The sequence below is a fragment of the Equus quagga genome, chromosome 7 (assembly GCF_021613505.1).
Source record: "Equus quagga isolate Etosha38 chromosome 7, UCLA_HA_Equagga_1.0, whole genome shotgun sequence".
NCBI classification, from domain to species: Eukaryota; Metazoa; Chordata; class Mammalia; order Perissodactyla; family Equidae; genus Equus; species Equus quagga.
The window spans coordinates 53,709,874-53,854,052 of NC_060273.1; positions in this window are offsets into that span (position 1 = coordinate 53,709,874).

Sequence of the window (144,179 nt, forward strand, 5' to 3'; positions counted from 1 at the left end):
CTTGGAGGTTTAGAGAAAACAGTGGGTAAATTTGCCTTTGGAGCTTAAGCACCTTTGGAAGGGAAGCATTTGAAACTCTTCTTCCCAGACACCCAAAAGAATTGATCTCCATCTGGAAGGATTAAAGTTGGTCTTTGCCAAGTCCCTGGGTCAGGAACGCATCATTCCACCTGAAATAAAGTCATTCTGGTGGTAGAACGAGATGGTGCCAGTGGGCTGGTGGTCAGAAGGGTTTGTGAGGTGACAGACACACTAAAACTTGTCCTAATTCATGAATCTTGGTGTCCAACTATAGTCCTAGAACATAGATGGTGGGCATGAATCTAAACAGGCCAGAATTAGACCACCACTATCACCTTGCATCAGTGATTTGCAACAGCTGCCATGTGAGCAAAGTGACCAGGAGACTTAGCCCCAGCCACATTTCTTTGCACTGCTGAGATTCCCTTGAATGTTGATCTGGGCTCTGGCTTTGGTGTGCACAGCAGCAACGAGTAGGGTGGGAGACATCCCAAGCTTATGACCCTGTTAGGGTGCACATTTCCAGAATGACCAGGACTCCAGTGGGTAGTACTCTAGCTCCAACTGAGGCATCTGTGGCAGACAGGTATTTCTTTGGCAGTGGCTGGGAGACCCCAACCTCAATATGAGTTCTCAGGTGAGAGCAAACAGGTCTGGATCTTGGAGCACGAGGAGCGAGCACCACTAGGTTGCTGTACTTTGCGCTATGACTGGGTTGGGAGCCATCATTATTCAGAATCCAACTTTTAAAGCCAGACATTCCAATCAAAATATTTTCAGGGGCCAGGCCCGTGGCCGAGTGGTTGAGTTCCCATGCTCCACTTTGGTGGCCCAGGGTTTTGCTCGTTCAGATCCTGGGCGTGGACATGGCACCATTCATCAAGCCAAGCTGAGGCGTCCCATATATCACAACCAGAGGCACTCACAACTGGAATACACAACTATGTTCTGGGGGCTTTGGGGGGAAGAGGAAGGGAAAAAAAAAAAAGGAAGATTGGCAACAGTTGTTAGCTCAGATGCCAATCTTTAAAAAAAAAAAATTCTCATTGGTTACAATAAGATGACACATCTGTGAGGAATGTGCAGTATGCAGGCTGCCATCAGTTGAAAATGGGTGCTGCTCTGTGCTCCACCAGCAGGGAACAGATTTGTGTGTTCATCTTGCTTAGGTCTCGTGGGATGGAAGAGAAAGTCTCCATGGATGCACACGAAACGACCCAGGACCTAAGGTGACAGGTGGAAGTCTTCTACATTGCATTTAGAGGTTTTTCATTCAAGTTATGTTTGTATAATTTTTAATCAGGTAGTAATTTAACAAACACCCTTTTCCATATAATATTACTTACTGCCAACATTTACTGTACTTAATTTTTTGAAAAGGAAAAAACTTTATAAATAGATCCAGTTTAACTTCTTTTTGTTTACTCATACCATCCCACTTTTCTCCTGTTCTTCCTACCCCTTAGGAGCAACTAATATTACAATTTGACATCCTCCACTTCTGTGTTTTTATACCTTTACCGTACTTGATATATCCATAAACAGTATATAGGCTGTGTTCTTTGTTTTTTAAATCAACATAAATTGCATCGTCTACGCATATTTTTCAGAAACTTCCTTTTCACACGTTTTGTTTTCAAGAGCTATCCATGTTGAGGCATGTAGAGCTAGATAATTCATTACTATTGTGGCATAATATGAATTCTGTAATACAAATATTCCATAATACAAGTATACAATGTTTTGTTTTCTATTCTTCTATGAGTGGATATTTAGATTTTTTTTAATATTCACAATTATAAACAAGGCTGTAATGAACATCCTCTTTAAGGATGTTCTACCAGCTGGATCTTCCCACTTTACAGGAATACACGGGTTATTATAGCATCAACATTAACATCAAGGGCAACCAGACGCTTCTGTGATTACATTGTGGTGTGCTGGGGCCAGCTCATTTTGTTCTGCAAGAGGCAATTGTTAACATTTCATGAATTTTGTGAGGTAGTTGTTAAAAACAGCCATCATTAAAAGTAAAATTCTACAAATTTACAATGGTATAAAGTGTATTTTAAAGGTAATAAATACTCAAAACTCATCACTTCCTAATTATTTCACAAATTATGATTATCTGTGCTCTTGAGATTATGTCTATTATTTCCATGTGGTGGGAATACGATATGATGGTGCATGACCGTACATCTCCTGTCGACTCTGCATTATATTATTAGCTTGAAAGCAGCAATGGAGGGAGTATTTATACTACAAAAATCAGCAATGCTACAAAACCAAGGCTTGATTTATTGTTTTGTTGATTATATAGACCAAGAGCTGGCAAACTTTTCCTATAAAGATCCACATAGTAAATATTTTAGGCTTTGCTGAGCATATAACATTTCTGTTACTGAGGCTTCTCCTCTTCCCCCTCCCTGTCCTCTTCCTCCTCGTTCTTCTTTATAATCCTCTTAAACATAAAAAAAACTAGTAGGCTAATGAGCTTTACAAAAATAGGAGCCCATGGGCTATAGTTCCTAAACCCTGGTCTGTATGTAAGAAAGTGAGAGAGAAATGTTAATAGTGCAGATTTAACTTAAGAGTGTGTTGTATATGTAGTCTTTTTACATTGTGAGTAGCAGAAAAAAACTGAGAAAATATTCTTCCAACGTTTGAAAACTATTACCTGATTCAACAAAAAAGTTACTCGCTTCCTTCACAAACAAATGAAGTTTTGACATATGTTCTCTATTTATTTCACTTTCATCTTACTCATTAATGTAAATGAAAATATCAACCAACATTTGTCAGGAACCACACCTGGAAATCTAGTTAAACATTCATCAACACCACTGGATCACACCCATTAAATTTATGAAGAAAAGAAGCACTCAGTTATCTGATGCGGCTGCCTTATTACACTTAAATTGCATCTTCTCTCTCTTACGTGCATGCACACACGTGCGCACACACACATACACACCATTCATACAGTTAGCACATCTTATGTGTGGTCTTCCAATTTTTCACTGTATTTAAATTACTATTATTATTAATACTATGACTATCATCGTCATCATCATCATCATTTTACATTCTGACTGCCCACCAGACAGTGGGCAGGGCAGGGACCGTGTTACAGTTATTCCTTCTGTGCCTCACTGTTCTCGTTTGAAAAAATGGGCTTCATAATAATACTCAACTCGTAGGGTTGCTATGAGGATTAAATGAGATAATAGACATAAAGTGCTTAGGGTGGTGCCTACCATATTATAAGCCCTCAGAAGCTGTTGGCTATTATAACCATTATTAATATTAGTGGCATCAGTATTATCCTCATCATCCTCAATATCATGGTAGCTTCAAATCCCAGAATAGTTTCTGGCCCAGAGCAGGCACACTGCTAGTGTTAAATTCATGAATGTGACCTCTTTTTAGCAAGTGGAATGTACCAATTAAGAAAAATTAAACTATTTAATCTGCTTGTAATGTCTCTAGGGCAAGAGGTTAGATGATGCGGTGGTACTAGCTGTATAAGACATAGACATAACTCCTTTCTATAAAGAGTTGACAGGGATTGGATAGACTCACCACCCTAAATAGTAGATAGAGAATGCCAATGGAATGGAATGGGATTTAAGTGCCAAGGGGGTGAGAGGTCAGGGAAGCTACTATTTTCCACGACCATCAGGGAAGGCTTATGGGTAAGGCAGATCTTGGGCTAAGCTGTTTCAGAGGGGCAGAGAATTTCATTTGTCGGGGAGCACCTAATACCACAAATTAATGGGGAGCCTTTAGAAAGAATATCTCCATGCCTTTTTTTTTTTTTGCAAATCATTTTCTTCTTTCTATGAAATGTCCTCAGTCTTTCTCACTTATGTATTTAGAAAAGCATCTCACATCTGGAATGATAAAAGCAAACTGCTGTATGAACAGCTCTGTGCGTCCTCGCAGACACTGGTGGCCTTCATACCTAAAAGCATTCCCAAATTCCTGACAACCATAAACAATATTCTCACGTCCCATAAAGTGCTACAGCAGGTCACTTTGAAAATATTCTACTTTTGAGTTAATGTTCGCAATATCTGATGGGGACGTCTGTCGCATGAGGGCCTGACACCCATCTTAACGGTGCTAGTTCACAAAGCTATCTTATAGCAAACCAGGCCCTTCTGAAGTGACCTCATCTGGCTCCACAGCCTTTCCTCTCCATGTCTACCGTGATGTTTTTGATCCATGAGGTGTCACAGAGCTCTCATCACAAGCTCAGGAAGAATCTGAAGAGGAAGCATGATGCCAAAAGAGTGGTCTTGGAACACCTGTTGGACTGCCAAAGGGGCCTACGTGTTCTCCCAGCTAGGCTTCTAGTTCTGTGAAGTAGATCTAGTATCATGCAGTATCTTTCTTTCTCTTTACCTAGTGGAGTTTCTGAGGGAGTAATTAAACTCACCCTTCTCCCCTCTGAGTTCTAAGTTTTTTGAGAAATAGACATCCAAGTTAGACAGGATCAAAATATCCATATTGTAATTGGCAAAGCTAGTAGAAGGCTGTGATTTGACAGGGCCTAGTGAGCATTCTGCTCCTTACCCCCAAGTCTAGACCTTGGGATGAACATGGATAAAGTAGAGCTGCACAGCAGACACTCCTCCAGCCAGCCACACAGATGACGTGACATCTTCACATCCTCCTGACGTCAGAGGCCTGAAAGACAGGCACAGACGTTGGGTCCCAGGCACATGGTGACTTCAGATCATTACCGTGCCCAGTAGAGACCAGTAGTAGTCTACCACTACTCAGTAGTCAGTAGAGACTAGTAGTAATGGGAAAGATACCTACAGTCTACCCAGATATGAGATACCAGAGTCTGATCACCTCAGTGAGCAGATCGATCACTCCTCCTCCCAGGGGAGGACCAGAAAGAGGTAGAGAGAGAAGGGCAGAAGTCTCCCACTGCTCCCCCCACCAATAGTTCTGAGAAGGGAAATTCCTATTTGGGGGGCGAGACCTTGGGCAGAGGAAAAGCTGGCTCCACTATTGGACACACAGAAAGGAATACCTCACTCACCAAAAAAACTGCCAACCAGTCACCGTGCATCTCTGTATTGTGGCCAATTCTCAGCAGCCAGGGGAAAATCTCTCCTCTTCTCCCCCTTCCCCTTTTTCCTTTTCTTTTCTCTTTATTTCTTTCATTTTCTTCCTATTTCCTTTCAATAAATATTTACTGAGTTTGTAGTGTATGCTGGAGATACAACTGTGAACAAGACCAATGTAATCTTTACTTTCAAGGAGCTTACATTCCAGTGGGCAAGACTGGTAAAAAAAAAAATAAGTCCCCAAGCAAATAATAATTACAAGTCATGGTAAACGATATGAAGGAATCAAACAAAAACCTGAGATGGAGAATAATGGGAGACATTTAGGCCTTCATTTGGATAGCTAAGTTCTCCATGGGAAGGTCTCTTTGGAGAGGTGCATTTAAGCTGAGTCCTGGAGTAAGAGGTGAGAAGTCAGCATGAGAAAGCAGTGGAGAGGATGCGAGAACAGGCCAGTGAAGAGATTTTCCTAGGTTGCTTCTAGGCTTGGCCCTGTGTGGAGGCCAGCCTGTACACCACCAGATAGGAGCTGGCCTGTTGGTCTCATCTCTGTATGCAATGCTGATAAGTTAGTAGTGGCTTCTTGGAGTGTTATGTTGAAAAGGAGTTTAAGGTCCCTAAGGATTTAGGAGTAAAGAGGTCCATGGAAAATTTGTTGTATCTACTGTGGGAGTAAGAAGGGCTCCAGGGGCACGTTTATTCTTCTTGCTCTAGAGGATTTGTAACAAACTCTATCTACAGTTTGTCATGGGTTCAACTGTATCCCCCCAAAATTCGTATACTGAAGTCCTAACCCTAGTGCCGCAGAATGTGACCTTATTTAGAGATAGAGTCTTTGACTTTGGGTAGGCCCTAGTCCAATATGACCGGTGTCCTTATAAAATGGGGCAATTGGACACAGAGACAGACATGCATAGAGGGGAGACAATGTGAAGAGACAGAGAGAGAAGATAGCCATCTACAAACCAGTGAGAGAGGCCTGGAAAAGATCCTCACTCACAGCCCTCAAAAGGAACCAAACCTACCCTGCCAACGCCTTGATTTTGAACTTCTAGCCTCTAGAACTATGAGACAAGAAATTCCTATTGTTTAAGCCTCCCAGTTTATGGTACTTTGTTAAGGTAGCCCTAACAAACGAATACAGAGTTTATTTTCATATGCTTGTGAACAATTATCTCCTGGACAATTGTTGACATCTCAGAAATGTGCTTCTAAAGGGTAGGAGCCCCTAAGTGCATAATGCCCACTGGCAGGTGCAGAATATGGCTTAATAAATACTGTTTTCACAGACAATCAATATTCTGTTAAATGTAGAAAAAAGGTAAGATATTTCTCAATATCCAAATTATCTAGTGGAAACACGACTTGCCTTGGAGTCCCAAGACCTAAGCTCAAGTTCTTATTCTGCCACAGACTGTGGGACTCTGAATGAGTTCCTTCACTTGTGAACCCTCCCTGATGGGGTCCTATGGTCCCCATTCAGCTCTCTCATTCTCTCCCTTCAAGACTCCATGTTTAGAAAGTATACGTCTCTAAGGTTTCCAAAATGTCAGTCAATTCCACAGCTGGAGCGAGAGGAGGTCAGGGCAGGGCTCATGGGAGATGTGAAGTGGCTTGACTAGCTGTCTAGACAGACAACCTCAATGTTTAAACTTGACTGAACATCTGTTAATCATCTAAGATGCTCCTGATGCTGCCCAGCCTGCAGATGGTCACCTAGGGGCTGGCCACCAAAGACGTTGTGTGATTGGGGAAACTCAGGGTCTACAAGATGGTGAATTAGTGAGTGGGAAGGACACCTACAATCTACCCAGAATTCAAATCCCATATGATACTAGGAACTTGGTTAGGTGACTAGCTTTGGTCTACCATGAATGAAACTCAACTTTTCTTCTAATTGGCAGGATTCCAGGACCAAAACCCCACATCACCAACTGTTTAGTCTGGCTATAAAAAAGTGAATAAATTTTATTCTCAAAAAGTAAGTTATATAAATTGGAAAAAGCATCCCTTCCCTTAGTCTTTACTCCAACAGAGCCGCCTTCCTCTCCAGCCACTACCAACCAAGTCAAGGCAGTTATTCTGACCCTGGAGATCATCTCCTAGTGCCTGGTTGTTTTCTCTTGCTGGCCCGTCTGGGGGAACAGGAATCAGACTGAGAGTCCAGCTGGGTTGGTTGAGGTTAGTTTCCATCTCTCCACACAGCGATGATTCCTGAAACAGCAGGGAAAAAAACAAATTTTTAGATGGGAAAGACGTGGGCTTACCCTCAGCAATGTATTTAGTTGGCTTCAAATGAGAGAGAAGGTGCTCTGGGGAGGGTGAAGAGGGTACAAATGTTGTTTCTTCAAGTCCCTTCTTCAATGCCACAGTGTCAATAACAACAATAAATGTCTACAGAGACACTGTGTTAGGCATTGGGGATCCATCGATTAGCAAATGCAGCAGGCCCCTGCCCTCTTGGAACCTAGTGTGTCAGAAGGGAGCTGAATGTCTTTAGAATGTTAGCTGTGGCAGTGCTTTAGATGAATTATGTTATGAAACACTCCCAACAACCCTGTTCGGGGGCCATTATGATCCCTATTCTGCAGTTAGGAAAACTGAGAGTATGAATGTCCAGCTTTTCTAATGTTCCTGTGTCTTAGAAGTGGTGACAGTGGCATTCAATTTCAGGCATTCTGAGGTGGAGACAGTCTACCTATCCCAAAGCAGTCCTGTAAACAGAGTTGTAGCTCTTACCTCTGCTCTGTTTATGCATGTTGGTGCCCTAGGAACCAGGACACATCCCTGGCTGGGCTTACTCACCCACCTCTCTCTCCCCTTGGATCCTGGAGTTCAGAGTTCAGCATTCTTATTTTAACTCCAGATCTGTCCCTCGCAAAGCTCAACTGCAGAAATGTTATTTCAGTTCTGCCATCTGTTTTTCTTCTGTCTTTCTTCTGACCCCTTTGTTCTCTCATTCTTGCAGTAACAGTTTGATGAGAAGATTATACCTGATCCTGGGCTGGTATTTCTTCCGTACTTTGGTTATTATCCATTCATTTTCTCTTCTGGGTTCTTTACCAGTGGCAAATACAGATACAAGGAGCTTGGGGAAGATGAAATTCCAGAATCAGCTTTATAAACCTCCGAATTTGAGGTGTTCAGCATTCTATGCTGGAATATACAGATCGACCTTCAAGTTATAATGGGGCTTCCCACTACTTCTTCTTCCCTATACCCCAAGTTTAAACGTTGATGCCCTCTCTGGGGTCTGCACAGCTGACATTGAGCCAGTCAGTTACCTGGAGAGCTGTAGCTGGTAACTGGCATGATAGAGAGCTGGGAAAGGGCTCAGTCTCCCAGTCTTCCATAGGAGGCGGATCCACAGCCTGACCTGGCATGCATTCTGCCTAAGAGCGGGAGCACAAAGTGCAACTCGGCCCACTTGCTGGCAGGTGGGATGAAGTGACAGTGGACAGAGCCTGGTTTCTACCTTTGTGGCAGAATGTATCTCCATGCACTAGATCCAGGATACGGCCTTTCTGAGAATTCACTGGGCAGGGAGATAGTGATCACATTAGTGCATGGAGAGAAGAGCAGAAGTGTTGGTGGAAGTTTCCCCTTTTCTGAGAGAGTGAAGGTAAGAGGAATAAGCACTTCCTTAACACTCAGACACCTGACACATGATTTCTCCAGGTCATAGACTGAAGAACTCTTCTTTCTCAGTAGGAAAAAAAGCCAAAGAAACACTTAGTGCTGGAAAAGGCAAACTCTTTTAAGTTTCAGATGAGAAAACCGAGAACCTCTGTAACTTGCAGAAGGACATATGTCTGCTGTATTAAGGAACACAGAAGTCCTGACTCCCAGCCCAGCATTCCTCTGTTCATTGATTCAGGCTGGAAATCAGAGTCTTCTCCCTGAGAACATGCACATACCCACAAATGGTTTGAGCTCGCTCTGGATAGCAGATAGCGTCACATAACAGCTGAGGTCCCTTTGTTCAAGAGCTTTGATCAAGTGGCCTTAGGCAGTACATGGCTTATCCCATTTTTGATTCAATCGGCTCTATCTGTTGACTATCATCCTCTTCCCAGCAGCCTTCTGTTCTACACCAGGAACCCTAAGGGCAAGCTTGGAACATCACAGAGCCATTCTAGTGGGTGCCCTGTCACTCTGGACCAGTGGGAATGGGGAGAGATATTTCACAATCTGTCTTCCTTACCCTTGCTCCAGTGGGAATTTTTTATTTGAATTTCTATTTATTATACAAATAATAATATGAGAACTATAAGAAAAAGATGGTTCTTTCATCCTCCCAGAGAGGACCTGGGTGGAACACAGGGTTTAGAATGAAAGAGGCCTGAATGCAAATTCTAATTCTGCCACTCTATCAATTTATGACACTGAACAACTTACTTAATCACTCTGAACCACAATTCCCTCATCTGTAAGTGGAAATAATGAAAGCTTCCTGTGTGTGTGTGTGTGTGTATGTGTGTGTGGGTGGGTGTGGGTGTGTGTATTAAAAGAATAAGGTACATAAAGTCTTGCATATGTAAGTTTACCAAGTTTTAGTTCTCTCTCACTCTCCTTCCACAACATAACCATTTTTAATTTTGTTGTGCTTCCTTCAAGTTCTTGTCCAAATGCAAGTATACTTTTATATACTGTAGATGTAATTTTCTTTCTGCATTTTTCGTCTAACATCATACTATCATCTGTTTTCCTCTGTTGCTCTTAAGTTGGATTACATGAAAGTGCTGATATTCAACTATTTTGAGCTAGACAGAGCAATATCATATACCTCCACTTAATACAGAGGTTTTAGAATCATCATTGTAAAAGAATGAATAATATTCTATTGAGTTGGTGTGCCATGATTTATACAAGGACCCCCATTGTTGGCCATTTTGGTTATTTCTCATTTTTCCCCATTAAAAAAGTAGTTCTATAATAAGAATATTCATGTTTATAGATTTTTTCCTTCTTTGAATTATTTTCTTGGGATAAATTCTCAAAACTAGTTACAATTTTATTTTGAGTCCCAATGAATTGTGTTCACTTTGCCCATATTCATCTTTCCATAATCTGTTTCTTAGGTCTGGCTAGGAATGAAGTCTGTTGGCAGGGCCAACTCGGAAAACAATGGAAATTCTAGAAACTAGCACCTGGTATTTGTCAGGGCTGAGACAGAGGGGCAAAGAACAAAGATACAGTGGGAATTCTTCTCTGGAGGCCTGGTCAATCTCAACTAGAAATTTAAGAAAAAAAAAAGACATTTCATTCATTTTGAACTGTCAAGGAAGCCAGGAAAAAAATGCACAAAAAGGAAAATCTTGGACACCACTTGAATGTCCATCAATAGGAGAATGAGTAAATAAAATGTAGTGTAGTTCTTTGATGAACTATCATAAGCAGTTAAAAATGAACTAAATCTATGTATAGCAATGTGAAAAATTCTCAAAAAGAGTTCATGAAGAAAAGCAAATTATAGTATGGTACGTTACACCATTTATGCCAACTTAAAAACCACATACAACAATATTTTGTATTCTCATGGATACTAACATATGCATTTAAAATTAATAGAAATAAACTGGAAAGATGCACATCACCATCCCCTTTGCCTATGGAGAGGAGGAACCGAGGCAATTTGGATTATACCTATATTTTTTTTTAATAAAAAGAACACAGAGACAAATATGGCAAAAAGTTAACAATAGTGAATTCTGGGAAGAAGGCCCCTAAATCTTTGTTTTATTATTCTTGGTTCTTTTCTGTATTTGTTAAATATCTCAAATCATCATCATCATCATCATCAATAACAAACTATCTAAAGATGAGGAATGGCAGGGTTGATGGTTCGCGGGGGAGGGCCACCCACATGGAAGCAACAGCTCTTCAAGGTGGTCATGAATCAGCAGATTAATTCAGCCCGCCTCCTTGTTACTCTTTGCTAAATCAGTTTTACTTTCTTCTTGTTAAGACAGCTCTATCCTGCTGTTGGCTTCTTGACATTGCTAAGTGTTTGGTCAGCTGGTGTTTCTGGAAAGTGCTGAAATCCCAAAGCTATCTTTCCAGTCTTGCCTCAGATGGATCCCATGAAGACTGAATTTCTACTTGAGAGTCCAGAACCATCTGATGGGACAGTTACTTATCTGATTCCAGAGCTAGTGCTAATGACTAGACGCTGGCTGGTTGCTGGTCCAGTTAACAAGCAGTTTTTGATTTTTTTTTCCTGATAAGTGGAACAAGAAACTGCAAGAAAGGGAGGACTTATGAAGTACTAGGCTTTTGATCTACAAATGAACATGTTTAATTCAGGTCAGGCATGTAGGACATAATAGCCAGAGAACAGAATGATCGCAGGTGGAGCAGAGGTTATGAAGAGACGGCCGAAAGCTCATGCTGTCATGTTACCCAACTGTAGTGGATACTGTGGTATACCACTGGACTCTGACTTTAGGACCAATGCACTTATTCTGCCAGCTGCAGGAGTTTTGACTCTTGACAACTCACAGCTGCATCCCTCCCCAGGAATTGCCAAAGGCAGCTGTCTTGCCCAAGTTATTTTCCTTCCCCAGGTATAGCCCACATCCAAAAAGTAGCTAAGTGGACGTACAAAGGCCTGGCCCCTGTGCTTCAAATGAGACAATTTCAGGGCCATGCCAGCTCTGGATCTCCCCATCAGATTGACTGAAGACTCTGGTACGACTACATCGCAGTTCAACCACTGCTTCCTCTGCCCAATCTTCATCTCTCGCTCCTTGACTCTCATGCCCCAGAGATGTTGATCTAAAAGCAGGAACTTCCTGAATGCAAACCTCAGAGTCTCAAACAAAAGCAAAAGTGAAAACAAAACAACAACAAAAATCCCTCAGAGTCTCGTAGTCTGTTTTCCAGGAAGCCTGATTTACAACCTACCGACCTTGAAATCCAACATTTTCTTATGCATTACTTGTCCCTATTTGAGTAGTTTAAAGGAGTTTCATAAATTGATGTTGCTGGTTCCTGTCATCTCTAGTAATTAATTAATCAACCACTGTGCTTGCAAGAAGAAGAATCAGGTAAAAGTCTTGATCTTGAGGAACTTACAGTCCACACTGAAAACCAAAATCTCAATTAAAAAATTAGCTAACTCCCTCCAAGTTGAAATCACAATATAAAAATCTACCCAAAGAATACTATAAATTTGTTTGGTTGGTGACTGGAATGGACATGTTCTGTGAGCTCAAAAGAGCGAAAATGTGGTGGGTTAAAGAAGTTAGCAAAGAGATTGGAAAGTTAGCAAAAAATTTAAAAGAATTAGAAAGTTGGACAAGAACCAGAAAATCCACAAATAAACTGTTCACAAAGTTTGCAAATAAGTTGTTCCTGATGATGAATTAGATGGCTAAGGGGAGAATGGAGGTAATTCTATATTGGAGTTTGGATTGATAGAAGCAGGAAAGAAAGCCTTCACTGGAAGAATCGCGAGCAAAAGGAGGGGAAAGGTATACTGGGAGACACAACTGAAGGCAGTTCAGTGTCAGATTGTGAAGAGCCTTGAGTATTGGGCTAAGGAACTTGCTTTTACCCTGAAAGCAGTGGGAACGGGGCTGAAGGTGGGGTGGACCCTGAAGACTTAGGAGCAGGGCAGAGATGAGAGGGCAGCAGTGTTAAAAAAAAGGCTGAGCTGGTGGAGGGTGTGCAAGATCCACTGGAGGAGACGAACCTGGAGACAGCCTAAGGCTCGCACAGAAGTCTACCTTTAAGCTATAAGGCAGAGAATAAGGATGGCAAGCTTGCTTCCTGGACTGACCACTGAAATTGGTCCAGATGTTCAGCGTGGCCTATGTTACAACAGTTCCTACCTCTCTGCTTTTGACGCCTTTGACGCACTAGCCTCCTTCTCTCTCTGCTCATCTATATCTTACTTGTCTAGTACAGCCCAGGACAGTCATACGTCCTTCCTGAAATCTTGTCTGGCCCTTTCAGTCCATAGTGATCTCTCTGCTTTGAACCCTCACAGTCCTTCAAACTGGACTGTTTATTTGTTCTAAGTTTAACCTGAGTTAGCACCGTCTTACGAGTTATTGTTGAAGCTCATTATAATTTTATCTTGACAAGTGCTAGGAACCAAACATGTACTACTGTGTTGTGTGACTTCTTAATTCTTTTTGAAAATTTTTTAAATTAAAAAAATTTTAATTGAGGTGTAATTCACATACAACATTACAGTAGTCCCCCCACGTTTTAAGACCCCCCAGTGGAGGTCTGAAACCACAGATAGTACCAAACTCTGTATATCCTACGTTTTTTCCTATACCTATGATAAAGTTTCGTTTATAAGTCAGGCACAGTAAGAGATGAACAACAATAACTGATAATAAAATAGGATAATTATAACAATATACTGTAATGAAAGTTACTGTTGATCTTAGCAATCTCAGCATATAATTTTTTTCTTTCCTTATTATGTCGATAACTTCACCTTTTCACTTAAAGGAAACAATTGATGGCTTCTCTTTGGCATATCCGAACTGCCAGCCTCACTACTCTCGCACTTTAGGGTCATTATTAAGTAAAATAAGGGTGACTGGAACACAAGCACTGCAATACCGCTACAGTGGATATGATAACTGAGACAGCTACTAAGTGACTAAAGGGTGGGTAGCATGCACAGTGAGGATACACTGGACGAACGGATGATTCACCTCCCAGGCAGGATGGAGCGGGTGGTTCGACGTTTCATCTGGCTACTCAGAATGGCACACAATTTAAAACTTATGAATTGTTTATTTCTGGAATTTTCCATTTAATATTTTTGGACCATGGTTGACTGCAGGTAACTGGAACCTCAAAAAGCAAAATCGTGAATAAGAGGGGACTACTGTAGATTAGTTTCAGGTGTACAATATGATTCAATATTTGTATATATTGTGAAATGATCACCACAGTAACTCTAGTTAGCATCTGTGACCTTACATAGTTACAAAAAAGTATTTTTTCTTGTGGTGAAAACTTTTAAGATCTACCTTCTTAGCAACTTTCAAATATCCAATACAGTATCACTAACTATAGTCATCATGCTGTCCATTACGTCCCCATGACTTATTTATTTTATAACTGGAAGTTTGTACCTTCTGACCCTCTTGACCCGTTTCTCCCACCCCTCACCTCTTGCCTCTTGCAGCCACGGATCTTTTCTCTGAATCTATGAGCTTGTTTTATTTTATTTCGTTTTGTGAGGAAGATTGGTTCTGAGCTAACATCTGTTGCCAATCTTCCTCTACTGTGTGTGGGATGCTGCCACAGTGTGGCTTGACGAGCAGTTCCAGGTCCGTGCCTCGGATCCGAACCTGTGAACCCCGGGCTGCTGAAGTGGAGTGCGCGAACTCTATGCCACCAGGCCGGCCCCGTGTTTTTGTTTTTTTATAGTCCACGTATAAGTGAGATCATATGGTATTTGTTTTTCTCTTTGTGATTTCTTAATAAGTGGTTGGTGGATTTCTCTTTTTTACCATTATCCCTAAAAAGTTCTTTTCACCTGTCTTTTCCTCCTCTGATTAGTGTTTAGCTCTTGATAGAGATAATTAAAACGCATTAAATACTTACTGTATGTCAAACACTGTCTTAAGTGTTTTGCATCTATAGCTCTCTAACCGTCACAGCAATCCTGAGAGCTGTGTTGTCATTATCCCCTTTTACAGACAGAGAACATGAGGCACAAGAGATTAAGCAGCTGACTCAGATTTACACAGCTAGTGTGTGGTGGAGTCAGGGTTCTAACCTAGGCAACCTGACTCTACTGCCTACCCATTTAATCCTTATCCTATTCAATATGGGACTCAAAGAAGGGTTGATGGATGTATGAATTAATGAGGAATGGATCAGGCAAATGACATGTCCAATTCTGTTGCACACTGAGAGATTAGGTTCTCAGGGAAAGTGTTCTCTGAATGTTTGTAAAGGAAGAAACTTTGCTGCTGATCCCAGGTATTCCCTTAGTGAGTTTAGTGTGTGTAGAGGATGCTGCTGACCTCTGAGGCCCCATCCAGTTCTTAAAGATTAAGACACTGTAAAACCCTCTTTCAGAAAGGGTATTGAGACTTTAGGGATTTCTCCAAAGCATGCTTTATTGACTTAGAGATGTATTTAAAATTAAGGTGCTAAACAAGTCACAAACCCTTTCAAGTATTGTTCTTCTTAATCTGTAGCTTCAAATGCTCATAAACCTCTCCAGATATTAGATAGGCCTATGGGGTTTGGGATTCCTCTGGGGCTCAATTCACTTAAAAGGACCAAGGCAAATGCACAGCCAGAGGTGTTATCATCAATGCGCATCATTGTTTCCCACTTTCCTCTTCCTTATCAGAAGTCAAAGGCAACATGTAAGATATGTGGCTATCAGAGGGTTATCGTTTGTTGCCAAGTGAAAAAGCACAGCTGAGGTGGGTTTAGCTTGATGGCCCCTCTGTTGAAATTAGGGATCTCTTATCTTTGCTTCCACTTCTCCTGTCTAGACACTTGACAATGATTTGCAGGAAATTGAGGCATTTACCCCTGCTGAGAAGTCAGGGCTAAAACATTTCTAAATATAATTTTACTCTGTGTGTGTGCGCGTTTAATGCAAGTAAATGTGAATTCAAAAGAAAACAACAATGTTTCTTTCCGTCTCTAGGTTGGGATTAGCTGACCTTCACTCAGGCAGAGCTGTGGGACTTTCCATATTCTAGTTTTTCTAGGCTGGTGAGCTTGTCCAGTTATTTAGGGCACAAAACACTGGCTCTCTCCTCTGACAGAAGAAAACTGGAGGATTTAAGATCCTTGAATTCAGCCACTTTTTCTTCCTGTTATTTGCTTTCTTTTTATTTGCTTTTTCTTCTAAAGTTGGGAAAATAGTTTTATTTTGGTATAAGAACTTCTTATAATGAAATATTGGCTTTTGTTGAGAAAACGCACGGATAAATTCACTTCAGGATCTCAGGGCCTTGATATTATCATCTGGCATCCAGGTTTTTAGAGGAGGAGAGAAAGGTTTTGCTGCTAAAGAGAGGAGTGGGAATTTGGGATTTGGCTTTCCTGGGGGCATTTAGAGGGGGTGAGACTTTAGAGTAAATGCTGTCAGGGAAGAAGAGAGATGACTTCCAAAGTCAACAATTCTAAGGAAGAAATTTGAGAGAGAACAAAAAAAAGGCTAAAGGCAAGTTTTAAGATTTTCTCTGTAGGGTAATTGGCATAAACTACTTCCTGCCTTCCTCCTCATTTCTCCTGTGAAATCTTCTAATTTCTTTGGGGAAAGAAAAGGTAAGTCATATGTCCATGCCGACAACCAAAATGTTTTCATGGATTCAAGAGCCAGAGCTTGCGGAAAGCAGTTGTCTGGTTGCATTTTAGGGCTACCCAAATGGTTAAGTTTTGCACTTGGCTACAGAGTTGACCTGATTCAGTTAAGATAGCAAAACTGGTCAACAGGCTATTGCTTGACCACATTATCTTTCATTCTGCAATACACTTAGGAAGGAGGAGTTGAGGAAGAGCCAGCCGTTTATAAAAAGTCAACTTTCCATACATATGAAGCATTTCATGTATGCTTTTATCTCGTACAGATTGGTAAATGTGTTAGCTTGCTAGGGCTGCCATAGCAAATACCACAGACTAAGTGGCTTAAACAATAGAAATTTATTTTTTCACAGTTCTAGAGGTTAGTCCAAGATCAAGGTATTGGCAAGATTGATTTCATTCTAAGATTTCCCTCCTTGGCTTGAAGATGGACATCTTCCTTTTCTTCACATGGTCTTTCCTCAGTCTGTGTTTCTGTGTCCCAATTTCCTCTTCTTTTAAGGACATTTGTCTTATTGGATTAGGGCCCACTCATACGACCTCATTTTACCTTAATTACCTCTTTAAAGGCCTATCTCCAGGTGTAGTCACATTCTGAGATACTAGGGGTTAGGGCTTCAACATATGAATTTTGAGGGGATACAATTCACCTGATAACAGCAAGTTTGGGAAACTTTCTACACACATACACATACGCATGCCCTACATCTAAAGACACACACGTTTTTAGCTGCCACATAAAAACACACATGCATCTCAGTGAAGCTTGGAGGAGTTCCGCCATTGCTGGAGGCGTGATGGTGGGGATCGGCAGTAAATTCTCCCTAATACAGCATGATGTAGCCCACCAGGAATGTTTCCTGCTTTGCAGCAATCTTTACAATCACACTGGGGCTTCTTTCCCCACGTCTGGAAACTCCACATGGTATTCCTTTAAGTCCTGCTGAACTTGTGAAACTCAGACTTTGACTTTGTCTCCTGCAAGAGCCAATGCTTTTTTGTTTGTTTGGTTCAACTCAGTTTTTGGCTTTCTTTAAGAGCTTCTACAACTGCTGAAGCAGGCCACTTGCACTAGTATCCACCAAGGAAATTAGCAAGTCCTTTAACTATCTCCAGCCTGCCCACCTTGCTTTTCCAAGAAACCCATCAACTTTGAATGTGTCTAAGGATGTTTCCTTAACAGCTGGGGATCAAGCAGTTATCTACAACATCAGAGCCCAGCTTTTGTTTGGGTGTTATGTCCCTTTGTGGCCACGTGCTTGAAGAAATGGGGGGCGGGCTCCATTCTGGAGGAGCTTGTGTGAATTATGATTTGCTTAAGATAATTGTGATGATTCCTGTTCCTCTTGCTGGTGATTAGTTTAAGCACGGAAACTTGGACAAAATCTGTTCAGTGGCTTCTGGGAAGAAGAGGTGCAAGGGAGACAACACCCTTCTCTTAACCACTGCTTGTCCTTTCGTCCACTTTGATATTTGGTGCTATTGCAGCTATCATGTGTCCATGAAGTGTTTCTATCTACCTCAGTATAACGGTATCCATCTCACAGGAGTGTTGAGAGGATCAACTAAATTAAAATGCTCGTAAAACATTTAGAACTGTCTAGAACATAATAGGCATTCGATAAGCATTATTAGGACATATTATCAGCCATGCTGAAGATGGTAGGGCCCCTACCATGATGATATTGCTGAGATGATGAATTAACTTTAACCCTAACTCTGTAGTTACCTACCAGTGGGCATCATGTTTTGTGAGATAATGTAGACCCTCTTTATTATTGAGGATACCTTTAATTGGGACTTAAGTTACTTGCAACAAAAATCATCCTTTCTGATACATATCAGTAGACTCTTCTGAGTGGAGGCATGGCACATTGTTTCCAGTGCTACTAAATATGCTTGAGAAATTAGTCATTTCTTAAAGGGTCAAGGGCAGTGTTTTTCGTCTTCCAAGTTATTCATGCCAGGTGCTCTGGGATTGCAGAAGCAACAGACCTTGTACTCTTTGGAAGCAGTGAAATTGTAATGAAAAGGGCCTGAAATTTGTAGTCTCGAATAGTTGGGCGTAAGTACCTAATGTGCCACTTACTGGTTCTGCGACTCTGGGCAATTTGCTTAATCTGTATGTGTCTATTTCTTTATCTGTAGCATGGAAGTAAATAAAACTTCATGTCCGGTGGTTACTGAGAGAATTAAATAAAATTATGCATGTACTAATAATATTGAGAGTCTCCTATGTGCCTCCAGTCACTGTGCTAAAACATGGACCTGTTTTTCTCCCATTCGTGAATCTACGTAAAATCATATTAAACAATTCATCAGATCAGAGTTCCATTTTACTCACAGATGTTTAAACTACCCTGAATGAAGATCTTGATATTAGGGCTCTTGGCATTGGAGTGATATCAGCTATAGATGAGTCTTTTCATAGCAATTGCCATTTGTGAAACATTTGGAAATGGACATTTGGTTTTCAATGATGTGCTGAGAGAAATGATGAAAATTTCCCCTGACTTGACAGAAAAGCCTTAAAATGGTCTCTCTCATTTCACTGCATCAGAAAAGCACTTATTTGATTTCGGTGTCCTTGAGAATATTCCCAACTAGAAAGCTGTGGATCAGAATGATTTGCATTGAACAGAGTCCTACACAGGCTAAAGGAATGCTTGCCAAACACAACTTACCTGGGAAAAATGTGTGTCAAGGCGAGCTTTCTTTTGGATACCCAAGTAACTGGTGTGTTCTGAGTTCAGGTGAAGTGAGTGAGGATGTTTGCATTATGTTGGTCATTATTCCTCAATATACTTATAAAAAAAGAGTTCTGATTTCCTGTTCTCTTTAGGCAGAGAACAGTATGCTTCTGATATATGCTTATAATGATGCTTTAGGCCTTAACTGCCAGAAATCCCAGAGTTAAAATGTTATGTTTAATAGTAGTAAGTAGCTTTAGGCAAGGGTTCTGGTAGCAGTATACTCTCCTTCCCCACCATTATGTGGTCCTTTATTCAACGTCCTTCTTAACATGGTCAGTGTATATTTTATGGTGAGTCTCCTCAAGTCTTCTTGAAGTAGATGTGATCTGTTCATTGATTTATTCACAAAACTACCCAACAGATACTTATGGGTATTCACTACATACTAGGGACTGTGCTGTCTGCAGAGAAATCATAGGTAAATAAGACCCTCTAACTCCATTTCCATGATTCTCATAACTTACTGAGAATGATAGATTAAATAATTTTACAAGTAGTTTTTTTAAGTTACCAAAAATGAGAAGAAGAGCAGCCTATGAGAATGTGAAATAGAAAGTGGGCCTTGCACGCACATTCTGTCAAAAGGCTTCCTGGAACGCCATGGATCTGAGTTGCAGGTTATCAACCAGCTCTTTGGCTGAGATGTATAGACAGAGACTGAAGGAGGTGCTTTACACATAAAGAATTGGATCCTCATTATTATTTTTTATTTCTTCAAATTCATCCATATTTAGCTCATAATTATCATCAGCAAACATAATCTTCAAAATCCCAAAACTATGGTATATACTTTAAAAAAATTACTTGGCATACATTTTCTCAACATCTGGGTGTTGTCATTACACTTTTCCCTCTATCTCTGCTGGCAACACAGAATGGATTGTAAGTTCCCAGAGGAGGGTTCTACATCTTTCTACATCGTTTTGCAACATGTAATGTACCCAGTACGCAAGCCTGCTTTAAATAGGCATTTATGTTATTTTATTTTGAGATAATTTTTCTTGACCACTAAGTCTTTGGAAACTTTCTGGGCAGAATTCACAGCCAAGCATGTATATTGACAGACGCATATGGGAAATTGTCCAAGAATTTAGAAATGTAAAATCTCAGAGTTGGAGGAGCTGAAGACATGATCAAGGTCTACTCTCTCATTTGTAGATGGGAAAACTGTGACCAGATAGGAGAAGTGATACACCTAAGTGATAGATCTCAGGATACAGCTTACGTACCTAGTCTTGGTAAACTTCAAGACTCATCACTTGTGATAACTTTCGCTCTAATTGCTAACTGACAAAGGGACAGCTGGGAGTAGGGAAATGGAGTGAGGGGCAAAGGCATTCAAATAATATTAGGCCATCTAAGAAATCTGAAAGCTGCATTTTTCTGCAATATTCAACTTCTTTTCAGAACAGTTTCTTGCTGTTTACCCATATATGAACCAGCAGGCAATAGATTGTGTACAAATGTAAAAACTGGATGTTTGTACCAGGAAATACATATCTAGGAAAAGCCCAAGAAATCACTTTATTCATATTTTGGTTTCATCTGGATACACATGGTTAGAGCACAATTTATGTGGAGGAAATAAAACATGACATTGTTCGTTTTGAGGAAGGGTATTCTCTCCAAATCCAAGAGAGTGAACTGATTATTTCTTTTTCAGACAAAACCCATTTAGTCTGACTGAGGAACCTGCTGTTTCTCTCCACCCTTTGCAAAATTGCTGTTTAAATGTAACCTAATGGAAAATTTTATTGTTTTGCATCAAGAATTTCTGTGACCTTTGTCTAAAAGGAAGTCAAGGTCATGAAGTGTTTACATCTTCCAGAACTTACTCTGAAATAACTTAAGCTTCTGAGGTGCAATGGCTTTCTAAGATGTCCTTCCAAGTAGCTTTGCCATTTTTAGTTGAAAGGAAAAATATAGGATTCTATGATATGAAATTTGCTCCAAGTGGTTTGTTTTGATGGATGCTTTAGCATTGTGGTTCTCAATGCTGGGTAAATGTTCGAATAATCCAGGGAGCCTTTAAAATAATACAAGTTTATAGACATTCTGACTTAATTAGGAATGAGGTGGGGTCAGAATTACAGGACACACAAGCTTTGTGTCCTGTACCTTGAAGGCTTCCCTTGATCTCCTCTATCTTTCAGAAGGCTCTCCTTGACTCTCTGTGTTCCACTGCTTCTGTCTGATCCTTGCTGAACACCCCGCCACCACCACCTCTTCAACTCCCACCTCCCCTGAGGTGGCTGGAGCTTGAGGTGAAACCCCAAGAAGCAAGAATCCCGTGACCCACATGTTGAGCTTTAATTACTCCAAGTTGCGTCTCTTCTTATGTAGATTTGGATATAATGTCACACTTCAAGGCATAGGATCTGATTTTCTGAGAGTAGCCGCGGGCTGGATGATGTCTGGGAAGCAGCTCACCATTAGGCAAACCCTGACTAATGAGAAATGGGAGACAGGAGGGATCTGGGCAGGTAGATTGCCCTCCTTTCTCTTTTCTACAGACTGCTCCTACGTGTGGCCAAAGTGGGTTGTTACCAAAACCAAAGTGGGTTGTTACCAAAACCAAAGTGGGTTCCCTCCTGGCGAGTTAAATCAGACTCTCCACCAGAAGTAGTTGTCTCACAAAGTAAGGTATATTTGCAGCAAATAGGAGACCATGAGGAATCATTTCAAGTCATGGCATCCCCAAACAAAGGGAAGCAGGGACATTTATTTTGGATAGGGAATGAATATTCAAAAGGGAGAAGTGGGCATTCACTTGCACAGGCTCTGTTGGAAAACATGCTTCCACATCCACTGCAGGATGCAGTAATAAGGCCTAAACTCCTCCGGGAGAGATCTGAGCATTAAAAACAAGGCAAAGGTCACAGGCGTTGCTCTTGTGGTGGGGCTTAGTCTGGTTCAGGGTGGTTGGTGATTGCATCTCCTTAACATAACAAAAGGGAAAAAAAATTTGGAAAAACAGTTAAATACTTCCAAACCCACCCTTGAGTTCCTCGGGGCAACTAGTCAGTGACAGCTTCTCCTTACAAATCTGGAGAAGTCCTGATAAGTAACTACTCTGTCTCCTCCATACTTTTTGTGAAGTGTTGGCCATCAAAGTAAGACTAGATAACATTATTTTGCATCTGTCTTTGCCCACTTCTGTTATCTCTTCACCTTCATTGTCCTGGTCCTACATCACCCAAATAAAGTATCAAGCATTTTAATCCTTGCCTCAGGCTCTGCTTCCTATAGAATTTGAATTTAGACAAATTTTTCTCAATTCCCCAAGTGATTCTACTCCATAGCCAGAATTTTAAAACACTGCTTCTGAGAAAGACCTGAATTCCCATCTCTTCAAGAACATTATGTAGGAATGGGATTTTTCTTAATTCTGTTTCCTTTTATTAATTTTTCAAAAAAAGTGTAGAATTAAATTTAAAGCTCTCTTTACCATTCCTTCTTTTTTACCATTCCCTATCCACTCACTTTCTCAGAGTCCCACTATTATTTACTGTTTGATGTGCTGCCTTGTAGAAGTGTATTTCATACATAGACATAGTGTTTCAAGATTTATTTATTTTTGCTGAGGAAGATTCACCCTGAGCTAACATCTGTGCCAATCTTCCCCTATTTTATATGTGGGTGGCTGCCACAGTATGGCTGCAATTTTGTAGATCCATGCCCGGGAACTGAGCCCAGAACGCTGAAGTGGAGTGCGCCAAACTTAACCACTAGACTACGAGGCTGGCCCCAAGGTTCTTTTATTTTTTGTGTGAACTTGACCATCTGTCCATATTGTCTTGTAATGACTTTTGTCAGTTAAATGACATAGCTCTCAGAGATTGTCATAAAACAAAAGGCTCCTTTATTCTTTTGAGTTGTGGTATAGTATTTCATAATGTGAATATACAGAATAATTTTCCCTTACCCTTACTAACACGGATTTGGATTGCTCATACCTTTCTGACATTAAAAGCAATGCTGAACTGAGCATCCTTGAGTGTATATCTTTGGGCATATGTGAATGTAATTCTGAAGGACAGATAGCTAGAAGTGGAATTGTCGAGTTGAAAGGCATAGTCACAGTAAATTTTGATATATACGCCTAAAATGCACTTTTAAAATGGTGTCCCAATTTACACTTCCACCAAGAGTACACAGAAATTACTGTTTCTTTACACCTTTTGCCAACATTGAATATTATCAATTTAAAAATATTGTCAATTTGGGTAAATAATTATATCCCATGGTTGTTTTAATTTATTAAACATGATTTTTTAATCTTTATTTTAAGCTTCTTTTAGCCTTGCATCTCTAGTTTGGAAATTCATATTAAACTTTATTAGAACAGGACGTGAGTACAGTGTGTTGCTGAGAAGTTGGACTGTTCTTTATAACAATAGTCTTCTAAGGCAAGTCTGATTACTTCACATTCTCTATAACATTGAGTCTTGGAATTTAGAGAGTTGAGCCATCCCAGCCCCACCTTTGAGAGGAACCAGACCTGGGCACCAGACAAGATGATTGAAAAGACTTTCTGATATTTGGGTTGCCGGACGAGGCTTTCACACCTGCCTGGCCTGCTCTCCAAATTCCCTGTTGACCCCAGCTCCACCCAGCCAGCTTGAACAGAGGCAAAGCGTGCTGAGAACTTTCCCCAAAGACAGACCAACAGGCTCTGCCAGAGAGTCTGTATCTAGAGAAGTGGGGCCAAGATTTCCTTGGCAAACAAGCTTTAGGCAAAGCTTAAGCTGGCTTGCCAATGTGAAACAGCCCAGCTCCTCAGTATTATTGGAGCATGGTTGTAGTATGGGTAAAGAAAGTGTGGTGAAAATGATGCTAATGACCAAACATGGGCTGCAGACCCCAAGCCAGCTCTGTATCTCCACTCCTTGTATAGATAGATAAATAGATAGACAGATAGACAGATAGCCAATATTTTTATTCATTACCTGTTCCTAGGAAGAAAAAAGAATCATGGTCCATATCCAGGGGATGCACTTAGTCTGATAAAGAGGCATGGTCCTTGCACCTAAAGTCTCCTAAAGCTACTGAGACAATAAGTGTTGGTATGTCTAGGTGGAATTTGTAATATGATTGATGAGAAACATCTTCACGTAAAATGACTCAAGAACGCTTCAAAAGCAATGTATAATGAATTTGGTATAAGGATAGAAGGGAGCAATAGGAGTGGTTAATTTGGACATAGTTCTAAGAGGCAATTTTTAGCATTTAGGAGCCCAGAAATTTGGCTCCCTTCCATTCTTTTCACTTAATTTTCTTTTTTTTTTAAAGATTGGCACCTGAGCTAACAACTGTTGCCAATCTTCTTCTTTTTTTTTTTGCTTTTCCTCCCCAAGTCCCCCCAGTACATAGTTGTATATTTTAGTTGTGGATCCTTCCAGCTGTGGCATGTGGGACGCCACCTCAACACGGCCTGACGCGTGGTGCCATGTCCGTGCCCGGGATCCAAACTGGCGAAACCCTGGGCCGCCGAAGCGGAGTGCGCAAACTTAACCATTTGGCCACAGGGCCGGCCCCTCTTTTCACTTAATTTTCCATCCTTGCTTATCCCTGGGTATCTCCTTCATAGTGGCCAGAGATGGAAAGTGAGCCAGTGCCCCAGACTGGCTCTGCTTCCCAATCCATCCTTTCAGAGAGATGGACCAGATCCTGTTCAGTGTGATCATTTTTAGCTTAGACTATTTCTCTCCCCTGCCTCTGACAGATCCCCTTATATGTGGGATTCAATTTAGTTCAACATATTTATTAAGAAGCTCTTTAGTGTTGGGAGCTGTACTAGATGTTGGAAAAACAGCAATGACAAAAATATAATCTCCGCTAAGATATTTAAGGAGAGAAAAGGAAACATAGCGACTAGCTGTAAATAATGTGATGGTTGTTATGGGAGATTTAAATAAGAGTTGGTAAGAATCTGTAGGAGGGGGCTATTTATTTTGCACATGTTGAGTTTAAGCATCTTATGGGACATATAGCAAAAGATGACCAGTAAGTCATTGGCCAAACAGATCTAGAAATTAGGAGAATGGACTGAGATGATGATGAAAATTTGGGATTCATCAACATGTGGATTTACCTGAAATTGAGATGAGATCCCCCATGAAGAGAGAGATGAGAGTGAAAAACAATTGAATGGAAAAATATCAAGTTTTAAAGCGTGAATAGAAGCAAAGCCAGTGAAAAACTGAGGAAGCACAGCCTTATCAAAATATAGTCAGGGAATTCCATGTTCACTTAATATAGAGCAAAAGTGCCCAGATTCACCCTCCCTCCTGAAAAATAGTACCACCACTCCCACCAACAAAACAAGAAAATATTATAAAACAACAATTTTCAAAATACTGGACATCAAGCAACAAAGGACGGTGACCTGTGTGAGACAGGAAGAAAATGAGGTAAGCCCCAAAATTGCCCCAGCTTAGTGCCTTGAAAGAGTTTCTAGGTTGCAGCACAGAGGGAACCCTGGCAGTGCCTCATGGACTCTGTGAGTTGACGAGCTGCAGTGGAGAGTCTGCATAGACCAAGCAAGCTAAGGTTCACAGGACAGAATACTGGAGGAAAAGAACTACACAGAAAAAGAACTTCAGAGATCTGAAGATGTTACCCCTCAGATATTCAGATGGGTACTGATTAGTGCATGTATGTGAGGAAACTACCCAAAACCAAGGAAAGAATCACATAAAATTAATAAAGGATACTCCTTAGGGCTCATATATACATGGCTAGGATTAGTGTTTGTTCTTACTAGCTAGAGCGGAAAATCTTAATATCTTAATTGGGTATCAGGGCAAGTATTCAAAAGGGTTTTACTTTAGCAGTATGGTAAAATTAACCCTAGAATAAATTCACCTAACAAAACTTAAAAGACCAAAAGGATCAAGCTCTCTCCAAGTAACTTAACAGTGTCACAGAATAAAGCTCAGTAATACCAATACAAAAATATCCAACAGCCAACAATGTAAAATTCACAATGTCTTGTATTCAACCAAAATTACCAGCCAATCAACTGAAACTGCTTCAGAAATTAAACAGATAATAATGATAGTAGGCAAAGATATTAAAGCATTGTTATAATTGTATTCCATATATTCACAAATCTATAGGAAAGATTGGATATATTAATTAGAGTCATGGAAGACATAAAAAAGAGCCCAACACGAACTTTTAGAGATAAAAACTGCAGTGTCTGAGATGAAAATACACTGATGGGGTTAACGTCAGATTAGGCATTGTGGAAGAAAATACTGGTAAAGCTGAACACAGCAATAGAAATGATCCAAAATGAAACACATCAAAGAAGAATTTAAAAAATAAAAATATCAGTGAGCTATAGAAAAGTAGATGCAGCTGAGCATACATGTACTTGAAGTCCCCAAAGAGGGGGAGGAAATATTTTTTAAAGGAATTAATGGCAGAAAAATGTCCAATTTTGATGAAAACTATAAACCCACAGACCATGAACCTTAATGAACCCCTGAGCACGAAAAACATGCAGAAAACTACATTATGGCACACTATAATGAAATTGCTCAAAACTAACAATAATATGCTAAAAGCACACTACATACGAAGAAACAAAGATATGAATGACAGCAGATTTCTCATTAGAAAGAATTTAAGCCTGAAGACAGTGGCACAATATCTCTAAGTACTGAAAGAAAAAAACCCTATAAAGCCAGAATTATATACCCAGTGAAAATATTTTTCAAACTGAAGATGAAATAAAGACATTTTCAGACATGTGAAAACTGAAAGAACTCACCATCAGAATTGCCTGCACTGCAAGAAATGTTAAAGGAAATCCTTCAGACAGAATGAAAACGACACCAGCTGGAAATTTCTACACAAAGGCATAAAGAGCACCCAGTATGCTAACTATATAGGTACATAAGTACAATTTTCTTAAGTAAATGTCTCTAAAAGAAAGCTGATTGTTTAAACATTGATAATATCAATGTGTTTCTGGGCTTTATTACATAGGTATAGGTAAAATGTACGACAAAAATCCTGGAAGGACAGAAATGAGGTATAGTATTGTAAGGTCTTATGCATGAAGTGTATAATATCACTTGAAGCCAGACTATAATAAGTTACAGCTATATATTATAACCCTAAAGCAACCAATACAATAAAAAAATAGTTATAACTAAGAAGCCAATAAAGAAGACAAAATGAAATCCTAAAAATAGTTAATGCAAAGCAACTCAGAAAAAGAGGGAAAAGACAACAAAGAACAAAGGGGATAGATATGAAGCAACTAGCAAGATGATAGACTTAAACCCAACCATATCAGTGATCACATCATATATAAACGGCCTAAACACTCCACTTAAAAGTCAGAGATTTTTAGGTTCAATAGAAAACAACTAGATGCAGTCTGCAAGAAGCACACTTTATAAATACAAAAATAGATTAAAGGTTGAAGGATGGGAAAGATATACCAGGCTAACACTAGTCAAAAGGAAGCTTGAGTAACTATATTAATCTTAAAAACAAAGTAGCATTCAGAGCAAATAATTTTACCAGAGATAAAATGGTCATTTCATGATAATAAAGGGTCCAATTTATTGAGAGGACATAACAATCCTAAATGTATGTGCCCCTAAAAACAACTTTAAAATACATGAAGCAAAACTGATAGAGCTACAAAGAGAAAAGAAAAATACCCAGTTATACTGAGAGTAATAACACTTCTCAATAATTGGTAGAACAAACAGACAGAAAACCAGTAAGTATGTAGTAGACTGGAACAATCCTATCCACCAACTTGTCCTAATTGACATTTATGGAACACTCCACCTGACGATAGCAAGATGCACATTCTTTCCAAGTGTACACAGAACGTTTATCAAGATAAGACTATATTCTAGGCCATAAAACAAGTTTCAATAAATTTAAAAGAATTCAAGTCATACAAAATATGTTTTCTGACCACAGTGAAATTAAATTAGAAATCAATCATGGAAGAATATATAGAAAATCTCAACGATTTACAAAATTAAATAACACTCTTCTAAATAACCTATGAGAGAAAGAAGAAATAAAAAGCAAAATTAGAAAGTATTTTGAACTGAATGAAGATGAAAACACAGCATATTAGCATTTGTGGGATGCTGCTAAAGCAGTACTTAGGAGAAAATTTATAGCAACAAATGACAGTATTAGAGAAGAAAAAAGGCCTCAAATCCATGCACTTAGCTTCTTCCATAAGAAACTTGAAAAAGAAGAGCAAACTAAAACCAAACTAAGAGTAGAAAGGAAATAATACAGATTAAAGTAGAAATCAATGAAATATAAAGCAAAAAACAATAGAGAAAATCAGGGAAATAAAAGGTGATTCTTGGAGATCATTAACATTTATCACGTGTAGCTAAACTGTTGAGGAAAAAAGAGAGAACACACACATTGCAATATCAGGAACCACTGAGGTTCCACTACAGATTCTACAGATAATAAAAGAATAATAGGGGGATATTATGAACACAACTTTATGCCTACAAATTTAACATCTCAGATAAATTAGATGAATTTCCTTGAAAGACACCAACTACCAAGGCTCGTTCAAGAAGAATTAGATAACCTGAATAGTCTAAGTCTATTTAAGGAATTGAATTTGTAATTAAAAATCTTCCCATAAAGAAGCCATCCAGACCCAGATGGCTTCACTGGTGAATTCCACCTATCATTTCAGGAAGAAATAATACCAATTCTACAGAAAAATGAAGAAGAGGAAATACTTTTCAACTCATTCTGTGGTACCAGTATTACCTAAATCCCAAAGGAAGACAAAGACCTTATAAGAAAACAAAACCAAACTTGATCAAATTGGCTTGATCAACATTTAAAAAACTGCTTTTTGAGACCCTGAATTGCTAAGTCAATCCTGAGAAAAAGGAACAAAGCTGGAGGCATCACAATCCCTAACTTCAAAATGTACTACAAAGCCATAGTGAGCAAAATGGCATGGTACAGGTAGACACACAGATCAATGGAACAGAACTGCAAGCCCAGAAATAAAACCACACATCTATGGACAGCTAATCTTCAACAAAGGTGCCAAGAACATACAATAGAGAAAAGACAGTCTCTTCAATAAATGGTGTGGGGAAAACTGGACAACCACATGCAAAAGAATGAAGATAGACCACTATCTCACTCCATACACAAAAATAAACTCAAAATGAATCAAAGACCTGAAACTATAAAACTCCTGAAAGATAATATCGGTAGTACACTCTGACATAGAACTAAAAAAACTCTTTTCAAATACCACATCTTCTCAGACAAGGGAAACAAAAGAAAAAATAAACAAGTGGGAGTTCATCAGACTAAAGTGGCAAAAGAAACTAGAATCAAAACAAAGAGACAACCCACCAACTGGGAGAAAATGTTTTCAAATCATATATCTGACAAGGGGTTAACCTCCATAATATATAAGGAACTCACACAACTGAATAATAAAAAAACAACCAACCTGATCAAAAAATGGGCAGAGGATATGAACAGTTTTCCAAAGATGATATACAGATGGCCAATAAACATATGAAAAGAGGTTCAACATCACTAATCATCAGGGAAACGTAAATCAAAGCTACACTAAGATACCACCTTATGCCTGTTAAAATGGCTATAATCACTAAGACTAAAAATAACAAATGTTGGAGAGGGTATGGAGAGAAGGGAACCTCATACACTGCTGGCGGGAATGCAAACTGGTGCAGCCACTATGGAAAAAGAGTACGGAGATTCCTCAAAAAACTAAAAATAGAACTACCATACAACCCAGCTATCCCACTACTGGGTATCTACCCAAACAATTTGAAATCAACAATCCAAAGTAGCATATGCACCCCTATGTTCATAGCAGCACTATTCTCAATAGCCAAGACATGGAAACAATCCAAGTGCCCATCGACTGATGATTGGATAAAGAAGATATGGTATATATACACAATGGAATACTACTCAAACAGAAAAAAAGACAAATTCATCCCATTTGCAATAACATGGAAGGACCTAAGGGGAATTATGCTAAGTGAAATAAGCCAGACTCAGAAAGACAAACACCAGATGATTTCACTCATTTGTGGAATATAAAGAAATACATGGACAAAGAAAACAGTTCAGTGTTACCAGGGGAAGAGGGCTGGGGGGTGAGCACAGGAGGTGAAGGGGAGCACTATGTGGTGACAGTCAAGAAATAATGTACAACTAAAATCTCACATTGATGTAAACTATTATGAACTCAATAAAAAAAACCCTGCTTTTTGAGAGACACTGTTAAGAGAGTAAAAAACAAAGCACAACCAGATGGAAAATATTTGCAAAGCATATATTTGATAAACTACCTGTATTCAGAATATTTGAAGAGCTCTTATAACAGAGTAAAACAATCAACTCAATTAAAAGTGGGTAAAGATTTGAAATGACATTTCATCAAAGAAGATATCCAAATGGCAAGTAAGCACATGAAAAAATGCTCAATATTATTAGTCATTGAATAAATGCAAATCAAACCCATAGTTATATATCACTAAATACCTATTAGAATGACTGAAATAAGATTGATTCCTACCACCTGTTGGAGGAACTGGAACTCCTCTAACATACTGCTGTTGAGAATGTAAAATGGTATAGTCACTTCAGAAAAATTTTGCTATGTTCTTAAAAAATCAAATGTGCACATAGCATATTATCCAACCATTCTTTTTTTTTTTTTAAGATTGGCACCTGAGCTAACATCTGTTGCCAATCTTCTTCTTTTCTCCTTCTTCTCCCAAAGCCCCCCAGTACATAGGTGTATATTCTAGTTGTGAGTGCCTCTGGTTGTGCTATCCAACCATTCTATTCCCAGGTTTTTATCCAAGAGACAAGAAAGCATATGTTCATATAGTCTTGTACGTGAATGTTCCTAGTGGCTTTATTTGTAATAGCTCAAAACTGGAAGTAACCCAAAAGTCCTTCATCTTCAGGTGAATGGATAAACAAATTGTGGTATACATATACAATGTAGTAATACTTAGCAATAAATGGGAATAAATTATTGATGCCAGAAACAATATGGATAAATTTCAGAATAATTATGCTGAGTAAAAGAAGCCAGACCAAAACCAAAATATCTTGTATGTTTCCATTTATATAAAACTCCTGAAAATGCAAACTAATCTATAGCGATAGAAAGCAGATCAGTGGTTGCTGGTGGTGAGGGGTCAGGAGGGTGAGGAGGCAGGATTACAATGGGGCATGAGGAAATATTTGAGGAGGATGGTTATGCTTACTCTTTTGACTGTGGCGAGAGTTTTCATGGGTGAAATTCATGCATCAAAATTTATCAAATTGTAAATGTGTAGTTTATTAATTATGTGCAGCTTATTATATATCAATTAAAGCCTAATAAAGCAGTTTTAAAAAATCCTATAATCAATTTTCTGTATTGCCATAGATGAAACTCATGTCCCAGATGGAATTTCAAATGTAGAAATCTTTAAGGGGCATTACAATTCTGCATACCCAGCTGTCTCACCACCGTCACAAACCAAACAACTCAAGTCATCTCCACCATGGTATCTGAAATGCCTTCGAGAGGTAACAAGGCCAGTACATCATCTTAGATAAGGCTTAGTGTCCAGGGGTAATTTGTGTTTGCCCACAAATCTGCCACATGTGGTGTGCCTCCTTTCTGTCTGTGGTAGAGGTAACAAGATATTATAAAATAGCGAGCAAGGAGGAGAGACACTGCAAAGGGATTCTTATCTTTGCCATTAACTAGCTGTGTGACTTCAGGGAAGTCACTTGCCCTGTTTCTTTATTCAGCTTTAAAATAAAGTTGGACTAGATGATCTCTAAGGCTCTAAGGTTTTTAACACTGTTTCCAACATGTGGAGGACTAATTTCACCAGTTATCTTTTAATAACATGATTCCACATTTAGATGGATTTACTGCTTACTATAGCCACCTCTTGGAGTATTGCAGCGCATTGCAGTACACATTAGCATGTTAAGCGTTTTGGAATGTTCTGCAGAGAAAAAAATTAATTTAATTTTGTTTTTGCTGTGTCTTCCCAAGTTTTGACCATAGAATCATATGTTTCACTGAACACCTAATAAATATCTCGTAATTCAGGGAATGCTGATGTCACAGATTACCTTCTGGAGAGCAAGAATTCATCGGGTGAGGATGCTCTTGGGGGTCCGGTGAGCCGACCCTCTTGGACCAGGAAATGGAGAAATTGAAAGAAATGTGCATGAGAGTGACCAAGGATATGCAAAGGGACAGCTGGAGGGTGATAAAAATGAGTGTACATTTTGGAGTGGGCTTTGGGGGAAGGATGGGCATGTGGCTTCCTTTGGGATGTATATTCTAAGACCTTCGAAGTTGCCTTGATTCCCTCCCCACACTCCCCAGCTTTAGGCAGAACCACTGCAAAGCAGATTTCTGCACATCCATCAGTCTGCATGTTCTACTTGGCTTTGAATCTCTCTAATTGGATTATTAGCAGATGGGAGTCTTTCTATTGCTTTGGCTCAATGTCTCCCATTGTGTACAGAAGGAGGTCTGGTAGGGGAGTTCACTAGGTACAAAGTTCCTCTGAGGCTGAACCTCCCCATCCAGGGCCCAGTACTTCTGATATGCGAGGGAGTTCAGGTCACACCCCCACTAAAATTGATCATTTTCACCAACAAAACTAGCTTTGTTGCTTTTTTCTGTACATAGATTTAGAAATTCTCAAAAAAATAAGACACTACATAAAAATCTGAGGAAAAAAGTAAAAGAGAATGCACTGACTTTTACTGCCTGTGATAACCACTATCATTTTGATGACCACCTTTTAATTGTCATTTCTTCTATATGTGCATCCACAATTGCATGAATGGTATCATAATGTGGTAGGCAGGGCCCTCAGAAGTACCCATGTCCTAATCCCCAGAACCTGTGAATGTGTTACATTACATGGCAAAGGGGAACGAAGGTAGCAGATGGGATTAAGGTTGCTAATCAGCTGACCTCGAAACAGGGAGATTATCCTGGATTATTCATGTCGGACCAATGTAGTCACAGGGTCCTTCAATGTAGAAGTCAGGGGCAGAACAGTCAGTGTCCAAGTGATGTGATGTGAGAAACACTCAACTGGTCTTTGCTAGCTTTAAAGATGGAGAAAGGGGTCACCAGCCAAGGAATGTGGGTGACCTCTAGAAGCTGGAAAAGCATATAAAACTAATACATGCTGTAAATAATGTTATTATGAAGAACACTTTGCAGGTTTTTCACCCTCCTTTCCTTGTCTCTGCTTGCCTTCTCCGCCCCACGTAAACAATTTTGGTGACCTGATATCTACCCTCTCCTACATTTCCATGCTTGTACAGTCCTACACACACACATACAGACAGATGATTTTGAAATTATTTTATAAAAATGGAAGCACAATCTCCATTTGCATCATATTCAAACTTTTCAGATTGTTTTCACGAATAAATAAGGCTGCAGGTGACACAACTGGGGTGGGAATCAGCCTGTCTTACAAAGATTTTCTCAGTTGTCTGAATGGAGCCCAAGGATGAAGCTGACTTCACAGAAGACAGAAAGGAGAGATGCAGAGGGTCTGAGCTGTTGGGGACAGTGTTTGAGGGCTTGGATTGAGCTTTGCTGTCTGTATGTGAGAGCCGCTTCTTGACTTTTCAGCTGCGTGGATCAATAAATTCCCTTTATTTTGTAGCCATTTTGTGCTGGGAAAAAAATGGCTTTTTTGGTAACTTAGCAACACATTGTCCTAACTGAGATATAAACTCTCAAAGTCTGTTCGTCTTTGGCTACTATACTATAACAAGGTTTGGGGGGCTAGATGGCTTATCACCTCATTCCCCCACCCCACCACATTTCAAACCCTGGCCATTATTTTAGTCAAGAGACAGAAACCCAGTGAAACGGCCAGGCTTATAAAAAAAAATATATTAGCTCATCAAACCAGGAAGTGGAGAACCAGGAAACACCACAGAAGCTCTCCTCTCAGCTTAATTATTGTTCCATTTTCTTTGAGTAGCTCTCTTCACTGGACTGGAACTGTGGCTACTTGGGTCATGTCCACAAAGTATTGCAACCAAATAAGAAGGAGCACTTTTTGATCCCAGCTTTAGTTTTGAAAATCCAGGGAAAGGATACTGATTGGCTGCCTTGGGCCATGTGCTTACCTCTTGGACGAACCTCTGTGCACAGGTGATGAGAAACTATGACTGGCCCAGCCTGGTCACTGACCCACCTTTATGGCCATGGTTGGGATCAAGGTCTGTTCCCAGAAGAAAGAGTCATAGCACAGAAGTTTCCACAGATGATTATCACGAGCACATTACAGGTAAAATTGACAGGCAATAGGAGACTGAATCAAAAAAATGTAAATCAGAGAACTCTCAGGTTTTCAGTCTGTTCTTCAGTTTCTGGGGTTTCTTGTTAAAGTATGAGTAAAATTTAGGGCAAGGCAAGGTACTTATGATGCACCATTAAGTGAGGAAAAGCAACATGTATACAAGTAACATGAAATGCATGATTTGTCTTATACATTTAACTTTTAAGGTAGGTTGAGGCCAGAGACTAGTATTGAAGACACCTCTTGTCCCATGACTTACTCCCTGATAGGCTGGTAACTTTCAGAGGTTACAGGTCCACCTCTGCGCAGAAATGCCTTGCAGATGCTCATATTCCTAGAGTTCTCCTTGGACGATGATTCTGGCTGTCATCTTTTCTGTCCCTCCCTGCTGGACGAGTCCTAGCACTCCTCCTGGCATAGGACTGAATGGCATTTTGAGTCAAGCTGTCTCTTGGAAGCTGAAACCATTATGAGAGGCTGGGTTGGGATGGAGAGACAACTGGCATTCAGCTGAGTGGGAGGATGAGAAACAGCTTGCCAGCTGCTGAAGAGAGTGTTTGCAGAGTATGTGAAAGAGAGAGAGAAGAAAAGTTATGAAAATTGTGTTTGTGTGTGTATGTACATATGTAAGTGTGACTGGGTATGTTCATATAACATTCAATTTATTAAAAATACTTTGTTCTTTAATAACAGGCTCTTGTGTCTTCTGAGTGTTTCTAGAATGCATGCTGTTTTCCTTGAGATCATTCTCCCATCCAAGCCTAGAGGAGAGACTAATGGCATGGGAGCCCCAAACCTTCACAGATGATGTGGGACCCTGTATGGACTAGGAGGTGGAGTGAGTGGCCTCTCTCTCTCTGAAGTCTCCATCAGGCCATTTAAAGGCTGTCGATGCTTATATTGCCTCTGTGTCTTTGGAGGACTCATTGCCTCTCCCCTATTTAAGCATTTTAGGTGTGTGATTTAAGATGTTTGGTGGGTTGGTCCCAGTAAATTGCCCATCCCAGGTTCACTTTGGTCACCAGTCCTAATGTTGATGAAATAGACACTGTTTATTGAGCTCCTATTGTGTACGTGGAGTACGGAGTTAGACATCTTGACTTCAAATACTGGCTCTCCCAGCCACTAACTTGGATGTGTCTTTTAAATGCTATGGGTTTCAGATTTCTCACCGGGAGAATGTGGCTGAAAAGTAATACCCAGTCTCATAGAGATGTTCAGAGCAGTTAATAAGATAACACATGGAAAGGGCATAGAGTAGTGCCTAGCATGCATAAACGCTCAATAAATGTTAGTTATTGATATTAATCCTCATAACCGTCTTGGGAAGGGGGTGTATTATCTGTATTTTAGAAATGAGGAAGCTGAGTGTCAAGGAACAAAATAATAACTGGCTCTGGATCACACAGATTCTGAGGGATAGAGCCAGAATTCATACTTTTCACTCCAAATGGCAAAGCTGCATCATGTTAAAGGGGGCATCTCCTTACAAAGTTCCTGAACATTCAGGAAGGCAAATTCCTGCCTGTAAGACTGAGCAAATTATGTAATGCCTCAGACCCTGTTTCCTCATTTTTATGAGTGGATAATTGTACTTTTGCATAACAATTGTTATGGTGATTAAATGAGATAAGGTAGTAGAAATAAAAAGTATTCATTTCTTTTCAGCCTCCTTTCTTAATTTTATTGGAAGTAGAACAAAGCATAATGGGAGAGGTAGAATTCCTACCTAAGAATATATTCTCAGACAGTAAGTTCTTTTTGGCTTATTTCACATGTAGGTCATCTGATTCCCGCTCTGCTCAGGATGATGGAGAGGCAGTACCTGATGATTCAGCATTTTCTTACCCACACTGTCTCTTTTCCTCCTTGGAAGAACATGAGATGTGTGTGCAGCAGTAGATGATACAGGGCAGTGATAAGCATTGGACAAGGATTCAGAACATTGGCGCCCCAGCCAGGCTTTGCTGTCACCCACCATGTGCGTGACCTTGTCAATCACTGAGCGTCATTGGGATCCCATTTGCTCATTTTAAAATGTAGACAATGATGTGTCCTATGATGTCTTCACATGGTTATTGAGAAGGGCACATGAAAGAATGAGGGCAAAATAAAATTGAAATGAGTAACATTCTATAAAACTCCAGGGATTTTGACTGATATCAGACCCACCATATCACTCTTCTTGGGAACTTTTGACAGTTCCTGCTTGTTACTAACAAGGCACAGTGGAGGGCTTTCAACATGCCACGTGTTCAAATTTTAGCTCCAGGACCTTGGCAAGTCACATCTCCTCTCTGGACTTCAATTTCCTTCTCTATGAAACTGGAATCATCACCTCTGCTTTGTCATGAGGGTCAGGTGAGATTATGGATGTGAAAGAATTTTATAAACTGTGCAATGTCATGTAAACTGTACAACACCCAAAACAGGGAGTCATCCTATGATTTTCTGTTATGCAAACAAGAAGGCCTCTGGTTTTCCTTCTCACCCTGAGGACTTTACAGATCTTACCCCATTCTCTATTCTTTCAGCATCTCCATCCCTTCCATCCCCAGCTCAGAGATGGTAAACCATCCCTCTAGCTTTGTTTGTCTTGAGTGGATGGCCAAGGGCAAGTTGACTGATAACATCCAAAATGACCCATCTGCTGGTGTTCTCAGAGCATCAGATGCTCAGCCAGGGATAGTCAGGCGTGAAAAAAGCAAGGGAAGCTTGGGATAATGACAGCCTTGTTCATTGGCTGTAGAGTAGGGATTTCTGCCCATGGGTGATAGTCAAAATATTTAACAACCTATAGGACAGGAAGATTGGACAATGCCACCCTGGTAATGGAGCAGGTCACAGAAGACCCCTGCAGTATCAGGAGCCACCCCTTTGGTTGCTGGGTGGTGTGGAGGTCTTGGTCATAGGAGGTGGACTAAGCACTTGATGTGATGGTGGTGCACTCAGGAAGTTGGGAGCAATGGATATTTACCAACTGGTTTGTAAGTCTTTCAATATTTTCAGGGCATAATTATTTCAGTACTGCCTTAGCTGAGGCTATCAGGTGAATATCGGACTTGCTTCTTCCCCAAGCATGAGAAACATGAACCTTATCTTTAGCATCTCCAAAGGCTTGGCCAGTGTGCCTGGAGCTGCCTCCTCTTCCTTCGCTTTTCCCCCTTTCCTCTCACTCTGCATCTCCATCTCCTCTGCTACCTCTCTCCCTCCTCCTCCTCTTCCTTGCCTGTGTTAACACAGAATGAAAGAAAAACCCAAACATATGAAAAAAAAGATGGATGCATTCCTGCACATTGGAGCCCTGGTCAGACTTTGGCCCTCTCCCTTCTAAGAATTGAACCAATTGAATTCTCTCTTCAGCCTTAAAAATACAAAACAAAAAACCCCACTGTTTATAATTCAGCCACAGGGTTAAGTAAACAATTGATTCAAACAGGAACAAGACCCCTCCTTTTCTCCCCCAGCCTTCCTCTTAGGGCAAGACTTGAAGGTTTTCTTTCTAAAGAGGGATTTGTAGCTGCCACAAAGAATAATGGGGGACCAAAGAGATGATTAATTAGGTCTGGCATTGAGGCCAGGATGCAATAAAGAACATTCATTGAAAAAACTCAAATACATTTACATGAAAAAAGTTGAATTTAAAACTGTTTTGTAACACAAGCAGTGCTGTTTGTTGTTGTTGTTTTTTCCCAAGATGAGGGTATCTGATCTGAGATTTTAAAGGCCACCTAAAGAAATTCCGGGGAGTGTGGCACCTGGCCAGCCTGTCTGAATCCCTGCTCTACCACTTACTAGCTCTGTGAACTTGGGCAAATAACTTAATCTCTGTTCCTCAGTTTTTTCATCCATAAAATGTGAAAGAGGAAATAGTTCCTATCTCAGAGGTGGTGTCAAGATTAAATGACATTACTCACTAGCACACTTAGAGCATTGACTGACATGTAGCAATTGCTCAATAAATGTTTGTATTAGTCAAGATTCTCCAGGGAAACAGTACAAACAGGAGATATATATAATAAATGCATTATATAGAGAGAGAGATAGGAGGAATTGGCTTATAGAGGCTAAGACGTCTCACCATCTGCTATCTGCAGGCTAAAGACCCAGAAAAGCCAGTGGTGTCATTCCAGTGTGAGTCTGAAGCCCTAAGAACCCAGGGAGCCAATCGTGTAAATCCCAGTCCAAGGGCAGGAGAAGACTGATGTCCTAACTCAAGCAAATAGGCCGGAAGAAAAAAGGGACAGATTCCTCCGTCCTCCATCTTTTGTTCTATGCAGGTGCTCAGGGGGTTGGATGATGCCCACCCACAATGGAGAGGGCAGTCTACTTTACTGAGCCCACTGATTTGAATGCTAATCTTATCTGGAAACACCCTCACAGACACACCCAGACATAATGTATCTGTGCACCCCATGGCACAGTCAAGTTGACATAAAATTAAGTGTCACAACGTTCACTACATTTTTATGTTATAATTCCTTACTGTGCCAGAGGCAAGCCTATATGTTCATTAAAACCATGATTTCTTTTCTTCTTGGGCACATAGCTAGACTTTAACACTCAAGTTTCCTTGTAGTTTTGTCTGGACATATGACCGAGTTCTGCCAGTGAAATATGAGCAGAAATGACATGACACCTCCAGGCCAAGATGGTTAAGAGAGGGGTAGTTTGTCTATGCCCTTCTCAGTGCTCCAGAACTGAGGCAACTAAGTGGAAGGAGCTGGTCTCTGAATGACTTTGAGGAACAGAGCACCCCCCCCATCATCATTCTGTTTTGAATCATGACACAAGTAAGAAATAAAGCTTTATTGTGTTTCCCATTGAGATTTAGGGGGTTGTTTGTTATAGCAGTTAGTGTACCCTGACTAATACAAAGTGAGTCACATTACTTAAAAGTCATGCAAGGGGGCCAGCCCTGTAGCTGAGTGTTTCAGTTCGCGCGCTCTGCTTCAGTGGCCCAGAATCTGTCAGTTCGAACCCTGGGCACAGACCTACGCACTACTCATCAGGTCATGCTGTGGCATCCCACGTAGAAGAACTAGAAGGACTTACAACTAGGATATACAACCATGTGCTGGGGGTCTGGGGAGGAAGAGAAAAAAGAGGAAGATTGGCAACAGATGTTAGCTCAGGGTGAATCTCTAAAACAAAAAAGAAAAGAAAAAGGCATGTAAGACGTGAGTAGGGCTTTGTTTTTCCTTCTTGTTTCCTAAGGAGTGGGCAAGGGTTTAAGAAAATATAGAGTTCCAGGGCTGGCCCTGTGGCCAAGTGGTTAAGTTCGTGTGCTCTGCTGCAGGCGGCCCAGTGTTTTGTTGGTTCGAATCCTGGGCATGGACATGGCACTGCTCATCAAACCATGCTGAGGCAGCGTCCCACATGTCACAACTAGAAGGACCCACAACGAAGAATATACAACTATGTACCGGGGGGCTTGGGGAGAAAAAGGAAAAAATAAAATCTTAAAAAAAAAAAATAGAGAGTTCCATCTAATGGGCATTGACCATGATTCAGCTCTGGCTCTTCCTAGACAGTGTGACACCATGGAAAACACATGGGACTTGGAATCAGAAAACGTGGATTTGGATCTTTGCTCTGCCACTCTCCAGTTGTGTTACCTTGGACAAATTTCTTAACCTTGCTAATATGTTTCTTTATCTTAAAAATTAGGATAATACAAGATTTAAAATTCATGTGACCTTGACCGAGAAATCATACTCTTAGGAATCAATATGACAGAAGTACACCCATGTGTCCAACAATGTGTGTACAAAGATGCTTATTGCACTATTATGTGTAATAGCCTAAAGTTAGGCCCATCGATGAGGGAAAGCTAAAGAAATCATGGTGTATCTGTATTGCAAAATACCTAAAACTTTTTTAAAAGCAATGGGATAGCATTGTATCTGCTGATATGGGGGATCTTTCCACAATATATTATTAAATGAAAAAGCAAATGCATGATACACAACAGTATGATCCCGTTCATGTTCTTTAAATGGATACACACACACACACGAACACACAGAAGAGAAACAGCTCTTGAAAGATGAACACCAGTGGCACATCTTCAAAGACGTAGTAAACCAGTAGGTACTTTTGAGAAGGGGAGAATAGTTGAGTTAGGTAAGAAGATAAAGAAGGACCTTCACTTTTACTCTTAAGACTTCTAAATTTCAAGAAAATTTCACAATGAAACTATAAGTCTTTTATAATAAAAACTAATGTAAGAAAGGACTGATAAAAATGGTAAATATCTCATGGTTGTTGTAAAATTAAATTTAGTTAACATAAGTGAAAGTTTTGGGCACATGGTAGTTCTCGAGAAAAACAACTTAGTTTTGAGTTATTTTATTCTTCTTGGAGATCCAAACCTATAGTGGTTAGAATTGTAAACACTTTCTTAGATTACTGACAGACCCTTCTCAGGTGGGTGTCTGGTTTTCTTTACTCTCTTCTCCTGATCCACTGTAGTGTATCCCTTTCTTAGGAGGCTCTTCCTGTGCTGTGTGACCCTGATTCCCTGCTGCCATTGCAGTCTTGACTATCCCAGTTTATGTCTCCTTAAGTACTTTCTTCCTAAGAGACATCATCTTGCCCAAAGCATGGCCTTGAAATCCTTGAAAAATCAACAACAATTTTCTTCCAACCAGGACAAACACCTCTAGTCATTTCATTTACACATTGCTGAGGCCAATATATGACTATGATGGAAAACCAGCCGAGGGGTATCAGAGCACTGGGGATCTTGGCCTGTGAGATTCTTTAGATTGAGAAGCTGCATTTACATACTAACTCTCTGCCTTCTTGTAGATTCAGTGGGTTAGGAGTTTGGACAGGGCACAAAAGGGGTACTTTGCTCTGCTCCAGGATGTCTGGGGTCTCAGCTGGGAGACTTGTAGGCTGGAGGTTGGAATCATCTGAAGGCTTATTCACCCACACAGCCAGGGGTTGGTGCTGGTTGTTGGCTTGTGGCCTCAGTTCCTATCCACCTGCGCTTCACCAAATGGCCTCTCCACATAGGCTTGATTGGGCTTCCTCACAGCACAGTGACTGGGTTCCAAGCACAAGAATCTTGAGAGAGAGAGCGTTTTATAACCTAGCTTCGGAAGTCTCACAGTGTCACTTCCACAGCACTGTATTCATCAAATTACTCACAGAGTCTTGCCCAGGTTCAAGAGGAGGGAAAAAAGATTTCACTTCTTGATTGAGAGCTGACAGGGCTCTGGAAGGGCATGGGAGACCAAAAACATCACTATAGCCATTTTTGGAAATTATGACCTTTCACAGTTTATAGGCTCTGAAGTTCCTGGGATGGAAGAGATCATCACATACTTGCAACTTCTGGACTGACTGCTAATTTAAGTGGCTCTGGATTCTTGGGTTGACGGTTTGAGATTATGAGCTATGCCGAGGGCTGAGTGTGGCCCTGTCCTTTTAGGGTTTCTCCCAGTTGTTTTTCTCTAGAAAGAAAGTGAAGACCTACCGCAGAGAGTGTCTTCACATGTTCCTTGCCTTGCTTCAGGCTGCAAACCTCCATAATAAATTCTTCCCTTAAAAGTTAAAAGATTCAACTGAGAATGTGTTCTGACTTTTTGATGAAAGTGTATTTTATCCCCCCTACTCCCAATCTTTGGATCCCAAGGTCCTACAAAGTTGTTGACATGGACCAGCATGCTTCTTTCCAGACTTCTTACAGAGAAGGAGCCCAGACTGAGGACCTGAATTAATATCTCAAGTTAGAGAAGCAGTCATCCTCCTTACAGGAGAGCTGCTTATAAGGAACATTCATCTCTGCCCATTTACATGCTCAGGTCTCTACCCAGAAACATTTCACAAAAATATTTTAACCTAGTGCTGGTGATGGCACATTCTACTTTACTCTGACACAAGAGTAAACAATCCTGTCCTAGGAACTGGTTGATGTATTTTACTGTCTTTGATACTAAACCTAACAAAGACTAGGAACTAAAATTAATTTATAGTGGATTTGAATCAGATACGTCACTCTTTATTTCTTGTTCTTAAATCAGTTTTCTCTGTTTTCACTCCATCTGCAGAGAAGTCAGGAAATTTTAATCACTTCATGATTGTGGTGCTGGCAGATCAAGGGGATGTGTTGGGATGGGGAGGATGCTCTTACCTTCTTGGGGTTGTACATCTTGTCTAGAATATTGGGTTGTGGCTTCCTGTCTTCAACCCACTGTTATTGTCATTGATATGCTCACTGGCCTGGTTGAAAGATCAGCAGCCACCCAATTGAAGCTCTTCCCACGACAAGGGCAGGAGTACAAGAGGGTGAGTGAAAACCCAAGAGGTCTCCTAAGGTCTTTAGAGCTTTGCACTCTAACTTCCATTCCATTCTATTATTCAAGCAATTCTCATTGCCAAGCCCAGAGTCAAGGGCAGAGAGGTACACTACTCCCACAGTGGGGCCGTGGCATGGGTATGGATGTAGAAAGGAGCGAATGGCAGAGGTCAACAATTCAGTTGATCACAATTTCTTTTCCTTCTTTCTTTTTCTCCCTTTAATTTATTTTTTTTTTTTAAATTTAATTTTATTCATTTATTTTTTTGAGGAAGATTAGCCCTGAGCTAACAGCCACTACGAATCCTCCTCTATTTGCTGAGGAAGATTGTCCCTGAGCTAACATCTGTGCCCATCTTCCTCTATTTTATATGTGGGACGCTGCCACAGCATGGCTTGGTAAGTGGTGCCATAGCTGCAACTAGGGAACCGGTGAACCTCGGGCCACTGAAGCGGAATGCGTGAACTTAACTGCTGTGCCACTGGGCTGGCCTCTCCCTATTTGTGGAAGAAACCAAATAATTTGTCCTATGGAATCTTGCACATTCTGGATTTTTCTGATTGCATACCCATAGTATCATTTGATATGTATCCCTGTTCTTTGTACTTCCTGTAAATTGGTAGTTAGATCTACAAGCTTGATCTGCCATGAATTTTCTTTTTTTTTTTTTTGAGGTTCTGTGACTTTTTAAAAAAATCTTTATTGAGGTCATAATAGTTTATAACATTGTGAAATTTCAGTTGTACATTATTCTTTGTAAGTCACCATCTATATGTGTCCCTTTACCCCTTATGCTCACCCTCAACCCCCTTCCCTTTGGTAACCACTATTCTGTTCTCTGTGTCTGTGTGTTTATCTTCCACATATGAGTGAAATCATATGGTCTTTGTCTTTCTCTGTCTGGCTTATTTTGCTTAACGTAATATCCTTAAGGTCCATCCATGTTGTTGCAAATGGGACGGTTTTGTTTTTTTCTGGCTGAGTAGTATTCCATTGTATATATATGCCACATCTTCTTTATCCATTCATCAATCAATGGGCACTTGGGTTACTTCCACGTCTTGGCTATTGTGAATAATGCTGCAATGAACATAGGGGTGCATAAGTCTCTTTGTATTGTTGGTTTCAAGTGCTTTGCATAAACACCCAATAGTGGTATAGCAGGGTTGTATAGTATTTCTATTTTTAATTTTTTGAGGAATCTCCATACTGTTTTCCATAGTGGCCATGCTAGTTTGCATTCCCACCAGGAGTGTATGAGGATTCCCTTTTCTCCACATCCTCTCCAATATTAGTTATTTTTTGTCTTTGTTATTATAGCCATTTTAATGTGTATAAAGTGATATCTCAATGTAATTTTGATTTGCATTTCCCAGCTGATTAATGATGTTGAACATCTTTTCATTCCCCCATTGTATATCTTCTTCAGAAAAATTTTGTTCCTATCGTCTGCCCAGTTTTTGATCAAGTTGTTTGCTTTTTTGCTGTTGAGTTGTGTGAGTTCTTTATACATTATGGAGATTAAGCCCTTATCAGATATATGATTTGCAAATATTTTCTCCTAATTGGTGGGTTGTCTTTTCATTTTGTTCCTGGTTTCCTTTGCCTTGCAGAAGCTCTTTAGTCTGATAAAGTCCCATTTATTTTTTCTTTTGTTTCCCTTGTCCGAGTAGACATGGTATTCGAAAAGATCCTTCTAAGACTGATGTTGAAGAGTGTACTGCCTATATTTTCTTCTAGGAGTTTTATAGTTTCACGTCTTTAATCCATTTTGAGTTAATTTTTGTGTTTGTCAAAAGATAATGGTCTACTTTCATTCTTTTGCATGTGGCAATCTAGTTTTCCGAATATCATTTATTGAAGAGACTATCTTTTCTCCATTGTATGTTCTTGGTTCCTTTGTCGAAGATTAGCTATCCACAAATTTGTGGTTTTGTTTCTGGACTTTCAATTCTGTTCCATTGATCCATGTGTCTGTTTTTATGTCAATGATTTTTTGATTACTATAGCTTTGCAGTATATTTTGAAGTCTGGGATTGTAATGCTGTCAGCTTTGTTCTTTTTTCTCGGGACTGCTTTAGCTATTCAGGGTCTTTTCTTACCCCATGTGAATTTTAGGATTCTTTATTCTATTTCTGTGAAGAATGTCACTGGGATTCTGATTGGGATTGCATTGAATCTGTAGATTGCTTTAGGTAGTATGGATATTTTAATTATGTTTATTCTTCCAATCCATGTCCATGGAATATCTTTCCATTTCTTTGTCATCATCGATTTCTTTCAATAATGTCTTATAGTTTTCAGTGTATAGGTCTTTTACTTCCTTGGTTAAATTTCTTCCTAGATAGTTTAATCTGTTTGTTGTGATTATCAATGGGATTGTATTCTTGAGTTCTCTTTCTATTAGTTCATTATTAGAGTATAGAAATGAAACTGATTTTTGTATGCTGATTTTGTACCCTTCAAATTTGCTGTAGTTGTTGATTATTTCTAATAGTGTTCTGATGGATTTTTTAGGATTTTCTATATATAGAATCGTGTCATCTGCAAACAGCAAGAGTTTCACTTCTTTGTTGCCAATTTGGATACCTTTTATTTCTTTTTCTTGCCTAATTGCTCTGGCCAAACCCTCCAGTATTATGTTGAATAAGAGTAGTGATAGTCAGCACCGTTGTCTTGTTCCTCTTCTCAGAGGGATGGCTTTCAGGTTTTCCCCATTGAGTATGATGTTGGCTGTGGGTTTGTCATATATGGCCTTTATAATGTTGAGGTACTTTCTTTCTATATCCATTTTATTGGGGATTTCTATCATAAATGGATTTTGGATCTTTTCAAATGCTTTCTCTGCATCTATTGAGATGATCATGTAGTTTTTATTCCTCATTTTTTAACGTGGGGTATCACATTAATTGACTTGCAGATGTTGAACCATCCCTGCATCCCTGGTGTAAATCCCACTTGATCATGGTGTATGATCCTTTTAATGTATTGCTGTATTCAGTTTGCCAATATTTTGTTGAGGATTTTTACATCTATATTCATCAGTGATATTGGCCTGTAATTTTCCTTCTTTGTGTCGTGCTTGTCTGGCTTGGGGATCAGGGTGATGTTGGCCTTGTAAAATGTGTTAGGAAGTGGTCCGTCTTCCTTAATTTTTGGAATAGTTGGAGAAAGATAGGTACTAAATCTTCTTTGAATGTTTGGTAGAATGCTCCAGAGACCATCTGATCCTGGACTTTTTTTTTTTTTGGAGGATTTTGATTACTGTTTCAATCTCTTTGCTTGAGAGTGATCTATTCAGATTCTCTATTTCTTCTTGAGTCAGTTTTGGGAGGTTGTGTGATTCTAAGAATTTATCCATTTGTTTGAGGTTATCTAATTTGTTGGCATATGGTTTTTCATGGTATTCTCTTATAATCCTTTGTATTTCTGTGATATCCATTGTGATTTCTCCTCTTTCGTTTCTAATTTTATTTATTTGAGCCTTCTTTCTTTTTTCTTACTGAGTCTGGGTCAGGGTTTGTCCATTTTGTTTATCTTCTCAAAGAACCAGCTCTTAGTTTCTTTGACCTTTTCTACTGTTTTTTTGGTTTCAATTTCATTTATCTCTGCTATAATTTTTTTTATTTCCCTCATTCTGCTGACTTTGGGCTTGATTTGTTCTTCTTTTTCTAGTTCCGTTAGGTGTAGTTTAAGATTGCTTATTTGAGACTTTTCTTGTTTGTTAAGGTAGGCGTGTATTTCTATGAATTTTCCTCTTAGGACCACTTTTGCTGCATCCCATGTGAGTTCGTATTTTCATTTTCATTTGTCTTCAGATATTTTTTTATTTCTCCTTTAATTTCTTCAATGATCCATCAGTTCTTCAGTAGCATGTTGCTTAGTCTCTGCATATTTGTCACTTTTCCACCTTTTTTCTTGTAGTTGACTTCTAGTTTCATAGCATTATAGTTGGAAAAGATGCTTGATATGATTTCAATCTTATTAAATTTATTGAGGCTTGCCTTGTTTCCCAACATATGGTCTATCTTTGAAAATGCTCCATGTGCACTTGAGAAGAATGTATATTCTGCTGATTTTGGATAGAGTGTTCTATATATATTTATTTAGGCCATCTGGTCTAGTTTTACATTTAATTCCACTATTTCCTGGTTGACTTTCTGTCTGGATGATCTATCCATTGATGTAAGTGTGTTGTTAAGGTCCCCTACTATTATTGTGTTGCTGTTAATATCTCCTTTTAAGTCTGTTAATAGTTGCTTTCTGTAGTTTGGTGCTCCTGTGTTAGTTGCATATGTATTTATAAGTTTTATGTCCTCTTGGTGAAGTGTCCTTTTTATCATTATATACTGCCCCTCTTTGCCACTCATTGCCTTTTTTATCTTGAAGTCTTCTTTGTTTTATGTAAGTATGGCAACACCTACTTTCTTTTGTTTGTCATTACCCTGGAGTATCATCTTCCATCCCTTCACTCTGAGCCTGTGTTTGTCTTTAGAGCTGAGATGTGTTTCCTGCAGGTAGCTTATTGTTGGGTTTTGTTTTTTAATGCATCCAGCCATTCTGTGTCTTTTGATTGGAGAATTCAATGTGTTTACATTTAGAGTGTTTATTGATGTATGAGGGCTCAATGTTGCCATTTTATCACTTGTTTTCCAGTTGTTCTGTATTTCCCTTGTTTGTCATCCTGTGTAGTTTGGACTGCCAATTCAGTTTAGTCATTCTCTCTGATGGTTTTCTCTTTATTTGTTTCAGTTTATTTGTTTCAGTTTTCTGAAACTGTTTTCTCTTTAGTTTTCTCTTTCTATTCAGTTTTCTCTTTATTTGTTATCAGTTTTCTCTTTATTTGTGTCTCTGTTCTAGTTTTTTGTTTAGTGGTTACCATGAGGTTTGTATAAAAGATCTTGTAGATGAGATAGTCCATTTTCTGATAGCCTCTTGTTTCCTTAGTATAAGCAAGTCCAATCCCTGTCCTCTTCCCCAAATAAGCTATTGTTATCACACTGCATTCCATTTTGTGTTGTGACTTTGTGGTCAAAATGCAGTGATTATATTTATTTTTGATGTTTTCCTTCCTTTTATCTTTAATGTTATAATTAAGTGTTCACTAACTTCTATCAGTGTTCTGATAGAGAACTGCAGTTTTTAAATTTTATCTGCCCATTTATCTCCTTGCTGAAGGCTTCGTAAACTCTTTTTATTTTTTTTCAGGTATGAGGGTCTTCTCGATCATTTCTTGTAGGTGCAGTCTTGTGGCAATGTTCATTTTTTCTTTTTTTGAGGAAGATTAGCCCAGAGCTAACATCTGCTGCCAATTCTCCTCTTTTTGCTGAGGAAGACTGTCTCTGAGCTAACATCCGTGCCCATCTTCCTCTACTTTATGTGTGGGATACCTACCAAAACATGGCTTGCAAAGCAGTGCCATGTCTGCACCCAGGTTCTGAACCAGTGAACCCCTGGCAGCCAAAGCAGAACATGGGAACTTAACCACTGCGCCACCAGGCCGGCCCTGCAATGTTCATTTTTTAACATTGTCTCATTTTGAACATTGTCTCAGCCTTTCTCTATCTGAGAAAGACTTTATTTCTCCATCATATCTGAAGGATATTTTTGCTGGATAGAGTGTTCTTGGCTGAAAGTTTTTGTCTTTAAAAATTTTGAATATATCATTCCACTCTCTCCTAGCCTGTAAAGTTTCTGCTGAGAAATCCACTGAAAGTCTGAAAATAGCCTTGTAGGTTATTTTCTTCTGTCTTGCTGCCCTTAATATTTTTTCCTTGTCACTGACTTGCCAGTTTTACTAAGATATGCCTTGGAGGAGGTCTTTTTACAATGATGTAATTATGAGTTATGTTAGCTTGCTTTACTTATAATTCCAGTTCCTTCCCCACGTTTGGGAAGTTCTCAGCTATTATTTCTTTGAACAATCTCTCTGCTCCTCTCTTCCTCTCTTTTCCCTCTGGAATACCTATAATCTTTATGTTGCACTTCCTAATGAGGCAGATATTTCTCAGAGAATTTCTTCATTTCTTTTTAATCTTAATTCTCCCTCCTCCTCCATCTGAAGCATTTCTGTATTTTGGTCTTCTAAATTGCTAATTCTGTCCACCATAACATCAGGTCTGCTATTTAAGGACTCCAGATTTTTCTTTATCTCATTCATTGTGATTTTTGTTTCCAACATTTCTGATTGGTTTTTCTTTATAGTTTCAATCTCTTTTGTGAAGAATTCCCCGTGTTCATTAATTTTATTCCTGATTTCATTAAACTGTCTTTCTGAGTTTTCTTAAAGCTCATTGAGCTATTTAATGATAGCTATTTTGAATTCTCTCTCATTTAGAATGTACATTTCTCTGCCTTCAGGATTAATTTCTGGGTGCTTGTCATTTTCCTTCTGGTCTGCAGTATTAGTATACCTCTTCATACTGTTTGATAGGATGGATTTGTGCCTTTGCATAGTGGTAGTATCTGGGGTGGGGGCAGGAGCTTTGTATTCTGAGCCTGTCTCAATCTCTGACAGCTGTGCCTGTCCTTTGGAATCTATGCTGACAGGATGTGTCTGCATTTGACTGCTTGCCACCACTGCTTTACAAACATATGCACAGGCACTCTGGCTGGAATCCCCTGCTTAGGCTGTCGGGCTGAGCTTGTGCACCAAGCAAGGTGATGAGGGGCACTTTCTTTCATGTGTGCAATCCTGCACACCCAAGCTCTTTACTCATTGTCTGCAGGGCTTTGTGTGGACACTCCCATGATTGGTTAGCTACCTTGGTGTGTGGTGTTCCCACAGGCTGGGAGGTAACTTCAAGAGTGCAAGCGTTCCTGCGGAGGGCTACTTTCTCTCCCTTCTCCTCTCAGGGTTGCACACTGGTGCTGTGAGGTCCTGCCCCTAGGTCACTGCCATGGGGGAGGGAGAAATGATCCCCTTACCTCCTTCCATTGCCTCCTGGGGGGTCCAGCACCCCCACCTTCGGACATATGGCTGTGTGGATCTCTCAGATGTTTGTTGTGTTGTGTGATGTCCTCTGTTGGTTGATGAATGTGCTTTTTGTTGTATCTTAGAGGGGAGAGACTAAGGGAAGAGCTCCCTCTACCATAATGCTGACATCACTACCCTTGATCTGACATGAATTTTTACAAGGATCCTTTATAGGTAGTGATGTCTACTTTTATCAAGAGTATCATAACATCCCATTGTCTCTCTTTTTGTGTTGTTAGTGGCCATTATTGATCTTTGCCTAGATCCATTATTTAGTTAAGAGTTTGCAAAAGAATAATATCATTTCTTCTTCATTTATTCCTGGGAATCCTCCCATAAAGAAAAACTTTCCCTCATCAATTGTTTGTTATCTCAGGTACAGGTCCTACAGGAAATCAGGTTAACTGCTTGATTCTTTCCTTACTCACAAGTCTCCAGAGCAATGTGTTGGTTTTCCAGCAAGCTGCAAATATGACATTATTGTTTTCAGTATTTTATGAACTCATGGATTTTAATATATTTGAAGTATTTTAATTCCCTGGTATGATATTATTCATGTCAATGCTCAGATTTACCCACTTGAGTCATTGGAAGTCTCTTTGAGATAATTCTTGACCTTCTGACTTGACTTTCATAGTCTTTGACAGTGTCCTTGCTTTCAGGTGTGATAAGATATTCCAGGGTCATCTTGCACCTTTTCTGCCTATGCTTTTTGTTGTTGTTGTTCTGAAAGTTCCCAGGTAACTCAGCTGCCTTTGAGTACTAAATTGAAGACAAACCTCAGACTCTTTGGAATAGTGCTTATGCTAACCTTTTGAGAGGTAGGCAGGGGGATTCAATGAGGAAATGGGCATTGATGATGGATAAGACTGTGTTTATTGACTGGCTACAGAAAATAAAGTGGGAGGTCCATACTCAAAGCAGTCTCTGGTTTTCAGGACTCTGACATTCCTATTTACCCCATTTGTTGGTCTTATTCCCCACAAATCCATGACTCAGTGTTCTCTAGGAGCTTTTGTCCAGGCCAAGAAATTTGTGTAACATTAATTAATGAGCATAATGAATTCATCTCGGGGTATGGCCATCTCTGGACAATAAAACATAGCCTTTAGGCCATGGGGCACAGCTTCATTTTGGAGCTGTCTTCCTTCTTGTTCAGATAACTGTTTACAGATCAGCCCTTCAGTCTTGGGGTTTGAGCAGCTGGTAGCAATTTTCCTGCACTAAATGACTACTAATTATCCTATACACCACACTTAATTCATGCCTTGTTGGCTGTGTTGCAAGTTCACCTACTCATTGTAATTACTCCTTACCCTCATCCTTTTTTGCGACCCACCTCTCCCTTATTCCACCTTCCATTTCCAGCACCACAATACAGGGAGTTAGACCCAATTGAACAGAAGTTTCATAGCGCTAGACAGTCTCAGTAGATTAGGAGATGAACTCTGGTCTCTGCATCAGGCCACCTAATGATGAGAAAATGAAGGCTCTAAGGAAAAATCGTCATCTCAGCACCATTGCGAGCTAGAGGCTGACACCCTGAGATCTGGTACCAATTATTCCATTGTTAGGCTGTGTGCCTTTGTGTTATTTAATTTAATATCTCGGTCTCAGTTTTTTCAACTCTAGAAGGGAGATACAGTTCTTCACCTGCCCACCTCACAAGCTAAAGTGGGATAATGTATATTAATGGAATTAATAAGCTATGAAGTCTTATTAAGTATTAATATTGACAATTTAAGTTTTATGAAATATTACTACATCCTCACAGTAAATGACAAGGGGAAGAAACTTCCTTTATTACTATGTGAATAGTAATCTGTCATTTCTGAAGACTTTTTCCATAAAGACATTGTGTCTAAAGACATTATTCTACTGAGAGTCCACATAACAAATGATGAGATAGATTAGACAACTGGAATTATCCTTGTTATAGGTAGAATTGTGTCCCCCCCAAGATATGTTGAAGTGTTAACTCCCAGTACCTCAGACTGTGATCTTATTTGGAAATAGGTTGTTGCAGATGTAATTAGTTAAGATGAGATCATACCAGAGTAGGTGGGACCTTAATTCAATATGACTGGTGTCCTTTTAAGAAGAGGAGAAAGAGACACACAGAACACCATGTGACAACAGAGGCAGAGATTGGAGTGACGCAGCTGCAAGCCAAGGAATGCCAAGGATTGACAACCACCGCAGAAGCTAGGAAGAGGCAAGGAAGGATTCTCCCCTACAGATTCCAGGGGGAACATGGCCCTGCTGACACCCTGATATTGGACTTCTATCCTCCAGAAATGTGAAAGAATAAATATCTGTTGTTTTAAGCCATCTAATTTGTGGTACGTTGTTATGAAAGCCTTAGGAAACTAATATAATCCTTATATTTCTGACCAGTATGCTTAGGTTCAAAAATGTTTAATCAGCAGGTATTTGCCAAGTGCCAACTATGTGCCAGGTAGTCTTCTAGGCCCTGTGTATACATTTCTAAACAGAACAAAGTTAAAATCTTGCTTTAGAGTACACAGCTTGTTGAAGACAAATAATATGATGAGACTCACGTCTCTGGGATTCTAGATCAGCATTTCTGTTTTGGTTTATTTCAATTATACCCTTCAAAGTTAGGATTGACTCTAATACCAGCAATGCTTATACCACCTGTGAATGTGCCTGGATTTTTTACTATTCTCTAGGGAGCTCAGGAGCCTACCTCCTCACTGGCAAACTTATATTTCCTTACAGACACATTGCATATGTTATAACCCTCTGTAGCCCTAAGGTTGGGCACCCTTTGTTTTTTCCTTGACCCTGAATTTGGGATAAAATAATCTGATGCAAGAGCAGCTGCTTGTGATGGGGCATTTCTGAACAAAGGGAGAGCAAAGGGAATTCCAGATTTCTACAACATTTCTAGTTGTGGAACTAGGTTATTTAAAACCCTATGAAGGGTTGAGAGTCACTGATTAAGGGACTTGTGCAGAAAAGTCCCTCTGGAGCACCTGAACTCATTCTTTCAGGTATGGGGAAGAACAGAAGAGGGTAGAGTATGACCTGACTATAGCCCACCAGGGAGAGAACAGAAGTTGGCTCCTCAGCTCCCTGGTGATGGGTCTAAAGGACTTGGTTCTTTCATCACTTAAGGGAAAGAAAAGGTAAAATAAGAGTGTACAGGAACCCTGCTCCATAAATAAAACCAACCTTGGCAATAGCCTTGAAAGACTTATTTCAAACCTTCTTTCCCTCCCACCTTGACATTTTAATGGGGTCGGCAGCTTGAGCTTCATTGTAATGGAAAGCAGAAGACAACATCCAAAATTGAAAGGCTACAATGGAAGCCCGGCAGCCTTTGTGTCTAAATGTATCAGCTCTGTCCTCAGCAAATGGCAATGTTGCCTGACAGGCAATTACTGCTGTTCCTAATTGCTTCCATCAAACCACGCTGTTTGAAATACCTAGAGCCCCATACCAAGCCATGCCTCAGCCAACCCTGTTTTCTTGGCTTTGGTTAATGCTTTGTTTTTGGCACACTGGTTTCTGTCTGGCAATTGAGTCCATTCCAACACGTTAAACTTTCTGAAGACCCTCTTTGATCAAATCCAGAGATGATCTAATTAGGTTCTGTCTTAAGTGGAAGCCTGGCAAAGCAAAGTGTCTCCTGTTCACCTTGTCAGTACAAGCGGAGTAGATGAAAGCTCTACTTAGGACTCTGCCCACAGGTATAGAGTCCACGGCAAAGCTGCCTGATAGTGGCATTTTCTTGAGTGCATGTAGAAATAGGTATTTGTGTGGGGAACTCTGAGCATCCATGAGAAAAGACGAATGGATTTACATTTTAAAGTGTGTAAATTCTGATAGCTTGCTATAGGAAGCATGATTTTTTTCTTAACCTAAAATGTTTCAAATGTGATTAAGCTTCCTCTACCAGTATCCCCTGCTTAGTAAAGCTCACAACGGCCCAGATAATTAGAAGTCCTCTTTGGATTTCCATGTCCCTCATCACCTGTTACTTTGAGTCCGTTCTCTATCTTCACTGTTACTGAAGCCGGGCACCTGTGAGGTCCTGCAGATATTAAACCAATTTGCGAATTTTCCTGTTTAACTTGAGGGGTAACTCAGGGGCCTTGAGGATTTGTGAGCTTATTTTGCAGAAGAAAGAGAATGCCTTTGGGGTGGTTGTGAACACCAGATGGCTGGCCCTCAGCAGCCATTGAAGCCCAGAAGTCAGACTGCCCAGGGGCTTATTGAGAGTGACCCCTTTGTTTCCCCTGAAGTTTCTCCTGAGAGAATTTGTCACTAGCAGACCTGCCTTTCAAGAAATACTAAAGGACCTGAAATAGTTAGGAAGTCCTTACAGCTAAAATAAAAGGACACTAGACAATAACTTGAATTCACATGATGATATAAAGAGCATCAATAATGGTAACCATATAGTTACTTATAATGTATAAACATGCAATTTGTATGACAATAATAGCATGAAGAAGGTGAAGGAATGGAGCAAGGTTTTTGTATAATATTGAAAATAAGTTGGTATTGATCTGATTTAAGTTGTTTTAGGTTAAAATGCCAGGGCAACCACTGAGATTAACTTAAAATATATACATAGTAAAAGAAATGACAAGGTAATCAAAATGGTATATTAGCAAATATCTAACACAAAAGAAGGCAATAATGGAGGGCTAGAGGAACAAAAAAGACATATATAGAAAACAAATAGCAAAATATCAGATGTAAATTTCACCTTATCAGTAATTATGTTAAATGGAAATCGACTAACCATTCCAATAAAATGGCAGAGTTTGGCAAAATGGATTAAAAGGAAAATCATCAAACAGTATGCTGTTTAAAAAAGACACATTTTAGTTTCAAATACATAAACAGGTTGAAAATAAAATAATATAAAAAAAGATACCATGCAAACAATAACCAAAGAGAACTCGGGGGGAGGGGACTATTCTAAAATCAGACAAAATAGACTTTACGATAAAAAAGTGTCACTAGAGACAAAAAAAGGAGATTTTGTAATGATAAAAGTGTTAATCCACAAGGAAAAAGACTAAAAATTATAAACCTAGTAACAGAGCCGAAAATAGATGAAAAAACTGACAGAATTGAAAGGAAGAATAGACAATTCAACAATGAGAGTTGGAAATTTCAATATCCTACACTCAATAATAGATAGAACAACTATATAGAAAACCAGGAGGAAATAGAAGGCGTGCACAACACTATACAGCAACTATACCTAACATAAATATAGAACACTCTACCCAACAGCAGAGAATAGACATTCTGCTCAAGCACACAATGAACATCCTCTTGGATAGACCATCTTTTAGGCCATAAAACAAGCCAAAAAAACTTAGAAGGATTGAAAACATACAAAGTATGTTCTCTGACCATGATGGAATGAAATTAGAATCAATAACAGAAGGAAATTTGGGGAATTCACGTATATGTGGAGATTATACAACATGGTCCTAAATAACCAATGTATCAAAGAAGAAACCACAAGGGAAATTAGAAAATACTTTGAGATGAATGAAAATGAAAACACAGCATACCAACATTTATGGGATGCAGCGAAAGCAGTGCTTGGGGTGACGCTTTTCCTGTAACTTCTTATATTAAAGAAGATCTTAAATCAATAGCCTGAACTACCACTTTAAGAAACTAGAAAAATAGGACCAAACTAAACCCAAAGCTAACAGAAGGAAGAAAATTCAGATGAGAGTGGAAGTTAATAAATGAAATAGTTAGAAAAACAATGGCGAAAATCCAGGAAACTAAAAGTTGATTTTTTGAAAGGCTGGATAAAATTAACAAACTTTTAGCCAGACTGATCAAAGAAAAAAAGACTCAAATTACTAAACTCGGGAAGGAAAGAGGGGCATCGCTACTCAACTTACAGTCATAAAATAATATTATAAGGGAATCGTATGAACAATTGTAGGCCAACAAATTACGTAACATAGATGAAATGGACAAATTCCTACAAAGACACAAACTACCAAAACTGCCTCAAGAAGAAGTAGACAGCCTCAATAAGTCTACAGTAAGTGAATAGAATGAATTATTAATAAAAAACCTTTCCACAAAGAAAAGCTCAGGCCCAGATGGCTTCACTGCTGAATTCTACCAGATGTCTAAAAAAGAATACCAATCATTTTCAAACTCTTCCAAAAAACAGAATAGGAAGGAACACTTTCTAACATATTCTATGAAGCCAGTATTACTCTGATACCAAAACCAGACAAAGATATCACTAGAAAACCACAGACCAATAACCCTTATGAATATAAATGCAAAACTCCTCAACAAAATACTAGCAAACTGAATTCAGCATCATGTTTAAAGAATTATACACCATGATCAAGTGGGATTTATCTTAAGAATGCATATGAAAATCAATCAATGTATTACATCATATTAACAGAATGAATAAGAAAATCATATGATAATACCATTGACTCAGAAAAGGCATTGACAAAATAGTATACTCTTTCATGATAAAAATACCTAACAAGTAGGAATCAAAGGCAACTTCCTCAACCTGATAAAGGACATCTTTAACATACACACTTCTAATATCAAACTTAATGGTGAAAGACTTAAAATATCACCCCTAAGGTAAGGCACAAGAGAAAGCCATCCATTCCTTCCACTTCTGTTCAACACTATTTAGAGATTCTAGCCAGGGCATTTAGGCAAAAAGGACACACACATATATTCTATTAGAACTAATAAATGAGTTAAGCAAAGTTGCAGGTATGAGATCAATATATGAAAATCAGTTGTATTTCCGTACACTATTAATGAACAATCCAAAATGAACCTTAAAAATTGCAATAGCTGGGGCTGGCCCCGTGGCCGAGTGGTTAAGTTCGCACGCTCGGCTGCAGGCGGCCCAGTGTTTCGTTGGTTCGAATCCTGGGCGCGGACATGGCACTGCTCATCAGACCACGCTGAGGCAGCATCCCACATGCCACAACTAGAAGAACCCACAACGAAGAATACACAACTATGTACCGGGGGGGCGTTGGGGAGAAAAAGGAAAAAAAAAAAAATTGCAATAGCATCAAAAGGAATAAAATACTTAAGAATAATCTTAACAAAAGAAGTACAAGATATGCACACTGAAAGGTGCAAAACATTGAAAGAAATTAAAGAAGACATAAATAAATGGAAAATCATTCTATTTTTACGGTTTGGAAGACTTCAGATGGCAATACTCCCCAAATTGATCTACATATTCAACACTATCTCTCTCAAAATTCCAGCTGGGTTCTTTTCAGAAATTGAGAAGCTAAACCTAAAATTCTTGTGGAAATGCAAAAGAATCAGAACAGCCAAAACAACCTCAAAAAAGAACAAAACTGGGGACTCACATTTCTCAATTTCAAAACTGACCACAAATCTACAGTAATCTAGACCCTGTGGTGCCGTCATAGGATAGACACATAGGTAATAGACCAGAATCGCGATTCCATAAATAAACTCTCACATTTATGGTCAACTTATTTTTGACAAAGGAGGCAGGACCATTCAATAGGAAAAGAATAATCCTCTCAACAAATGGTACTGGGGCAACTAGAAATCGATATACAAAAGATGAAGTGAGTCTCCTCTCTCATACCACATACAAAATTAATTCAAGTGGATCATAAATGTAAGAGCTAAAACGATAAAACTCTTAAAATGTAGGAGCAAGTCTTTGTGATCTTGGTTTAGGAAAAGCCTTATTAGATATAACAGCAAAAGCACAAGGGACAGAAGAAAAAATAGGTAAATTGGATTTCATCAAAATTTAAAACTTTCTTGCTTCAAAGAACACCAGCAAGAAAATGAAAAGAAAACTCCCAGCATGGGAGAAAATATTTGCAAATCTTATATCTGATAAGGACTTATGTCAAGAAAATACAAGAACTCTTCCAACTCAGATATAAAAAACCCATATAACCCAATTAAAAATGGGCAAAGTATTTGAATGGGCATTTCTTCAAAGAAAATGTAAAAATGGGCAATAAACACATGAAAAGATGCTCAGCATCATTAGTTATTATGGAAATACAAATCAAAATCACAATGAGATACCACTGTATACCCACTAAGGCGGCTAAAACAAAAAAGATAAATAATAGGTGTTGGTAAGGATGTGGAGAACGTGGACCATTATATATTGCTGCTGGGATTGTAAAATTGTACAGCTATTTCGGAAAATGGTTTGGCAAGTCCTTGGAAAGTTAAACATTGAATTACCATCTGACTCAATATTTCCATTTCTAGTCATATGCCCAAGAGAAATGAAAACATATGTCTACACAAAAACTTTTATACAAATGTTTATAGCAGCATGTTTCTTAATAGTCAAAAAAGTGGAAACAACCCAAATGTCCATCAACAGATGAATGGATAAATAAAAGTGGTATATCCATACAATGTAATATTATTCAACCATAAAAAGGAATGAAGCACTGACACACGCCACAGCATGGATGAACCGGAAAACTTTATGCCAAGTGAAAGAAACCAGACACAAAAGGCCACATATTGTATGATTCCATTTATATGTAATATCCAGAACAGGCAAATCCACACAGAAAGTAGGTCAGTAGTTGCCAGGGTCTGGGGGTAGGAGAGAGCAAGGAGTGACTACTAATGGGTATGGGGTTTCTTTCTGAGGTGATGAAAATATTCTAAAATTAGATATTGGTAATGGTTGCACAACTCTGTGAACATAATAAAAACTACTAAATCGTACACTTTAAAAAGGATGAATTTTACAGAATATGGATTGGATTTCAAAGCTATATTTTTTAAAAATGTAAATTATATCATCCCAAATCTGTTTTTTAAGCTATTCAATAGCTTCTCCTCCTTAGAATGAATGCCAGAGGCTGACCATGGCCTACACTGTCCTGCCCATTCTTCTGAACTGTCTTGGTCCACATGTCCCTTGCTCAGTGTGCTCCCTGACCTATGATCTGTTCTTTGAACACAGCTAGCTCTTTTCTACTGCAAAATCCTGGCATTTGCTCTTTCTTCGGCCTGCAGTGCTCCTCCCTGCTTTGCCCGTGGCTTTCTCCATCTCATTCTCTCTCTCTCTAAAGTAGTTGCTTCCCCCTCCATACTCTTTATCATATCATGTTGGTTATTTTCTTACATACTCATAATCCCAAATTGAGATTATCTTGCTTATTTATGTATTTATTTGTATATTTGTTTATTGACCCTCCAGCCCCATCTCCCACCATTAGGATATAGTGTCCTCAGGGAGGACCTTCTCTGACTCTTCACTGTATCTCTAATTTTGAGAAAAGAGTTTGCACAGTAGTTGGTGCTCAGTATATGTTTCTTGAATGAATGAATAAATTCTCAAGTATAACGACAGATCTGACTCCAAACTTCTTCTCACAAACAGTAAATTCTGCACAAGGGAAACTCTAATAGGCAAACCTCAGAAATGGTTCCAGAGCAGCCAGATAAGCAGTCATGCTTTTCTTCTTAATGGGATCAGGGAACTGAGAGGCTCTTGCCTCTTGCGCTCATTCGGCATTTCCTCCGTTCAGCCCCACAATTCAGGTCTTCTTTCAGGCAGTAGGAACACAAAGATAGAGAGGCTGCCGTGGAGGAGCTCACATTCTAGGGAGGGAGACAGACCTGAACAATCATGAAATAATGCAATAAATGCTAATAGAGAGCCACAGGATGCTAGGGAACTATAAAGTTGAAGGTGTTAATTCTTGGTTGTAGGAAGACAGTTTCAGGGAGGACTTCACCAAAGAGGTTAAATTTGTTGGGCCCTACTGAGACAATGGCTCTAGACCAGTGATTCTCAAATTGGGGGGGTTGGGCTGGGTCCCAGGGGAGGGGATTTTGCCCTGTAGGGCATATTCGGCAATGTCTAGAAACAGTTTTATTGTCACAACTGGAGGCAGGGGCAGGTGCTACTGGCATCTAGTAGGTAGAGACTAGGGATGCTGCTAAACATCCTACATGCCCAGGATAGCCCCCACAACAACAGATTATCCTACCTAAAAGGCCAATTGTACTGAGGCTGAGAAACCCTGGTTAAAACCATAATTGTTAATTGCTGCTAAAATTGTTAGATGAGAGGCTGATAGGTAATTTTAGAATGAAAGGATCAGGCTGAGAACTCTGATCAATCTTCCCACAAAAAAAGAGAGCTAACCAGTGATTCTACATCTCCTCATGTAGTATATGAAATATTCTCACAGGAACATCAAATCTGAACCTGACTAAGCTTCTAGCACAGCACTGGCTATGTGGAATATGTAAGCCACATATATAATTTTGAATTTTCTAGGGGCCACATTAAAAAATAAAAAGAGAGCCTGGCCCTGTGGCCAAGTGGTTAAAGTTCGTGCTCTGCTTTGGTGGCCTGGGTTCACAAGTTTGGATCCTGGGCATGGACCTACTCCAATCACTAGCCATTCTGTGGTGGTCTCCCACATATAGAAAAAAAGTAGTGGAAGATTGGCACAGATGTTAGCTCAGGGCTAATCTTCCTCAAGCGAAAACAGAGGAAGATTTGCAATGAATGTCAGCTAAGGGCGAATCTTCCTCAGCAAAAAAAAAAGACAGAAAAAGGAACAGAAATGAATTTTAAAACTATATTTTTATTCAACCCAATATTAAGTGCTATTATTTCAACATATAATCAATATAAACATTATTAATGAGATATTTACTTTTTTGTACCAAGTCTTTGGCCTCTTGTATGTATTTTACACTTCAGAACATCTCAATTCAGAATAGCCGCTTTTCTAGTGCTCAGTAGGCATGTGACTAGTGGCCCCCATATTGAACAGAACAGCTCTAGAATTAAACACCAATTTGGAGGACAATTAGAGGACAGAGGAATATGTTACACACACTTCAAGGACGCAACCAGAAAAGATCCAGAATGTGGGAAACTCTTTAGGACAATGATCTCATTTCTTTCACAAATATGTTGCAAGAAAACGGCAAGTGGGGTGGTTATTGATTTAAAATGACTTATGGAACATATCAATCAGATGGATTATGTGGATCTTGTTTGGATCCTGATTTGAACAAAACGACTGTAAAAAATTACATTTTGAACACTAGCTATTTTATTGTATTAAAGGATTATTAATTTTGTCAAGTGTGATACTGGTATGGTGATTATAGTCAAAATCAGGCTCCTTTTAAAGATATATACTGAAATATTTACAGGTGAAATGAAAGGCTGTCTGTGACATGCCTCACAATACTCCACTGGAGGGGGAGAAATGGGTGTGAGTACAGAGGAAACGAGGTTGGTCATGAGTTGATAATTCTTAATAGTAGGTGATAGGTGCATGAGTGTTCATTATATTATTCTCTTTACGTTTGTAAGTATTTTAATTTTCACACAAAAGATTTTTTAAATATGTGTGGTTTGACAAATATTGCCTGTTGATATGTTTTGCTATCCTGGGTCCATGGCATACATGCACCTATGTCATTTGATAGTGGCTTTCCAGAGGGGAACTCTGTCTTCTCTTCCCCCTTGTTCCCCTACACCTGCCACTTACAGGTGGCACTTTCCAAGGGAGCTGAAAAGAGTTGACGGTTGTATTACTTGTTCTCATTTAGGAATCCTAAGCTTTTCAGAAATGAGACATTCTGGAGATTTTGTATATTCTATCATTGAAATAAGAGCAGGAATTGGAAGTTGGCATAAATATTTATGTCAGGAACAAAAATAAAAGAGAGAAATGGAAAGGGAACGCTTATATCGCTGGCCTCTGAGAAAGCGTGCTCCTATTGGACACAGGAAGTGGGTCTTTTTCCCCCCTAAAAAATTTACCCATACAGTATGACTTAAGGTGGTATTAAAGTTGGAACTTTTAAACTTTAATATATCTATTTAATGTGTAATAAAATAAAAACTACCTAGCACATCAAACTCATAATTTTATGAATATTATCAATTGGCTCAGGTAGAAAGAAGTATAAAATAATGTCAGCTTAAACAAAAATATTAAGTAAAAAATAGTGGGGGGAGACACAGATATGGCACAAGCTCTGAAGGTGATTCTCAAATTGGTGAGTTTTGGGAAATGCTCGATATAGAGAGTTTCTTCTCCTACGAGCCTGGATCATAGGAAATGAGAAATATTAAAAAGCATATGGAGAAACAAGCATATAAAATAACTCAGACTGAGAGATCATTTTAATCAAGCATGATTTTCATTATGAGAGTGACGTATTCCTGGATTAATCTCTCTGTGTTGTGCCAAGACATATTTTCCCATATCCTGTGTCTCTTAGAGCACAAAGCCAGCGGTGGGGAAATATGAGAGGAAGGATGGTGGCCTTTGTCTTAGGGATGATGTGTGTTGAGTAAAACAGTTCTGAATAGCAGTAGAGAGACCTGTGCTTGCATGTGCTGTACAACAGACATTAAGTCAGTCCCTTTACTCTTCTTGCCTCATCATCATCCCCAGGGCCCTAATGACCTGGTCCCTGCTCCTCTCCAACTTCACCTTATAAGCCCCAGTTTCATGGCTAGCTTTCTGTTCTCCAGCACGTGAGACTTGTTCCATCTCAGAGACTTTGTACTTGCTCTTTCCTCTGTCTGGCTTCCCAAACATCTTAGCTTGGCTAGTTTCTTATCACTTAGTTTCAGCTCCAATATTACCTCCTTTTAGGGTCTCCCTATGAAAAGAACCACTTCTCCAATCACTCTTTATCACATTATCCTGTTTTTGTCTTCTCTATAGAAACTAACACTTCCTGATATTATGCTTTTGTTTACTTGCTCCATGAAAGAGAAACCGTGTCTGTTTTCTTTCCAGTATTTCCCCATCATGTTGAATGGTGCTTGGCATGTGGAAGGAGCTTGGCAAATGTTTGTTGAAGGAATACATGAATTAGATAAGCTAGGGTTTGGACTAGCTCATCTCTGAGGGTCTCTTTCCAGCTATGAAGTACTATGATTTTCAAAATTCATCACAAAAAGCATTTATCTTCCCAATGGAGAACTTTTCTCCACAAATAAGCCAAGATAGGATTTCTAGGGCTTAACTGAAATGGTGGGTAAGTAAGCCGAGTGAAACAGATGCCTTCGGGTGCCGACACATCTTCCTCTGAGTTAGGCAACAGAGCAAAGAGCAATCATCATAATCAGTACAGAGGTGGATGAGAGAGTAACTAGGTCTTCTGCCAAATTGCTTTTGTGAATGTCAGAGCCAGCTTCTCTGAAAACAGCTCTTTATTTAAAACATGACTCCAAGCAGAGCTTGCTCCCCAGCCCCACCCCCTTTTCTCTCTTGCTTGGGCTCTCCAGCTTGTCACATATGTGTTCAATTGCTTTCTTAACATCAGTTTGGGTAACCCTGATGCGAGGGAGATGTGAGAGTCAGCCATTAGGTCTGTGAAGGTCTGATGAAAGCAACTTTAACACATAACCATTTGCTTTGGCAGGAGCTCGGGCCAAGAGCAAAAGTCCTCTTGATGTGTCAAATTATAGATAAACACAAGTTTCAAAAACATTTGTGATATAACTGCAAATAAATGCTGGTAACTGGCAGTGCGCTCCGTTTACAAATAGTTCCTGTCAACCAAACAGTAAGAGGATAAACTTGAACACGACTGACTTCCCAAACATTTGAAAGCACTTTAATAGCAAGGCTCTGAGACTGCAAGTATAAAACAGAATAATAATTAAGGCTTAAAATACCATCCAGCCAACAGCAAAGGCTATGCCTTGGGATCTGAGGTTTATCATGATGACTCAGCATCTGATTCCTTGGGCTCCACCCATCTTTTGAAGACCTTCTGGCTTGTCTACACCCCTGCTTTTAGTTTGGGTTGACTTGTCCTCTTCATGTCTCCAGTCTGAGAAGCATGACCCTGGGAACTGGCTGGAACAGTTGATCCTCAAGAAGAAGAGGTGGTACATTTCTTCCCTAGGTGGGGAGTTTCAGGCTTTGATAACGTAATTGCATCTGGCAGGTTCTCGGTAAGGGTGTGAAGTCAACATGGACGCTTGCCCTGTCTGTGAAGCTCTTTGGTGATGGTGGCAGTGATAGGAGGAAAAATGGGGATGTACCTCCTTCTGCTTACTGTCCACTATGAGCTTTCATCCATTCATCCATCTATCCATGAGTTAAGAAATAATGTGTTGAGTTCTTCTGATGTGCTAAACACTGTACTAGACATCAGAATACATTGTTAAGAAAAACTTTGGTGCTGGAATCTAATCTCTATGATATAGTAAGGCTCTGAAAAGGGAAGCCAGACGTTTAGGTTCAGGTCTGCATTGACACTAACTCTGTTTCTGTGTCCTGTATCAGGAGCTTCAAATTTAGCACTTGATCAGTTAGTAAATGAATGAAGCAGGCAGAGTGGGGACCACATTACCCTGGAAATTTCCTGGCCCTTGTGCAGCGGGTGGTGAGACCTGCCACTGGTGAACTGCTCTTCTGCTGGAAGACAGCACAGGCTTCCAGACTTTCAAGACAAGCAAGAAATCTTGACCTTTAAAATGCAAAAATCCTCTCATTTTAAATATTGGTGACTTATTTTTAAAAACGTTGGTCATGGCAAAATTAAACAAAATCCAGTTTGCAGCTTCTTAGGGTACAATGTCCTTCTCAGTTTGTTCATCTGTTACAGAAAAGTCCTAAATCTGTGGAGTCTGATCGTCTGTGTGGTGATTTACAGGCTGCTGTTGGGGCCTGTAAAGAGGGAAGCTGTCCTGGCAGGGCTCTGGTCCCTTCAACCAGAGGGGTGCTGTTTCTACTGGTGCTCCCGGATGTCATTTGGGTCTTCCTTGCCCCCTGTGATCCAGGTTAAATTGTCTAAAATCCACTGCCCAAGATTCTGAGAATTCTGGAAGTGGGACATGTGTTTTCATGGCCTCCTCTACCTCCCAGGCTGCTGGATCACCCCTTGAAGTTGTACTGTGCCCAGACATGGGACTTGGACCTTTCTTTGAATTCCATAAGAAACTAACTCAATCAATCACCCCAAATATTTGTCGACCTCACAGAAGACACTTTTGGTAGGGCTGGAGGAAAGTTTGGGGAAAGCAGAAAAAGCGTTATTTTGCAGCAAGGCAAATTAACTTTCTATGGAACACCAGACCTTACTGTTTTTAAGATGCCATTTCATCAACCCCCAGCCTGCTCCATATTTGCTAATTGCAGGATCTCGGTAAGTCATGTAGCCTTCTTGTGCCTCAGTTTCTCATATTTAAAACGGGAACTATATTAATAGCTACTCACAGGATTGGTATGAGGATGAAATGAGTTAATATAAGTAAAAATATTAGACTAGTGCACATATATATAATTAGGCTATTATTATTAATTTCTGGTTCCTCTCACTCCCTTCTCCATTCTTTTCCATCCTCACTTACCTCTCCTCCTCTCATTCAGGAAGAAAGAGAAAAATTTGCCCATGACCCTCTTCTGTTCTCAACCAGAATAGTTTGTCGTCTTTCTTCCCTGAGATCTTGCCTCCTGCTGATGTCATGTCCCGAGTATGTTTACAAGGTATTTTCCAAACAACGATAGCTTCCTCCCTAAGAGGAATTAAGATGTCAAATGTCAGGATAATATTTTTTCAACTTGTTATATTTATATATACACAAAAAGGGTTCCATATCTTAAAAATAAATATTAAAAACACTGGCTAGGTCTTCAGGGTGTTTTCAGCTTCTAAAAATCCTGTGATTCTGGGGAAACAAAGTTTCCTGGCAGAGTCAGACGCCTTAGTGCATGTCTTCTGGTAATGGATCTGGGAAGAGAACATGCTGGAGCATCCAGCCTGGCAAGGACTCCTCCAGGCACCTTCCCAGGAGCGTGGAGATACTATTGGCCCTTTTCTGAGGAGTCAAAGGAGCTGCAGTGCCAGAAGGCCAGAACCTAGCACAATATTCAGATAATATGCTTTGCCCCTCAAAAATTATTTTTTCTCATAACTCTCAGAATATTTCTAGCCTCTTTAATCCACCCCACCCCACCTCCCAAAAAGTCAGTCACACAGATGATATAGATGGAGAGAAAGTTCTCTCAGTGAAGAGAAAGTATTATTGTAGAGTTTCTCAATCTTACTTTATGTATTGATGTTGGCTTGTAGCTAGAATAAGCAAATACAGAATCCCCAGAGACCCCTTCTCTTCTCATGCTCCGATAAAGCCGATAATCCTATATACATGCGCTTTATAATTTTTATGAAGTATATATGCATCTATTAGAATATTTGCAGAAAATAAAAACACTAATAAGCAAAACCTCCAAACTCTATCTCAGTTTCAAATCAGCCCTGTGAGTGCTGACCTCCCTGTGCTACGGCCCAGATAAGAGGCTGGGAGTCTGATTTGTAAGCCATTGGTTGCTGTCCTTGGCATTTGTCAGAGTGAGAAGTTGATTTTGGAAGCATTGTAATAGAAACGGTCTATTGTAGGTTCGGGAAATAGATACTGACAAAATTAGTGGAACAGGAAAGGCGTGTTCTGCAGCCCATTTCACACAGGTGTGTCATGGAAAGAGCATGGCAGACTTGGCTTTGAGTTTCAGCTCTGACACTAACTAGCTTTGTGATCTTGGGCAAATAAAATTAACCTGTCTGAGCCTAGATTCTTCTTCTGTAAAATGAGAGTGATAATATCTGCCTCATGGGGCAGTGAAGGTTTGATATCATGTGTAGCAGGAGTTGGTCCTCCTTTGCAAAACACATACTTCTCTTGGGATCTGCAACATGATCTCTGCTTGCATTTTGTTCCTCCTTTCTAGCTCCTTCTCCTCTGTTTCCTTTTCTTTCCTCTAGGCTAGCTTGAGTTGAAGCTCCTTAAGGTTTGGATCTAAAAAAAAAATTGTCTTCTCCCTTCATACTCTTTTCCTAGGTGATTTCACACGTACTATACCCATTTTTACTCCACTAGAAGGGATGAGAAAATGGTTTCCCCATTGCTTCATGGGACAGGACCAAGAGGAAGGGAATATATAGTAACATTGGCACCCCAAGTGGTTTTCAGGTTTGGGATTCTTCTAGAAGACATCACCCCAGGTGGGTCAGAGCCTACCAGAGGAGCAGTGGGAGTGGGTGGGAATGAGGACATGCTCAGCTGTCCAACAAAGCCAACATCCTATATTCATGACAGCAGCATCTTGAGAGCACGGAATATTCATGAGATACTGGTAGTAAGTCCCAGGAATCATTTGGGGGAACTCTGAAGCCCTCCTGCTATGCAGGAGATGGTATGGGCACTGAGCTGCAGATGTGGCTATAAATGGCAACATGGCCACAGTTGTACTCACAGGCAGCTGAGCCCAAGAGCGCTAGTTATAGATATAGACTGCCTAACCTACAGTAGGTTCTTAATACATTTTAAATCTCTTCATCTCTCTCCCATTTATTTGGATGCCAGAGGCCATAGGTCCTGTTTAGAACTAATCATTTTGTGTTTTTTGAGGAAGACTGGCCGTGAGCTAACATCTGTGCCCATCTTCCTCTACTTTATATATGGGATGCCTACCACAGCAGGGCTTGCCAAGTGGTGCGTAGGTCCGCACGGGGGATCTGACCGGGTGAACCCCGGGCCACCGAAGCAGAACATGCAAACTTAACTGCTGCACCACTGGGCCAGCCCTAGAACTGATAATTTTTGCTCATTAAAATGATTGAATTTTATTGAAGATTTCATAAAATTTTATAGTTGAAAGAGACTTTGAAAGGTCAGGTGACCCAACTCTTCCAGTGGGATTTAAAGCTTGCAAATTCAATCAGAGTAAAACAAGCCACTTCAGGATAAAAGAAAACTGTGAATATTTGAAGGACTCAAAGGAGTTGATGTCTTTTGACACCTGATTTGGTCTAATTATAACACTTGGGTAATACATTTTGACACAAGCTTCCTGGCAGTGAAGGCAAAGTGGAAACATGTTGCGTTACTTACTTTTTGTTTTCCAACAGTGGAAAGCATACGCATTTTTCCGTAGAGACAAACTTTTTCCTGGAACCAAACTTAGGCATTTATCACATGAGTCATTATATAAAGGACACTGCGGGACAGAATGGACAATATCTCCCTCCATGTCTTCTTACAGAATGTGCAGTTTTTCATCTGGATGTTCTCATCTTGACCATTTATGAAAGCAAACATTGTAGCAACTGGGAACCCCCTTCTCGATGCACTGAAATAAACCCAAAAAGGAATCTCTTATGCTGCCCTCCTCACCACTAACCTATGAAGAGAAACTTTGGAGGCAATTAATTCTGTTTAGATATACAGTCAGCCCTCTGCATCTGTGGCTTCTGCATCTGTGGATATGGAGGGCTGACTCAGGGACTTGAGCGTCCACAGATTTTGCTATCTGCAGGGGGTCCTGGAACCAACTCCTTGCAGATAATGAGAGACCACTGTAATCTGAAGGCAATCCTCATCATCATCATTGTAACTACATTTTGTCAAGCACAAGTACATTTTACAAGTATAAGCAAGTTAGCTAAGGCTTAGTAAGATTAAATAACTTTTCCAAGCTCACACAGCTCACCCTGGTTTCCAACTACATTTGACTGGTGGTGGTTTCCTGAAGCGTTGTGTTGAGGAGGGTTCTGAGGTCACATGGGATAACAGTAGGAAAGAGCACCATGACCAATTCATAATGTTTGCATGTGAGAGGGTAATGAGACTTGCTGGCCACGCATTTGCCATCATTGTATGATTACATTTTCCTGCTAGCAAAGTAAATTCCACATGACAGTAATTAGCAGATAAATGTGTTGCCTGTAATTGCTCTACATTTGTTAGTGGAAATATCCCAAGATGTAAGTTACTCGACTACTTGTTATTACATACCACTGGAACTTCAGGATTCCGAGAAGCTGATATATACACATAGGAATGAAACCAAATGAAAATCCCAACCTCATCTCCCCACAAAAAACCCCAAACCCACATGCAAATTAGAATTAAATATGTCTACATAGGTCAACTTACAAATATATTAACTGTTTTTTTCATCTTACTCCATAGCTAATAACTATTTTTTGTATTTAACTAAGTAATAGAATCCAGTAAGAGTTGCAAATTTCAAGGGCTTTCTGTGCGACACTTTGAAGGATTCAGCAACTGCAGGCTGTTGTAACAGCTGGAATGTAGTGAGTCTGTCTCCTGAAGGGCTGTGGTCCTACAAAACAAAACCTTTATTCCAAGGAGGCACGAGGCAACTGATTGCCCTGAGGGGAACAGCTGCTGTTTTTGCCTCTTTGCATCTGGTAGCAGAACCATCTCTTCCTCCATCCTCAGAGCATGAGGTTCTGGTAGAGCTGACTCCACCTCCTGGGGTAGGCATCTGCCCTCTCTGGCACCACGTTCCCCCAACCAGAGAATGATGCAGAAGTAGGTACATGTTACCAAGGCAGAATAATTAAGCCCTACTTAGGACTTTGGCTGGAACTAGAAGGTAAAGGCCCTCACTGCCCTTGGGTTGCTAAGCTCGTAGAATAAACACCAATAACTGGAGGTGGACAAACTCCCTGAGAATGAATCTAGCCCCAGAGAAAGCAGTGGTGACTGGAGAAAGAGGGATTCAAGGCTTTGGGTATATACACAGAATTGCCCATCCATCACCACAGTCAATTTTAGAACATTTTTATTACCTAAAAAAAGAAATCTTGCTCCCCTTAGCCATCATCCCCAACCCTTCCAGGCGCCACCCTCAGCCCTAAGCAACCACTAATGTACTTTTTTCTCTCTGTCCAGATTTGCCTGTTCTGGACATTCCTTATAAGTGCAATCATACAACGTGCAGTCCTTAGTTCCCTTTTTATTAACTTTCATAGCTCCCTTTAATTGTCCTTGCAGCCCTTATTAGAATTAAAATTTTAAAATATGTGTAATAATTTGTTTAACATCTGTCTCTCCCATTCGACTGTATACTTCCACCAAGCATGGATTCCATGTATTTAATTCACCATTGTACCCTCGGTGTCTACCCCAATGCCTGTCACCAAGAGTAGACACTTAGTAATATTTACTCAATGAACAAATAGATGAATGGATTAATGAGTGGATGGTTGAATGAATAAATTAGATACCCACCCTGCTGTCACCACCAAGATAGATCCAGAAATACCAGTCTACTTAGTACAGTGAAAGAGGTTGATCTGGGTAACTTACTTCAAAACCAGTTCCCCATGTTGGGCAGAAAGAGAAATAAATATCTATTTAACAAGAGAGAGTGTGGTTACACATGCAGATGTGTAATATTTGTAAATGAGAAGTGGATTGTTTGTGTATAGGAGTGCAGAAAGGAGAGACTCGGTAAGCTGGAGCTAAGTTAAAGTAAACTATTTATTGTGCTAACTAAGCCACAATGTGGCCGCTGCCAACTAGTCACAACCGCAGTTCTTTTTTTTTCTTAAAGGCCTCGATCTCTTCAAGATACACTCCAAGTAATAGGAAAGAAAGGGTCCTAATGCTAGAATTTGCTCATGGCATCTCGACTGTTGAAGGCCTTATTCCGTGAGAGTTTAGGTCTGGCTGTTTTCTGCTTGTCCCTGCAACCACAGAGGGAAAGAAGGGGAGGGAGAGAAGTCAGATGCACGCCTTGTTCCTTGGGCAAGCAGCTTGTGGAGTGGGAAACACATGCTCCCTGCCTGGATGGCTTCTACACTCTGGGGCTTGGCAAGGCTGTTGCTGAAAACATTGAACAAAATAAACTACAGAACATAGAAGGAATGCAGGAAAAGTCATGAAAGACAAATTGGTGATTCATAGAGATTATAGTCTAATGGCTACAAGATTTTCCCGGCTTTGATTTAGCCTTTTTCAAGAAATCAGTTGCAGTAGAGGCTCCCTTGGCGGTTGGGCATGAGAGGGGATTTTCTAGAAATAATGAGTTTTTGTTTGGGGTGTTTATTTTATTTTTAATAAAGAAAATATTGTTTCTGTTCCCTTGCTTCTCTACTGAATAAATACAATCTTTAAGTAATCCCAGCTCCTGGATGCAGGTGGCATGAAGAATACACACAAACAGAGAGAGTATTTCAGAGATGGGGTCATTTTTTTGATGGTCATTCACAAGCACTTCAACAATTACATAAAGAGTTATAAATGCCAAATGTGGCACCAGCCTGTGCAGAGATGTGTGTGTCTGTGAATACATGTATATAGTCGTGCACTGCATAATGATGTTTTGGTCAGTGATGGACCACATATATGATAGTGGTCCCATAAGATCAGTACCATATAGCCTAGGTCTGTAGAAGGCTGCATCATCTAGGTTTGTGTAAGTGCACTCCGTGATGTTCACACAATGATGAAATTCCCTAACGATGCACTTTTTAGAACATACCCCCGTCAAGTGGGGATGTATATATATATATATATATATATTGGTCCTTCTCTTGTGCCCAGCAAACCCTTGATTCGAAATGCAGTGAGACTGATTTCTTGAACGAAGATCTGTATTTTTGATGATCCACAAGGTTATAATTGATTTTTTAAAAAAGATCCAAGATTCAAATAAAGAAGTAACCAATGCTACTTTGGATAAATCTTGACCAGTGGGATATTTAATAAAACTCTAGTTTTTGGAGTGTGTACTGTACTCCAAGAATTACTGTACAAAGGTCAAATGCCCAGCCTAGCTTTGCCCAGTGAAGAGATACATGCATGCTTACCTGTAATAAATAGGAGCCCTGTAGTGTTTCACTTCACCTGCCTCACCCCCACCCAGATAACTCCCACTTGTCTGTAGCTTTTGCTGTTAAATTCACCATTCATTCCTCATTTCTTTCAGATAATGCAGTACCATCTAAATTCTTCTGATGGTAAAAATCACCTAGATGCTTGTTAAAATCACAGATTCGAGATCCCACCCACGGAAACAGACTCCCCCTCAGATGAATCTCTCTTTTTAAAAAGCGCCCTAGGTAATTCTGATGATCAGAGGAATTTAGGAAAAACGGGACTAATGATCATTCTTCAGTTTCACTTTATGATAATAAAGTGCTTTCATGAAACTCTTTTATGAGATCCTCACCATAAGTCTGTAATGAAAATAGTATTATTCCCATTTTACGTAAGAGGAAACTGAGCCTCTAAAAGGTAAAGTAGCCTTATTAAGGCCACTTGTGGCTGGACCTTCACTCTGGGTCATGGACGTCCAGTCCAGGCCCTCCCCTCGAGCCCCACTGCCTTCCAGGAGCTTGTGATAATGACGATGACGTTGGTACCGAGAAAGTCTTGCCTGAGCAAAGAAAGGAGAGAAGGGTATTATAGGGACTCTGAGAGCACCCAAAGGGCCTTGAAGAGAGAGAAATCCTTTCATAGTTGAAGATGAGGGAAGAGAGCGTGTGAACAAAGTCATGGAAATTTGATCATGAGTCTGTTGTTGATTAATGAGAACTATTGAAAACTGTCAGAGCCCAAGAGTTTTATAACGTCTCCTCCACAGAATGCTGGTTCTGTAAGATATTCCATGAAAAGGGGGTTCTTGACTCAAATAAATTTGGGAAATATGGTGAACTTTACTCCAGTGAATGGATTCCCAAAGCACATCTGCATGTTAAAGGCTCCGAGAAATCCTGCTGCAAAGAAATCTAGTTAAAACTTGAAACCTACAATATTCCAAACTTATTGGACCATGGAACTCTCCTCCATTTCCCCATAATATATACATAAACATCTACCTGAACATACTTTGGGAAATGCTGGCTTAGGGCATAGGTTTAGAGTTGAGAACACATCAATAGGGGTGTTTAATACTACAATTAAACCCAAATAAGAGATTCTATTCTTTCTTTCTTTCTTTTTTTGGTGAGGAAGATTGTCCCTGAGCTAACATCTGTGACAATCTTTCTCTATTTTGTACGTAGGACGTGGCTACAGCATGGCTTGATGAGAAATGTATAGGTCCACGCCCAGGATCCAAACCTGCAAACCCCACATCGCTGAAGCAGAGCATAGGAATTTAACCACTATGCCACCAGGCTGGCCCTTCTTTTTTTTTGTATGATGTCTTTGCTCATTCTGGAGAGAGAGAGAGAGGGAGAGAGAGAGAGACAGAGTATCTGTAAAATAAGCAACAGAGTATTTATTGCTCTGAAGTTTGTTGCTTCTCTCTTGTTACTAACACAAAGCAAGTGTATGGCAAGAGAACCAAGCAGGAGCTGAGCTAAGCCCTGGAATGTAGACACCCAGTCTGTCTGGAGCCCCTGGCTCTTTCCAGGCATCTGGATGGGAGGCCCAGCTTGTCTTCCTTTCTACCATTGCCAATCGGCCTCTCTGGGAATGAGAGAGTCTAAAGATGTCACCTCATTGACATGCTTCCTGCTCTTTGTGCGTTTAACCATGTCGATTTAGAGGGTCTCTTCATTCCAGGGGCCTCTTGGGCCCCAAGACTGCCCTAAACAAGGTCCAGGTGGCTTCTGGTCAGAAAGAATAGCAGCAGAAGCATAACTAAGCAGGCTTGCCAACTGCATCAATTTTCCCAAGAAGGAATACCACTCTGGCAAAAATGGGAATGCTGTTTGCTTATGGTTGTAAGTCCTACTTGTCAGAGCCTAATGACACCCAGAGATGCCTTCTCAGCTTGAGTGAGCATTTTGGTGGAGATGGGCAAGGTGTACAATAGTTCATATAGTTGGATGGGGCTCACAAAGAGAGTGGAGTGCTAGGAGGGATGATCTTAGCCTTCAAGCAGGGAGATAACTTATTTCAGTTGCTTGTGTTTAGATGCTTAGGAGACGACTGATTTCTCAATAATGTGAACTCTGCCGTTATTGTTTAACTGGGCCCTGACCTTGACCTGTCCTAGGTATGACATAACAAATGGTACTTGGAAGAGGGTGGGGTGAACAAGTTTTGTTTGGAAGGACAGCGTTTACAAAAGTGAATGTATATGCATTCTCAAGGGATGGTTTATCACCCTCTCAATGGTTTGCTGATGAATATTTAATGACCAGCTCTCCAAAAATTAATAAAATGTGCATACGTGTGTGTATATATCCACGTAAGTTTGTTATAAATTGTACTGTTATAAAACATGTGTAGCATAAAATTTATAAATAACAGTAATAGAACATATTCTTTATTGTAAATTTTATATAGCCAATTGATTCTCATAAGATTATTTCATTGATTTTTATCGAACTCTTTTATCCATAGCCAATCTATGGTTGCAACTGAAAAACAAGTGTAGTTCCAACATGAATGTTTATTGATATTTTTATGTTAACATGTAAGATAAAAGAAATACAATGAAGATATATGCCTAGGGTTGCCAGATTTAACAAATAAAAACACAGAAGGCTCAGTTAAATTTGAGTTTCAGATAAAGAACAAATAAAATTTTAGTATAAGTATGTTCTGAACAATATTTGAGATATGCTGAAAATAGTCTTGTTGGTTTGAAATTCAAATTTAACTAGGCATCCTATATTAAATCTAGCATTGAAGAATTTCACTTGTTCTTCAAGGACACAAGTGATTTCTTTGCTGAATCACATACTAGGTTTTGAATACTCGAAGACTATTTCCCAATTTTTTGTGCTATTCAGTATGTAACGACTGTAAACATAACACACTTTTAAGTTTTATCATCATTAATGACATTTTCGCCATCACTCTCTTTAGTCTAGAAAATAAACTAAGCTCTACTGTATAGCATTTGCCAATTTCTGTATTGTCTAAACTCCCACCATAGCCAGTTTCAACCTACCAACTTGACATCACTGAATGAGGAATTGGGAAGAGATGCACAGGAACACACAGTATAGCATTTTCATCATACAGATACAATAGACACAAAAACCTCGAAAGCATAGACAAGAGCAAGATTTAGTAAAATAATTTGGAAGTGATGACTTTTGAGTATTTATTACCTTTGTTTTTAATATAATTTCTGTAGTGGCAAGTTAATAAAAGCTTTACCTAAACTGGCTCACAAAAGCCCCAACAATATAACAATTGGCTCTTGCAAGCTGGTAACAAGCAGCTCCAGCACATTATTGAATCTGTCCATAAGGTCCTACACCCAGCCTGTTTTACTCATTTACAAATGAATCTGCTTGGCTCCTAGAGGTGTTTGAGTGTGTGACTTTGATAAGCTGTTGTGAGAGATTTAAAGGAAAAAAGAGGATACAGCCCTTCTCTAGGGAGCTTTAAGCTTCTGAAAGTAGTAATGAACATTTATCGAGCATCTTCCCTATTTGAGGCATTGCTCTCTACTACAGATTTAAGTTCACGTTATAAGACCTCATGCTATATAAAAGGCAGAAAGGTAGGGGGACATAAAAAGGTCGCTAACATGGTAAGGCAGAAGGTTAAGAGATGAAATCAAAATTCTTACTATGGTTACAATATTATTGATTATTTATACCCATACTTAAGAATTGGAAGGGATCCTGTAGAAATAATTGCTCCTTTAGGGCAGTGGTCTTAAGAGGTGATGCATTTTCTTCTATATTTTTCTTTGATGTCATTGTGGAGATTTTGTGGAAGATAAGCACTAAAGTCTACAATTCAGACAACAAACGCATTAAATTCATCAAAGGCGCATTCCTCTGTGCCCGGACAGTGTTTATGGAGCACATGGAGCGTAAGCTAGGCCTTGAAGAATGGGAGGGATTTAGATAAGTGAGGAAAGCATTCCAGGCAGAGCCACGGGCTTGAGCAAAGGGTTAGAGATAGGTATTTTGAAGGAATAATAAATAAAATATCTGGCTGGCGAAGGTTCAGATTTATATGTATATATGAAAGCTACATAAAACCAGGCCCCACAAAGTCCACCCTTGGCATGAAATCAAATTCAAAGAACTAATACTTGGAAAAATTGAGACTAATTTAAATCTTTGGTACAGATTCTTAAGAAAACATGAAAGCTGGAGGGTTTCTGTCCCTGGTCCCGATCCTCCTCTCCCCTTAGCTTCTCATCTCTTCCAGTAAATGATTCTCTACCTTTTCCAGCACTTCTCTACTTCACTGATTACCTCAATCCTCCCAGTAAGTCTCAGGACTCTGTGGCCACCAGAATTTTCCTTAGCAGGCGGGGAAGGAAAATAGGCCGTGTACTAATGCAAAAAGATCTTTACAACTTTGCATTTCCGTCTGACATGTCCAATAATAATAGTCATACCCATGCATAACAATTACATCAATCAGTAATTTCTCTACACTTCCTCTCCTTTCCAACTCCATAACAATAAATTATGTTTATTTCGTGATTTTCCTTTTTGATTTTCTCCTTTGCATTAGCCCCTTGTCCTTGCTATTCCATCTACATATAATATTTATTTCCTCTATTTTTTACCTGCTCAATTCCTGTTAATCCTGAAGGATTTAGTTCAGAAGTGACTTCAGTGAGAAGCCTTCCTTGACCACGCGGACTGGATGAGTTGCCTCTCCCCTCTGAACCCATAGTACCGGTACTTCCTCCCGTTTTAGCACTTACTACATTTTCTTGTAATTGCCTGTTTCACCTGTGTTGCCCCCACTGGATTGTGAAAAATTTGAAGCAAGCCCTTTGTGTCTTTGTGTGTGGTATACGTATATATATACATGTTTATATGTGGCCTAAAACAAAACAAATTTATCTTTTTTTGTTTGTTTGTTTGCTTTTTTCTCCCCCGAATTCCTCCCCCAGTAGATAGTTGTATACTTCTAGTTGCGGGTCCTCCTAGTTGTGGCATGTGGGATGCCACCTCAGCCTGGCCTGACGAGTGGTGCCATGTCTGCACCCAGGATCCAAACCAGCGAAACCCTGGGCTGCAAAAGTGGAGCCCGCAAACTTAACCACTTGGCCATGGGCCCGGTCCCCCAAATTTATCTCTAAGTGCTGTAGGTCAGAAGTCCAACATGGGTCTCACTGAGCTAAAATCAAGGTCTCAGCAGGGAGGCATCCCTTTCTGGAGGCTCTGGGAGAGATCTGTCCTTGTTTTTCCAGTTTCTAGAGACAGCCTGCATTCCTTGGCTTGTGGCCCCTTCCTCTACCTTCAAAGCCAGCAACCATGGGCCAAGTCCGTCTTGTGCTGCTATTTCTCTGGCACACTTCCATTGCCACACTCTACCTCAGACGACAGCCAGGAAAGATTCTCTGCTCTCAGGGATTCATATGATTAGACTGGGCCCCCTGGATAATGCAGGATTACCTCTTCATCTCAAGATCCTTATTCTTAATGACATCTCAAAGTCCCTTTTGCCATGTAGGATAACCTCTTCCCAGGTTCTGAGGATTGGAGTATGGACATATTTGGAGGGGCTATTGTTCTGTTACCCCAAAGGTATACACAAGTAACCCCGTTCTACAGATGAGGAAACTAAGACTCAGACAGGTGAAGTGACTTTCCCCCAGCCCAGATCTGAGATTAGGACAGGTCTGTATGACTCAGAAGTGCTGTCTCCTTCCGGGACAGCAAGCTGCCTTCTCTAACATTTCTGTGCTGGTCACAGAACTGGGCAGCAGTGTTGAATAGGTGGCAACTTGCAGAATGTAATGAATGGATGGCTTTCAAACTGGGAGCAGGGAAACATACTTGAATAATGAGAAAACAGAAACCCCTTAATGGCCAAAATGATATTGTTACATTTTATCCCAGGTGTCGTTTTATAATTTCCCAGTAGAAGTTACACTGTGTGTTAGCACTAGCACACATCAGCTGTCGGACCATGGGACACTTACTGGTCTGCTCAGGATGCCATGAAAAGATGCCTAGAGGGCCGGTCCCATGGCCGAGTGGTTAAGTTTGTGCGCTTCACTTTGGCAGCCCAGGGTTTCACTGGTTCAGATCCTGGGCGCGGACATGACACTGCTCGTCAGGCCACGCTGAGGCGGCATCCCACATGCCACCACTAGAAGGACCCACAACTAAACATAGTACAACTACGTACTGGGGGGATCTGGGGAGAAAAAACAGAATGAAAAAAAGGTTGGCAACAGTTGTTAGCTCAGGTACCAATCTTAAAAACAAAAAGATGCCACAGACCTGGTGGCTTAAACAACAGAACTTGTTTTCTCACAGTTGTGGAGGCTAGAAGTCCAAGATCAAGGTGTCTTCAAGGTCGGTTTCTGGTGAGGCCTGTCTTCCTAGCTTGTAGATGGCTGCCTTCTTGCTGTCTTCACGTGGCCTTTCCTTTGTGTGTGCAGAGAGAGCACACGCTCTGCTCTCTCCTCCTCTTCTCATATATAAGAACACCAGTCCTATTCAATTAGAGTTTCACCCTTAGGAGCTCATTTAACCTTATTACCTCCTTAACAGACCTATTTCAAAATACAGTCACATTGGGAGTTAAGGCTTCAACATACAAATTTTGGGAGGAGAAGCTGTTCAGTCCATACAGCACATAAGAGGGAGTCAGTAAAATTAGCTGAATGAATGATTGAATTAATTAATTAATTAATCCCATTTGTTGAGCAAATATGATATGCCAGATATTTACAAGGACTCAACATTTCTTGTTCTTTCAATCCTTAGAACAACGCTATGGTATAATCACTACCATCCGTACTTCATGGTACACTGAGCTGCAATGCAAGGTAGTCTCTTAGTTTCCCTTCAACTTTAAGAGTGTATGATCCTGTTAATGGACTGCTGTGGGCTGGCTGTTCAGGGCCCTTTGCTCCTGACACTTCTGACCAGAGGTCATGATTGTCAAGAGTATTAGCTTCTATTAAACAAGCCTCGCAGGTTATTTTCCCTCAATCCTGTGTGTAGGTCAGCCCTCTGTAAGAGGTGTGATAATAGCCCGAGTCAGGATTTTCTTCGGCCTAGAGGTCAGTAGACCACATTACCTGGAGCACGTTCCCTAAAGAGTTCATGATGCAGGAGGCCTACGTTAGCAGCGAAGTGCATCGTATGTGCCCCTACAGAGCACCAGCCCGCTCAGGTCCTTGCTTTGCATTGACCCCATCAATCTACCGAGCATCTGTTATGTGCCAAATGCCAGGATTATAGATATTATTCTACCCTTAAGGTGTTTCTAGTCCAGCCAGATGGACATACAGGTAAATCAGCAAGTCGTATATGGTATGCTAAATGCTATGGTAGAGTGAAGGGCAAGGGCTGTAAAACTACAGAAAAGGGGAATCTAAACCAGTCTGCAGGGTTGGGGAAGGCTTCCTGGGGGAGGTGATGCTTAAGCTGAGTATGAGAGGATGAGAAATATTCAGCCAAGGCAAGAAAGTAGAGGAAGGATGAAAGGGTGCTTGAATTATGACTGTGCCATTCCTGTGTGTGTACATTCACAGCAAGAAAGAGGGCAAGACATATCAAGGTCCTTCAAAATGAGTATAACTCTTGATCCAGTAATTCCACTTCTAGGAATTTATCTTAAGGAAGTTACCAGACATGCACATAAAGATTTAGGTGCACGGATGCTCATTGCTGCATGATTTATAATAGTAAAAAAATTAGAAACAGGCTAAATGTTCATAATGAATTGGGTAAATGAATCCATATGATGGAATATAATGTAGCCATTAAAAGCCATGTTTAATGAGGGGAAAGTGCTCAAGCTGTATTAAGCGGGGAAAAGCAGTTTAAAATATGATCTCAATATTGTTAAAATTGGATATAGAGCAGGACAATATGCATATTAGGTATATAAGTTCTGCATGAAAAAATATATTGGAATGAAATACATCAAAATGGTGAGTGGGTAGTAGAAATATTGATTTTAAAAAGTTTTCTTTTTGCTTATATTCTCCCAAATTTTCTACAGAAGCATTCTTATGTTTATAATTTTCATGCAAATTTAACCCCTGGAAACTGCAGTGTTGTCTTTGCCACTCACACGTTCCTTAGCACCCCATCAGTACTAGCTCCCTCTCGTGTTGGGGCCTCCATCTCTGTGTCTCCATTTCTACCTGGGTCTGTACTCCTGTCCGTAAGAGATACCAGGAGCACAATTTCAAGAAGGCATTTTGATTTCAGTACCCCCAGCTTTTCCTTTTCTGTGTTCTGTTCCACCCTCGTCTCTGTCCCTTCTTCTCAGAAGGGTCCCATTCCTAATCAAACCCTGCTTCTAGAGAATAAAATAAGTACATTTATTGAGCACTAACTATGTGTCAGGCACCTTTCCAAGCACTTTATATGAGTTGACTTGATTAATCCACACAGCATCCTATGAGGCAGATATTGTTATAAGTTCCATTTTACTGATGGGGACACTGAGGCTGAGGGAAGTTCAAGAACAAACCAAGTTCACCTAATTAGTAAGTGCTGGAACCTGGATTTGAGTGTACGCAGTCTCTCTACACACTACAGACTCCCAGAGAGATGCTGATACTTAACCAGGAGGGAAATCTTTCCAAGGAAGGTGTGCATTTTAGTAGAAGTTCAAGTTCTCTGCTGACTTGGGCCAATGCAATGGGATTGGGGTGGAGACGTTAGCATTTAGGGGGTGTTGGGCCTCCCATTCTAATGACATTCTGAGGATGTTCTATAGACCTGTTGACATGTGGATCTTTATGTTCCTACTTCTTTCAAGTTCACTTCTGGGCAAAAAGCCCTGGGAGCAGTGAAGAATTGGACTCCTGCGTGGAGCTGAGAGGGTGTGTCTGTAGAAAGGGCACTGAGAGCTGTGTTCCATGATTCTGCAGTTTCGTGAGCCTCCCTGTTATTGTTTTTCCTCATGTCGGGGAGGGAAAAACCTAATCTGTAGATGGTTATATGCAGAAAAAAAGCTAATTTGCAAAAGGGCCTGGCCAGAGCTTTTAGCAGGTTGAGAAACCTGGATGGACAGGTTCCCATGTGAACAATTCTGAAGGGGTCCCTCAGTGAGGCAAACCCTTTCCACTTGGGTCAGCGTGGGCTGCAGAGGTGGAGGCCTGGGCCCAATGGTGATGTTAGCTGCCTGACATGCATAAGCCGAGGTTTCAGGGAGCTCCAGCTCATTGGCATTCACCAGCTCGGCCCAGTCCAAGGTGACCTTTTGCATTTGTGCTAGCGTGTTCCATCCGCCCCAGAGTCCTTGGTGGTTTATGCAGCCCTCCAAGGCAATTCTTTGGCCTGCCTGAAAAGGAAATCAATTGTTAGAGGGCCAGGTTTGTGGTCAGGAGATTTCTTTTAAGCTTTAATGTAGGCAGACTAAAGCTGAGATAATAGCTGCAATAATATTAATAACACCCAGTTCACTTTCACATACGTTCAACCAGGGGCAAAAGGAAGCATTTTAAAGCATACGTTGAGGTGCTCGGTCTGTTGTCTTTGTCAGAGGGAGCTGTTGCTTTATCAGTCATCTTGGTTTCCTCTCCATGTTTACTCTGCACCTTGAGTCAATAGGACGAGAAGAGTGTGACCCTGAAGGCCCATCCCCCATCCCCCTGTTCCTGAGACAAGGCATGAATCACCCACTGCAGAACCAAGAGACAAAGGTCATAAACCTATGCTAACAATTTCCAAAAGGAGAGACAGAAAGAGGATTCTAGTGGATACCTACAGATCAGTTTTCCCACCTTCTGACTAGAAAAAAGGCTGTTGGGTGAGGAAAAAGGAAGGAGACCCAACAGTGTGAGACTGACGAACACAGGAGAAACCATTCATCAGAGGAGCCGAGTGGCACCTAAGACAGCTCCTACTTAGCTTTGTCACTGTCAACCAGTGAGGATGGCCACCCATCAGCCACAAGTAATGATTGTATGGGCCTAAGACTTTGCTCAGCCCGCATTCAGCTACTCCATGCAGACAGCCATTATTTAATGGCCCAGGATTCTCACGCATCCTTGAGTGGACTCTGCATTCCTAGAAGCCATGTGCTGGCATCAGAGGGAAGCCCTTGCATCTCACCAAGGTGGGACTAGATAGAACCAAACCTGGAATTCTCATGGAACCCGGGGCAGAGGTGGAACTCACAGTCACAGCTGTGTGTGTTCTCTGTTATCCTCCCTGTCTCAGGGGCAAAGAGCAGTTGGAAGAGTCCCAGCAGGGTGTAGAATAGAAACCTCAGGTTGGGTACTGACTCACAAGGAACCAGGCTGTGCCTTAGGGCAAGTCCTTCCAGTGCCCTCTCTGCATATCAGCTGCTTCAAGTAAAAACATCAGGCCAAGTGGTTTCCATCAGGTCTGCAGTTAAATCAACCGCTCTCCCACTTCCTAGCATATGGCTTTGGGCAGGCCAACCTCCAGTTCCTCATCTATACATTGGGGATGGAAGAACCTACCTCAGAGAATAAAATAAGACATATGTAAAACAGTCCTTTTCAACCCTGGCCGTATATTGTAATCCTCTGAGGAGCTTTAAAAAATACTGATGCCTTGGTCCCACCTTCAAAAATATACTTTAATTCATCTGCAGTGCAGTATCCAGCTGATTCTAATGTGCAGCCAAAGCTGAGAACACCTAGTATAAAAGGAATAGCACATTTTCTGGCCTTCAAATATGCATTCAATAAATGAAAGTTCTTAGATAATGCCTCCCTAAGAAGGTTCCTGATGGTAGAAACTTCAGGCTAGGTGAAAAAACGTTTGGCTTTTTGTAGCCAATAATATCATATCAGGGCAAAGGGAAATGCGGCCAAATGTGTCCATGGCAGAGGGGCTCAGATGCAATCCTGTGTGTTCAAATCCTTTAAAAAATAAGCAACACTTTTTTAAATGTAGAAAATTTGGAAACTACAGGAAATTATCAAGAATTCCATCACCGAGGGCCAACTACCATGATGATTTGATGTATCTTCTAGTTGTTTTTTTTTTCCCCCACCAAGCTTAAATTCAACACTTAATCAACAGGTACTTATTACTAGGGGTAAAACTCAGCCACTCTCCACAAAGCACTCTTCCCCCGATATCTACACGGGTCCTTCCCTTCTTGCTTCAGATCTTCACTCAAGCTTCCCCCTTGAGTGAGGCCTCTCCCTGGAACTCCCTCTCCACAACCCTGCTTTACTTAACTCCATAGCACTTGTGTCATACTGTATATTTTGCTTTTTGAATTTTGTTTATTATTTGTATGTCTGCTTGAATGCAAACTCCACGAGAGCAGAGATCCTTCTTCGTTTCTGCTCACTACTACATCCCTGGTGTCTAGACTGGGGATTTGCTGCATGAATAAGTAACACTTGTCACAGACCATTCCCAGCACAAATGGGAAAGAGGGAACATATGCTGGTGGAGGGATGGGAAGGTCTGTGTAGCAGAAACCTAGAGAACAATAGAGCCCAATTCCAGAATAAGGCTGAGGAGCAAACTCTCTTCTACAGTTGACTGTTGTCTCACCCAGCTTGTCCTGGGACAGAGAATTAGAAGACTTAGAAGAAACCATTCTCTAACGTCTTGCTCTGGGGAGCTGAGAGCTGAATTTTTTACAGCAGCATTGGAGCCTCTCTTTCTTCAGAAAGCTTAACCCTGAGACTGTCCACAGTGATTGGTTCAGCTCAGTATCCATGGTTATAAGTAACCCTCAAGAATTAAATGGCCCTGGGCAGACACAAAGGCCTGGGCTCAAGATGTCAACTGTTTGCAGGAAATGTTCAATATCAGCCAAGTGGAGGCCTTTGTGTTTTTAGCAGATGGGTCCCTGGGAAGGGTGCCAGATGCCTGTAGTCCAGGTGAAAAGATGACTCGTGTTCCCTGCGCCTGAGTCCAGCCTCCTTGGGGAACCCTCTGTTATTCATGCTCAGAATGGCAGACAGATCAATGAAATCCATTCTCAATTCCTAAGCCTTGTTAAGCTGTAGCTACAGCCCAACCTAGGAGTGAGGCATTGCGTGAAATGGCCTAAAGACAGAAAAAGGGCAGGGAAGGGAACCAGTAGTTATGATGGGGTCTGCCAGACGCAAGTCTGATTGATTGATTTGTTTATTATTTGTTTGTAAAATATGACTCAAGATAAATAATGGACACGTGACTTTTAAAAAAATTAAATAGAGAGATCTTGTCAAGATGGCGGCGTAAGCAGACTCTGAACTCATCTCCTCCCATGAACACAACCAAGTTACAACTATTTTTGGAAAAATTACCCTGGAGAGAACACTGAAAACTGGATTAAAAGAACCCCCACAATAAGGGACAGTCCTGATTAAGGTGGAAGAGGCAGAAGTTCTTGCTGGAGAGGAAAAAAGCCACCTTTGGGAGCAGCAGAGCTTCTCAGCTGGCCAGGCGGGAGACTCCCTGAGGTACGCAGCCCTCCCTGGAGAAGCAAGGTCCAGAGCAGGGGTTGATGCTGCTATAAGCACACTTCAGGCTCAGCCCAAGTGAGACGAGGGTCTTAATGTCTGGCTTCTCTGGCTATTAACTGCAGCAAGGATACCCCTAGAAAAACTATCAGATGAAAGTCAAAAAGACCTGGGTCTTAAAGGATCCATGCACAAACTCACTCATTGCAGCAACCTAAAATCACCAGAGAGAAGGCTGATGGTCCTTTGGTGAAACGAGACTTACCTAGTGGGCCCTGGGGGCATCTTGGTGACAGGAGGGACCTCTCTGGAGACTGAGACATTGGTGGGGGCCATTGTTCTGAACTTGTCCAGGCGTGCTGACACAGACCCCGGTGGGCGTTATTGAAGTTCATCCCTTGGTCTGTTAGCCCAGGGGTCTGCCACACCCACTAGAGCACAGATTTAATACAGTTCAGCCAGGGCAGGCAGCCCTCCCTAGGGACTGGCCCACCCAACAGCAAGCCCTCAGGCTACTTTTCAGCCTGCATTGACTGGGTGCCTGGATCCTCTACAGGCAGGCAAGTGTATCCGACTCTGTGAGTAGGGTCTGTGGGAGGACCTGGTGAACTGTGGGGGGCATTGGTGCAGAGGTGGGGGCCTCTGCAGTGCGGTGTCAGGGTACACTCCAGGGGGTTGGGAAGTGTGCATGGACCAGGACTGTGTTGATGGTGTGTGTGGTCCTGTGGGAGGTGAGGCTTATCAGGGCAGAAGACCTGTACTTCACAAATAGCCATAAAAAGGATCAGCCCCACCTTCCAAAGCCTGAAACAATTGAGTGCTCCTGTGCCTAGGGCCAGCCACACTCAGCTGCACTCCTAAGAGAACTGACAACTTTGTAGGCCTGAAGCCTATTGCAACTGTATGTCCCTGAGCCTAGCAACCAGCTACACTGGGTACCAACCCAATTAAGAGGAAAACTGCAACAGGAATATGCTGATAGACTTTGTAGCCAATGGTCCTGAGGTACCCCAAACCAAATTTACAAACAGCTGGCCAGGGAAGGAAAGACTAGACTCCCTGGGTACCTGCAGTGGGAGCAACCCTGCCACAGCAGAAGGACACAAGTAGCCCACAACAGGGTCTCTCCTGGATCATCTGGACTGGTGACAAGAGGGAAGCACACTGCTGGGCCTCATAAATCATCTCATACATAAGGCCACTTCTTCAAGATCAGGAGACATAGCTGACTCACCTAATACACAGAAATAAGCACAGAGAAAGAGGCATAATGAAGAGACAGAGGAATACATTCCAAGCAAGGGAACAGGACAAAACCCCAGAAAAAGGACTAAATGAAACAGAAATAAGCGACCTACTTGACAAAGAGTTCAAACAAAATATCGTAAGGATGCTCACAGATATTGGAAGAAGACTGGATGTACGCAGTGAGCTCATCAGCAAAGAACTGGAAAATATAAAAAAGAACCAATCAGAGGGGCTGGCCCTGTGGCCGAGCGGTTAAGTTTGCGCGCTCCGCTGCAGGCGGCCCAGTGTTTCGTTGGTTCGAGTCCTGGGCGCGGACATGACACTGCTCATCGAGCCACGCTGGGGCGGCGCCCCGCATGCCACAGCTGGAGGGACCCGCATCGAGGAGTGTACAACTATGTACCGGGGGGCTTTGGGGAGAAAAAGGAAAAAATAAAATCTTAAAAAAAAAAAAAAAAGAACCAATCAGAAATGAAGAATACAATACTGGAAATGAGAAATTCACTAGAGGGACTCAACAGCAGAGTAGGGGATGCAGAAGAACGGATCAGCGAGCTAGATGAAAGACTAGAGGAAATCACCCAAGCTGAACAGAAAAGAGAAAAAAGAATTACACAGAATGAGAACAGTCTAAGGGAACTCTGGGACAATATCAAGTGTGCTAACAGTCGGATTATAGGTGTCCCAGAAGGAAAAGAGAGAGACAAAGGGGCGGAAAATTTATTTGAAGAAATAATAGATGCAAATTTTCCTAACCTAAGGAAGGAAACAGACATCCAAGTTCAGGAAGCACAGAGAGCTCTAAACAAGGTAAGACCAAAGAGGCAAGGTGAAGACACATTATAATTAAAATGTCCAAAATTAAAGATAAAGAGAGAATCCTAAAAGCGGCAAGAGAAAGGCCACAAGTGACATATAAAGGAAAGCCCATAAGGCTATCAGCAAACTTCTCAGCCGAGACCCTACAGGTGAGAAGAGAATGGCACACCATATTTAAAGTGATAAAGGAAAAAACCTACAGCCAAGAATACTCCATCCCTCAAGGTTGTCATTCAGAATGGAAGGAGAGATAAAGAGCTTCCCAGAGAAGCAAAAATTAAAGGAATTTATCACCAAGAAACCAGTTCTACAAGAAATGATGAAGGGACTTATTTAATGGGAAAGCAATGACCACAAATAGAGACCAAAAAAAAAATCATTAAGAAAAACTACAAAAAAAACTTGTAAAATCACCTGTAAAGGTAAAAATATAGTAAAGGTAGCAGATCAACTACCTGTGAAGATAATATGAAGGTTAAAAGACAAATTTGCTAAAATCACCTATTTCAATGATACGAGGGTAATGGATAGACAAACACTAAACAAGAGACTATATATGATTTGAAAAACATAAAATGTGGGAGGAAGGGAGTGAAAAAGTAGAGCTTTTAGAAAGAGGTCAAGCTAAAGAGTCTATCAATTCAATATAGACTGTTATATACATACAATATTAAATAGGATCCTCATGGTAATCACAAATCAGAAACCTATAATAAGTAAGCAAAAAAGTAAGACAAAAGAAATCAAACATATTGTTAAAGAAAGCCATCAAACCACAAGGGAAGAGAGCAAGAGAAAAAGAAAGGAACAGAGAAGAACTACTAAAACACCCAGAAAAAAAGTAACAAAATGGCAATAAATACATATTTATCAATAGCTACTTTAAATGTCAATGGACTAAATGCTCCAATCAAATGCCATAGGGTGGCCAATTGGTTAAAAAAACAAGACCCATGTATATGCTGCATAGAAGAGGCACACTTCAGACCTAAAGACACTCACAAACTGAAAGTGAAAGGATGGAAAGAGATATTCCATGCAAATGGCAAAGAGAAGAAAGTGGGGGTAGCAATATGTATATCAGACAAAACAGACTTTAAAACAAAAACTGTAACAACAGACAAAGACTGGCAGTACATAATGATAAAGGGAAAAATCCAACAAGAGGATATAACACTTGTAAATATCTATGCACCCAACATAGGAGCACCTAAATATACAAAGCAATTATTAACAGATATAAAAGGAGAAATAGATAGTAACACAATAATAGTAGGGGACTTTAACACTCCACTTACACCAAAGGATAGATCATCCAAACAGAAGATCAATAAGGAAACACTGGCTTTAAAGGACACATTAGACCAGATGGACTTAGTAGATATACACAGAAAATTCCATCCAAAAACCACAGAATACACATTATTTTCAAATGCACATGGAACATTCTCCAGGATTGATCACATATTATGCCACAAAAGAAGTCTCAATAAATTTAAGATGATTGAAATAATACCATGCATCTTTTCTGATGACACAGGTATGAAACTAGAAATCAACTACAGGAAGAAAATCAGAAAAGCCACAAAAATGTGGAGATTAAACAAAATGCTACTGAACAACGATTGGGTCAATGAAGAAATCAAAGGAGAAATCAAAAAATTCCTGGACACAAATGAAAGTGAAAATACGACTTGCCTAAAATCTGTGGGATATAGCAAAAGCGGTTCTAAGAGAGAAGTTTATAGCAATTCAGGCCTACCTCAATAAACAAGAAAAATCCCAGATAAACAATCTAAAAGTGCATCTAAAGGTACTAGAAAAAGAAGAACAAACAAAGCCCAAAAACAGCAGAAGGAGGAAAATAATAAAAATCAGAGCAGAAATAAACAAAATAGAGACTAAAAAAAAATAGAAAAAATTAATGAAACCAAGAGCTGGTTCTTTGAAAAGATAAACAAAATTGACAAACCCTTAGCTAGACTCACCACGAAAAAAAGAGAGAAGGCTCAAATAAATAAAGTCAGAAATGAAAGAGGAGCGATTACAACAGACACCTCAGAAATACAAAAGATAATAAGAGAATACTATGAAAAGCTATATGCCAACAAATTGGATAATCCAGAAGAAATGGATAAACTCTTAGAAAGATACAACCTTCCAAAACTGGACCAAGAAGAAGTAGAGAATTTGAATAGACCAATCACCAATAAGGAGATCGAAACAATAATCAAAAACCTCCCAAAAAATAAAAGTCCAGAACCAGATGGCTTCCCTGGTGAATTCTACCAAACATTCAAAGAAGACTTAATGCCTATCCTTCTCAAACTCTTCCAAAAAAGTGAATAGGAGAGGAGGCTTCCTAACTCATTCTACAAAGCCAACATTATCCTGATAACAAAACCAGACAAGGACAACACAAAAAAAGAAAATTACAGGCCAATGTCACTGATGAACATCAATGCAAACATCTTCAAGAAAATACTAGCAAATTGAATACAACAACACATTAAAAAGATCATACATCATGATCAAGTGGGTTTCATTCCAGGGATGCAGGGATGGTTTAACATCCGCAGTGTGATACATCACATTAACAAAATGAAGAATAAAAATCACATGCTCATCTCAATAGATGCAGAGATCCAACATCCACTTATGGTAAAAACTCTGAATAAAATGGGTATAGAAGGAAAATACCTCAACATAATAAAGGCTATATATGACAACCCACCACAAATATCATTCTCAACAGAGAAAAACTGAAAGCTATGCCTCTAGGAACACGACCCAGACAGGGATGCCCACTGTCACCACTCTTATTTAACATAGTATTGGAAGGCCTAGCCAGAGAAATCAGGCAAGAAAAAGAAATAAAAGGGATCCATACTGGAAAAGAAGTGAAACTGTCACTATTTGCAGATGACGTGATTTTATAGATAGAAAACTCTAAAGAATCCACTAAAAAACTTTTAGAAATAATAAATGAATACAGTCAAGTCGCGGAATACAAAATCAACATACAAAAATTGGTTGCATTTCTATACACTAACAATGAAGTCGCAAAAAGAGAAATTAAGAATACAATCCCATTTACAATTACAACAAAAAGAATAAAATACCTAGGAATAAACTTAACCAAAGATATGCAAGATCTGTACACCGAAAACTATAAAACATTGTTGAAAGGAATCGAAGACGACACGAAGAAATGGAAAGATATTCCGTGTTCTTGGATTGGAAGAATTAACATATTTAAAACGTTCATACTTCCTAAAGCAATCTATATATACATGCAATCCCTACCAAAGTTCCAACAACACTTTCCACAGAAATAGAACAAAGAATCCTAAAATGTATGTGAAACAACTTAAGACCCCGAATAGCCAAAGGATTCCTGAGGAAAAAGAACAAAGCTGGAGGTATCACACTCCCTGATTTCAAAATATACTACAAAGCCATAGTAACCAAAACAGCATGGTACTGGCACAAAAACAGACACACAGATCAATGGAACCGAATCAAGAGCCCAGAAATAAACCCACACATTTATGGACAGCTAATATTTGACAAGGGAGCCAAGAGCATACGATGGAGAAAGGAGAGTCTCTTCAATAAATGGTGTTGGGAAAATTGGACAGCCACATGCAAAAGAATCAAAGTAGACCATTATCTTACACCATGCACAAAAATCAACTCAAAATGGATTAAAGACTTGAATGTAAGAACCGAAACCATGAAACTTCTAGAAGAAAACATAGGCAGTACGCTCTTTGACATCGGTCTTAGCAGCATACTTTCAAGTACCGTGTCTGACCTGACAAGGGAAAGAAAAGAAAAAATGAACAAATAGGACTATATCAAACTAAAAAGCTTCTGCACAGCAAAGGAAACCACCGACAAAACGAAAAGACAACCTAACAATTGGGAGAAGCTATTTGCAAACCTTATATCAAATAAGGGTTAATATCCAAAATATACAAAGAACTCATACAGCTCAACAACAAAAAAACCAACAGTCCAATTAAAAAACAGGCAAAAGATCTGAACAGAGATTTTTCCAAAGAAGATATGCAGATGGCCAACGGACATATGAAAAGATGCTCAACATCATTAGCTATCAGGGAAATGCAAATCAAAACCACAATGAGGTATCACCTCACTCCGGTCAGAATGGCTATAATTAACAAGACAGGAAACAACAAGTGTTGGAGAGGATGTGGAGAGAAGGGAACCCTGGTACACTGCTGGGGGGAGTGCAAACTGGTGCAGCCACTGTGGAAAGCAGTATGGAGTATCCTCAGAAAATTAAGAATAGATCTGCCATGCGATCCAGCTATCCCACTGCTGGATAATTATCCAAAGAACTTGAAAACACAAAGGCATAAAGATACATGCACCCCTATGTTCATTGCAGCATTACACACAATAGCCAAGACTTGGAAGCAACCTAGGTGCCCATGAAGGGACGAACGGATAAAGAAGATGCGGTATGTATACACGATGGACTACTACTCAGCCATAAGAAACTATGAAATCCGGCCATTTTGTGACAACATGGATGGACCTTGAGGGTATTATGCTGAGTGAAATAACTCAGAGGGAGAAAGTCAAATACCCTATGATCTCACTCATAAGTAGAAGATAAAAACAACGACAAACAAACACATAGCAACTGAGATTGGATTGGTGGTTACCAGAGGGGAAGGAGGAGAGGGGAGGGCAAAAGGGGTGATGAGTCTCACATGTGAGGGGATGCACTATAATTAGTTTTTGGTTGGTGATCATGATGTAATCGACACAGAATTCGAGATATATTACGATGTACATCTGAAAGCTATATAATGTTGTAATCCAATGTTACTGTAATTAAAATAAAAATTTTTTTAAAAAAGAACTTAAAAAATTAAATAATCTAAAGGATTTAGAGTTGAAGGTCTCCCTTTCACGCTGTTAATCACCTCGCGTCTCCTGGTGTTCCCCACCCAAAGGCAACACCCCAAATCGGTTTTTTGTACATTCTTTTCAGAAATGTGTGTGTACATGTTTATAGAAATGGCAGTATATTATCCCTACCTTTCTGCACCTTGCTCTTTTTCTTAACATATCTTAACAAATGTTCCATAGCAGATCAAATAGATCTTAATTTTTAAGTGATTAATCATAATCTGTTATTTGACTGAACTCTATCTCATTTAACTAACTCCCTATAGATGGAGTTTAGGTGTTTTACATTTCTGCTATTACAAAAATTGCTGTAATGAGTATTGTTATGTATATTTTCAATGATCTTTTTTCCTGATTATTAAAAAAATATTTACTCACTTGTATAGAGAACTAAAGAAGTATAGAAAAACAGCAAAGACAGTAACATTCACCTAGAGATAGCCATCATTCATATTTTAGTGTGTTTTCTTTGTCCTTCTTCTTGGTACTTTATTTTTATATTATTTTGTACAGTACAATTTTTTATCCTTCACTTAACTTTTACGTATTATGAGCATTTTCCCATGTCATTAAACACTCTTCAAAAGCAATATTTTAAAACACTAGACAATTATCCATCATATGGCTATACTTTGATTTATTTAGCATTACCCTGCTGTTGGACATTGTGGTTATTTGGTTTTTTGTTTCTATATGCAGTGCTTCAACATACACATTTGTTCATAATCTTTATCTGAGTTTCTGCTTCCTAAGAGAAGATTACATGAAGAAGAGAATCAGCTTCCCTTTAGATGTTTAACATGCATTTCCGACTTGCCTTCTAGAGAATCTGTGCCGATTTGCATTGCTACCAGGATGCCTGTGAGTGTCCATCTCACCTAACTCTTGCCAGCGTTGTGTGGTAGTTATGAGGGCTACTCGCAAATATTTTCCTTCCAGGTATAATGTCAAATTGCACCTCCTACTGCCTTAAAGTTAGAAGTGGCTGTGTGACTTGCTTTGGTTAGTGAAATGCAAGTGGAATTGACCTGTCACTTGCAGGTAGAGGCTTATGAGGCAGTGTGAAAATCACTGTTTTTTTCCCCTTGCCACAGCAACTAGGGACATTCCAGATGACAGAAACGCTATCTGCCTGGCCCTCTGAGGGAGACTGCAGCAAAGCTCCCAGACAACCCTCATTGGATATTTCATATGAATGAGAAATCAACCTTTGTTTTTAAAAGGCGCTAAAACTTGGGGGTTGATTTTTATGGGATTCATCAGAACTAAGCCTTAATGCCCTGAGTCATCTGTTCCGATGTAATGAGTTATCTTTTCTCCTATTAATCTACATCGTACTAGTTATGTACCATCCGAGGAAGCACTGAGAATTCGTTACTCAATCAGAGTAACCCCATCCACCCTTGTTGCTATAGAAATTGTTTCTAGTAACCCAGATCTAAGCCAGTCATCATGTGATATTTCCTTGGACATAAGATTTCATTCAAGAATGGGCAAATGATTCAGGCTGGGCTCATGCAATGTGATGAGGAGTTTGCTGGGTGCATCTGGAAAAGAGCATTCTTTTCTGACTGAGCTACAATAAGCTACCTCTTCTTTCTTCTAAATGTGCTTATGTCTGGATGTGAGTTCCTAGACTGTGGCAGCCTTCCCATGACAGCCATCAGATCCACAGAACTGCCCAGGCTCCACCTGATCACTGCCCTACCTCTGGACTTGTTTGGTTACGTGAGTGAGTTTTCAGTTACTTGAATGTGCTAACTGATATTTTTTAAAGCATTGCTTGAGGTTTCACTTTTCCTGATCACCCCTTTTCCTGCTCAACCCCCTTCTCTCAGCCTAATGTGGCAACAAGAACAGAGACCTGCTTCCCACCTCTCCCCTGCCTTTGTCTCCTCATTATGAGTTTGCTCTTTCCTTTGCTCCATCCTCTTTTGGCAAACCTCCTATCCCAGTGACCTGTAAAGAAGAGAAGTCTTGATTATTAAGGCTTTAGACCAACCTTGATTTTAGCTCTGCCCATTCATAGTTGCTGAGCCTTGCACACAGCCCAGCCCTTCCATGGGGAACCCAGTGCGGATACCCTAGCCTTTCCCAGAAAATCATTCTTTGAGCACTGCTTCTTGGTTTGCTTAACAAGATCTAAGTCATGAGCATTTTCAAGGTAGCTTGGAGAGGGCTCCACTAGAATATTTGCCTCTAGGATGCAAACGGAGTGAGAGAAAGGGCTGGTATTTACTCATTGGAAAGAAATAATGGACAATTGTGTCTTCTTTCAGATCCACTGACCCATGCTCTGGGAGACGGACCCCTACAGAATGCACCATGCAGGCTCTCCTGCCTTCTGGCTTCTAGATTGATTTGGCTAATGGGAGGCAGCAGCTGGAAATTAGAAGGAAAGGCTGTGAGGTAGGGATATTCTTCTCTCATGCTTCCTCCCTGCCTCACTGCAGTTCTGACAGGGTAGTACTCCTTTAGGACCACAGGTCTTGTCAAGTGCCTTTCTTCCACAGCCCCGTTTTTCAGTGGGATCTGGTAGCTCTTTTTATTCCTTTGTTCCTACGTGCTAGGAGTGGTAATGGCTTCCCAATATTTCTAGTTTGGGTGCTTCATCAGCCCCTATGCATGCCCCCCAAACCCTGTCTATGACTCTATAAATATATCAGTTAAATTCCTTCAGCTAAAATCTTTGAATGTGCATCTGTTTCCTACCAGAATCCTGATAGTTATAACAATTATTTATTGTGCTCTTACTATGTACCAGGCATGGTTATACACCTATCACTTATTGCTGAATGTAACTTTTCTATGTTTTTATTGCTGTTCTGCAGATGGTGAAACTGAACTCAAGTTGTTTAAGTAACCTACCTTAAAAATAAGTAGCCTTACTACACTGGTAGCAAATGGTGAAGCTGGTTCAAGACCATATCTTTCTGACATTACTTGATCTAATTCACTCCCCAATTCTCACTAACCCCACTGGACACCAAGAGCAGGAGTCACAAGCCAACGTCTTTCAAAAAGGACCTGGCCATCAGATGAGTTTAGTTTGATTTGTCCCTGGTTTTAAAAATTGGAGAATTTCATAGAAATCTAGATTTCTGACTTCTACAACAAACCAGATGTGGAAACAATGAAATAGCATTGTTGTGTGGAAAGAATTGTCTGGAACCAAATAGCAGCTTCTTTCTTTAGATGGAGTATGAGATCTCTAGTCTCCACAGTTCCTACCACTCCCTATTTTCTTGCAGTTGGGATCACTCTGCTCATGGCTGTTACCCATTCAGCCTCTAGAGGCATTGGGTTTGTGAATCATGACCTTGAACCTCAGTGTGGTGTTGCATGTTAGCCAGCAAAAAAATGCCTCACTAGAATGTAAGCTCCCCAAGGGCAGGAAATGTCTGTTTTCTTAACTGTATCTCCAGGACTTAGAACAGCACTTGGAGGGTTCTAGACTTGCAGTAAATACTTGTGAATGAATGAATGATGTCTTTGTGTGGCCCAGGTATTTTGAGAATGACAGTTGGCTGAAAATGTTGGGTGAACCTGCGGTCCAGCAAGGAGCTCTCAGTAGCAGCAGTAGTCAAGAAAATTCCTCTGATTGAGAAATATATGCAGAGCCACCTGATACTGAATCTCTTCCTTTGTCTGTCTTCATACCATGGAAGTTCCAGTTCTTCACCTTGCTGAACTTGGGCTTGGGGACAGATGTGCTGAATGTTGGGTAGACTCCACTTCTCTTACCTTCCACTTCCTGCCAATAGAACATTGTACTCCATCACACTGAGGCCCCCAGAAGTATAAGCCCATCAGGTATCTGAATCACAATTTTCAGTGTCTTTCTTCCAACCCTCCTTAGTGAGATTCTACCATCCAAGACACCTTTACAGTCAGAGCTCAAAATGCTTTGGGTAGATTTTTGGCAAAGAAAAGACCTCTGGACCTAGATGAAAGGAGTTAGGAATAACTGGGCTTGAAAATCATTGGCCTGCTGTGTTAGTGGAGAGGGGATGGGTTGGATCCAGAAACAGGGACAGAGGAGATCTTTGGAGACTTCCTCCTCCTCTGCTTGAATCCATGTGGAGCCTAGAAGAGGCGAATTTCATCCTCCTGGCTCTGCTGTGACTCCATGAGGGGGGAGTTAGGCACATCAATGCAGTGGATCCTTGATCTCGTCTATACAGTGTGACATGCACAAAACATTTTTCTTGACCGGAAGCGGGGGTGCTCATTCCTCCACATCTGCTGGTAGAAGTAAGTTTTGCTGCAATATAATGGCAACTTTCTGTCAACAATGCAGAGCCTTTCTGGGGAAGAAGTGAGTCCCCAGTCACTGGAGGTTCTCAGGGCTTGTTTCCTCAGAGCTACATATCAAGGAATGGAGTTGGAGTTTGCCAGGAAAATAGCAACTCTCCGCGGGCACATGCTATGTGCTTGGCACAGAGCTAGCTGCATAACTCTTATCTCTTTTCATCCTGACCTTATTTTATAAATAGGGAAGCTGAGGCTCAGAGAGTTTCGGTGACTTGCCCAAAGTCATGTGAATAAGTGGGAGAGTCAGAATTTGAAGCTAGCACTCCCAAATTCTGTGCTCTTGGTGACAGTATTTGCCATAGAGAATGTGGAAAGGCCACTTGGGGAGAGAGTCAATGTGCACGTGTAAGACAAGGGTGTGAAAGGATGGGACCTTAAGGCAAGTGGGGAGATTCAACTGAAGACCAGATTGCAAATGGCACTAGGGGTACCTGTCATGGGGAGAGGGGCTAGCTCTTGTTTTTTTGGACAACTTTTCTTTTCAGTAGTGTGAGGAGCAGACTCAGTAAGTATTGCAGCAAGAAGCTGAGAGATTTTAAGAGCTAGACAGTGAATAAGGAACCCACGTTCACTTAACATTTTCACCACTTAATCCTTAAATCTTCCCTAGCCCGCCCACACTCTGCAGCCGGGGCCAAAGAGGCCTTGGCTCCTCTTACCCAGAAACTGGAGCTGCTTCTGTGGTGAGCCACAGCTCCCCGGGGCCTGGCCTCTGATGAGGGTTAGTGACGTCATCTTCAGCAGGAGTTTCAGATGGAGAATTCCCCAAGGACCTTACAATCAATATGGCTCTTGCCCCCTTGCCTTCTCAGCCAGAAAATATGTCCGTTCCCTGACTTTTATATGCTGCTCTCATACCTCAGCTTACCGCCAAACTTGACATTCCTTTTTCTGCTCATTTGCCCCCCACCCTTACCCCATTTCTTCAGGGCCCAGCTCAAGTATGGTGAACTTCAGAACATTTCAGCAATATAAATGCCCAAAGTTGGAACAGTCATCTTCCATTTGTCCCCTGTGTCTTCTTCAGTAACCAGGGAAGAAAGATCAGGGGCTCCAGAGTAAATCTCCTCCCTCTACCTCTTTCTAAGGACAGCAGATGCTCTTTTATCTGTTTTAGATTTTGAGCTTTTGCATATAATTATTTTTGAGCTGGGACTGAAAGAATTCGAAACCTACCTCCTTACAGCGTGTCTCTATGAGAGGTGGTAGCAGTGCTTGGGAAACCGTCTGATTGCACTGCATTTCTCTCTTTTTTTCCCCTCCTGTTTTTCCTTTTCTGGGCAAAGCTGTATGAGACCCATCTGGCAAGGTAAACGGGAGCCATGATGTGAGCTCATGGAAGGAGCATGAATAACTGTCACTTCCGGGCCCCACTTTCATTACCAAAAAGGTGGATGGAGGAGAATTATTATGCATCTCATTAAATCAATATTTTATTTCCTCCCTGTCTCCAGCTACCCTCTCAGCTTTGATCTCTTTGCCTCTGGAGCAAGGCTGGACAGGTGACTTTCACAATGCAAATCAAGATCACTGGGCTCTTTGCCCAGGCTTTGATCTCCTACCTAAGGAGAAGGCTGGTATGGAATGCCGTGAGCCCTGGTCCCTGTTCACCCACTGATTCTCTGTAACCTTGAGCGAGGTGGAGCCTGTAGAAGGGCTTTCCTTTTCACTCTGTAGAAGAGTAACATGACTTGTAGCAGCAGTTGTCAAACCACCTGGGTAATGGAAATTTACACCTTACAAGGCATTGGAGGGGCTAGGGAGGAAAGGGCATCTTGTTGAAAAGATTTTATCTGTTTACTTATTTTTACTCAAACATAGGTTGAGAAGCTGAGTTTAGAGCAAAGCCAAGGACACTGAGAAATAATAGATTTTTCTATCTGTCTTATATTGGAGACTTCTTTTATTGAATCTGATAAAGCTAGGCACACTCCCCCATTTCCCAAATGTTTGCACTTCCTATAGCTTCTCTTATTCTACCTGCCTTTGATGCTTAGCCATGAGTCTGGGATAGGGAAGAAGAAGGACATGGCGTAGAGGAAGTGGGAAGTCTGAAACTGCCTTTCCCTGAGGGAAATGCAGGTTGATTAGGAAGGGGAGGTAAATGCAATTCCCAGCCTTTTCAATCCTGGGGCTTGTGAGGAGAAGAAAGATAGAGGGAGGAAAGGCGAGGAGAGACGAATGTGCCCGTCTCTTGATGACCAAGAATTTGATGATGAATGCTTGGGTGGTGGGAATTTGATTCTCTCCTGCTTCACATTCGAGACTCTGCGAGTAGATCACTTCACGGGCTGCCTTCCTTAACTGGAATAAATTTAGGCTCATGAATAAAACTTCCTACATTGTCTTTATATGTCTCATTATACTACAGAGTTGTGAAAACTTTGTTAGCACAAGTATTTATCCATGGCCTAGTTTCTGGAAATCTCTGTCCTAGACTAGCACTATTTCAGTCTCTTTCCAGTTGGATTTAGTTTGTTTGTTTAGATTATAAGGAAAAGAGAGCTCCTCAAGTTGCTTCAAATAAAAAAATGGTATTTTGAAGATAAATGTGGTTCCGCTGAGGGCTAGAAATCTTGGACACAGAGGCAGCACTGGGAACAAATACCTCTCCTGGAGATTGTACTTCTCTCTGTCTATCTGCTCCCTGCTCTATGGACCTGTTCTGGTTTTCTTTTGCTGCACAACAATCCACTCCAAAACTTAGTGGCTCTAAATAACAAGGTTATCATCTCTCATAGTTCTATGAGTTAACTACACTCTACATTTCTCACCTGGGTGTTTCATGTAGTTGGAGTCAGATAGCAGCTGGGGCTAGAATGATCTAAAGGTTCAACTGGTCTGGACTTCCAAAATGACTTGTCACGTGGCTGGCAGTTTATGCTGGCTGCTGATGCTGGGAGTTCAGCTGAGCCTGTTGACTGGAGTAACTATGTGTGGCCTCCCAATGTGGCTTAGATTTCTCTTGGCATGTCCTCTGGGTTCTAAGAGAGAGCATCCCAAGATCCAGCATTCCAAGAGACCTCGGTGGAAGCTTTAAGCCTTCTTATGGCCCATTCTTGGAAACCACGCTCTATTACCTCCTCCATATTTGACTGGTTGCAGGGTCAGGCCAGATTTAAGGGGAGAAGACCACAAAAGAGCATGAATACCAAGATGACTCGTTGATTGGGAGGGCCATCTTTGAAGAACAGATACCATAAGACCATTCATTTGCATACCCATAGTTTCTGCTCCCATAACTTTAATTTGTTTATGATCCATCCTGACTGCTATCTCTGGCCTCTATAGACGTTTTTCCATGATGTCCTTTTAACTTTATGTCCCCACTCTTACTGGTTTCATCATTCAGTTCACAGATTCCAAATTCTTGATGAAGCACTCTGTTTGGTCCAAAGTTTCCCTGGACAGTCTATGGATTGCTTGCTCAGCTCTTGTCCTGTCAGTTACGACCAGATTTGGGTGGGGCACAGTGGCATTAAACAAAGCAACCCAGATTTGCCTTCTCATTAGGGTCATGGGTAGGACAGTCCCTCTAGGATGCACATCCTGTACAAATTGTTTTTGCCTTACCCTTGCCCATGGATTTGATAATTAACTAGTGCCACTATTAAGGGACCAAGAGTCTAGAGAGATCAGTTCCAGAGCCTCTGTCTCATGTTTGACATCTAGTTTTCAGCTCTTAAATTCTGCTACATAATTCTGCTAGGCCAGGCTCTACGAATCCTGGCATTTAACCTTTGCCTTTGTTGTCCACAACTCAAAGAATACACTTGTGTCTTAGCACTTGAACAGAGTATTACTCATGAATTCTAGACCCCTCATTTTAGAGATGGGGAAAGGAAGACTTTAGAAGTATATTGATTAAAAATAAGTATATAAAGGGGCCGGCCGGTGGCGCAGCGGTTAAGTGCTCACGTTCCGCTTTGGCGGCCTGGGGTTCGCCGGTTCAGATCCTGGGTGTGGACAAGGCACTGTTCATCAAACCACGCTGTGGTAGGCGTCCCACATATAAAGTAGAAGAAGATGGGCACAGATGTTGGCTCAGGGCCAGTCTTCCTCAGGAAAAAAGAGGAGGATTGGCAGCAGTTAGCTCAGGGCTAGTCTTCCTCAAAAAACAAAAAACAAAAAACAAAAACAAATGAACAAACAAACAAAAATAAGTATATAAAGGGGCCAGCCTGGTGGCATAGTGGTTAAGTTCGTGCACTCTGCTGCAATGGCCTGGGATTTGCAGGTTCTGATCCTGGGCATGGACCTACACTACTCATCAAGCCATGCTGTGGTGGCATCCCACATACAAAAAATAGAGGAAGATTGGCATAGATGTTAGCTCAGGGACAATCTTCCTCAGCAAAAAGAGGAGGATTGGCAACAGATGTTAGCTCAGGGCCAATCTTCCTCACCAAAAAAATAAAAATAAAAATAAGTATATAAAGGCAGAGACAGACTAAACTCAATTCCAAAGACTCCAAATCCAGCACTCCCTACTGCACCATGATGCTTCTCTAGGAGGAAAAGGCAACTCAGGGGCCAGCAAAAGTAGACACACAGAACACAAAAGATAGCAGATGGGCCCACGTTGATACCACCAAGGCCCACTCAGACAGAAAACATTGCTCACTTTCTCAACAACTTAGCAACCAGGTTTCTACTTCTTGGTTGGCTGCTGGCATCTGCAGATCCAGCTGACTCTCACTCTAGTTGGTCTGCAAGTTTGGCCCACCCTAACTCTCTACCCATCCCAGTGACCAGCATTGGCTTAGAATTTCCCATTCCCACCCTTGCGTCTCAACAGGAAAGAGGTCGGCATCTTGGCACATCTCTTTAAAGCCATTTTCACATGCTGCTGTAGGCTCTCTGGGGAGCTCGAGAATATTCTGGGCTCAGTGACTTCAGCCCACATAAACTCAGGGAGTATTTACTTATATGGGACTTTTCAACCCCACTTTCCAATCTGAGCTGAGGAATTAGGCAAAATGCCTTGAATTTATCAAGGGAAACATAAAATGGATTCTGCAGAGTAGTATTGGTTAAAAAATAGCACTCTATACGGAAAGTAGAAAAGTGCTAGAGAATCACCATCCTTGAAGGTTTTTAAGATAAAAACAACAATGCTCATAATTTAGGGATAAATTGGGTGACAGGAAAAGCAAGATTTCTCAAGGTTCTTTCCAGGTGCAGCTCTTAGGAAGAAATATTTTTGGTAAATATAGTAAAGAAGAGGAAGATAATACATTTCCCAATTTGGGATTTTTTTGTTTTAAGTCCTTGAGGCAGAGCTGTGGCATTGAGGGCAGTTAGCTTCAGGGTTTACTTAGACAAAACTGTGAATTCAGTCAATCTGTTTTCCCTACTCCATCATTCTTTTTGGCACATTTTTACTCTCATCATGCAAACTCTTTTCCCTGCCTTCAAATAGAGTACCATTCCTTTACTCTGTTATCAAAACCTGCTAAATGTCAAGCATAACCTAATGAATATTGAGTGATGCTCATTGTCTAATATGTTAATTAATCTAAGAGAGGGACTTCGCTGGTGTTTCTAAAATTATGACAAGCAGGAAGGCTCCCCTTCCACTTTATTTATACATTGACCCTGGACCGCTTTGCCTGACATGGTATCCTGGAAATAGCATGGTCTTTAGAGCCAGACAGACCCTGGGCGACGTTGAGCAGTTACTTCTTCTTAAGCCTCAGTTTTCTCCTTTATAAAACAATAGCTAATAGGGTAAACCCAGTGATATTGTCATTTTAGTGTCCCAACTTAATATCTCCCAGAGTTGTCATGAGTTTTAAATGAGACGATGTGTGCAAAGTTTGTAACACATGGCTGGTCACGAGTTGGATGCTCCTACAGTGTTAGTTCATTCCCCTTGCTTATTCAATCTATTCTGATGCCACAACAATGGTATTACTCTCTCTTTCTAAAAATGAAAAACAGGTCCCACACGTTTTCCACGGAAAGTCCTTTTATCTTTCACTTCTGTTTTTCCTTCACATGTTGAAACATTGCTCATCTAAATAACAGAGAGCTACTGAACTGCAGGATTTCCTTATATCCAGAATTTTCTTATAGTAACTGATAATGACCTCTCTGCCTCCCCTTTTGTAAATTCTTTTTTCAAAATTTGCTATGCCCCAGAAACAGGCTATTTACACTACGTATGTTTCAGAAATCCCTTATAATGAACCATACAAATCTATTTGTCCTGCTGCTACTATAATTGCCTATATCTTATTATAACTTAATATGTAACAGATTTTTTTTGGCGAGGCCAGAAGCAACTGAGCATTCACTGAAAACGCAGATGCTGAAGGTTGTTGTGGAGCCAGTGAACCCACTAATTGGATAAAGGGGGGGATGGTTGTGGAAATTTAATTAAACTGGCATTTACTCTAGCTGCCGAAAATATTAATCAGAAAATGAGTTGCACAAGAAAAGTAATAGGCAAGGCAGGGGCTGGTGACATGAAAAATGCTATTGGTGCCATTCTTCCTGGCATTGATGAGAAAGTGATCCTCTTTTTTTCCCGAGGTGTGGGTCATCTGTCCAGTGAGCTCTGCCTATAGCTTGTTTGGGCAATGATCACAAAGAAACGTGCTTGGAAAGCTGTGAGTTGGGAGGAGGAGTGTGAGATTCTTGATTTGGGGACCAGATGCATCTCTTGGCAGTCCTTGATACAAACATAAAGATAAAATATGTGTCTGAAAAAAAAACAGAAAAAGAAAGAAGAAAAAAGCCAATTTTCCCCCTTCTTCTATAGAAATACTCCTCCCTAGAAGAGATGAGCTGAACATCTGCATCCATTCAAGCAATAATGCTTAAACAATTGTCAAATTTGAGAGGGGTGGATGAGGGTTTTGAACCAGGCCTTTAAATACATTCCATAACCCAGGAGCCATTGGGAAGACATTGCCCTCCCTAGGCTTGCAAACAAGAGTGGAAGAGGGCAAACACAGATGGGGCCTCTTGTGTTTGGTTTGAGAGCTGCTCTCGTAGGTTTGTTTAAGTGCTGTGAGAGGCGGGGACAGCTGTTCTCCTAGAGACCATTGCCCCGTCGCCACTGGGGACAGCTGGGCCCTGCAGGAAACTCTGGGTTAATGGACTTAGTTGAAGAGCCTGGAAGGCAGAGGAAGATAATTCTCTACTCAGAAGGCCAAAGGCCCCCAAGTTTTCTCCTCAGGCTTGGCCTTTCGGGCTTCAGTTTCCAGAAGTGCCTTTTTGGTCAATGGGATGCTTCAGCTCAAGGGTAACATTGCTTCAAGAAAACCTATTACACAAAAATGAGAACGCACAAATGCACAATGTTCTTGCTACTTTGTCACGTTGTTTTTAAATTTTTTTATCAATTGGGAAATCTGATGACCGATGCTGATCTGGGACAAAATGTGTGGCAATCCTTTTATATATATTTCTGACTATTTCTTGTGAGTGACCAGAGCCCTGAGAGCTGCTGTCCCCCCATGAGTACCTCCTGAATGGGGCACGCTTTCCTGTAGCCTCTGATGTCCAGTCCCTGGTCACCTTCTCTGCTCTTTCTTTGGCCATGTAGCAAGAAGGCAGAGCCACTAGGAGGAGAGGATCTGGTTTCCCTTGGCTTCTTTCAGTTCACCCAGAAGAGTCCCTCTATTAGTTTCCTAGGGCTGCTGCAACAAACTGCCTGGCTTAAAACAACAGAAATTTATTGTCTCACAGTTCTGGAGGCCAAAAGTCCAAAATCAAGGTGTTGACAGGGCCCTACTCCCTCTGAAGCCTCTAGGGAAAAATCCTTCCTTGTCTCTTCCTAGCTTCTTGTGGTTCCTGTCAATCCTTGGCATTCCTTGGCTTGCCTCCATCTTCACATGGCCATCTTCCCTCTATGTTTGTCTCTGTGTCTCTGTGTCTCTGTGTCTCTGTGCCACGCCTTTCTCTTGAAAAGATACAAATCACTGGACTAGGGCTCACGCTAATCCAGTAATTCCTCGTCTTAACTTGATTACATATGCAGAGCTATTTCCAAATAAGGTCACATTCACAGGGACTGGGAGTTGGGACTGCAACATATCTCTTTGGGGAACACAATTCAATATACCACAGTCTTTATTGGAAGAAACTGTATCATTAGGTGTATGTTTCCATTTGGGTCCACATGCCTATGTCAAGCTGGATTTTAAAGATTTTATTTTTTCCTTTTTCTCCCCAAAGCCCCCCCGGTACGTAGTTGTGTATTCTTCGTTGTGGGTTCTTCTAGCTGTGGCATGTGGGACGCCGCCTCAGCGTGGTCTGATGAGCAGTGCCATGTCCGCGCCCAGGATTCGAACTAACGAAACACTGGGCCGCCTGCAGCGGAGCGCGCGAACTTAACCACTCGACCACAGGGCCAGCCCCTCAAGCTGGATTTTAAACAAGGTCCCTGATAAAAACAAAAATTGAATGTTTGAGCTCTAATTTGTGTCCTGCTGGCGAACGTATATTTCTAACTTGACCAGACTTGTACCAAAATTAATTCTATGCAAAATAACACCACAAATTAAAATGTATCCTGCTATTCTTTAACACTTAAAAGGTTTTTAAATATTTATTTAAAAATCAGTGTACTACTGCCAACTGTTGTTTGTTAATTTGTGAGATTATAGCTTTCTTGCACTTTGGTGTTCCATTGCCCCTCCTATTATGAAGTAATGATGATTCTAAATGGTATTTACTTAAAAAGTTTTTATAATGTCCCAATTTGGCAGACTAAAATGTTGATAACCTTGTCAATTCCTAAAATATTTTGGGCCAACTTACTACCCAGTAAAATCCAAAAGTATGGGAATCCTTATAATAGGAAATTCCATTTTTCAACCCTTATTCCTAAAGAGTTTCCTTTATAATAATAATCTCTTAAATAGAGGTCATCAGTAGTTCCATAAAGTTTGGGTTTTTATTTTTGTTGTTGTCATCCATAAAATTAACTATTCATCTATGGATGGGATGTGGTGTGGGAATTTGAAGATAAACCCAAGTCTGACCACAACGAATCAGAAATTGAAGATCTTTAAAATGTGGTTGACGATACATATGGAAAGTTAATTCTAGTTTACAAAAATTCTGCACATTCCTTTTTTTTCAGAGGCCCATCATTTACATGAAATGCACTGTGTCATTTTAAATTGTGATGCTGATGACTGAATGCATGGCAGTGATTCAATATTTTTCTGCAAAAACAAAATGCCACAAGGCTCCATCTAAGCCATCTGAATATCTCTCCCTATTGGTCATGAGACTAGAAAGCCCTGCTGGGTGATAGTCTGGAGTGGTCTAACAAATTAGTAGGTCACACGTAGGATAGCAAAGTGAATGATTAGTCTAAACCATGAATTTCTAGATTTCTTTAATGTGAAAAAGTAGTTCAGACATACACATTTCAGCAGGAACATCTTCTCATAGTGCAAAGGGGCTAGACAAGCATTAGACCTGATGATTAGACAAGATTGACTCTGGATATCGTCACTTAACCTTATCAAAGCTCTTCAGAGCTCTCAAGAGAGGTTGATTAATTATTGATAGGCAGGATATTAGGAAATCCCACTGGATTGTGGTTACCTAGTGACAGAAATCAAAGCTGAGGAATGACTTCATAAATCTGTCCTGGGACCTGTAGAAAGGAAATAGATGCCCATTGACACTGAGGGTACAAGTGGAAGAACTTCCTATTAGGAACTTTAGGTATTTTCAAGTGAAATTGTGATGTCATTTCCCCAGAAATCTTTTAGGTTCAAATGAAGCAACGCATGTCTGAGATGGGTAGACAAGTTCTGTCTCAAGGGGGAAGGGGAATATCTCTGAGCTGCATCCCATTGTAATGGCAGGGCTCAAAGTTCTTCTTTCTGTCTTCTTCCATGGTCCCCATTATGTGTTCCTATGAATACAGGGAATGAGGACTTGGTTCTCTCCACCAGGACTCTCTCTCTCAAGCTACGTTCACAGACATAGTAGGTGCACTTACGTGTAGATACATCCTACCTTGCTTATACACAACCCAGGGTCAGTTGTAACTTTGATGAATGACTCTTTCTAGATTAGGGCATTCTCAAATGGAATAGGCTTGTTTGGGTCATCCTGAACTGAGGAAAGGCCTTTGTATGGGGAAGAGAATTTTTACTCTTCTCCTTCCAAAATTCTGCTTAAGTCCAGAGGGGAGGAAACTCTATTCCTCTCTCAGTCTCCACATACATGCTCTATCCTTCCCAAGGAAGTGCTTGTAACTCAGTTGGTTGAACAAAGAACATTCACTGGGCCATCTACTAGTGGGTGAATTACTGTGTCAAGCCCCAGGCATGGTCTTCATTCTCTTTCTGCCTCATGCTACTCTCAGAGGGCCTTGCTCTTTTCAGGAAAGTTAGTCATCCCTGGCCACACAAATTGTGGGGTTAATAAATTCAGGGTCTGCTCTGCACAGCAAGGCATATGTATTAAAGGAGGAAGTAGACTAAACCACATTTTCTATCGTCATTTACCAGATTTGTCCCAAATTGTGGAAGAGAAAGGAAGTAGAAGACGAGAAGGAGATGGCTTGAGAATACTCCCCTGCACTCCACCACAGCTTTGCAATTAGTTTCTTTACAGATAAACCCTCCTCAGTGAATGTGCCCCTGGGGCCCTAATTGTTAGAATAACCCTTGTATAAAAGTGTTAGAAGAAGACTGCTTTTTGCACATTATATTAGTAATTACTCTTCAAAGGAGATCTATCTTGAAATTTGACTTTTCTTACATTAGAAGCTCCAGAATTCCTTACCTTTCTCCCAGCCATCACTCTTGGCTTACTGAATGGTGGAAACATTAATTCCTTGAGTAGGAATGTTGGTGTTTTAGAGAAGCCAGTCTTCAATCTCCTCACTTGAGTTGGGAACCAATTGGGAAATAGATACAGAGGACAGAGAAGAATCAAGATTTTAACTTTATTGCCTACTGAGAATGGGGTACCCCCTCTCCACCTAAAATTAGACTTATGTGCCCACCCATGTGCAAGGTGGAGAAACCCTACTCAGGTAAGTTTACCTTCCACAGGACTTCAGGAGGAGCGGAGAGCACTCATGCTCTACGGGCAGGTCCCGGAGAATGAACCCAGAAGCGGCCAAGCCCTGTAACTCTGCTCCAGTTTCCATCTCATGAATCAAAGAAACCATTCCTCCCTTCTTGGCAAGGAGTGGAGAGGGACACAAAAGGAAGGGAAACAGTTGTCTTTACAATATTTTGGAAAAGGGAGAAGTTTCTGTTGTATGCAACAGGAATGATTTACAAAGAGGATTTCTTCTATATGGAAACAGTCTTCTAGGGTCCAGCCCCGGGGCCAAGTGGTTAAGTTCACGTGCTCCACTCCAGCAGCCCAGGGTTTGGCGGGTTCGGATCCTGGGTGTGGACATGGCACAGTTTGGACATGGCACCGCTCATCAGGCCATGCTGAGGCTGCGTCCCACATAGCACAAGCAGAGGCACTCACAACACAGCCATGTACTGTGGGGGCTTTGGGGAGAAGAAGAAGAAGAAAAAAAAAGAAGAAGATTGGCAACAGATGTTAGCTCAGGTGCCAATCTTTAGGAAAAAAAAAAGAAGAAACAGTCTTCTAGAATCATAACCTTCTTCTGGGCTGACTATAGATTGGCAATGATATGACTTTTCTGATATTTTAAAATAAAAGCTTCTTCCCCAGTCCAGTCCCCATATGGTGGAGAAAGAAGGGGAAGGGATCCTGCCCTGGGTTGCTACCATATTTTTATTCTTTGGACAGCTCCTGAATAAACTTAGTATTATTATCTTTCCCCAAGAATGAGTGAATGAATGAATGAAGGAAGTCCTCTTTAATCCAACAAACTGTCACGTGTCTGTCATGTGCTAAGTTCTGTGCTAGGTGGTGATACAGGAATAAAAGACAGGGACGCTATCCTGAAGATGTTCATAGATCAATGGGAAAGAGAGGCACATAAACATAAGGTGACAGTAACAAGTGATAAGAAATAATGGCAGCTCATGTTTATTGAGTGTTGAATGTGCCAGATATTGATGTGAGCACTTTACACATATTATGTGATTTGATCCTCATAACAGCCACACAAGATATGTACTTTTGTTATCCACGTTTTACAGATGAGGAACCTGAGACACAGAGTTATTCAGCAACTTGTCCAAGGTAACACGATAAATGGCTGAGCTGGGATTTGAAATCAAGCAGTCTGACTAACGGCCTGAGCTGCTGATTGATACAAACATCCTGTGATAGAGGTAAGCATGGTAACTCTGGATACGCAGAGGAAGGGTCCCCAGCCAAGACCACGGAGGTTCAAGAGATTCTTTCAGGGGAGCTCAGGAGTTGTAACCTATTTCTATGGTCTTTGGGGCAGTAGGAGAAGATTACCCTGGAGAGCAGAGTCTTCCAGTCATCCTAAGGCAAGGTTCAGGGGAGTTGGAGTCTCCTCTGAGACCCACTTGGTCTTGTCTTCATTCCCTTCCCTTCTGAAGATAGGCCCAGGGACTGGGCCAGAGGAACCAAGCCTTCCTCTTCCTTCAAAACATCCCCAGGGGCGAAGTCAATGTCCCTCTATTAGGAAGCTAGAAATGGCTCCTCTTTTTTTTTTGCCAGCCTTTGTCACAAAGAACAATTTCATGAGTGATTCCGGCTGCTTCCTGCCTAATGACAAACTTATGAGCATCTCTCTGATGCAGTCAAGTGTGGGCTTTGTCTGATTAGATCAGCTCATACCCTTGTAAGATCTCAGGACATGCAGAGCACTCCAGAGAGTCTTCCACTGTCCCCAAATTCTTTGGAGATGGGTTGGGAATCCTACGAGGAATTCCATTCAAACTCCCCCATGGACTGCAGAGTAAATACTCTCTGTGCTGACACCCACAAAATGGCAGATGTGGTAAGCATCTGTGTAAGATCTCTGCTGGCTCCAGGCTCAGCTTCCTGGAATCTCTGCAGGCCAAGGCTGTTGATTATCTCCAGGATACAATTTCTGTTCTCACACTTTCCCTTAACACCAAGGTGAAGAGAGTATGATTCAGAGTCCAGAAGCCCAGGGCTTGAGCTCCCTTTTCTCTACTTAAATTGCCTTTGGACCTCGTAAAGAAACCTCACAGGATTGGTAGGAGGGTCAATGAGCTAAGGCAGGCTGTGCTCAGTATGTGGTCAGCTCCCAATGGGTGATGGCTACTATTATTACTTGTTGTTAAGGTTTTTAACTGTTAACAAGTGAGTGTGTATAAATATCCTAAATTCAAGACACAACCTTATCAGGTGGAACTCTCTGAAGTCTGCTTTCCCCAATCTCTCGTTTCTTCATGTATATAGCACAGGCAGGTAAGGACTGGGCTACCTGGAGCCCAGGTAGTAATGGGTATTCTTGATGTCAGCTCTATATCCCAAACATATTGCCTTTTATCCAGGAGTTTACCTAAACCTTTTGTGAGTTATTTTCAAAAGCTAAAGAAGATTCTTGTTGTTTTGTAAAGTAGCATTTCGGCTGCTGCTGATCTGACCCCTTGAGGCCTAGTTTTCTAGGATTGAATTAACCTATCTCTGTTCACTCTATCCATGCCCAGAATGATTTCATACTCCTGTCTTTGTTCTTTCCTACGAGGAAGAATTTCCTCACAAGTACAGATGCCCATTTAAAGAGCCATTCACACATCTCTCTTCTAATATCTTTGGTGTCCTATGAGAAGCAGAAAGATTCTACAAGTCGGATTATCTTTCTTATGAATCTTAACTCCATTCTTAGTTAGAATGCCTACATCCCAAAGGACAGTATAACCTAGTGGCTAAATGTGTACTTTACTATCCAGGTTCCTTCAAGTACCAGCAGTATGAATTCTCCAGCCACAGTTCTTTACCTACAAATGGGGCTGATAATAATAATTTCTACTTTGTAAAGTTTTTATAGGATTTAAATGAAGCAATTAAAGAGCTTAGTACAGCACCTAACTCATAGTAATCCTCGATAAATGGAATATTAGTACTAGGATTAGCCATACCAATTGGAATTGGTATTAGAACTACGATGAATATCAATATTAGTACTCCATGTCTTTGCATATTCTATGCCTCTGTCTGGATTAGCCGTTCCTCTGTGTTCTTTGTAGACACCAAATCATCCTTCAAAATCCAGTTCAAGTGCCATATTTTCCAGGATACCTCCCCTGCTCTCCCAGGCAGAATTTATCTATCCCCCTAGTACCTTTTACTTTTCTCCATTGTCATACTGACCCCTCTCAATGGGATTCATGTATTAATGTGGTCATCTCTCCTGCTAGACTGCTTCCTGAGAGTGGGTATCAGGTCTAGTTCGTATCTGCACCACCTGCCAGAGAACCTGGCAGATCTGACCCTTCTTAAACGTTCTATAATTTGAAAAGAACTGCAGAGGCTGCTGAAGAGACGAGCAGACCCAGAAGTGCCCAGAGGTCTGATGACTAGAAGAAAATCAAGATGGAACCCTCCAACCTAGCTGCACTGTGCAACTCAAGACAGTGTTTCTTTTCACAGGAGCTGGGCCAACTGTGCCAGGTTTGGGGCATGTTGAGGAAGTTTCTGAGTTACACCATGTCTCTGCCTGCCCAGAAAGATAGAACTGGTGAGTGACTCTGCCTTGTCATGCTGTCAAATGGAGTGAAGACACTGGGGTCTGTGACAGGGAGTGTGGAAAGGAGGCATGTCACTTTTGAGTTGTTGGCATTGCTTTATTTATTTACTTTATAGGAAGGAGAGTTGAGTGCTTCATGCCAGTCCCCCTCCTTCCCTTTTATTCATGAAGGGCTCCTTTCTTCTTGGTATTTATTGCTATGAGTCACTTCTCTGTGTGCCAGATGGAAGATGCAGGAGCTTCTGGCTCCTGTGAAGAAACGTGAGGTTTAGGGTAGGGGACCAGGTTGAGAGTGGGGAGGGGAAAGGGGGCTGGGCTGGGAACATGTAGATTTGTTTTAGATGGAATTAGGCTTCAGTCTCCTCCCTCTAGTCCCACAAGGTTTGATCAGTTCTCTAGAGATGGTTGTTTGCATGTGTTTTCCCTCTTGTTCTTTGAGTCCATCTGCACATTTGCAGGAGAAATTTAATCCGTATGGGCTCATTCATTAAACTTGTTAAGCTGCTGTCTAAAGAGAACAATTTTGTGACTGTGAATCCTTTAAAGTTTACTCCTCGTAGCTACAATTTCCTGTTTGTGAAGAACTTGGGCACTCAGGTCTGAGATGGTTGTTCTTCAGGTCTCTTGTTCCAAAACTGAATGTTATGTCCCTTCCAGGGAGGGCTGGAGAGGCCATGTCTTCAGGTCGCCAGATGTGGTGTTGGCACCATAGGTCAGGATGACCACATCTATCTAGGCCTGGAAGCTTTTAGAATCTCAAAAGCCATGGTCTTTTGGACTAAGTACAGGTTACATCACTTCCATGAAGCCCGCTTCAATAGTCAGGCTGAACATGATCTCTTCCTTGGTTTGTTTCTCTACCTCTCTTATATTACCATTTTTTCCTTTCTTGTGTTATAGATACAACTAATGTCCTCTGCTAGATGATGACTAACTTGAAGATAGTGCTTGAGAGCACAGACTTTGGGATTAGAGAGAACAGGGCTATTTTGAGTTGATGGGCATCCCACCTTGGAAAACTCAACTACCATCTCTGAGTCTTGCTTTCCTATCTTCATTTAAAACCTCTTTTAAACTATATGATGTGAAACAGAGAAAATGTATAAACCGTAAATATACATTTAATGAATTCTTATAAAGTGGATGCGCCCAGGTCACACCAATCAGGGCACAATACAAAACTTTATCAGGATCTTAGAAGCCCTGTCTCTGCCCTTTTCCCATCATACTTCATCCCTCTCACCTAAATCTAACTACAGTTCTGAATTATATGGTGATAACTTTTTTGCATTTCTTTAGTTTCACCATGTAAATAGCCCAAAATACTGTAGTCTGCTTTCCTTGCCTGAATGTTGTTAAAATGGAAATCTGTCATGTGTATTCTTTTGTGTATGGCTTCTTTTCCTTAATATTATGTTGTTGTGATTCAGTCACCTTGTTGTATGTAGCTGCAATTCACTCATTCGTTATCGCACGTATTATATAGTGTTCCATGTATGAATATACCACAGTTTATATAGCTGTTCTACTTATGATGGACATTTGGGTTACTCCCAGACTAGTAATGCTGCTATGAACCTTTGTGTTCATGTCTTCTGGGGCACATGAGCATGCATCTCAGAATTGCTGGGTCACAGCCATGTATTATCTTCAATTTCAGTAGATAATGCAAAAGTGTTTCTAAAGTGAGCCAATTTATAATTCTACAAGCAGTGTATCAGAATTCCCATCACTTTCTATTTTCACCAACACGTGATATGGGCCATCCTTTTAGCCATTCTGCTAGGTGTGTGATAATATTTCATTTTGGTTTTAGTTTGCCTTTTCTTGATTAATCATAGGTTGTGTGACATTTTTATGTTTATAGATTATTTGGATTTTCTCTTTTGCAAAGGACCTCTTAGAGTTGATTTTCTCCATTTTCTTTTTTAAAAAAATGTTTTTTCCAGTTTTATTGAAAAATAATTGACATACATCATTGTATACGTTTAAGCTGTACAGCATGTGATTTGATTTACATATATTGTGAAATTATTACCATCATTGGTTTAGTTAACATCCATCATCCCATATAGATAAAAGAAAAAGAAAAAGAATTTCTCCTTATGATGAGAACTCTTAGGATTTACTGTCTTAATAACTTTCCTATATGTCCTACACTGCATCCTAGTACTTACTTATCTTATAAGTTTGTACCTTTTGACCATCTTCCTCCAATTCCCCTTCCCCCACTTCCCACCTCTGGTAACCACAAATCTGATTGTTTTTTCTATGAGTTTGTGTGTTTGATTTTTAGATTCCACATATAAGTGAGATAATACAGTATTTGTTTTTCTCTGTCTGACTTATTTCACTTAGCATAATGCCTTCAAGGTCCATCCTGTTTTTGCAAATGATAGGATTTCCTCCTTTTTTATGGCTGAACAATTTTCCATTGTGTGTGTGTGTGTGTGTGTGTGTATATATATATATCTCAATATCATAACTTCTTTATCCATTCATCCATTGATGGATGCTTAGGTTGTTTCCATGTCTCAGCTATTGTAAATAATGCTGCTATGAACATGGGGTGCAGATATCTTTTCAAGTTAGTATTTTCGTTTCCTTTGGATGTATTTCCAGAAGTGGAATTGCTGGATCATATGGTATTTCTATTTTTAATTTTTTGAGGATCCTCCATACTGTTTTCCATAGTGACTGTACCAATTTACAATCCCACCAACAGTGCACTAGGTTTCCCGTTTCTCCACATCCATAGCAGCATTTCTTTATTGTCTTTTTGTTAACAGATATTCTAACAGGTGTGAGGTGATATCTCGTTGTGGTTTATATTTGCGTTTCCTTAGTGAGTAGTGATGCTGAGTATCTTTTCACTTACCTATTGGCCATTCATACATCTTTGGAGAAGTGTCTACTCAGGTCCTTTCCCCATTTTTTAAATTGGATCATTTGGGGGTTTTTTAGCTATTGAGTTGTATGAGCTCTTTATATATTTTGGATATTAACTCCTTAACAGATATATGATTTGCAAATATTAATTCTCATTCTGTAGGTTGTCTTTTCACTTTATTGATGGTTTCTTCTGCTGTGCAGAAGCTTTTCAGTTGGATGTAGTCCCACTTGTTTATTCTTTATTTTGTTGCTTGTGCTTTAAGTGTTATTTCCAAAAAAATCATTGCCAAGATCCATGTCAAGGAGTTTTTTTCCTGTTTTTTTCTAGGATTTTCATGGTTTCGGTCTTACATTTAAGTCTTTAATCCGATATGTACTTTCATGTCTTACTGTTTTCAATTTCCACAGTTTTCTCGAATGATAGTTTACTATTTTTTCCATTGCTTTGATTTACTTTTTCTTTCAGGGACATCTACCGTACATTCCACTGTGCACTATACATGGATCTTTGTCTACCCTATCTTGTCTTTTCTCTCAAATATTTTTAATCTCTTTACTTCCGTTTGACTTTTACTTTTTTCTCCTTTTCACTTTCCATTTCCCTTAAGGCATTATTTATTTTATTTGTTCCCATGTTCCTTCTAGTTTGACATTCACTTCTGAAACACATTTGCTTTCCTTTTCTTTCTCATTCTTTCTTGAATTCCATCACTTCGTCTCCGAGTTTTTCAATTTCTGTCATGTGCTATTCTTTTATATCTTTGTTGATTTTCTTAATCTCTTTTAGCTTGGTTTGACGTATCAGGTTACAATCTTTATCTGTGGACATGTCTTTCTGGTGTAGTTTCAGTGTCTTTAGGGATGTTATTCTGCTGTCCATTTTCTTTTTTCTCATCATAGCTTCAAATGGGTAATGATCGAGGTTCTTTCTGGTTTCTTTTCTTTACATATGAAATTAGTGTTATTGAACTTTTAGCAAGGGGGAGTGAATAGTTTTTCTAGCTTTGCTACTCAAGAGCTCCTCCTTCTGTTGTTTTTGTAAAATGTTAATATAACCTTGTATCTTAGGAGACCTCCTGGCTTTTTTCCTCTTCTCCACTTTAAATGACTCTTCTCTTTTCTTTGCCCCTACTAACCCTGTCCTACTCAATTTTGATTCTTTTTCCAGCCACTTATCTCCAGTGGGGGGTTTTATTCTGGAAGGAAACTTGAGCTGGTTAGTGTTGAGAGTTTGTAGGGCCTCGGCTGCTTCAGCCATTCAAATCTGACCATAGATCTCTTGCCCTCAATTGTATGTAATGTGAAAATCCCTCCCACTTTCAGCTCCTCAACCTCAAATTGGACTTTTACACTTTTCAGAGAATAACTGTTGAGGATTTTGTGGTTCTCATTTCAGGACAATCAAATGCCCTGTAGCTTTCCTCTGCTGTCCCTCACATACATCCTGATACTGTGTGTGTCCAGTAGCTTTCATCTGAATCACTTATGTTTGGGAGGGTGGGGATACTTTAATCTCTATTTTTCTTATAGATGTTCTTTTTGGTCTCTTAGTTTTTCAACCTTAGTTGCTCTGTGTATTTTTTCTGGGGTAATTCAGAGAGATTGAAAAACAACCATTGACACTACTACAGTTATCTTCCCAGAATTCCTCTCTCACCTTTATTTTTAAAGAATACTTTTGCTGGATATAGATTTCTATGATGGCAATTGTTTTCTTAAAGGAAATAAAAAGTTGTCATTCCACTCTCTGCTGGCTTCCACTATTAATGTTGAAAGTCATCTGTCACTCATTGTTACTCCTTGGAAGGTTGTCTTTGTTTTCCTTTGGCTACTTTAGAGAATATTTCCTTTTTAAAAATTTCAATATGATGTAAGTGTGAATTTATTTTTATATTATGCTTGGGATTTATTAGGTTATCTCAAATCTATGGATCAATATTTTCATCAATTTTGGACCACTCTCAGCCACCATCTATTCTTCCTATTTTCTCCTTTCTCTTTCCAATTCTTTCTGATTCTCCAGTTACAGGTATGTTAGACCTTCTCACTGTATCCTCTGAGATCCTAGTTAGTCTTCTCTGTTTTACACATTTTTCTTCCCATCATATTTTCTGAATAGTTTCTTCTGACATTTCTTCCAGTTTACTTATTCTCTCTTCAGCTCTATTCAGTAAGCTGTGGGATCCAACCAATGAGTTTCTTTTTCAATTCTAGAATTTCTATTTCCTAAATCTGCAAATATGACTTTAATAATTTCTAGTTCTTTGCTGAAAATATTAAGTTCAACTTTTATATCTATGGGAATAATAAGCTAATTGTGTTTTTTTAATAATCTATGACTGGAATTTCTACTGTTAGGAACACTTGTGGTCTGTTTTAGTTATTTTTACTGGTTTTCTTTTATGTTTTCTTGTCTCTTCTTGGCCTGGTTATCCTTGACAATGTGCTGGGTATTGAATGTGAAAATTAATTTTCAAAACTAATTTGATGACTATCATGCTGTTATATTTGTCCAGAGAGGATTCTCATTTGCTTTGTCCAGGAACCTGGGCATACTAGCAACATAGGATCATCTGAATCCAATTTTAGGACTTGAGATTTACTGAGTCACTCAGATGAATTAAAATTATTCCATATGAATGTGATTTCATTATTATTTCTAGGATCTAGTCCTTTCAGACTCCAATCCTGAGTGTAGCATGCTTTCTTAGGACCCTTAAGTTTGTCAAGCCTTGGATTTCAACTTTTGTGTCCCTAAACCTGTATGATGCTGTAAAAAGTACTTCTCAGCCTCTCATCCACCTCTGCTGCATTAGGAAACATCCTTTGGGTTAAAGAGGAACCGAATGCAGGCTAACTTTTCTGGATGTTTGTTTTCTCCCAGATCTTTGCCTAGTAATTCCATTCTAACTTGATTGATCTGTGATTCTTTTAAAGGAAGATGTTTTGCATATTTCTTCTAGACTTTTTAAATTGTCTTCAGGAAGAAGATCAGCCTGAACTACCTAATCCATCAATACTTAAGACTTCATTCCTTCATCTGTCAGAGTCCATAAATATTGATCTTATGGTATTGTTGTGAGACCCAAATGATATGTAAATAAAATATTTAGCAGAACGTATGGCATATAATGAACTCTCAATTGAAAACAGCTATTATTATCATTATGTTATTGGCAAGGACTATGTCTTACTAATTGTTACACTACGCAGCAGCTATTAAATCTCTCTGGCAGGAGGGAAAATAATCTTATAATTAGCACATCATTGAGAACTTCAAGGTATGTAAATGGAAAGAAAGCATTTTTCCAGTTCAGGCTTACCTCTATGACTAAGACAATCAGAAGGGGATGGCAAGAAACCATTAAAGAATGGTTGGGACCCATTCCTGCTTCTTAAGTGTTTTAACCAATTATCCATTGTTAAATGTAAGGGCTATTGATTAGTATTTTTTATCTTGTTTGTGTTTTATCTTCCATATCTTGCTGGAAAACAAGTTCCATTGGCCTTTCTAGTCTTCATGTACTTAAACCTCTCTAGGATTACATGATCTATAAGAGAAGCAACACAGGACATTAATTTCTCAAAATATGGAATGAACAAAAAGTCATGAATCCTGTGGGGTAATTTAATTTCCTCCTCTGATATCTTTCTGCTCAGAGTTCCCTGTTGGCAGGAGTGACTGCCAAGTTTAGTGACACTTGAAATGAGATGATATCAGTTTGGCAATTCAAATGCCTGTCCTCCCATATTCAATGGCTCTAACAGCTTTTGTTTTCCTGTTCAAGAGAAATAAAGGGCACCAAGCTCCCTTCTCTTCTCATCTTGCCCACTTCTACATGAGGCCACAGTGGACCTGTGTTCCACTTTCAGATCCACTACTGAAAGCTGTACAATAATGACAGTAATAAAATTATTATTATGACCACTGACACATATTACTAAGCACTTCACAAATTTTAACTCACTGTGATCATCACAAGAACTCTAAGTGATGGGTGTTGTTGTATCTTTGAAGAAGTAGAGGCAAAGAAAGTTTAATTAACCATCCAAAGTCACATCTTAAGTTCTGACTTTATGTTTTCCACCTGCAAAATGGTAAATAGTAATTAGGTTTGATGTGATGTTTGGATAAGGTAATTATGTAATAATGCCTAGCACGTGATAGGCACTCAATATTGTTAGTTGCCTACATAGGCAGAGACATTTCATAAAATTGTACGTTTCAGAGAATTCCACTAGACTGTTTTTTCCTTATTTTGATCATTATAGGATCTCAGTGCCCAATACAGTGCTAGGTACTGTATTGATACCCAATAAGTATTTGTTAAAATGTAAGCACATAAATCTTAGAGAAAAAGGACTTCAGAAGTCACCTAATCCAACCTGACTTGTTAAAGGAATCTTTTTTTAGGGAACCTCCAAAGAGGGAAGGCAACTAATTCACCATTTTCACAAGGTAATCTACTCTCTTATTGAAAAATTTTTATTCTTAGAAAATTCTTCCTTTATGTTAAGGCAAATTATCTGTAAATTTAGAACAAGCTCTGATTCTGCCCTCTGGAAATGCATGGAACAAGGCTTTGTTTTTGTTTTATTTTGCCTGAGTCTTCCTTAAGATATGGCACTACAGCTCATAGATCCACTTGGTACCTTCCATTCCAGGCCAGATATGCCCAGTAACTCTCATCATTCCTCATGTAAACCAGATGTCAATTCAGGACAGTCTGTCCTTTGAGATTTAAATAAAATTGGCTGGAGCCTCCTATCCCACATCCTGTGCGAAATACAAGGCCCAACCCAAGGTTTCTGTGAATTCCTGGGGATTTATGTTCTTAAGGTGACCTCTGGATTTGAATTCCTAATTCCACAGAGCTCTGTCTCCTTCATGTGTCTTTGCCTTGGATCTTCTCAACTCCTCACCCACCCGTGATTGATCTTGACTTGAACTTTCTCTTGAACCCTTAAACCACACACAGTTAGCATTTAGGTGCATGACAGAGTTTAGTGTGGTGGTAACAGAGGCAATTTCCACTCCCAAACACAAACAATTTGAAAGTAAGTATTTGGCATTAAAGTTCTTCAAATCTCTTATCCATTCTGTCTCCAGGAATTTACTATTTGCCCCTCTTTCCTTGGACTATGTCTTCCAGCATATTGTCCTACCTCCTTCTCTTCCTTACTCTCCCTGATTCCTACTCCTTTTTCTAATAATATTCAAATTCCTGCACATTACCTACACAGAGCTCTCTCCTTCTGAGCTATACCCATAGGATCCTATCTTCCACGCCAAAGCTATTTATCAAAATATTTTCCTAAACAATAAAATGGTGCCTGCTACATACTTATGACATGATTTCAACCCTTCTTTTCTCTCCTAGGTGTCCTCATTAAACAAGCTTTACTTGTTAATCTCTCTCCTGGAATAGAGCTCCCAGAAGGAAAACAATGAAGTCTGAGAAAATAGCTTTAGTAATGTAAAAACTAAATCTGACAGAGTTCCAGAACGGTGCCTAGACAGGACCTGCATGTAATATAAATGCCAGACATGAATAACATAGTATCTGTTATTTCTTTTCGCTCAAGGTGTTTCAGCCAGCCAGAGATTTAATTCACATATGTATGCACCAGTAGAATTCTTAGTTGTTACTCCAGCAAATATTCTGCACCAGGATGGGATACAGACACCCTGGGCACATGACTCCCATTCTGAGTGATGAACATGTTTTCTTAATCTGCATGTACCTGGGGAAAGTTCTATTAACGTCACATGCATACTTTTGAATCTGCATTTGATTGCTTATGGATGTCAAGATGTGACTTGGACTTTTTAAAGCATGAGAAAGCAATCAGAGAGATCCAGAGTGATAATAACAACTTGGGAAAGCCCCAATTTTGGTTTACCAGTCATCATTTCTGTAGACAGTTTTGGAGTTCCCTAGAATGCTAAATTGAGATTGTATTCATAATTGATGGCTTGAAGGGCAGAAGAACCTGGAATTCTTTCAGTTATAATAGCATATATTTTCTAAGTACTTACTTTGGGCCAGGTACTGTGTTAAATACATTATATCTATTCTCTCATTTCCTCCTCCCTAATACCCTAGACTATAGTAACTTTATTCTCCCCATTTTATAGATGAGGAAACTGAGATGCAGAGAAATGAAGCAATGTACTCTAGGAGACACAGCTAAGGAGTAGGAGAGTGAGTTGCCTACTCAGGCTGGCTTGAAAGCCAGTGTTCATAACCACTATACTCTTCTCCTGCCCCTCCCGCCCAGAGAGCTGGGAGAAAAGAGACCGGCTGGAACATTCCTCTCCTCGATTTTTACTTTTTTGCAGGGTGCCTCAACAGCCTCCTTTTGGGTCTCTAACATACCATTATTGGCAAATCTAAACCAGGTGGCTGGTTGATTTTTTTAAAAAAGAGCCTGGGAGAGGAATTGCTTCTTTGTCTTTCCCTTGTGGGAGCCAGAGCTACATAAGAAATAATGGGAAAGTTCACTGAATTTTAAAGAGGAGAGAGGCAATGGCTCAGAGAGGGCATGAAGAGGTTACCAGAGAGATGCAGGGGTGACAGCTATCAGAGATGAACTGGCCCCATTTTGGTCTCTGTGGAAATGTCAATCTCTTTCAAAGAGGATTATTTTGCATCTTGATTAAAGTGTCTCAGGAGATGAACCTCATTAAGCAGAACCAATGGGTTGAAAGCATGTAATTAAACTAAACCATTTTTGTTCTTCATAATGCCTTAAATACCTGTTTGTGGAGGTCTGAACATCAAATAGCTTCCTCAGGCAAAAGACAGTGGGAGATGTGGAGTTACAGTAGTAAGAATTCAGTCTTCGTTTCCTCAGGAGCTGAGCTTGCCTTACAAAACTTTCTACTCCTACTTCACAGAAAACACACACATGTGGACACTCACAGTTTGGAATATCAGAATCAGACACGTCTTGGGACATCTCCTACTTCATTGATTTACTGGTCGATTTATTCCTGCATTCATTCAACATTTACTAAGTGCCTACTGTATGTCAGACACTAGGATCCCAGGAGTGAATAAGGCATATTCCTGGCCTCAAGGAATTTACACTCTAGTGGGAAACACAGCAGGCTTCTTTTAGTGTTCTGCTGGGATCTCTCCTGAGTCCCTTTTCTTTCCTTTGATTTTCACTTTATATTCCCACCTAGGTGAGCTTGGTCATTCTCATGAATTCATACCATTTCTATGAAGATGATTCCCAAATGTATACCACCTGTCTAGTCTTCTCTTTGGAGCTTCATACTCACTTACCTAGCTGTCTGTAAGTTTTCTCAACTTAAATAACTCACATGAATCTCAAAGTTAACATGACCAAAACTCAACTTTCAATTGTCCCCCAAAAATCCTTCTCCAACCTTCTTCCATCTTGGTAAATGGATCCATATTCCACAGGAGTCCAAATCAGAAACCTGGAAGTCCTAAGAAGCTCCCTTTTCCTCTTACCTCCCATGTCCGGTGAATCCACAAGCCCTCTCCCTGCCACTTTCAAAATTCATCTCATTAGTTTACGTCTCTTCATCCCTCCCGCCACTCCCTTACTCCAAACCTCCACCACGCTTTACCGGGACTATGCAATAGCCTCCTAACCAGTCTCCTTGCTTCCATTTTTATCCATTTCCAACCTTGTCTTTACACAGCAGCCAGAGTAGTGGTCTTAAAGTATAAAATATACTATCCCTATTCTGCATAAATTAGCATAATAGTCACAATAATTACAATGTTCTAAAAGGCTTCTCATATATCATCTCTGCCTACTCCCAATCTCTTCCTAGAAATCTCAGCCCTCACAGGCTTGGTTTGGCTCAATAGTAGGTTGTGGTGGGGGAGAGTATGCAGGAGATTCTAAAGTCCTTACAATAATAGCTACCATGTGCCCAGCTCTGTAGTAAATGGTTTACCTATAGAATTGATCATCTCAAACCATACTCTCCCAAAAGACAGGCATTAATATATTCATTCTACAGATGAAGAGATATAGATGTGAAGTTACACAGCAGTGACTGGAAGAACCTGCACTCAATCCCAGACCTCCATCACTTCAAGGTTGACCTGGTGTCTGATTTCTCTCTGTTGTGCCACCTAGCACCCAAGAAACATACTGCTTTAAATTGTACAGTGTCAGTAACTATCTGAACCAGAATTTGAACCCAGAACTCCAAAGCATGGGTTCTTTTTATGCTACTGGGATGACGCCTCCTTTTCTACTAGGAAGCCTTCCTTCAAGACCAGGAAGCCATGAGAATAGTCCTGGCTGTGCAGAAGAAATTTTAAACTTCTATATCAGTGACGGTCAACCCTGGCATGATGAAAGAATCACATGGAGAGCTTTCATAAAAGAATAATGTGCAGGGAGTCTGACTGAATTGGACTGTGGTGGAAGCTGGGCTCCAGGTATATTTTTAAATATGCCTCAAGCGATTCTAACTTGCACCCAGGATTGAGAAGCTGTCCTAGCTTGGTTGGAAGGAGGCTGCCTGGTTCAAGTTGAGATGATCCTCTTGGGCTGTTTCTCCCTCCCTAAGCCCACCAGCCAGACCAGGTAAGCAGACAATCTCAGTGCCTGGTTGATTGGAGTCTGATGGAGAGCCCATGGGGCTCCCTGAATGGTGTTCCTCACAAGAGAGTACTTTGAAGGGAAACATGCTCAAGCAGGTTTGCAGAGGCTACTTGGTTCCACAGGGTTATGAAAACAATAGCTTCAGATCTCCTCCAAAACTTCATTTCATGCTGCACAGCACCTGAGGAAATGTAATCTTCATCTCTTCCTAGAACCCTCTGGCAAGTTCTTTTCAAGTAGGAGATGAATGGTTCCTGAAGGTTGAAGCTCCATGCAACTCTAGGGGCTTCAGAGGCAGCAACTTTGCAAGCCTGGTTAAGTTCTGCAGGAAGTTTGGGGGAAGGATGAGGAGTTAAGGATAAGGGTTGGATAGGAGAAGGAGATATTAATAATGTCTCTCGCTTTCCTGTTCCACTGAGCTGCCCCTCGTACAGACTTCAGATGATCCCGCAGCAGGTTAAAGTGGGAATTGAAACACACAACTTCTCATTTTAAAGAATAGGAACTGTAGTAGTCATATTGTTTACAGTCTGCAAGTCTTACCCTTTAGTGGAAAGATTTTCTTGACAATGGTCATCTTCCTCCTCTTCATCATCATCACATCATCATTGATTACTGTTACTGGCATTGAAATCATTGTAGTCCCAACTTACTCCCTTTATAATGGTAGAGCTGTATGATTAGGACCTGAACTCTGGAGCTTAATTCTCTGGCTCCTGAGAATCTGTCCCTTACCAATAGAATACTTTAGGCAAATTACTTTGCCTCAGTTTCTCTAACTGTAAAATGAGTACTCTATTTTATCTTACTCTAATTTATTGGACTTAAAGGAATTAACATGTGTGAAGTACTTACAATAGTTCCTGGCACTTAGTAAATACTGTATGGAGATGTGCTTTAAAATATCATAAAATACAGTCCACAACCAAGAGGATTAACTGCCAGCTTGTCAAACACCCAAGAGAAAACCAGGAGAATGTTTAGCTTTGAGTTTGATGGTATTTCCCATCGTAGGCACACTCTACTATGAGGTAGAGAGCAGAGAAGACTTCTCTGCTGTTCTTGCCATCTGTCAGCTCATGAGACAGGCCTGGGAATTAACTATGGGGCCCTGAGGAGCTCTCTGTTGCATCCCCCAGTGGTCAGCAGAGATACCTCACATTCCTTGTTGGGTACTACTTTGTGCCTCTGCTCCCACACTTTCTTAATCCTTTCAATTCTTTTGTTTCCTCCCCACTCCACTCCTTGCCCCCTACCAAGGTTCTGCCTAATCATTTGCTCAGACCAGCACAATTTATCATGAATACGCTCTCTTGCTTCCAACACTGCTTAAAGGTGGGAGGTTAGATCTTGTGAATGGAGGTAGGAAGGCAAGAAGATGCCCTTTCCATGGTTTGGCCACAGGATGAGTCTCTAAATGATAATCAGACCTTTCACTCTATTAATATTGAATCTTTGCTGGTGTATTTTTTTATTTGGTATTATTCTAAAAGTTCTTCTCTGCTATTTATTTTCCTGGCTTATGATGTGCCAGCTTCCACGGGAGGTATATCTATCCTACCACCAAATCATATACAATAGCTGCCATTTGTTGAGCATCTACTATATGTCACACACTAACTTTATCGCCACTGTATATCCTAAGACCCCTCAAAAGTAGGAAAATGTTATTATTTCAACTTAGAGTCAAAGAAATCAAGTACAGAGGGATTCCTTCCTCCTCGTGGTGCAGCTTTTCAAGACATTAAAAGGGGAGTCACTTTGAGAGCCACAAGCACGAAAATAATTAAAAACTGCTTTAACCACATTTTTACATTTATTCTTTGAAACATCACACTAAAGCATTGATTATCTTTCCCATTTTGCCAGTAGGGAAACCAAATTTTAGGGGATTTAAAGGGCATGCCCTAGGTGACAGCTAGTACAAAACTGGGACCAAAAGCCAGTTTTCCTGACTTGGATCCAACATCCTGCCCACTATACCAGTTGTTGTCATTACTTTGTAGCTTTTTTTAGTACAAAATTGGAGCCTGGCATGCAGTAAGTAATCACCATATTTTTGTTGAATGGATGAACGAGAAAATGAGGGCTGTCTTTGGTCCCTTCCTCATCTCTTTTCCATGCACCTCCTGATGGCTAATCTTGGTTGATACTCAGGAATTTCCTATCCTGTGGTCCCCCAAGAAGTTTTCTATTCCTGAAGCCTATAAAAACTTAGCCATGTTTTATCTCATTTTCTAGGTTATAAGAACATAAATTTTAAACCAGTTAACATTTATTGAGTATGTAGCATGCACACATTAGGTACTTACTCATATTAAATCCTTATAGTAAATTTAAGAGATTATGATTATTTCCATTTACACATGAAAAAAATAAGACCTTAAAAATTACTTGACTTACAGAGCTAGAAAGTGCGGGGTCTGGTCTTCTATCCCAGATTTATCTGACTGCTAAAGTTGAAGGTCATCCTTGCTGAACTATCCTGCCTCCACACAAAGCTGACAGGGACTGCCAAGAGTTCATTTCTTTACCCATCTGTCCCAGATGACACTTGCATTTTAATAAGGTCTTTCAACACTTTAGCCCAACATTTCTCAAAGTGCAATCCACGGGCCTCGGGGATCCCTAAGAATCTTTCAGGGGGTCCGCAAAGTCAAAACTATTTTCCTAGTAATCCTAAAATGTTATCCACCATTCTCACTGAGTTAGCATTTGCACTGATGGCGGAAAAGCAACAGTGGACAGAACTGCTGGCACTCCAGAACAAATCAAGGCAGGGATACTCAAGTCATTGTACCCTTCAACAGCACATTCATGGGAAAAACAGAAAGTCAGCTTCCTCAAGAATATTTATGATGAAGCAGTAAATATTATTGTCAATTTTATTAAAATCTCAACTTGCGAGTACACATATTTGTAATCTTTTCTGTGATGAAATGGGAAGTACACATAAAGCGCTTCTGCTGAACACCAAATTCTCAAGGAAAAGCACTTGTGCAATTGAGCTGTGAGCTAACTAGCCATTTTTGCCGTGGTACACCATTTTTTCTCGAAAGAAATGACTGACAAACAAATTGGTTGTTCAGACTTGAATATTTGGTAGAAATTTTCTCAAAAATGAACAAAGTTAGCCTGTCACTTCAAGAAAAATAACTGACAGTATCTGATATCAATGATAAAATTTGAGCTTTTTGAGTGAAAAGTAGAATTTTGAAAAATTTCTACCTGCCACCATGAGCTTGACAGGTTCCCAATACTTAAAGATTTTTCTGATAAGATCAGCAGTGAGATTAATAGATGTGAGACTTTTCATATTGTATAATGAAATATATCAACATTTGGAAGATCTGCATAACTCAGTGAATCAATATTTTCCAGATGATATAACAAAACCATGCATGGGTATAAGATCTATTCAAAGTGCAGGATAGATCAATGGATTTTAACATAATTGAGTATGAAAAGTTCATTGATATGAGGTCAGGTTCCACACTGCGACTAACCTGTTTTGGTGTAGTAAAAACAGAATTGCCAAAATTGTCTAAAAGAGCTATTGAAATACTCCTCCCACTCCCAATTACATACGGTGTGAGGTGGAATTTTCTTCATAACCTTCAACCCAAACAACATATCACAACAGATTGAAAGCAGAAGCAGACATTAGAACCCAGCTGCCTTCTATTAAGCCAGACATTAAAGAGATTTTCAAAAATAGAAAACAATGACAGTCTTCTCACCAAATAGTTTTGTTTTGGAAAATATATTTATAATATTTATATTTCAGGAAAAAATTATGCTAACATATATTGCTGTATTATTTTAAAAGGAATTAAAAATTATTATTTTAAAATTTTCTCAGTTTTAATTTTAAATATAGTAAATATTGAGGGGTGTAACTCACATAAACAAAAACTCTTTGGGATCGTCCATTATTTTTATGAGTATAAATTGGACTTTAGACTAAAATATTTGAGAACCACTGCTTTAACCCAAGAAAGTGATGATTTGCGTGTTTCTGGTAAACCAGTGGGGTGGGTATTGAGCAAGAAGACTTTTTATCCCCCCTCCAAAAACCAAATAGACAATCTAAGCATGTTCCTCGAGAACATTTGCTCCCAGGAAGCCCCCAGTCAAGACTTGGGCTCACATGTGCTCTCCCTACATTAGCATTTCAGTCAAATCTGTGCTCAGGCAAAACCTCAGCATGGCATGCATTTAATTCAGATTTCTTCATGGCTCATGACCTTTAAACTATAGGAGTGAATGAGGGGAAGTGATTCCTATATAGTACTGCTGGGAGGGTATGTTTCACTCTCAATGTGAATCTTAGTCCAAGAACACTTCTCCGCTGGGTCTGAGAGTCTGTATCCAATTAATCACCTCTTCAGTCGCTAGAATGGACAGCCTTGGGCAGGAAGGGAGAGGCCTGGGAGGCAGAGCCGAATAAACATCTTAATCCAAATCAAGACTGAGGCCAGCCGTCCAGGCTGTTCTTGTGGCCACAGCTCCCAGGGCTGCTGCCCATGACAGCCCCTACTTTATTCCACTGCCCCTTGAAGGTGCCTCCTTCCCACGCAAGCAGCCAGTCCAGTGCATGAATTTGTGGGTTGGACTCTAATTGCTAGCTGAGCTGAAAGCCCGCCTCCCTCTAATTCAGCCTTGACACAAATAGCTAGAAAGTTCACTTACAAAGCCACAACTCCCACAGCAATGCATGGAGGGGTCCCCTTCTCGAGAGTGGACTTCCATTTCATTCAAGTCAACAGCTACTTACTAAGCACTTATTTGGTGCTTAGCATACCCTGCGGAGAATGACTCCAAACAGCAAATCTGACAGAATCATAAAGGCTTGGAGTTTCTAGTCATCTCAGTCTACGATTCTACCCTCACACAGGGCCCACCAGCCCCTACTTGGACCACTTCAGTGATGAAAAGCTGACCACGTCTTGAAGCATTTTTGGAGCACTTTAGTTGGTAGAAAATTCTTTCTGCTTCTCTGGGAGGGGCAGCATAGCACAGTGGTTAAGCCACATAGACCTGGATTTTAATCATATCTCAGTCATTTACGATCTTGAGCAACTTGCTTTACCTTTATATGCCTCAGTTTTCTTATCTGTAAAAAGGGAATAACAGTACCCATCACAAGCTGGTGCTGTGTCAAAATAAATTGTGCTACAATGTATTGCCCAGGCCCTAACACAAATTAAGTACTTACTAAGCCAGTTCCACTGTGTAGTCACCTTTGGGCTTTAGCAAATTTGGTGACCTCAGTTTTTTTTGTAACTGAAATAATACCTACAACATAGGGTTGTAAGGATGCATTCCTGCTTAGGAGCTCACTAGTTTTAGGACCTTGGGCAAGTTATTTTAATTTTTCTAAACTTGAATTTTTTAATCTGTAAAGCAGAGGGAGTAGTGTTGGCTATTTAAGGAGCTTTAGCTCTATGCTTGGTAAATGGTAGACTTTATTATCATTCACTTTCATCCATTTGCCCTGAGAGATGTCTCCCTTGCAAGGTCTTTCGTCCACTCTTTGGATCTACACAGGCTAAGTCAAATCTTTCTCCCAGGCGGATCCTTCATTATAGTGACTCCCACAGGTTTTCTTTCCTCTGGTATAGACTTCCTCAGGATGTCCAAGGCATTTCTTGCATAAGGTTTTGAACACATTTCACCATTCTGGGAATGTTTCCCAGATGGCCTTCAGTTTGTCAAGGTTCTTTTCAAAATATGATATTCAGATTTAAATGTGCAACTCCAGGTGCAAATTGACTAGCCCAGAACACTTTAAGACCATCATCCTCATTGTATGTGATGCTAAGTTTCTTTGAATGCAGCCAAAGGTTAAGTGGTAGACTCACCATATTGTTGATTCCTATTGAGCTTGTAATCAACTTAAATCATGAAGTTGTTTTCACATTTCCTGCTGTTAAGCCATGCCTCTCCAATTTCCAATTCCATACTCATGAAGTTTAATTTCTTTAATCATAAATATAGGATTTTTTTTGATCGCTGGTAAAAATTGGTTTCACTATTTTGACCCATTCTTCTTATCTATTTCCTTTAAAATAAATCTGGACTTTTATAGTCAGCATATTAGTTGCTCATTATACTCTCTGTTTACAGATTTAATCAGAATGCCCTTTATTTGTTTAAGTTAATTAAATTGTTGAAGAAGATAGGTAAAGCCAGAGCTCTGTGGGGTGAACGAGAGCCCACCCTACCCCCATCCAGGTGGATTTGATCAACATTATGGAGGTCTGGTCAGTCAAATAGCTATATCTCTCCACACTGTAATACCATCCAGCTCATAGTTCTTTACCATTTCACATACTCTGTGCTTGCAAAATGAGGGAATGAGAACATGATCTCACTCCCCCATGGCATAGGGGGTAGAGCATAGCAGAGAACAGGGATTCAAATCTTCGTTCTTTAACACACTTGTTGGGTGTCTTGTGGAAGGTTACTTAAACTTACCCTCGATTTTCTCATATGCAAAAAGACAACAGTAATACATTCCTCACAGTTTACTGAGAAAATTAAGAATAGTGATAATTACAATAAATTCTCCATAGAATGCAGATTTTTTGTATTTCAGTAACTGGACTGGAACACAGATTATCTTATATTCTTGTATATGCTTTACAGATATTAAACAGATGAAGAAAAGAGGCTCAGAGAAGTAAAGTAACACCAAGATTCAAACTCACATCTGTCTTGCCTAAAAAATCCACCATCTTTCCACAATGCCATGGTACCTTGCTGAGATAATATATGTGAAAAGTGCTTTGTATTATAAAACCCCAGATTGATATGAATTGTTATTATAATTTAGTTTACCAGCTAGAAATTCTACTTAGAAAAAAATTGGGTTCATTTGGCATAATCTGTGAACTTAAGTGTCCTCTTGGTGATTATGAATTCACCTTTCTATATATACTCACAAATCACCTTTCAATCATTTATTTTTATTAGTTTTTTACTTTAGGCACAATACATTCATAAATTCTAGAATCATCCCTTCTTTCCTTAAAAATAATCAGAACATTTGTCCTTCTCCAGGTTTCCGGCACTTCTCCTGTTGAGAAATATGCCATTTTTTTTTTTCCCTATGAAATGCTTACATGAAACTGAGAGAAACTAGACCACAGGTGAAGAGTTAAAACATAATGTAGTCAGGTATTAAAATGAATGACAGAAAAAGAGAAATATCCTAGATGGTCAAGAAGGTGATCACTGTGGGCTGCAAGCATCAGGGAAAGCCTCATGGTAAGGATTATAACCCTAGATTCCAAGATATTGGTCCTTGGTTTTGGAATTTTCCATCGTCAAGCAAGGGGGCATTCATTATGCTCCTTGGAGATTCCAGGAATCTGTTTTCACTCTGCTGTGCCTGCCAGGTCTCCTTCTATGTGCAGTGGTACCCAGCATCAGTGCTGACTCTCAGAGCTGTCTGGTTTACTCCTGTTGGGCTGTGGTCTATGATACACTGAGCTTGAGAGAAGCCATCAGAGGAGACTGTGGGAATCCTATGATGACTGAGGAGCAGGGGGGTAGTCACTGCCCAGAATGTCTGAAAAATGGAGCTTCAACAATCCCAGGCACTTTTGACCGAAGACTTAACTGTAGGTTTTCAATTTATTTATATTACAAATGTGTATTGAACACTTACTCTACACTGGGCACTGGGCTAAATGCTGGAGGTAAAAAGTCAAGCTAAACATGTCCCTTAGGAAGTTTCCCACAGAAGGCAGTTGAGTTTTGAGGAGCCACTAGCTATTAGTTGGATGGAAAAGGTGAAAGGAGCTAAGGCACACCAGCTAGTGGAAACAGCTGAGGAAAAGCATGCAGAGAAGCATGAAATAACTTGTCAAATTTGGGAAACTGCAAATGCTTCTGGGTGGCTAGACAATATGTTGACTATGAGAGAGTGATGGGGGCAAAGCTGGAGATGTGGTCAGGAGCCAGATGGTGAGTAACTTTCATTGCTAAAATAGGGAGTTTGAACTCTTCTCCTGAAAGTTACAGTTGGCCATTAAAGGAATTTAATCAGCAAAGTGAAATGATTGTAACTGTGTGTTAGAAAGATGGCTCTTATGCGAGGTGCGGGGGATAAATAGGAAAAGAACAATTCTGAAACCCTGAGAGTCCAGTTGGGAGGCTATGGCAGTAATCAAGGTTAGAAGCACTGGAAACTGACTAAAGCAGTGGCCATTAGTGGAAATCAAGTAGAGGAGACAAATGCAAATGATATTAATGAATTAGAGTCCTTGGTGACAAGCGGGATGGGAATGGAAGAAAGGGATTGCAGTAGAGGGAAGAGTCTAAGGCAATTCTCACATTTTTTATATAGTTTGTTGCATTGATTTTGGTTCCTTTCACTGAGATAGGTCATGAAGAGGAAGGATCAAGTTTTGAGGGTAAGACGATTTCAACCTTTGACATGTTCAGATTTGGGTCTGCAGGATTCCTAAGGGGATATTTCAGTTGGCAGTTTTATATAAGAGTCTGAAGCTCATTTGAGGGAGGAGAAGAAGATTCATCATTGTATAAAAATGGTGGTTTGAAGCCATGGATTGACATGGCAGGAGGAGATACCAATAACCGATATTTTGGAATGTCTGTCCAACTCATACACTTCCCTAAGAACCCTCCCTTTCCTGACCCACAGGTGGAGATGTTTGTACTGTGTGACTTTGCCATACTGTCCTTATGGTCATAGCTAGTTGGCCCAAATTGGACCAATCAGAAGATATGAGCTAGGAGATCTGATATTGAAACACCCTTGCACAATATCTCTGTAAGTTGTTTGGCTCTGGAAATGTAAAGTCAGGAAGTGTGGGGCATCCATATTTTGCTATGAAAAAGCTAACCAAATTAAGTCAAGAGGAATGGGGGCAAGCCTGGGGAGAGAGATGAGAGAGAGAAGCTCCATATTGCCTGATGGCTTTTGAGACTCTGATAGTCCTTCATGAAGCCTTGGTTCCTGGAAATATCCCAGAAATCCTTATAGTAAGTCCCACTCCATGCCTTCAAACACCTGTATTTTTTTCCTCAATCTTATATGGAGTGAAAATGTTACTCAAAATCAGAGGAAGAATTAGAATATAGCTATTCTGAAACTCTTAGTGAAATTATGAATCTAGGCAGTAAGTAGTAATAGCTGCTAATATAACAAAAATTAAGGCAATCGGTGTGTCTCCTAGTGAAAGTGCACAGCATTACTTATGACGTATTTCTGCCAGAAAATCAGACTTAAGTCTGACCGAGTCTCTAAATCTAACTAGCAGTTTACAGGAACTACAGGTCCAGAGGAACATGTTCAGCTAAATCATGGAGATGAAATTGGCACTGTCCAGACTGTGCTGGCATTGCCAGAAAAATTATCTAATTGCTTCACGCAAAAAAAAATACAGAGATAAGGAGAGATGAAGGATAGATCTAATACGTTAAACGAGACCTTTTGTTTTAAAGATTGGCCCCTGAGCTAACAACTGTTGCCAATCTTTTTTTTTTCTCCCCAAATCCTCCCAGTACATAGTTGTATATTTTAGTTGTGGGTCCTTCTAGTTGTGGCATGTGGGACGCCGCCTCAGCATGGCCTAATGAGCAGCGCCATGTCGGCGCCCAGGATCCGAACCCTGGGCTGCCGAAGCGGAGCGTGCGAACTTAAGCACTCGGCCATGGGGCCGGCCCCTAGACCTTCTTTCGATCTTGAGCCAAACAAATTTTTTAAAAGATATGAGATAATTAGAGAAATTTGTTCACTAACTTGACATTTTATGATATTAAGGAATTATTGCTTTTAAACATGATAACGATATTATGACTACATTTTTAATAGAGTCTTACACTTTTGAGATACACACCCTAAATAGTAACAGATGAAAAATATAATTGCTGGGATTTCCTTCAAAATCATTAGAATGTAGCAGAACGAAATGAGGAGTATAGATGAGCCAAATTGGCCCTGCAGTTGGTAATAATTGAGGCTGAGGGTCCATTATATTATCCTCTCTACTTTTTATGTGTTTAACATTTTCCATAATAAAAAGTTATTTTTTTATAAGGGCTTTGACATACCCAGGAATGTGAGGTCAGTTTAACATTTGAATATCGCTGTAATACACCATATCAATAGAATAAAGGATAAAACCCACACAATCATTTCAACAGATGCAGAAGAAATGGTTGACAAAATCCAATACCCCTTCATGATAAAAACACTCAACAAACTAGAAATAGAAGGAGACTTTCTCAACCTGATAGAGAGCATCTATAAGAAGCCCACAGTTAGCATGATACTTAGTTGTGAAATACTCATGCTTTCCCTCTAAGATCAAACCAGGACGTCTGCTCTTGCCACTTCTGTTCAACATTGTACTAGAAGTTCCAGCTAGCACAATTAGGCAAGAAAATTAAATAAAAGGCATTTAAATTGCCTTAAAGGAAGAAATAAAACAATCTCTATTTGCAGAAGATATGATCTTGTATATAGAAAATCCTAAAGAATTGACTAAAAAACTATTCGAATAATAAACGAGTTCAGTGGGGTTGCAGGACACAAGATCAATATATAAAAATCAGGGGCCGGCCCCATGGTTGAGTGGTTACGTTCATGCACTCCACTTTGGTGGCCCAGGGTTTCACCACTTTGAATCCTGGGCGCGGACATGGCACCGCTCATCAAGCCATGCTGAGGCAGCATCCCACATGCCACAACTAGAAGGACCCATAACTAAAAATACACAACTATGTACCGGGGGGCTTTGGGGAGAAAAGGGAAAAATAAAATCTTAAAAAAATACATCGTATTTTGTATACTAGCAATGAACAATCTGAAAATGAAATTAACAATTCCATTTATAGTAGCATCAAAAAGAATAGAATAAAATACTTAAGAATTAATTTAACCAATAATACAAAACTTAATACTCTGAAAACTATAAAACATTGATGAAAGAAATTAAAGACCTAAAAAAATGGAAAGAGATACCATGTTCATGAATCAAAAGGCTTAATATTGTTAAGATAGCAATATGCCCCAAATTGGTTGATAGATTCAATGCAATCACTCTTAAAATTTCAGCCTGCATCTTTTCAGATGTTGGCAAGTTGATTCTGAAATTCATATGGAAGTGCAAGAGAATGAGAATAGCCAAAAACAGTCTTGAAAAAGATCAATTTTGGAGGAGTCACTCTAATTTTAAAACTTACTGCAAAGGTACATTAATCAAGACAGTGTGCTAGTGACATAAGGATAGACATATAACTCAATGGAATAGAATTGAGAGTCCTAAAATAAAACTCTTACATTTATGGTCAATTGATTTCAACAAGGGCTTTGGAATTTAGATCATAGAGAAGAATCCTTACCTCCTGATTCCCACTACAGTGCTCTTTCCACTAAACACCGACTGAAAGAACAGAGCAGCTTCTGGGATTTTTTGTAGGGGAAGAGATGTATGGGTAAGATGAAGCCAAAGGGGGCCAGATGGGCCTACTTAATTTTGATGGCATAATAGAGCCAATTCTAGAAAAAACTTAAAGTCTTGCCCATATGTAACACAGTCCATGAAAATCAGAACACACAGAAAAGAAGGAAAGAGGAAAGAAGACACTAATTACAACCACGATGATGATGACAACAGCACCCAATACTTATAAAACAATTCAATGACGGGCATGTTTCTAAATGTTTTAAATTTATTATGTCATTTAATATTCACAAAAATCATGGTACGTACCATTATTATTCTCATTCTATAGATGAGAAAACTGAAACAACAAGAATTTATATAACTGACCTGCAATCACAGAGTTGAAAGTATTAAGACAGGTTCTCTTGTTTGCTCATTGCACACAAGAATCATCTCAGGAGCTAATGAAACACTCAATGCTCAGCCCACTCCTTAGACCAGTTAAGTCAGACTGTATGCTGGGTTTTAAATCTCCCCAGGTGACTCCAATGGGCAGCCAAGGATAAGAACCATTGTATTAAGGTGCAGTCAATTTTTACTCGATGACTAGCTTAAGAAGCCTGCTCACCTAATATTACAACGTCTTCTGGTTTAAAGATATGATCTTCAGAAGATGATCCCCAGAAGCATTGCATGAGAACTTAAAATCAAAAACTCTCAGGCCTTTGTCCAGACTTTGGATCAGTCAGAAACATTTGGATGGGACCCAGCCATGTGTGTTTTAACAGCCCTGCAAGATAATTGTGATGTTCGCTCAAGTTTAAGAACCAGTAATACGAGGAATAGGTCAAGTTTCTCATCTTCCCTGGCACCATGGCTTAGGAGTCTGGAAATCTGGATTTAGTGTCACTTTGTCTGTAGATGTGTATTTACTGGCAGGTATTTTTTCCATGAAGACCTCAGATTCTTTGTTTCTGAGGTGGGAGGAAAGACAAGAAACCACTAAGGTGGCTTCTAATGTTAAAACTCTGTATTTCCGTTAGTCCTCTCTAATTTTCAGGACTGACTCATGTTCCCTGATGGAAGGAGATTTTCCTAAACCGTGGACAATTACATTATAATTTCCAGACATGAGAGGTCAGTATAGCCAAGGGATTAAGAGGGCTCGTAGTCCTCACGTCCACCTCTTCCTAACTATTTGACCTTAGAAAAGTTTTTTAATCTCTGTGGTCCTCAGTCTTCATTCGTAAAATTGGGCTCATATTCATACCTACTTCTTTATAGGCTTGTAGTGAGGGTTTTAAAAAAGTGGTTATAAAACACTTAACATCAACCCAGGTATACAGTGAGCTCTCAATAAATGAAAGCTATAATCATAATTATTCGTTCTGTTTTTCCACACTGGATGTTGCATGAAATTTAAATTTCAATCTTGCGCCAATTCCCAGGCACTCCTCAAGGCCAGTTATGAAATGAGAAAGCTTTGGAAAGTAGAAGAGAAAGTGACTGTAGAGGACATGGGGCCGCGAGCAGGGATGACATAACAAGAATGAAATCCTAGGATCATTATCTTACAGCTGATAGGGACCTTAACTATCTTCTAGGTCAACAGTCCATCCCTGTGGAGCTGGGGAAGAGGGGCCAGGTTGGGGCAGAGTCTTGGCCTCAGGGAGCAGCAATTTAGGAAGCATTAATAGATGGGGTCCTGTGAATGGATGTAACTGGGGTTGGGCTCTCCCAAGAGTCCTTCAGCCTACAAATTGACTGTCTACAATTGATTCAGAGGGGAAAGAAAAGCCAACATGGGAGGGGAGGGATTTTGGATGGAGGAAGTCCAACATTGTCTTTACTGTCAGACCAAATGTCAAGTGTCCTCCCAGCTCACCAGGATGCTCCTGAAAGTAATGTGTCTTGCACACTGACAGGTGTTTCACCCATCGGAAAGATATATGTCAGACACCCACAAGATTTATCACCTCTGCTACAAAATTCTCCATGCCTTTCCTGTGCCAAATAGTAATTTTTAAAACACACATGAGATGAAGGCAAATGAGAGAGTAGGACCCAAAATGGAATTAAGGTTTAGTAAATAATACTCGCAGGTCAGAGAAGGGCACCAGGAGGTGTTCTTGGCTATGGGGAGGCAGAGTGGGGTGCTCCATCCTGGAGGCCAGAGGCATGAGAAGGAACTGTCAGGGGCAGAAAGCAGATGTGGAAGAGTATTGAGGACAAATTTTACTCTCTTAACAATTTTTATATATTTCTGACCGCTGGTCTGTGATAATCTGCTTCCCTCTCAGAAGGAGGAGAGGATGGGATGTAAAAGGCCCTGAATCACTGCAGGAATATAGCTCTTTAGGGAACTAGCTGGAAGCAGTTGTCTGGGGCTGCCGAAACAGAGCACCACAGTCTGGGTGGCTGGAACAACAGTTCCTTCCGAGGGCTGGGAGGGAGAATCTGTTCTGTGGCTCTCTCTTAGCTTCTGGTAGCCTCAGGACTGACTTGCCTTTTAGATGGTGTTCTCCCTGTGTCTTCACATCTCTTTCCTCTGCATGTGACTGTCTCTGTGTCCAAATTTCCCTGTTTCACAAGGACACAGTCATATTGTTTAGGGTCCAGCCTAATGACCTCATCTTAACTTGATCATCTGCAAAGATCCTATTTCCAAATAAGGTCCCATCCACAGTTACTGGAGGCTAGGACTTTAATATCTTTCCAAGGGGACACAATTCAATCCATAACACAGCCCGTGCTTTTCTCTCATTTTCTGGTTAACATGGGGCCTCCAAAAACTTTCCTTGGTCATTAGATTTCTTGAGTCTTCAGCTTTCTGTCTCTAATTCCGGGCTGTGTGGCTTCCAGGCACATTCCTTACTTCCTTCTCCCTGGAGAAGTGTAGGGGTGTCCTACAGCTCCCTGCTAGGAGCTCTCTCCAGCAGAGGAAGACCTCAAAGTCATCTCCCTGGAGCAGTTGACAGGCAGCTATTGCACAGAGAAGATGTGGATCTGGGAGGAACCTCAGAGATCGCATGGTCATTTTACAGAGGAGTGGACTGGGACCCAAAAAGTCATCCTGTTCAGGTGCATAGCAGAACCAGTTGTAAGCTCAGCTTCCTCATTCGAAGTCTAGCATTCTCCTCATTCCACTTATGACCAACTCAGTATTTATTGTACGAGGCAGTATAAGAGAGTCAATGGAAGTATAATATTTCATCGAGTTAAAGATGCACATTATTTCACATTTTTCAATCTTTGGAATAGAGATGTAATTTACAATCAATGACATATCTAATTGGCAGTATTTTCTCTTTTCTTAGTAGAAGGCAACAATAAACATGCATCTTATTTGGATGTCTTAAATCCAATAAAATATGGTTTAGGAAGCCGCCCCAACCTTCAAGATGTCTCCTCTTTAGTTGGGAAGGTGTTATTTTGTCCCTCAATGTCACAATAAGCAGTATATGACAGAATATAATTGAGAAGTTCACACTAATAGCTTTGGCTATAAAAGGCAAGGAAAAGAATTGATTGAAAATTCAAAACTTATCACGTCCCCACCCCTCCTTTTCTAAACCCTTCCAATGGCTTCCTCTTGCTCTTAGGATAATGGCTAAAACTCCTTACATGGGCCACGAGGCTTGACATGTCTTGGCCCCTCCTACGTTTCCATCCTCCTCTTGCACCACACTTCTTCACTGTCTCCTCTGTGGTCCTCTTTTAGTCCATTGTAACTGCCATGCCCCTTCCTACCACAGGGATTTTCCACATGCTGTTTCCTCTTCCTAGTGTGCATTCCTTCCATTCTTCATCCCTTCTGATTTCTTTACAAGGGTCACTTCTTTGGAGAAACCTTCCCTAATTTCGTGATTAGGTCAAACCAGTTCCTTATATGCTCTTAGAGCAACATGTATCTTTCTTTGTAGCCTTTGTCATGGACATATGCAGTGCTATACTTATCTGATCATTTGAGTAATACCAGTTCCTCCTATTAGACTTGAAGTTCCTTGATGATGGATTCCTGTCTGTTTTTCTCATTGTTGTATTCCAGAACCTAGCATAGAGCCTGGTACATAGATAATGCCAATAAATATTTGTTGAATGAATGAATGAACAATGAATCTGTATATGTCTATAGAAGAGTTCATGGCGGCTGTATGATTTGACCTTCATCTTGAAAAATAGTAGGCAGTGAACATAGAGAATAGCATAGTTGTGGGTCACACAAACGTAACGTAAAATCCCAACTCTGCCTTCAGTGCTATTATTGAGATCATTAAATTAAATAATATGTAAAGCACTTGTGCAGTGTCTGGAAGGCAGGTACCACTTAGTAAATAATAGCTTTTATTGTTCGTATTACATGCTCATCTCTAACAGGCTGTTTGGGGTAGGGATCATGCCAGATTCAATATTTTTGTACATTCCTAATGTCTTCTACCTTCCACGTGTCCAAAAATGTCCATTGACTGAATGCGTGGCATTAAGGTTAAAAAAATGTTTCTGAGGGCAAGTACAGGAATGACTGAATTATCCTTGTACCCAGATTCACATCTAAATAATAACTGTAAAAGTCGCCTTCATGTTTTTCAAGAAATTGTTTGTGAATGGAAGGGAATCATTCAGAACAGTAAGGAACTTGATCCAGTCTCCCTCTCAGTGCAGGTGTTCCTCATGCAGCATCTGTGATTCAGCAGCATTTTCAGGTTTGTCATGAGTCCATGGCTTTTAAGGGGGAACAGACTTCCTAAAACAAGTCATGGGGAGAGGGGTTTATCAGTGCCACTGGTCCATGAGTTTCCACTGTGTCCCCACTTCACAAGCTCTTGGTTCTTAGCTACTTCATCTGGCTGTCAATTTTGGCTGCAATCCTCATAATATAGAAAATTTGACACAATGTATTTAAGAATCAATTTCTTTTCGTTCATTAGGCATAGGTCTTGGTGAGTCTTTTAAGTCCGTGAATATTGGCACATTTTTCAGCACAGAAACATTTTAATCTGTTTTTACCTTCTAGTTCCATTTATCATACTCTTCGTCCGTAAACCGGATCTCTGTTCTTTTCTCTCTAATTCTTTCCTTTATTTCTTTATAGTTTTGTTCCTTTTTTGTGAATTAACCTTTTATTTTGAGATCATTGCAGATTCACATGGAGTGGTAAGAAATAATGTACAGAGATCCAACGTACCCTTCATTTGGTTTTCTCCTATGGTAATATCTTGCAAAAATAGAGTACAGCATTGCAACCAGGATATCAACATTGATACAATCCATCAATCATATTCACATTTCCCCAGTTTTACTTGTATTCATTTGTGTATCTGTGTGTGTGTGTGTGTGTGTGTGTGTGCTTAGTTATATGTAATTTTATTACATGTGTTGGTCCATTGTCCATCACCACAGTCAAGACAGAACAGTTCCATCACCACAAAGATCCTTCACTTTGCCCTTTTATTTAATCACACCCAACTCCTTCCTCCCCCACTACCCAGTTTGTTCTTTTTCTCTGAATTAATTTTACATTTGTCTACCACATTACTGATGATTTTCTGCAATATCAATCCTGCTCTTTACTGCCTTGAGTATAAATGGTAATTCTACAGTAATACTTTATTTCCCCCCAATCCTTTTTTAAAAATCTTATTCATATCTCTTGTTTTGTTATTCTCTTTTCCCCTTGTAGCTATTTTCACATGTACATAAAATTGTGTAGGAGCCTGGAGAATCATCGCCAGAGAGGCGAATTCTTGGCCAGTGTGCTGACACACATTTCTCTCCAATGGGAGACCATGCTGGTCAGATACTGCTTATGGCTTGCAGTACTCCAGGCAAATACAACCAATCAACTGAATATGGTCGATGAAAGCAAATGTTTGCCATTTCTGGTCTTTTCAATCCTTCATTTTACAGACGGAGAAACTAAGGACAAATATAAGAGAGTCTGTACAAAATTGTACAGGTAAGTTAGTGTTAGAATTGGGAATAGATCCATATTCAAAAATGATGAAATGGAAAACTAATGCCATTTGCACTTTGGTAGTTCCAAGTCTTCGCTTGGTCTCAGGGATATTTTGTATCTATGTTGGATGTATGATACTTCTAGAAGGCAAAGAGCTCTCAGGAGGAATATGCTGATAAAACTGTCTTTCAAAAGAGTTCTCTGCCTGCAGACTTTTCCTGCCTGGTAGACTTTTCCTAAGGGAGGAGAAGGAAGGACAAGGGATCTCACCTCTAAAGCTTTATTTATCTTATTTGAGACTTATCTGTCCATCTTTCTGTTCAGCTAATCAAATCATACTTTAAAAATTTGGTTGCATGTGACTAAAAATACAAAATAACACTGGTAATGGAGGAGAATATATAGCCTCAAAAACAAAGGATACGACCATCTTAGAGACCTTACTTCAGAAGAGAGTATTGTTCAGTGGTTAGGGTCACAGACTGAATCCAGCCTCTGAGATTTGAAGCCCATCACCAGCACTTATTAGCTGGATGACCTTGAGCAAGTTACTTAAACTCTTTGTGCCTCAACTTCTTCATCTGTAAAGTGGGGATTATAACATAAGTACTTACCTTATAGTGATGTTGTGAAGATTAAGTAAGTCAATATATATAGAGCACTTGGAAGTGTTCTTGGCATATAGCAAATGATACATAAGTGTTTGTCATTTTCACCATGTCCAGACATAATGTACATAATGATCTTATGAAGTAGATATTATTTTTCTCATGAAGGAAACAGAAACTCAGGAAGTTATATAACAAAAACAAATAAGTACTAGATTTGTTTTTTTAGTTTGTTTTCCATATATATTTAACTTTATTTTTTGTGTGTATATTGTAATATATTTTTCATTCTGTGTGCATTACATCATATTACCCACCCAAAGACTAATTATAATCCATCACGACACATGTGCCTAATCACCCCTTTTGCCCTCCCCTCTCCCACTTCCCCTCTGGTAACCACCAATCAAATCTCCGTTGCTATGTGTTTGTTTGCCGTTTTTATCTTCTAATTATGAGTGAGATCATATGGTATTTGGCTTTCTCCCTCTGACTTATTTCAATCAGCATACTACCCTCAAAGTCCATCCATGTTGTCACAAATGGCCAGATTTCATCATTTCTTATGGCTGAGTAGTATTCCATTGTATATATATATATACCACATCTTCTTTAGTCATTCGTTCTTGGATGGGCACTTAGGTTGCTTCCAAGTCTTGGCTATTGTGAATAATGCTGCAATGAACATAGGGGTGCAAATATTTTTATGCATTTATGTTTTTAAGTTCTTTGGATAAATACCCAGCAGTGGAATAGCTGGATCATATGGTAGATCTATTCTTAATTTTTTGAGGAAATGCCATACTGCTTTCCATAGTGGCTGCACCAGTTTGCACTCCCCCCAGCAGTGTACAAGGGTTCCCTTCTCTCTACATCCCCTCCAACGCTTGTTGTTTCCTGTCTTGTTAATTGTAGCCATTCTGACCGGAGTGAGGTGATACCTCATTGTAGTTTTGATTTGCATTTCCCTGATAGCTAACAATGTTGAGCATCTGTTCATATGCCTGTTGGCCATCCGTGTACGTTCTTTGGAGAAATCTCTGTTCAGATCTTTTGTCCATTTTTTAATTGGGTTGTTGGTGTTTTTGTTGTTGAGCTGTATGAGTTCTTTGTATATTTTGGACAATAACCCCTTATCTGATATATGGTTTGCAATCTTCTCCCAATTATTAGGTTGTCTTTTCATTTTGTTGATGGTTTCCTATGCTGTGTGGAAGATTTTCAGTTTGATGTAATCCCATTTGTTCACTTTTTCTTTTGTTTCATTTGCCTAGTCAGACGTTGTACTTGAAAATACGCTGCTAAGACCGATGTCAAAGAGCATACTGCCTATGTTTTCTTCTAAAAGTTTCATGGCTTTGGGTCTTACATTCAAGTCTTTAATCCATTTTGAGTCGATTTTTGTGCATGGTGTAAGATAATGGTCTACATTTGTTCCTTTGCATGTGGCTGTCCAGTTTTCCCAACACCATTTATTGAAGAGACTCTCCTTTCTCCAATGTATGCTCTTGGCTCCCTTGTGGAATATTAGCTGTCCATAGATGTGTGGGTTTATTTCTGGGCTCTCAATTCTGTTCCATTGATCTGTGTGTCTGTTTTTGTGCCAGTACCATGCCATTTTGTTTGCTATAGCTTTGTAGTATATTTTGAAATCAGGGAGTGTTATACCTCCAGTTTTGTTCTTTTTCCTCAAGACTGCTTCAGCTATTAGGGTCTTTTGTTGTTCCATATAAAATTTTAGGATTCTGTGTTCTATTTCTGTGAAAAATTGTTGTTGGAACTTTGATAGTGATTGCATTGAATCTATAGATTGCTTTAGGAAGTATGGACATTTTAACTATATTAATTCTTCCAATCCAAGAACATGGAATATCTTTCCCTTTCTTTCATTGTGTCTTCTTCAATTTCTTTCAACAGTGTTTTATAGTTTTTGGTGTACAGATCTTTCACCTCTTTGGTTAAATTTGTTCCTAGGTATTTTCTTCTTTTTGTTGCAATTGTAAATGGGATTGTATTCTTAATTTCTCTTTCTGCTACTTTGCTGTTAGCATATAGAAACGCAACTGATTTTTTTTTCTGCTTTATCTCCCCAAATCCCCCTGGTACACAGTTGTATATCTTAGCTGCACGTCCTTCTAGTTGTGGGATGTGGGACGCCGCCTCAACGTGGCCTGACAAGCGGTGCCATGTCCGCACCCAGGATCTGAACCCTGGGCCACCGCAGCGGAGCGCACGAACTTAACCACTCGGCCACGGAGCCGGCCCCAACGCAACTGATTTTTGTATGTTGATTTTGTATCCTGCGACTTGACTGTATTCATTTATTATTTCTAAAAGTTTTTTAGTGGATTCTTTAGGATTTTATAGATATAAAATCATGTCATCTGCAAATAGTGACAGTTTCACTTCTTCTTTTCCAATGTGGATCCCTTTTATTTCTTTTTCTTGCCTGATTGCTCTGGCTAGGACTTCCAATACTATGTTAAATAAGAGTGGTGAAAGTGGGCATCCTTGTCTGGTTCCTGTTCTTAGAGGCATAGCTTTCGGTTTTTCTCCATTGAGAATGATATTAGCTGTGGGTTGGTCATATATGGTCTTTATTTTATTGAGGTATTTTCCTTCTATACCCATTTTATTTAGAGTTTTTATCATAAATGGACACTGTATCTTGTCAAATGCTTTCTCTGCATCTATTGAGATAATCATGTGATTTTTATTCTTCATTTTGTTAATGTGATGTATCATGTTGATAGATTTGTAGATGTTTAACCATCCCTGCATCCCTGGAGTGAAATTCACTTGCTCATGATGTATGATCTTTTTAATGTATTCTTGTATTCGATTTGCTAGTATTTTGTTGAGGATTTTTGCATCGATGTTCATAAGTAATATTGGCCTGTAATTTTCTTTTTTTGTGTTGTCCTTGTCTGGTTTTGGTATCAGGGTATTGTTGGTTTTATAGAATGAGTTAGGAAGCCTACCCTCCTTTTCAATTTTTTTGGAATAGTTTGAGAAGGATAGGTATTATGTCTTCTTTGTATGTTTGGTAGAATTCACCAGGGAAGCCATCTGGTCCTGGACTTTCATTTTTGGGGAGGTTTTTGGTTACTGTTTCGATCTCCTCACTGGTGATTGCTCTATTCAGATTCTCTACTTTTTCTTCATTCAGTTTTGAAAGGTTGTATGATTCTAAGAATTTATAGACTTCTTCTAGATTATCCAATTTGTTGGCATATAGCTTTTCATAGTATTCTCTTATTATCTTTTGTATTTCTGAGGTGTCCGTTGTAACTTCACCTCTTTCTTTTCTGATTTATTTATTTGAGCCTTCTCTCCTTTTTCCTTGTTGAGTCTAGCTAAAGGTATGTCAATTTTGTTTATCTTTTCAAAAAACCAGCTCTTGGTTACATTAATTTTTTTATTGTTATTTTAGTCTCTGTTTCATTTATTTCTGCTCTGATTTTTATTATTTCCTTCCTTCTGCTGATTTTGGGCTTTGTTTGTTCTTCTTTTTCCAGTTCCTTCAGGTGCACTTTTAGATTGTTTATTTGGGATTTTTATTGTTCGTTGAGGTAGGCCTGAATTGCTATAAACTTCCCTCTTAGAGCCACTTTTGCTGTATCCCATAGATTTTGGCATCTCATATTTTCATTTTCATTTGTCTCCAGGTAATTTTTTGATTTCTCCTTTGATTTCTTCATTGACCCAATCGTTGTTCAGTAGCATTTTGTTTAATCTACACATTTCTGTGGCTTTTCTGATTTTCTTCCTACAACTGATTTCTGGTTTCAAACTTTTGTGGTCAGAAAAGAGGCTTGGTATTATTTCGATCTTCTTAAATTTATTGAGACTTGCTTTGTGGCCTAATATGTGATCAGTCCTGAAGAATGTTCCATGTTCATCTGAAAATAATGTGTATTCTGTGGTTATTGGATGGAATGTTCTATATATATCTACTAAATCCATTTGGTCTAATGTGTCATTTAAGGCCAGTGCTTCCTTATTGATCTTCTGTTTGGATGATCTATCCATTGGTGTAAGTGGAGTGTTAAAGTCCTCTAGTATTATTATGTTACTGTCTATTTCTCCTTTTATGTCTGTTAATAATTGCTTTATATATTTAGGTGCTCCTATGTTGGGTGCATAGATATTTACAAGTGTTATATACTCTTGTTGGATTGTTCCCTTTATCATTATGTAGTGCCCTTCTTTGTCTCTTGTTAGAGCTTTTGTTTTAAAGTCTATTTTGTCTGATATACATATTGCTACCCCAGCTTTCTTCAATTTGCCATTTGCATGGAGTATCTTTTTCCATCCTTTCACTTTCAGTTTGTGAGTGTCTTTAGGTCTGAAGTGTGCTGCTTATATGCAGCATGTATATATAGATCTTGTCTTTTTATCCAATTGGCCACCCTATGCCTTTTGATTGGAGCATTTAGTCCATTGACATTTAAAGTAGGTATTGATAAATATGTGTTTATTGCCATTTTGTTACTTTTTTTCTGGGTGTTTTAGTAGTTCTTCTCTGTTCCTTTCTTTTCCTCTTGCTCTATTCCCATGTGGTTTGATGGCTTTCTTTAACAATATGTTTGATTTCTTTTCTCTTACTTATAGGTGTATCTATTATAGGTTTCTGGTTTGTGATTACCATGAGGTTCCTACATAATACTCTACATATATAGCAATCTATATTGAGTTGATAGTCTCTTTAGCTTGACCTTTTTCTAAAAACTCTGCTCTTTTACTCCCCTCCTGCCACATTTTGTCTTTGAAATCATACCTAATCTCTTGTTTTGTGTGTGTCTATCCACTACCCTCTTATCATTGAAATAAATAATT